The sequence below is a fragment of the Syzygium oleosum genome, unplaced genomic scaffold (genome assembly GCF_021117445.2).
Source record: "Syzygium oleosum isolate NSW1041296 unplaced genomic scaffold, Sole_v2.1 Sole_v2.15, whole genome shotgun sequence".
Taxonomy (NCBI): domain Eukaryota; kingdom Viridiplantae; phylum Streptophyta; class Magnoliopsida; order Myrtales; family Myrtaceae; genus Syzygium; species Syzygium oleosum.
In genome coordinates this window covers 2,977,169-3,115,568 of record NW_026607499.1, presented here as the reverse complement: position 1 = coordinate 3,115,568, position 138,400 = coordinate 2,977,169, and the positions used below count along the sequence as shown (strand labels likewise).

Genomic DNA, 138,400 nt, shown 5'->3' with positions numbered 1-138,400 from the left:
AGGCTTCAGATTGGACACTTGGAGGCAAAGCATAAAGCCCTGGACAATTTAGTAGAAATGCTGAGAGAGGACGAGAAAAATGTTTTGGCTACATTGGGAAGGAGCAATATTGCTGCCATAGTGCAATTACTTACCGCAACATCTCCTCGCATTCGTGAAAAAACTGTCACCGTTATATGCTTGCTGGCTGAATCTGGCAGTTGCGAGAATTGGCTTGTGGCAGAAGGCGTATTGCCCCCTCTCATGAGGCTTCTTGAGTCGGGCAGTACGGTCGGGAAAGAGAAGGCAGCCATTTCTTTGCAGAGCCTGTCAATGTCTGCAGAAACAGCCCGGGCCATTGTCGGGCATGGCGGGGTGCGCCCCCTGATCGAAATTTGTCGAGCTGGTGATTCTGTCTCCCAGGCTGCAGCTGCCAGTACTTTGAAGAGCATATCAGCTGTCCCTGACGTCCGGCAAACTCTGGCTGAGGAAGGCATTGTGAAGGTCATGATTGATCTCCTTGATCGCGGAATTCTACTTGGATCCAAAGAATACGCGGCAGAGTGCTTGCAGAACCTGACTGTGAGCAATGAGAATTTAAGGAGAAGCGTTGTATCGGAGGGTGGGGTTCGAAGCCTGCTGGCTTATCTTGATGGTCCATTGCCTCAGGAATCTGCGGTCGGGGCGTTGAGGAACTTGGTGGGGTCCATCTCAGTCGAAACCCTAGTATCTCTTGGTTTTCTTCCCCGCATGGCTCACGTGCTTAAGTCAGGGTCACCAGGTGCGCAGCAAGCAGCTGCTTCGGCCATTTGCAGGGCGTGCAGCTCTGCTGAGATGAAAAAATTGGTGGGTGAAGCTGGGTGCATTCCTCTGCTCGTGAAATTGCTTGATGCAAAATTGAACAGCGGGAGGGAGGTTGCAGCACAAGCAATCTCATGCTTGATGACAGTTTCACAGAACTGTAGAGAGGTCAAGAAAGATGAGAAAAGCGTGCCTGGTTTGGTCCAACTGCTCGATCCGAGTCCCCAGAACACTGCAAAAAAGTATGCTGTTTCCTGCTTAATGAGTCTTTCCTCCAGTAAGAAATGTAAGAAGTTGATGATCTCCTATGGAGCGATCGGGTATCTGAAGAAGCTTAATGAAATGGATGTTCCAGGAGCCAAGAAACTGCTCGAGCGTTTGGAGAAAGGGAAGCTGAGGAGTATGTTTAGTCGGAAATAGGAGAGAAACGCATTGATCCCTCTGTACATTTTAGGTTCTCCTTATTTACGATAAATGTTTCATTGTCTGGATGAAATGGAGTAGTTGATGGATCTGAACTGCAACGCGCAAGCCTGTTAATACATGGAATACCGTTACATAAAGCTAATATTTCTGCTTTTTTCAACTGTGTACATACAGCGGCTGCCTGTGATATTCTCGAGCTTTTTTCTTGATCTGCTACTTTTCCTGTTCTGCAATTCTCCCTCTTATTTTTTGTATCGTCGATATCTGAGACAACTTTCTATATGACAGATTTCTGCTGCTTTGTTTTGTGGCAAAATTCAGGAACAGGTTGTGTAATGAAGAGAAAGTAATGAGCTCTTCCTTTCGAAATTTGCTTTATCCTCTCACCTATTTTTCCAGCATACGATAGTTGGTCATTATCTTTTTTGGGCTGTTAGAACTTAGAATTGGCCAATTCAGATGAGCGTTAAAGGCAACAAAATTGGATGTGCCAAGATGACTAAAAGCTAAATTACACAGCTTTAGATCAGTTGGTTGAAGTGTAATGGTGACTTGACCCCCCATCTTAATTTGGCAATGAACAGAGACGCAAGACGACTTAGACACGGCTGTGATTGATTAATCATCATATATTAAGAATATCTTAAATGAATTCCAATGGTACTCCATTTAGAACTCTTGTGAACCATTAGGAGAAGTGTGTGGAACAGACAAATGACATCATCCTTCAGGTAGTATTTAAAATGTTGAGTGTGGAAGCTGATTGAGAATTCCTTTATCACCTCACTACTACACAGGAAAGGAGAAACAATATGGAAGGAGAACATCGTGAGCACTGACCAGCTTGCAGCTTGCTTGTGAAAAGTTGGATGGGGATCCACTTTTTAACATTTCATGCAAGTGGGCCTTGATTTGGACTTTCTTTATTGAGAATTACTTTGTGAAAGCCCAGAGTTTTGGACAGTGAAGTGCGGATTTGTGGGCTTTTGTCCAATCTGATGGGTTCTTCTGATGGAATATGCCAAAATCTCTCAAAATCACAAAAAACACAAATATACTCAAGAAACAAAACAGGGTTAAGTCAGCAGCTAATAAGCCCGACTTGTGCGTGTGGTGGGCTCACTGATGGAAGAACTCAATCCGTTCTAGTTATTTCTGGTTCTTCTGATAAAACAAAAATAAAAGAGAGGCAGATAATTGGAATAATAATAGTAAGCAAGAATTTTGAAAGGAAAGAACGGAAGAAGATTGGCTAATTGGTGGGTGTGGTGGTGTTTGTATTTTGATGAAATAGTTTTGTTTGTTTGTTTTGGTTTCTGAGGACCAAACAAGCCTTTATCACAGCCTATCGCCAAAACAGAGCAACGACAGCTTCAACTGCTGACCCACACACACAACTTCTCTCTCATTTTATTTCATCTCCTCCTGGTTTAGAGCGATAGAGAAGCGCAGAGAAAAGTGCACCACAATTTTGGTGCTTTTCAAGCCTAATCATCAAATTCAGCTCTCGCTTTGGTGCTCCTCCTCTTTCTATCTCTCCAACCCCTTCCCCCTTCCCTCTCTCCCTCTCTCTCTCTCTCTGCATTTTAATGTACAACTACAAGCTAATTGCTAAGAAAAGATAGAACAGCGAGAGAACCCAATTCATTGATTAAGATCCCACCCTTGTTTAGGTATAAAAGACGACTCTTCTGTTATCAAGTTGTGGACTTTTGAGGATCATTTGCTGCTTTATTTTCTGGTTTGTTTTAGTCAGCCTAGCTGATACATGTCTTTAGGTTGGCAGTTTGCATTCTAATCATTTTCTCTTCATGGTATTATGTTCATTGTAAAAGCAGGATATAACAATGAGTCAAACTTTGAATTCCTCGTGTATTGCGATCGAGCGTTCTTGGTTGCATGAGTCCATTCAATTTAGTTGGTTTTGCCTAATGTTCATACAGTCAATCAGCCCCTAAATCATTACAAAGTCCGCTTGATGGATAAACATCTATGTTTAGATTTTGGTTAAGTGGATGAATAATTCTAAGCACAGAAAGATTGACGAAACCCTTGAAGGAACTTTGTCCTTATTTTTTAGAAGCGTTTCTCCTCTGTTGTCTGCTAAATGGAACCTATAGTTATTGCTTTTTATAGATGCCTTTTGAATTATATCCTTTCTTTTGCTTTTACTTGTATTCAAGGGATATATAGCTTATCCGAACTGAACTTTTTCAAAGAGAAGGAATTTTGGTATGTTGACATGATTAACCGCGGTACCTTTCGCTCACAGGTAGGCTGGTCTATAAGATGAGTTCCGTTGATGTCGTGCGAGCAGAACTTGCTCTCGCTGTTCTCTATTTGAACAAGGCTGAAGCGAGGGACAAGATATGCAGAGCCATACAATATGGCTCAAGATTTGTGAGTAAAGGAGAGCCAGGTACAGCTCAAAATGTCGAGAAAACGACCACCTTGGCACGGAAGGTCTTTCGTCTTTTTAAGGTTGTATACAGTAACAAACTTTCTAGTTTCTTTCGAATGCTCTAATTTCCCTTTTGCTAACCTTCACGAAATATGTGTTGTTTCCCCCATTTGCAGTTCATCAACGATCTCCATGCCCTTATAAGTCCAGCTCCTCGAGGAACGCCCCTTGCTCTTGTTTTGCTAGGAAAGGTCAATAGACTACTTCATCCTTGTCTCAAACCTCTCCCCAGTGTTTTTTAACTTCACGCTGTCTGATAAAATTGCTGCTTGGTTCCAGTCCAAAAATGCGCTATTGTCAACTTTCTTGTTCGTTGATCAAATTGTCTGGCTCGGTCGAACTGGCATCTACAAGGTATGCATGTTATCTTCTTGCTATTGAGCATTTTATATTGTCTTTCAAAAGTTCTATGATTTGAAAACAAAATGATATATCTTGTTTGACATAGAACAAAGAACGTGCTGAGCTCATGGGCCGCGTATCACTCTTCTGCTGGATGGGTTCCTCAGTATGTGCTACATTGGTCGAGGTATGTCTTTCTCCAATCTAGTGATGGCACTTCATCTTTTGGCTAATGTCTTACCCTCTCAAGGTCCATTCCAAAACTAAATCAAATCATTGCTTTATTACTTGTTTTTTTGTCACATGCATCAGCTTGGGGAGTTGGGAAGGCTTTCTGTATCAATGAAGAAGCTAGAGAAGGGTCTAAAGAAGGGTGAAAAGTATAAAGTAGGTCATAATGCTCTCTCACTTACTAACCCATTTGCCTTCTTGTTGCTGCCTCCGTCATGCTGGCAAAAGTACCTTCCCTTCTTGACACCTACTTCTGTGCAGAACGAACAATACTGTGCTAACTTTCAACAATCAAATGAGAGGTCTCTAGCCCTTATCAAGGCGGCCATGGATATAGTGGTTGCCGTGGGGCTACTTCAGTTGGCCCCTAAGAAGGTCACTCCTCGTGTAACCGGAGCTTTTGGATTTGTCACCTCCTTAATCACTTGTTATCAGGTAATTGTGAAGTCTGTGCCATCTTCTTGATGATGTCTCTCTTGCCACATTATCAAGTCTAATGGTCGCATAGTGCTTGTTGAGTTTGAGTATCTCATGCCTTGTCTTTTGCATCTTTTGACAAACATATGCTTCCAACTTTCTGATGATAAATCTGGTTATTTTGTGCAGTTGCTTCCATCACCACCCAAGTCGAAGACATCGTGAAGAAAGGAGTCCGTTAATTTAAGAGGCTTTCGTGTTGTAATCGTGATAACCACAGACACATCCATGTTGGTGTAAGCTTATCGGCAACATGCCAACTTGTATGGTGATAATTAAATACCTGCAATTATTTATCACCTTTATTACCCAGCAAATTCTGTTGTTCCTCTTGAAGTTGTGATGTTCTCCAATTTAATCATCTGCTAGTCAATGACCACGGCAATCTTTTCACTTGCTTAGTTCCAGAGACATTACATCCAATGACTAACCGAACCGCAGGACCGCCCATTTTTTCCATGCATTAGCACATAGCCTGATGCGTTACTAGCCAAAAAAAGGGGAAAGAATGTTTACGCTGAGTAGCAAGGCATAAGGAATGCGAATGGTCGGCACGATGTTATGCTGAGGATCTAATTCTGATCACTCTCTCTCAGAGTGGGTGAACAACTTAATTTACTATTGACACCAGTAGATTGCTCTGATCTCATAAGTTTGCGGCCGGTGATGCATGTTCTAGTTCTAATGTTGCTGAGAAATGCTTTCCTCTTGCTTAATGGACCATGAATGTTGGGCACCCCAGCCATATGGGTAATTGACGTTGACATCAATCAACTTGGCACTGTATGGTTCACCAACTTATGCTATTATTACTTCAGACCTCATACTTGGTCTTCAACCAGAAACGAATGAGGAATCCACCTCGATTTTTGAAGAGGATGCCTCAGAATATCTACCGCCTCTTTGCCAAATGATTTTCGAATGCAACTTTCAAAACGTTAATTTGACGAGTATAAAAATTACACAAATTAAACAAAAGCCCACCTGTACAAACTCCAAAAGAAACAACAGCTGCATTTGATTATTCTCGATTATCATCCTGTCGGATCAGATAGCAAAAGAGAAATGACAAAGGAGACGCAATCAAGTTGTATTACCCAATTCGACCGAATATACATATGAAGAGAAGTGGTCAATGTTAAATACTCCCTTTAGTCAAGAGAGGTCCATGACCAAAAAACAAAGACCTCTACTGGCATCTCCCTTTTTTAAAGGGTGAAGTAACATAAATGAGAAAACAAAGAACCGATTTGTCGCTGAAATCATGCAAACTCTTCATCTGAATCATCTTGCCCTTCGTCCCATATATCCTCGACATCTCTCACGTTACCACGAAGCATATTGAGTATGTGCTCCAAGTTTCTCACGCGTCTCTGCAGTTCCAAGCTGGAAATTCGACGAGGACTGCTTTCAGGTAAGCTTTCTTTTGTGTAACTAAGAGCCTTCAGAACAAACTTTCCAGATGGTTCGATTATGTCAACACCAAATGTAGGTGATAAAGGCCGCCCCAAAACTCGAACATGAGAGACACTGCAAGATGCCATAAGAAAAGTATCACATTGCGCCCCAAAACCTGTCACATCCTACTTTTCTGAGTCCTCAAAATATTTGAACCATCAGCATTTTACATTGCTTTAGCCCTAGCTATAGAAGCTTTTAAAATCTGGTCACACCACACAAAAGCTTTCCACCATAACCGACAAATACCTCAAATTTGATCAAATCATAAAATAAGTTCATGATACTAGCATATGGAAAAAGAAGGCGAAAATATGAAGTCAGACAATACCAAGTATCAAGCAAAGATCTTATTTAGAGCTCCTGAAATTAAAACAACAGTAACATGAGCACTCTTATGTACAATTAGTTCACTTTGTTTAAACATAAAGTTACTTACTGCCTTTCTTTATTAACTTTAAAAATTATGGGAAAATTTGAAATGGTTGCAAATGACCTTAAAAGCCCAAGTGTACAAATTTCTGAAGAATTCAAGATGTTCGATGTTAAATAAAAGTCAAACTGCATTAAAAAGTAAAAAGACAAGTAAAAGTTGCACCAAATGGGCACTTGAAATGCAAGATCTCTGTTGCCATTTCTTTAAATTTATAATGAGAGGAGGAAAAAAGAAATGGACCATCCACATGATTATAGAATGCAAAAATGACCATTGAAGAGCTCTTTCGTAATTTGTAGTTCTCATACAAGGCAAACAAACACTTCCGTCTTTCCATATGTAGGTAAGAATGTTGTTGATGAGCTATTCACTTCTATTATTCTATACACATGAGGATTTGCCAATGTTGACATTCATGCGCATGGGTTATATGATGGACTATGCATAATGTTAGAAGTGGAAAGTATAAGCAGGATATTCTAAAATTGCTCGTGTGAAAACAATGGAAGCTAAGACAGACAGAATAGATAGTTGCAGAAAAGAGTTTAAGCAACAAAGTAATCTGTCAAAAGGCCAAAAGTGTGCAGACAAACCAAATATAAAACAAGCCATCCATTTCCTGCCTCTGCACCCTGCCAAGCAGCTCGACAAGAAGGAATCCGCCTATACAAAGGACAGGCTTTGGAAACTTGAATTTCTGCAAACAGTTCTCCTATGAACGACAGAGATTACATGATCAGCAAAATAATAAAATCCTCCAAAGGAAAAGATTTCCCGTCAATCATGTCACATTCAAACCCTTGATTATTCAAGAGTGACAATGTCTCTGTACTCTAACTCCAAGGACGTTTCGTTTACAACTACTCTGACCATCATGTCATGGCAATCATTTATTTGTGGGCAATGCTAACAACAACTCTTAGTAGGTCTCTTAACACTTGCCGGGCTACTATTTCTCTTTCCTAAAAAAGAAAGAACTTTTCAAAGGACAAAAACTTCTGCTATTCAACAAAGCAAGACAGAAAGAAAAAAAAAATAGAAACTGATATCTTTGGATAATGATGACAATCTTAAGGTGAGGAACACTGTTAAAACACGTTACTGAAGTACACAAAAAGGGAATTAACAACTTTAAGGTCCTGTATTGTTCTTTCCCCATATAAGGAAGCAGGTGGAGAATTGAGGGTGTTCCTAAAACATAATGAAAGTAAAAAGAAAGTACACTGCATGTCTTACACAAAAAGAGAATTAACAACTTTATCCCAGTCCGCATTCTTCCAGGGGGCAGTAGAGACTAGTAGATGAAACAAAAAACACCATGTAGCAGGACCAAAAAGCCGCACTTGCCTGAGCCATGGGAAACTCTGGGGAAGTGTAAGTCCATACAAACTTATCATTTGTAGAATCATGACATGATTGATCGACCGAATCAAGATCCACTGAAGCTTTGGGATAACCCATCCGAAATCGCACAGATTTGGCCGAATATATAGGTAATCCTGTCTGGAAATAAGCTGCCCATGACAATAATTTAATTTATTTAAGATACAAATAAACACAAAAATCAACGAGAAGAGTGCAAAAAGAAATCAGGAAAAACCTTGAAAAGGTTGGATGTCGATCTCAGTAATAACACACAAATCACCAACCAGTTTGTAAATCAAAGTCTCAGGCACAGCAGGTTTCTTTTGTCCTTCACTGGACCAGTATGAGGCGATCCTTCCAACTCTATCTCTCATTTCCAAAGTATTATTAATACCTTCCTCCGGGAAATTATCAGTGCTGGAAGCGCTTATTGCATCTGAAATACACTCTCTGTCAACAATTGATCTACAACAATGAGACAGAAAACCATAGACCCTATGCTCCCTTTCCAGAACATCCCATTCTTTAGTGTTACTAGAACCAGTTTCAGCCTCAGTTTTGAAGGAGCAGCTTTCGGTGACATGATCAACTCCAGATAACTGAGGAAACATTCCGAGGCATAGTTGCTTGGAAAGACCATTGGAGACCACTGCATAAAGCCAAAAACCAAAACCATTCAATTGACAATATCGAGATCCGCAAACCCATTTAACATCCAAATATGAAGTCAAAGATCCATCATAATTGTTACTGCAACACATCAAAATGTGATGAATTCATTAATGACAATTAATTGATGAACAGTTGCTTCATAGAAAAAGATGCTGATAATCTAAATGGTCTTTCCAATTACTAATTAGAAAAATGGAATATAATCATGTCAATGCATATCCAGAAAGCTTAGATAAACAGAGCAATAGCTTAAAACTAAGTTCCAAGCTCCCCATGAAATTAATTGTATTATTTCCCGAAAACCCATGTCAAAATATAAATCAGCCTCTTCTCAATGAACCCCTTTGCATTACAAAGCATATGCTCCAAAGTTGCCAGAACACATTGTATTTCATGCAGATTCACAATGCACTACAGAAGCACGAAGCAATAAAAGTCATCTATGGTAAAGCAACTCTCTTTAAAATGTAATTCAGCTGAATGTCCACACTCATCAGCCAGGCACTATTGATAGAAAATCCATGTCCAACGAGTTGGCATAAAACTTCATTTTCAGAATGAACTTGCTGATCCATGTAACTTCATCAGCTACATACTATTGCTATAGTGAGTACAATTCAATCACACCAAAAAGAGCTACTTTAGCATCGTCTTCCTTACATAAAAGAGAAACAATAATGTACATATAATCCAATTAAGGAGAGCTAGACATATTCTTCCATGCATGAAAGATAACTAAACTGATGGAAAGAATCAGAGATAACAACATCAAAGGAAACTAGCTTTATCCTCGAACTTCATCAGCATACCAAATCCGTGCCAAGAACGCGAAACGCAGCTAGCTCGAGCGATATCGCAAGGGTCGCCCAAACTCAGAAGTATCTTGAATGACATGTCCAATCCCAGTATTGGCACGAAATCCACAGAGGGATCCATTTCTGCTAGTGTAAGCAAGCTCCAGATGCCTTCTTGAAACTCAAAACCTACCTTAGCATCACAATCAAATCACCCTTAGAATACAAAAAAAATAGGACATTTAAGACCACCGAATGCATCAAGGTGCAAAATTTACAGTTAATTAACGATTCAACTCAGCACAATTAAACGAAAAATTTAGAGCTTATACCTCTTTACATAAAAGAAAATCAAGCGAATTGGAGTCGAAAATGAACAAAAATTCCCCCATGAACTGTTAATTTCGTTATACTATAAACACTTGGCCAGGCTATTTTTCTTGTTTCTGAATTTCCAATCAAATGCATAACTCACGGAACCATAAAATGCCCTCGAATCGAATTTACTCTGGGGAAAACTCCGACCGAGGAAATCACATTAAAAAAGAAAAAAAAACAAACGCAAAGTTCATCCTTTTTCTCCCAATTCCACAACCACGAATTCCACAAAATCAAAATTTGAAGACGAGAAATCAACCCCAACCAACATTCCAGAATCCCAATCAAACGCGAAATTCAGCAATTCGAAGCCGGGAAAAAAACCGGCGCCAAATTCGCAGTTCGCGGACGAACGAAATCCTATCGGAATTCAGCGACCGGAGCGCCGACCGAATCAGCGAGCGGAAGAAAACCCCGATTGCCGACGGACAAGAGGGACGCGAGGAATTCCAACCTTCGGCTGCCGATGCGCAGGAGCCTCATCGACGTCGTCCAAACCCTAAGATCGCCGAGAAGATACGCAGAGCGCGTGCCGCTGCCGGTGCTCGCGACGATGATACCTGCGAGAACGAGCGAGAGAGAGAGAGAGAGTGATGAAGGAAATGGCTGATCTCGAGCGAGGCCAATTTTTAAACAACGAAGCTTCGAACTCATTTTCGTTTTTCTTAAAATAATTTTTTGTTTTTTTTTTTTCTGGGGGGGTCGAGTATAAAATTTGTTTTCTTTAATTGAACATTTCAGGTCTCGTCTGTTTGCGTGTGTTTTGAGAAGAAAAAAATATATATAACGATCGCGATGGAAATTTTTTTTTTTTTAAAGTGAGGTTTTGCAAGGAAAAAAACAAGCATTTTCCACGGATGTTTCAGAACGATTTGATGAGTAGGTCGTTCGTTTCAAACATATTAAGAAATGGTCGTTTGTTATGATCCGCTCCTGAACAGAATCGGTTGGTCACGTTGCTTTATTCTTACTTCGGATAAAAAATTGGATGGAACTTATCCCATTAGGTATTGTGGATTATCCCTAAAAAAACGAATTTAATATTTATTTTTTTGCGAAATTAATGCCGGAAGTGAATAAGGACTCGTTCGGCACCGAAAAGTGAAGACCTCACGTACCGTTCCGACTCGTTTCTTGGTGAAAGGCGGATGATTCAAAATTATTTTATTCGTGCGGTAATAATGCACCGGAGAAATTACTGTATTGAATATATACGTTCCAACTAAGGTTTGATGGGCTCGATTCGATGAAGCATAAGTCCAGCATAAATCAGATTGTAAAGTTAAAAATAAGTGGCAAAGTTATTGGGAAATGATGACTTGCTAAGGATTTTTCCGTGTAGATTGTATGACATGTTGAATATCCTAGGCAAATGTAATAATTGGGTTTAGCATTCCTGATGTGGATTAGAGATAATCGGTTCTCGATCCAGTCCGGTTCCACTTGAGATCTTAGGAGGACCGGTCCCCGATTTCTGGAACTCGGAACAGGACCGAACCATTTGGGGACCAGAGACCAGTCACTTGTGCAACATCAAAGCAGACCACGAATGCACAAATGCTGATGGCCTCAAAGGTGAAAGCTCCAACCAAGATTCTTCAGAAAAGGAGAGCTAACAAGAGACTACTATGCCAAAATACTCTTCATATGACCAATTTCATCGCGCATGTGGAAAGGACAAAGAAATAGTTACATAGTATTGCACAGAAAGTTGATTATGGAAGGGAGAGGAGCAAGATCAAAGTATATACATACATGGACAATGGACACAGTAAGCTTCATGATCCAATCAAAACTAGCTCTACAGTTTGCCCGAAACTATGTACTATCGCATGCTTCTCCATGTCATTTCGATACTCGCACTACGTCAATGAATTAATCAATTTCCGAACACTACTAGGACATATCAAAACGCAGTCCACGCAGAGACCGCCTTTGGTGTGAGTGCAGTCGATTTGGGTCATTGAAAATCTGATCTTCATCGATGTGTCAGGGTTCATGACGACAAAGTCTCCCATGTGGTAATGGATCCAGTTCCCAGGATTGTCCACGTGGCACTGGGACACGACACGCTGCCCATCGGAAGTTGTGAGATGGAAGTGGACGGGTTTTATGTCCCAGCCGTGGACGTGCTCGGGATTACATACACGGCGGCCCAGTCTCTTGGTTGACTTACCGAGCTGGACTCTGAAGAAGACGCTGTACGTCCCTGCGGGAAATGGAAATTCCAACTCTCCATCTACTTCAAACCACCAGATTTGCTGAAGATATGCAACCGTATGGAATCTGCGTGTAACAAGCAGGGAAAGATAATAAGATTAGATCATTCCAAGATATAAATATATGATGCAAAGCAGAGGGAACATTTACTAAAGCAAATCTTCGCACACTAGCTTACTCGCCAATCACCACCAATTATAAATTTTCGGTGAATGTGTGAATAAATAACTTCAAATTATAAGATAATACTTTGCCGTTTATCCTCCAAAGATACTATTCCAATAACTAGTATTCACCAAACTTTATGAAAGAAGAGATTCTTGCAGCCTTAATTGCATTTGAACATTTTCATTGCAATCTTCTTGCTCAATTCATGATATCATGCTGCTGGCAAGGAGCTGCATGTCATTGATGATATTTTAAAGAAGCTTCGCGGGTTATTGTAACAAATTCAATAATTAGAAGAAACTAATGCCCTGTGTAGTGCATCGCCAACCACTCTGCTCAGATAGTCACCATGCACTCTGCTCAGCTAGGGAACATTGCTTACAGGCTCATGTGGAAACGGAGAGCAGCTTTGCCATAAACAAGTCACACAAATAGAGAATATGTTGAAACAAGCAAATGCATTCCTCCTTGTCACCACCAAATCTTTTCAGAAACGTCGCTCTCCAAGTAATGTCTAGTACTACAGTACTAAGTTCCTATATGATCCAAAGTTCATCATCTTGGGTGTAATCATCTCACGGAAGTCTATGTACTGAACAAAACTTAGAGAGATTATTTGAAGCTCCGAAAACTGAGCACGCCAATATGTAGTACTCTAATCTTCCAGTATTTCCCAAGCACCTGGAAGAACATATTTTTGCCATGAATGATATCTAACTCATACAACATGCTGAGCAATTCTGATATCCCCTACCGGCATCGAAACGAAACCCGTTCACCTAATAATGAAAAAACCGATACGAGAAAAGGGCTGGCTGATTTGGTCCATCCAGGAGCAAAATGAGGAAAGACGTACCTAGATTCCTCGGTCGAAATGCGTTTCCAGTATCTTCGGTCATGTATTCCGGTGATCATCAAGGCCTTGGATGAAATCGACAGACAAACCCCGCCCGTCCTCTTATCCAGCCAAAATTCCTGCATTCCACACCCCCCGCAATCCACCAACGATCAGAAAAACGATAGCTAAATCATTAATTAAACTTTCCATTTCTTCCGATTCGATAAAATCCAATCCACCCCCACTTCAACTTATCCAAAGAAGAGTAAAGCAAGAATTTTTCTACGATCCCACAATTGAAATTGCCCAAGTTCCGACCAAAAAAACATAAACAAGGGCTGCTAACATCTTCTTCAATAAGGAACGACTGCGAACATCTCGAGACCCGGTAGTAGCGAGAAAAAAACGGAAAAAGAGAAGGAAAAGTTTCGCACCTTTGTACCGCCATCGAGAGCGCTAGGCCTGCAGAGTCGAGCGTAGATCTCCTTCTTGCCCAAGTTCAACACCTTGGGCTCCTCCAGCACCTTCTCCACGATCGCCCCGTAGTTCTCCGGCAGCTTCGACTCCCAGATGAAATCGGCGGAGGACGCCCCGCGGAAGGCCCGATTCAGCCGGGCGAGGCCGCAGATTTCGGGCGGGTCCAGGTGCACGAGCACCGACGCCACGCAGCTCTCCGGTATGTCGCCCAGCCTCGGCTTCGCCAGGGCGGCGTCTCCGTCCGAGCAGTCCGAGTCCGACGAGAACCCCGAGAAGCTCGCACCCATAAAAGACCAGAAGAAGAAGAAGAACCCTAGCAAATCGCGAGCGAGCTGCCTACCTCCCTCCTCGAACCGGGGCCCCAAAACGCGAGCTGGAAAAACGGGGGGCAAATGGAAAGAGGAGGGACAGGGACAGGGGGAAGACAGGGTTCACCGCCTGAACTTGAAACGGAAGGTGTGGATCTTCAGGGAGAGGGAGACCTCCATGTTGGAGCTCGAAGGATCCATCTTCGGGACTTGGTACTTGGTGTGCGTGAACTGTTGAGGGATGAGGGGAGGTTGGGGATTTTTCTACCCTCGCGAGTAGAACGAAAGGACCCGACGTTGACCTGGTGTTAGAGATAGAGAGAGTGGGAAGGGTGGAAATAGCAATTCGAAGAGAGAGAAAGAGTGAGAGAGAGGGAGTTGGTGATTCAATACATTGGGAACAGCGTAGCTGTACGTGGGCGAGACTCGTATTTGTACGTTATCCACGGAATTTTTCACCCGGCTCAGCTCTATTTGGGTTTTTACGGTATAGTATATCTGAATTTTGCGAATCGACTAATCGCCACTAATGCGCACAAATCGTCCCGTCCACATGCATCAAATACGGAGTGACGGGTGTAGCTCTTGAGGATGTATATGAATGGGCAACCCTGCAATCGACATATAAAATATGCTAAATCCAGATCGCGCGAGCGAAAGATAACTTGTTCAGTGAATCGAGTAATGAGGTAAGCTCCTTTTAACTAATTGGACTATACATATCGCTTTTGTTGTCTATGTGTAGTTAAGTTCGCAAGATATTATAGTCTAAAATGGCAACTAATTTATAAAAGCAATGAGAATTCAAAACTTAGTAAGTTTCTTCATTATGTATTTACATATACTTCACAAACCCAAAAAAAAAATTACATATACTTTTATCTCCTTGTATAATGGAAAATTGGGATAAGTTAGTTATTTATGTCCTGGTATCATAAAATGAGATGGGTTTTCTTTTTTTCTTTTTTTCTCTGGAAGCCTAAATATAGTTAGATCGGGGCAATTTTCTTTTCTTGTTTTTTTGGTTAAATACACATTTTGTTATTATTATTTGCTGGGATATTGCTCTTTGCGACCAAATTAAAAGAAGGTACATGTATAATTAACAAAAAAGTATATTAGATGCTAAAAGTACTTGAGAGAGAGAGAGAGAGAGAGACATGGAGGGACCGGAGGGTATTAGGTGGGTACACTTTATACGCGTACACGTGTACACGTACGCGTACACATGTACACGCGCGCGCACGGCGCGCACGCGCGTACGCCCGCCCTTGCCGTTTTGTAGAGAGAGGAAAGGGTGCGCATGATAACCATTCTGTTCCGAATGAGTTCTGAACCGCAGGAAATAGATTTTCATTTACTGGTTCCTTGATGGTTACGAGAAAAAAACCCGTTTGATAACGACCAAAAATTTCTATTTCTGAAAAACCCGTTTCGATAACAAAGACAAAATTTCTATTTCTGAAACAAAAACCCGTTTGATAAACAACAGAAAATTCTATTTCCAGGCAAATCCATTTTTAGAAATGGAATAAAAATAATTAAAAAATCTGAAAAATTCATAAAAAATCTAAAAAAAATCAGAAAATCCCAAAAAATTGAAAAATTCCAGAAAAAATCATCAAAATGTCAAGAAAACAAAAAAAAATTCAGATTTCGGGAAAATAGAAAATTTGTTGAATTTTTTAAAAAAAAATCAAGAAATTAAAAATTTCTAAACTTCACGTGAATTACTTAGAATACTTGTAGCCACCCACTTTGAGTAAAATTTAAATTTTTGAGGTGCCCAAAAAAATAAAAAAAAATTTCAAAATTTCACAAAATGGCTTAGAATATCTTTGGCCACCCACTTTTTGAGTAAATTTTAATTTTTTGAGATACCCAAAAAAATTTAAAAAAATTAAAAATTTCAAAACTTGAATGGCTAGAATACTGTAATACCGGCCACCCACTTGAAAAATTTTAATTTTTGGAGGTGAAAAAAAAAAGCAAAAATAAAATTTCAAAACTTCACGTAATGACTTAGAATATATGTATGGCCATCCACTTTGAGTGAAATTTAAATTTTTTAGGTGAAAAAAACATAAAAATCAAAAATTTCAAAACTTCACGGAATGACTTACAATACTTACTACCCACTTTGAGTAAATTTAATTATTTTAGATGCCCAAATGGTATTTTTGATTTTTTTTTTTTTGGTTCCTAAAGAAAATTAAATTTCACTCAAAGTGAATGGCCACACGTATTCTAAGCCACTCTGTAAGTTTTGAAAATTTTTCTTTTTGCTTATTTTTATTTTTTTTTCGACACCTAAAAAAATTAAATTTCACTCAAAGTGGGTACACAAAGATTCTAAGCAATTATGTGAAGTTTTTATTTTTTATTTTTTTATTATTTTCGCACCTAAAAAAATTTAAATTTCGCTTAAAATCGTCGATGTACGGGTTATTCTAAGCCATTTGTGAAGCTTTGAAATTTTTTTATTTTTTATTTTTATTTTTTTCGCAACTAAAAAAATAAAATTTCGCTCAAAGTGGGTGGCCACAGGTATTTTAAGCCATTCGAGTAAGAAAGTTTTGAAATTTTTACTTTTTGCTTATTTTTATTTTTTTGGCATATAAAAAATTTAAATTTTCGTTTCAAAGTGGTGGCCACAAGTATTTTAAGTATTCTCATGTAAGTTTTGAAATTTTTTATTTTTTTTTATTTTTTTCGGCAACTAAAAAATTTAAATTTCACTCAAAGTGGATGGCCACAAGTATTCTACGCCATTTTGTGAAGTTTTGAAATTTTTGATTTTTGCTTTTTTATTTTTTCGGCACCTAAAAAATAAAATTTCGCTCAAATTGGGTGGCGCGGTATTCTAAGATATTTTGTGAAGTTTTTAAATTTTAGAATTTTTTATTATTTTTATTTTTTTGGCAACTAAAAAAATTAAATTTTGCTCAAAGTGGGTGGCCATAGGTTTTCTAAGCCATTTTGTGAAATTTTTATTTTTTATTATTTTTATTTTTTCGGTACCTAAAAAATTTAAATTTCACTTGAAAGTGGGTAGCATGATTCTAAATCATTCTCTTAAGTTTTGAAATTTTTGATTTTTTGCTTTTTTTTCTCACCTCAAAGATCGTGACTTCCATATGAATATGTGTGTTGAAGAAAATGAATTCCTCATAAATGGTTCTCACTTTTGTTCCAGAAATGAAAACCAACTTTTTTTGTCATTTCGGTTTAATCGATTTGGAAGCAAACTGTCTAAATAGAAAAATGAAATTGCGTTATCAAACGGGTTTATTCAAAACGATTCTGGAACAAAAACTAGCCGGCTGCCGTTTTCTAGAGAGAGAATGTTTTCATGCAGCACCAAAGTTTCCACGGGCAGGGCGTACTTTGTCCTTATCCGATATTAATCAGCGTCATTAAATTAACGGAGAAACCGGGATTAAGCGATCGAAGCGACGGATCATTTCCGCCGCCTCTACTACGCCCCGGGCGCTGCGCTGCGCACGCTCCTCCTCTTTGGCTATCGCCACTCCGGCGAGTCGAGCGCGTGCGCTGACCAAATATGGCTAGCCGCAGGGGGCTCGGGAATGTTGCGCAAGCAATTAATTTGGGCAGGCGTGTGAGGATAACGTACACAACACGGATTTTTTTTAATTATATTATCTATAGACTTAGGAAAATATCCGACCAAGCCAAACTGCTAATATTCGATGAGACGGATGGATCCGAAATGAAAGATATTATTTATATTTGAGATCCAAGAAACATCCGAACTGGATTGAAAAATTGCCAACCTGAGAAATAACTTAAAATATTTTCATCCAGTACCGTGCTAGTAATTACATTATAGAAAATTATCCAAAAAGTACTAAACCTATTATAAGGAGGTCAATTCAGTTCTAAAACTTTCAATTGTGTTAATTAACTCCTAAACCTTTTTGACGATTTGTCAATTTAGTTCTAAATCTTTCAATTGTGCCGATTTAGCCCTAAGCCTTTTGATGATTTACCAATTTAATCCTAAACATTTTGACGATTTGCCAATATAGTCATTCCGACCAAATATCCAAATAATAATTTTAGGACTAAATTATCGAATCTTCAAAATGGTCAATACTAAATCAATACAAAAAAAAAAAGTTTATGACTAAATTGGCACAATTGAAAGGTTTAGGACTGAATTGGCCTCTGTACAATAGATTTAGGACTTTTTGGACAACTATTACTAATTACATTTGTTATATGTATTCTTGCTTAGAATCGAATATATTGCTAAGCGAAAACATCGCGCTATTTGAGGGTTCGTTCGTTCTTCGATGGTACCCTTAAATAAAAGATATTATTCTCCGCTCCTCGATGGAAGAGGTCGGATCTTTATTTGATCTTTATTTAGAGTTTTGTCCCTTGCAAGACCAACCTTGAAAAGACATTAATCCGAATCGCCATCCTTAATGCGAGGAGTCCAAGGTTTTGCTTTCGACTTAAATCCTTCGCTTTCGCTAAGCACATTCTACTCATCGTCATTCTTGGCTTCTCGAGAGCGATCCCTCCTCGTTTGGTGTCGGAATAATCGCCTTCACGAATTAAATTTAATGAAAAGTGACGGATAAAGCTTGTTGTATTAATAAAAAAAAAAAGACTCCATTATAGAATGAAAGGTCGGTTTCTTTTCCATAAATTAGTGTGTGTGATCATAATCATCCTCCATTTGTGCATATTAAATTTAGCTGCTGCTATTATTGACCAACACAGGTTCATAATAATCAGCAAGCATCCTGGCTTCCCCTACGTGGATCCGAGTCAGCAAATTGTCTTGGGGATCACACGTGGCATGCGTAGGAGTCACAAGCATCCTCGTCCCCAGTCAGCACTTCGACCCAATAAAAAAAAAAAACTCTCAAACTAACATAAAAGCTAATTCTTTGGCTCATTGTTCTAGTGATCTCGTTTAACAAATTATGATTAGCCTATATTTATATCACGAAGAAACTCTTTAACCAAATTATTGCCTGATCGATCGGTTCAAGGATCGTCGCTCGACTACCGGTTCGAGGATCTCGTCTAGGAGGACCGTTCGGATGACATGGCGTTTGCCCATAAAGTCTTTAGCGGACTAGATTCGATTTCACAGGAAAAGAGATTGTTCGCTCTTCAGAGGTTACTTTCTCTAAATTTAGAGAAGTGAAATGTCGACTTTATTCGTTTGAGTAAGGATCAGTTAGCCTTTGTTAGACACAATGCTTATACGTCGAGCAATTTCATACGATATCAATTGAGCGCGCCATCTTTCTCCCGACGAACACGGCTTACCTAAATTTGAATGACTAGCCACTAGCTTTTTCCCTGAGCTTGTACAGAAGTGTGATGTCATTGAAGTCAATTTTCAGATTAAGTCGAGTAAGCTTACGCGGGGCTTAACGTGCGAACGGGCCTCAAGTTAATTGTCATCTTCATGTGTGGGCTTAATATGCGTCCATCTCATCTTAGCTAGAATGCTCGTGATCCGCATGCAGACATTTGCTTGGACACAAAACCCTATCACTCTTTTTTTTTGGTCGACTTCTTCGGAGTAAAGCCGGGATAGGATATGTTTTATCCTATCGACACCGTCTTTCGCGACAGCATCACACTGGTCGCACCAGGATAAGGTCGCGATAAAGACGGATATAACCCGCGATAAAAAGGGTCACCGCTGGGCGACGCCGCGGGGATAGCCCGCGCGCTGGATAGGATTTCTAATGCCTATTTTTCCAGCGTGCACCCTACGCTCCACTTATAAGTTAGGTTTTTATTCCCAAAGTCCATTTGCAAAAAATTCACCAAACACTATATTTTGCCAAAAAAGTTCTTAGCAAAATATTTTTACCAAACACCATTCATTTTCCCAATGGCCTCCCAAGATTTGTGAATCCCAAAAAGATTTTATATATCCTAACCAAACTTTAAATCCGTAGTCAGCTTACGCGATAGCTTAACGTGCGAACGGGCCTCAAGTTAATTGTCATCTTCATGCGTGGGCTTAATATGCGTCCATCTCATCTTAGCTAGAATGCTCGTGATCCGCATGCAGACATTTGCTTGGACACAAAAACCCTAAAAGACCCAATTCTTAATTTTGACTATAAGACGCTTCTCCTTCGTTTGCATTGTCCGTCCGACTTCCCATCGCTCCAGAGCATCTTCCTTTTAATTGCACACGAAACCATCTTTTACGAGAGAATCTTCGTGGGAAATTGGTGGATCAAAGTCAAGAGTCAGCCCAATTTGGGCAATTAAGATATGACGAATCCCTTGGTCTACACTCTACTTCGATTGCTGATTTGCCTAATGTAGACGCCTTCACCATCAAGATGGGATCCGAGGTCCCACCCACCTCAACTGCCCCCTGGATCTGATGACCTTTATCAAGTCATCAACCATCATCGGATCGAAAAACCACCACCAAAGGAAGGCATCTCTACTTTCTTTATTCCCATCCATCAATTATTAAGAGTACGCTCATCCAATGTATTTCGAACACACGATGTATTGACAATCGCATCTATCATTTCTTGTGAAGCGATCGAGCGGTGGATGGATACTGTCAAATAGGTGGATCGGATCAAAAATGATCCGACTCAAGTTGATCAATTGACCAAAGTTGACCAATTTAACCCGTTTTGCTAGTGACCCGACACAGACCCGATCCGATCCATATTGCTAAAATATTTTCATATTTAATTCAATAAATGAAAACTTGTATCAAAACTAAAGTGAGAGTGTGGAGCGAGCCAGCGAGCGCGAATGGGGAGAAAGTTACAAAGGTGGATTAAGTCTATTTAACATCCATATAATTGGGGCTTTACTATTCGAAATCCGTCTATGACTCAGATCCGTATAACGACTTGTATTCTTTGATGTTGCAGATCGCGTACGAGATCGATCATCTCGTCGGGTCCAAAAATCCGAAAGACCCCTCGTTGTTAAGTAAAAGGAGAGAAAAGCTGCAGGCAATCTCATGCATCTGCATCTTCTTTTTCTGCTTGAATTTTATTGCAAAACCACATCGGGAGTCAAATCCGGTTTTGCTACGTTGTCCGCACCACTAGGACTCCACCACGTGTCGCCTCCGATTCTATTCGATTAGTCAATCGAAAGGGCTCTCTCTCTCTCTCTCTCTCTCTCTCTTTACGTGACATCACGTAAGGAATCTATGCATGATTTATACGGTTAATCCTCGTAATTTAGATCGCTATTAAAAGATGATCGTTTTCTTTTGGGACGAAAGCTTTTGACCTCTTGTGCTAACTTAGATTCTCCCGTCATGTTCGTATTTTCAACGGACCGACGTTTTCATACATATATGCAATTTGTACACGTGATTTCCCCTCGTTTATGATATCAAGCTTTCGGGTCGAATGTTTCGACACGATACTGAAGCCGGATCCGGGGGCTTCGATTCATCTCGAATCTAATCCATTCGACACAGCACCAACAAGCACGGGATCCATAGAGTGACGCTCGAGGAAAAAGAATTAGATGCTTTAAAGTCAAAATCGCTCCAACCTCAAGCCAAAGCGCAAGCAAACCCCACTTTCCTCCTCGCCTAATTCCTGAATATAATTTTAATTTTTTTCCCTACCCCACTTGCAATTCAAATTGAACAGGCCCCCCCTTCCTCCCCATGTTCTAAGGTCAATCCTGTTTGATTAGGATTTGATTAATTTAGCATAATCAAGTCGAGAATTCGTACATGTCTATGTGCGGAGCAGGGCATGGGTTTCGATTGCACCATACCAATCCGAAACATGCAACGTGGTTGGTCCAACAATTTTTTTGGCACTTTCTTTGCGCACCAACTTCGGGTGGATTATTGCCTAAGGTTGCCTCCCGATCGGTCCCAAAGGATTTCTTACCATATAATATCATTATAATTAATTATGCTGATTGGTAGACAGCGCTCTCGTTTGTTTTTTTTTTTTTTGGGGGGGAGGGGAGGGGAGTGCAAACCACGCTCTCTTTCCTAATCTCATTTTTATTTTTTTCCCCGAAAAGAGAAAAAAAAAAAGCTAGTTCGAAATCGGGTCGCACGAGACAATAGCTGTCAGTACATCAAATCTCGGGTCTCGGTCGAACCCATTTAAGCTTTTTAGAATAATTGATCGTAATCACACAAAATTTTGCACTCGACAACGAGGCCTCCTCCTCGATCTTGTCCTGGATAAACTTCTCATATATGGCTATTAGAATCGATTCCACATAATTAGCATTTACTTGATTGAGATCCTCTTTCCTTAAATCGCTCTTTTTTTTTCTTTCCTTTTTTTTTTTCTTCTCCCTTTCCTATTAAAGTTCATTACAATCTTTATCGTGTCCACGACCCATTATTTTTCACGGCTCTGGATTTATTTTAGCCGTCGCTTCTCTTGCTTCACACTAATTTTTCCTGTCAAAATCTAACGAAATTAAAATAAAAATAAAATAAAAAACGTTCCCATCAAATTGTCATCATCCTACGTTAATTTTACCATATGGTCGTCGCTTACCTTATATTACAACAATAATATCGAAAAAGTCTTATCCGTCGCCCTTAAGTTTACTACAATTTCTCCCGTCTTCTTCTCCCTCGCAAACTTGTTCGCACGGCGTCGCTCTCTCTCTCTCTCTCTCTCTCTAGGAGCAGCGACTTCCGACGCCACGCCATGAACTGAATCTCTCTCTAAAGTCGTCGCCGCCGCCGCCGCCACCTTTGACAGCGTCGCCGTCGTCGTCTTCTTCTTCCGATGGCGAATCACAAGAACTGCCCGAACCCTTTCCAGAGCTTCCCCTTCAAGTCCAAGAAGGCCAACCTCTACTACATCACCACCGCCTCCATCCTCTGCTCCCTCTTCTACCTCCTCGGCATCTGGCAGCACTCCGGCGGCGCCTCCTCCGCCATCTCCTCCTCCGGCTTCCCCAGATTGCCGTGCACCATCCCCAACGTCGTCCGCCCGTCCCCGCCTCGCAACGCCACCTCCGCCTCGGCCTCGGCCTCCGCCGCCAACGTCGTCCTCGACTTCTCGGCCCACCACAGGGCGGAGGACCTCATCCGAACGGAGGCCGCGGCGCAGGATCTCCACTTCCCTCCCTGCGACCCGAAGTTCTCCGAGTACACGCCGTGCGAGGACGTGCAGCGATCGCTGAGGTTCGATAGAGAGAGGCTGGTGTACCGGGAGAGGCATTGCCCCGAGCAGGGAGAGAGGCTCAAGTGCCGGATCCCAGCGCCGCATGGTTACAGAGCTCCGTTCCAGTGGCCGGAGAGCCGCGACAAGGCATGGTTCGCCAACGTTCCGCACAAGGAGCTGACCGTGGAGAAGAAGAAGCAGAACTGGGTCCATTTCGAGGGCGACCGGTTCGTCTTCCCCGGCGGCGGGACGATGTTCTCGAACGGCGCCGACGCGTACATCGACGACATAGGGAAGATGATCAACCTCAAGGGCGGTTCCATAAGGACCGCCATCGACACCGGTTGCGGGGTACGTACCAAATGTCTCCAATCTCGACTTAATCCGGTTTGGTTCGGTCTCTGAATAATGATTGATTGATAGGATACATTGTTAATAAGCGTCCTGCTTAAGCCAACAGTATGAACAAAATTAAGGTTTTCAAGGCATTCAAAATGAGTAACATCCAACAACAACGTCACACAGTACACATACGTTAAAAGTCAAAACGTGCAAGGCTTGCCTTCTTACGTTGCTACAACATGTTTCAATCAGTTGTGTCATTACTTGCAATTGTCAACAACTCATCGCTATACGTTTCGAGTTTATGTATGTCCGTATAAAGTAACATATTTCGGTGAAAACTCTCGAGTTTGACGAGTTGGCTGGGGGCGATAAAAATATTCGACTCAAGTCACCCGTTCGAATTCCACTGATCGGTGTGCTCGCTATGAGTCGGGAGCATCTTCATAGCTCAAAAACTTGAAGTTGATCGGTTCATAAGACTTATAAGATATTTTATGGATTTCCGGTTATCTGGATCTCCGCGCCCATGTCCCCAGAGCGGAATATTATAATGGTTGAGGTTGCAACAACCACCTGTAAGAGGATACTGTAGATTTTCTTGAGGGTCGGTCAGGGCGTGACCGGGGCGGGTCGAACCGGCCCGAGACGGAGGACAGCTGGAAATAAGCATTTCCTATTGGAGTGGAAAATTAGGAGATGTCATGGGTACATGTGCAGACTAATTACTGTAGGCGTGGTCAGAATTTGGCATAGCGACCGTCAAATTTACTAATCATGGCATGTCATTTTATATAAACAAGCTGTACATCCTAGTATTGCGACCCGCATTGGTGGATCCCCAGTCAGAATTTTACTAATTTTATGAATTTCGAATTGAATGCTTTTATATATGGCCTCCACTGTCAAATTGCCATGAATCTAGGTGGGAAAATATTGACAAGTTGGGTATATGGGTTAAGTCAAATTCATCATGACCCTTGAAGCTTTGGGTTGATCTCTGAGTTTGGTGAAGAGTGCCCCATTATTCTACCGGTACCAACCACCCAAACCAAACTCACCAGATCTGAAGTGCCGAGCTGCCTTAGTGTTTCCACATTTTTGCCCTAATTTTATGACGGTCCAATCATCCTTGTTTACTAAGCTTTGCCAATTTATCCATCAACTGAGATGATTCTAAATTTGAGTACCAATCAAGAAAGATTTTGATACTTGGGAGACTAATATTTGGAGAGATTTGGGATTCTTAAGTCTGAGATATCATGATTTTGCATATTAAGTGCGGCGAGGCTAATTGCAGATATCAGATCTGCACGTCCATTGGTTAATAGCTAGTGTCTAGGACATAAGTTGGTCTTAAGTATAATCAAATGCATCATTAGGGTAAGTCCCTAAATGATCATGTGTTAGCGTGCATGTTGGGTATAGAACATCTGATCTGTTGCACTTCCAGGTTTGCACATAAGAACTGTACAAGTTGAACCAGTTGACTCCACAAAGATTGCAGATCTCAGATCTTACCATTGCTTCGCACCCTGCAATTAGTTCAAGAATTTTATTGCATACTGGCCAAATCAACAAATAAACATTATCGAATGTTTTGACTTTCTCAATTTTATATGGAGGCTAAGACAGCATTGTATGGCTAAATAGATCAATTGGGGCAAATGAAGATTTTAATTTGAAGCATGGCCTCATGGCTTGGCAGGTGGCTAGCTGGGGAGCTTACCTCTTGTCCAGGAACATCCTCACGGTGTCGTTTGCACCGAGAGACACCCACGAAGCTCAAGTTCAGTTCGCTCTCGAGAGGGGAGTGCCCGCCCTAATCGGAGTCCTCGCTTCCAAGAGGCTTCCATACCCTTCGAGAGCGTTCGACATGGCTCATTGTTCTCGCTGCCTCATTCCTTGGGGTCAGTATGGTGAGTTATACTCCTTCACTATTTATTTTACACATCGTAAGATTACATTAGTAATTCATGTTATTTAACATTCATAAAAATACAGATGGGGCATACTTGATGGAGGTCGACCGGGTTCTGCGTCCCGGAGGTTACTGGATTCTGTCAGGGCCACCAATAAATTGGGAGAGACACTGGAAAGGGTGGGACAGAACGGCCGATGATCTTAAAGCAGAACAAGATAGGATCGAGAGCATAGCGAGAAGCATGTGCTGGAAGAAGTTGAAACAGAAGGGCGATATCGCAATCTGGCAAAAACCCACCAACCATGTCCATTGCAAAAAGAACCGCAAGGTGTTTAAGTTCCCGCCTTTCTGCCCCGCACAAGACCCCGACAAGGCCTGGTACGGCTTATGTTTCGATTAGGCTTGTTCTTGAGTGGTCGTATTCTTCACATTAATTTTGCTGTCATTACTTAGTAAGGTCAAGATCGGTGCATGTTCCGCCTTAGGAGGGTCGACAGTACTCAGTGGCAGGGAACTTGTGATATGAAACTAGAAAGCAATGTCTTCTTCCTTCATTCCCAAGCAAGTTCAAGGAGAAGTGATCCGATTTAAGACGAGCTGACATTCAAGCTATTGCAAAAGTTATGTAGAACTCTGCTTCTAGATTTGGTTAGATTTGGTTCTCTAGAATCACCAAGCTGAGGCAAAAGCAGTTTCCGGACTCTGGTATGGGACACAGTGATACCAAAACCAATTGGATGGCAAAGGCAGCTGATATAGGATGTCTTTTTCAGTTGGCTTTTAATCATAAAACAAGCACTTTTAAATCAAACCAGATCTTTTCTTAAGCAACGTGGATTTTAACTTTTGTCTCTTGTTTCTGCTAGAAATATCCTACTTGCTTTCAAGTAACCGCGTCTCATTCTTGTTTCCTTAATTCCATAAGTTTGTACTCTCTACAGGTACGCCCAAATGGAGACCTGCTTAACCCCACTTCCTGAAGTGTCTGACATTAAGGATATAGCGGGAGGGGAGCGAGCAAAATGGCCCGAAAGACTGACCGCCGTGCCTCCGAGGATTGCTAGCGGAAGTGTAGGAGTAACAGCAGAGGCATTCAAAGAAAACACCGACTTGTGGAGGAGTAGAGTCTCCTACTACAAGTCCCTGGACCACCAACTAGCCCAGAGAGGAAGATACCGCAACTTGCTCGATATGAATGCCAACTTGGGAGGTTTCGCGGCTGCTTTGGTGGATGATCCAGTGTGGGTCATGAACATAGTCCCGGCCGAGGCCAAGACCGACACCCTTGGAGTGATATTTGAGCGCGGATTGATAGGAACTTATCAGAGCTGGTGTGTTTTCCATCAGGATCGTATTTTCCGAACTCCTTGCTCTTTCACAAAAGGACAGTGATTGTTAGCTAATTTTCTTGGCCGCTACTCTTCCTTATAGGTGTGAAGCCATGTCCACTTATCCGAGGACTTACGACTTCATCCACGCCGATTCCGTATTCACCCTCTACAATGACAGGTTTTTTTGCTTTTTCTCTTTGGTCTTCGCATACTTGACTTGGATTCTGAATTCTGATGATTAATCTGGTGTTTCATATTCACAGGTGTGAGATGGACGATATTTTGTTAGAAATGGATAGGATTTTGAGGCCTGAAGGCGGGATAATTTTCCGTGACGACGTAGATGTTTTGGTAAAGATCAAGAGCATGCTAGATGGGATGCAATACGAGAGCAGGATCATAGACCATGAAAGGGGACCTCACGAAAGAGAGAAGGTCCTTTTGGCATACAAGCAGTACTGGACAGCTCCAGGCCCAACCGAAGCAACCAAAAATGTTTCTTAGTCATAGACACGGGAGAGACACTCACTTCTCTCTTGTTTTGCATTTCTTGTGTTCTTTTGCTTTTTCTTTCCATTATTCTTGTGTTAATAATTTAATCGGCATTCAATTTTTTGGCGCCCAATTTTTTGGATGTATCGTGCTAAAGATATTAGTATCGATGGCATGGAAATTCTTGTACCAAAGACGAAGAGATTGAACTTGCGATAAGAAGATAGATAGGATTGGTACTAAAACTCCTGGCTGAAGAATTACTTCAAAGAAATTCTACCAAACTAGAGTTCGGCACATCTCGACCTGTGTGTGCTTCGTCCATTTGTTTTGTTTCATCACAAGATTAGAAGAAAAGGGCGCAAGTTCATCATCTTTTGCAAACGATAGATCAGACAACTGCCAATAACCCTTTGCTATTCCCTTCAATGTAGACATACCACCAACAGGCTGAATGTTTTGCGTAAGTGCTGCAAACAAGCAACAGATTTGTCCCTGTCTAAAACACTTTCCGATACCTTGTAGGTAACTAATTTGAGTCATGATCGGTTAAGAGCACAACAGACACACATCTGAACTACGTGCATTGCCAATCTTAAATGCTGTTGCATCTTTTCTGGTTTGGGATCAGTCATTATCGTTGAGCTTTGGTGAAGCAACCCAGTCAGATGCAGTCGATGGAAAGCTATGAATGCACCTCTCGACATGTCCTAACCGATATGTACAATTTCAAGATGGCCAAAGCCAATGCTAAATGAACTCTAGAAACAAAGCTTCTTGTTTACTAGCAAGCCCCAATTCACTAAAACTGGATAATCTGTCACCATCAGTGAACTCCTCGCGAGGATAAGGCCTTATCTGCTCATCAGGGGAAAATACGGAGATCAGTACGGAGGCAAATAAACCAGTTAGACCGCTCATTTTTATCCAACTTGAGACTTGGGAGATGTACTTAAACAGAAGACTTAAAAATTGCACACTACTGCTAGGCGGAGGAACTGCAATTAAATGAACAGGGAACATTTCCTTCCCCAGATACGAAGTATATTTCCATGTATTAACATTCAAGTACAAGAGCGAAAAATAGAAGATTTTGGATCTTTTGCCATTGTGGACTAAGATGTAACAACAGTTATTGAAGAAAAGACAAAAAGTATAGTCATTTTTATGGAAGACCAGCAAAACACTGATACTAAAGGCAAAATTACTAATAATCTTGCGCAAGTAGACAAAGTGGCTTGATTTGACTGCCTTTTGCATTTCTTTGTGCTTTTTTTTTCTAGATCGGAGTCTGAATAACTTCATTTGATGGGTCCATCAGAAAGTTAGAGACAGAATGCCACCTTAAAATAATCTACGCTCATGATTGCAAATATACAGCATAGCATTTGCCGATAGAGATATAGTTTTAATGATTAGACATACTTCAACCACAAGGTGACTGCATTGCTCATAAAGCTAAAAAGAGGCTTAGGAGTTAGGCATAAGGAAGCAAATAGATCGGAATACTTGCCAGTTTATAAGTCATAGGCTTCACCCAACCACCAGCATCTACGAAGTCAAATAGAGACTGCAAAGGAAGAAAAATAACTGTGAGGTCTAGTGTTAAAAAATTGCTCAAAACACACATAAGAAGATTCACCTGTAGCTTGTCAGTCACAAGGAAGCGGCGACCGTGGCGAGCCCCATCTGGCATGCGGACGACAAGATTTATTGCTCCTCTTTCGTCTGGTGCAGGTTCTTGAGGTAGAGAGCCTCCACTTTGAATTGACCCTTTCTGAAATCCCTTGCAGTAAGTGACAGGCGAAAAATCAAAATAGACATCTCGACAAGAAACATGGTGGAAGCATCCACTTTCTCGAGTTGAACATATAAATGAACAGTCGTTCATAAGGCTCAACTCCTAGGGCAGGAGAATTCTGCACAACTAAAGGACATGCTGCTTAGTCTAATTTACATTGTAGCCGAGGGCTCCTGGTTTGGCCAAAAAGAAAATAAAAGCGTCCCCTTGAGAATGCAGACTTGTCCTAGAGCTTGGTTGACAGATGCCATAATGTTAAGGCATTAAGTATGTAATGAGTGCAAACTATGTGCCTATGATGAGATGCATGAAGAAGTCCATTTTCCATCCCTTGAGAAATTTACCAAAATAATGCAGCTTCAAGCATTACTCATGTTCAAGCTCGCTAGGAGCAAAAAGAAAGCTACCCGGGACATCATTGAAATGAACGGAGTTTAGAGGAGTCAATTTTCTTCTATAAGTAACCGCATGAATGCCGATTGCTACCTTATCTACATTCATCAAATATAGATTCACCTGATCAGGATGATGGGCATCTGGACCACACTGAATATGATCATGACAACGCTGGTTGGACTTACCATCCTGCAAATTCAGCCCTTCCAGCTTAATCTCATCCGGCTGTGATGGGCTTCCCAGCTTCAATGAAGCATTGCATGTTAGAGAATACCTTCTCTCCTCAATGATGGACAAATAGAAAACCCCCCATCCAAAAAAGAATGTGGGCACCCAAAGGAAAAGGAAAACAACAGAAATAGACGACAGCACTGGATAAAGAAAATTGTGTTCAAGAGGATACTTAGATCGTTCATCTAATTTGTGTATCTCGCTCTGCTATGTGAACTAAAGAGGGGCATATACTAAACGGAAGTTGCTCAAAGGAAAAAAAATTGAAGGTTTTCCACAGGATGACTGGTGAGCAATATATATTTTCCAGTAGAAATCTAGATAAATGCAACATGCTCCCGCTTACAAGGAGAACCTACCGTCTTATAAAGATGCTAATAAAAAATACATTATTTGTGCATCTAGCATTTTGAGTATGAAAAAAAGACGCTCACTTTTGATCTTTTATCCTTAGTTTTGTCTGCACTTCCATGTGAAGCATTAAATCCAGATTCTTGGTCTCTGTCTTTCACCTGTTGCACACGCTTCTCCTTCTCTTGCTCTGCTTCCTGGATTTTTTATCAGAGTAAAATGAATCAAAAGGCCACGCAATAATAGGGGAAATCTGAGAAAAAATTTGCCATGACCAAACAACCATCAATGAAAGTGAAATTGCACGATCAAGCTCCTTATCTTCTTGGCTAGGTTGCCTTCGAGATAACCCAGAACCAGAAAGAAACTGCATCACATGCATCGAAGGCGTCACAATCCAGAGAATGTCGTGGTAAGCAAATGCAAAAACCTGAGAAAAGCGGCGACCCGAATTCAAACAGTCAGTCCCACAATCGACTCTCAAAATGTACCTCTTGCTTCGATGCCTCAATAGCAGCTCGAAGCATTTCTTCTTCTGCATCATGTCCATACGAATGCGGACTTCTGGCTTCAGCCGGAGTGCTAGAATAGACTGGTGTTCCAATTACACCACCGGTGTTAAACGATCCCGAATGATAAGGCAGCTCATTACCACGGTTGAATGCTTCAGCCGACCCAGTCGCGTTGCTTGGAGGAGAAGCAAGCGGTCGGGGACTAGAAAATGCAGAAGCGCCAATCTGGTTAAAGAAATTTCTCCTGTAGTTCGGGTCAAGAAGAGAGGAAGGCTTGAAACTTCTAACAGCATTAAGGAGCGGCATGAGCCCCCCTTGTCGCCCGACGTGATCCTGATTATTCATTTCATGAGGATATGCAGAAGCCGCAGGAGGAAATCTGAGCCAGCCAAAAATAAAAAAGAAACCAAAGGGATCAAACGCAACTCCGGCATGAAGCGCATGAAACTCGAGAAACGTCAAATTAAGCTAAGGCAAATTAAGGGACTGACGTTTGGTGGATCCCTTCAGTAAAATGCGCATTGACAGCCTCGTCGAGATTCCCACCATATTCCTGCAAAGGGTAGACACACAGACGGTAGATATCTCCTACATTCTCCATGAGAGTAGCGTGATAGATAACCACATCACATCTCATTCTCAAGCCAGAAGGCGAAACAGTAGATGGGTCGGAGAGCCGCATCTCCAGTTCTCACATTCGCCTCTCCATATGCCATCCCTCTCCACTACTATAGCCCATAAGGGAAGCAGAGTCGCACATGATCCCTCCATCTCTCTCTCTCTCTCTCTCTCTCTCTCTCTCTCTCTCTCTCTCCAGTAGACCCGTCGCTTAAATGCTGTGAGATGGCAATGGAGCAACGAAGATCCAGCACAGGCTTGCCGCATGCCAAGAAGCTACTACGTCTTACGCAACCCACTAAGCTAAGCTAAACTCGGAGACCACTGATCGGGAAAAGCCCGGAGAATGTACCTCCAACCGGCGGACGGCGAGAGGCTCGGGCGCGCCGGTGATGGCCATGAACGTGTCGACGGACTCCCGCGACGGCCTGGGCATGGCGGCCTCCCGGCTCCGGGCTCCGGGCCCTCGCGGCGGAGTTGCGGCGCGGGTGGCGAAAGCGGTGGCGGCGACGGTGACAGTACGGAGAGAGTAGGACGGGACAGCACCGCCTCTTTCTCTCTCTATCTCCGCCTCGGATGCTCTCTCTCTCTCTCTCTCTCTCTCCCGCTTTTTATCCTTCGTTTCGTGCCTCGAGGACCGTCCTGCCAATTGTAATCCGCCGCAGCCACAGTCATTTTCAAAGAATTACAGTAAATCACCATATTAACATTGCGGTAAGTATATTTAGAAGATTCTACGTATCTTATTTAGGTATGCATGCGTATATTCTCGATTGATCTTGATTGATATTGTAACGATGCCTTACCTTAATGGTCATGACAGCGCCGGTCGCGCCGGTGGGTGTTTCCGGCCCTCTTCCGACACTTTTCCTCCTCGACCGACACTACTGTCGGACTCGTCGCTCTCCCGGACGGGTCGAATCTTGGAACTCCGTCCGTCGCGTTCCTCTGCTTCACCAGACAAGACAAGACGACACGCTGTATAAGGGATCTCCTACTTCGAATGCCGGAAGCTTCTACACGCGCGTTCCCTGATGTCAGCAACACGCTGCCCCATGAACGATCCAATCACCCGCCACATCACCGTGGGTCGAGGAATATATCCGATCTTTGTAATACGATGCATCGAATTGGAACAAATTTCTATTTTCTGCTATTGCTATAGACTTTATTTTTTCCGTTATTGATAATTCGGTTAATCTAATTTTCTTCGTTTTTTTTTTTATTTTCACGGAAATCAACGATAATGAAAGAACTCTTTCGCGAGTCTGCATATATTAACGGAAAAAAATAATGGCGAGTGAAGTGTTACAACAAAATGAAAATTCACGATTCATTCGTGACAAATTTAAGTTTAGAGGGAAACGTGTATTATCCGAAATCATGTGCAATGTCCTCTCGAGAGCAGGTAAATAAGATGGAAAGCGACCTCTTTGGATTAAAAAAAAAAAAAAGTGCACAAAAGGAGCACGTGATTGCGAAGAAAAGCTCTCGTACTTGTCGTCTAATTGCGACCTTTGAATCCCCTCAATCACGGTGCCGCAAAAGGATCGTCATTGACGATAATGGCCAAGCAAAGGTCGCGCCAGCTTGCCTCCATGCAATGTCTAAAAGCTGCCCCCACATTATCATAAAAAAAATTATTAAAAAAAAAACAATTTCCTCAAGTCTTCCGATTGTCGGGCCGGGCCGGGCCATATCGAACAGGCCTATTCGGGCTCGCGCGTTTTGATTTGGTCCGGGCTTCCGGATCACCTCCGTTTCCCCCACAGAGAAAGCTCTTTGTAGCGGTCAAGCCGAGCGTGTATAAATTGATTTCTTAAAAAACGAACGAGTTTTGTTCTCGTAATTCCGCCAAGGGCGGAGGCTATTTCCACCCCCGTTACGGATGGGAACACGCATTTTCGTTTAAAGCGACAAAAACAACATCGTCGTGCCGGTAATGCTCGGTTGAGTGATGCGTAACATCACCGAAAAAGTTTTGCTTGCTTTCCGGTTAAAATAGGGGTGAAAATAACGTCAAAATTGTTAAAATATTATCTCGCGTCGCTTGACAACGGATCATAAATATTCTTTATATTTAGGCGGTATCATTTTATCTATAAGGTTAAGCTTTCGGGCCCGAACAGAAATCGCGGATTTTATAAAATAAACTGAATTTTTTTGTACAAACAGAGGGTTCGATTTTGTTAATTAGCAATTATCTCCATCGAATTTTCTATTGACCTCCCAAATTAGAGGGCATGATCGCAATTTTACTCTTGACTTCTCAATTTTCTTAATATATTTCACAATAGTTTATGGAAAATTGTCCAAAAAATTTTAAAACCTATTATTCGGCGGCCAATTTAGTCAATAAACCTTTTAATTGTGTTAATTTAGTCCTAAACATATTGGCAACTTGCCAATATAGTCCTAAACCCTTCAATTGTACAAATTTAGGCTCCGTTCGTTTGGCGGAAAATATTCTCCCGGAAAATATTTTCCGAGTTTTCCGGTGTTCGGGAGGCGGAAAACATTTTCCGTGGGAAAATATTTTCCTTATATTTTCCGCCAAACGAACGGAGCCTTAGTCCTAAAATTTTTGATAATTTGCCAATTTAGTCCTAAACTATTTAACGATTTACCAATTTAGTTCTTCCGGCCAATTTTAACCGGAAAATCACTAACGTGATAGTCTAGTCAGTATTGACCGTCCTAAGTAGGGCTCGTCGGTTCCCGGTCCGATTCGGTCCCACCCAGGAATCGGGAACCGGACTAAAACGACCCGTTTCCGGGTGGTCCAATTGAACCGTTTGATTTACAGATAATTCCCATGCATAAGAACGTAAGAGCCCGTCCAGTAAACACTTGGCCATATTCGAAGCGTTATCATAACTGAGCTTCGCTAAGGATGGTAAGTAAATTTTTGATGTTCGAGATTAAACTACAAGTATCGATTCGATTGCTACGAATACTTTTGGACAATTTGGGGAAGAAAAAAAAAAGAAAGAGGAAAACTTATGAATTAGAGGAGCTGCGGGGCAAAGTTCAACTTTGAGTTTTCTTTCGGGAGAGGTAGGGAAGCGGTGAACAAGATTGAGTCTATTGAGCTGTACTCGTGCAAGCTGGGGATGAGAAATTGCCAAAGAAATTAGTTGACACCGCACCGGGACTAGGATGACAGGAGAGAGAAGAGCGGGACACGTGAGGAGGGAAGGGAAGGGGAAATAAATAAATAAATAAAAAATCATTGGTCCGGCCGATCCGGTTCCCTTGGACGGAAAATCACCGAATTCAAATTTATGGAATTAAGAACCGAATTGATGCCTCCAAGAACCGCCCATAATCGGCCAGTTCTCTGTTCGGTCGGTCCCTATTGCTCATCCCTAGTCCTACGTAATACAGTCGGCACTGACATTGATAATTTTTTTTATTTTTTTTCCTTTCCTTTCCTTTTCTTTTTCCCTTTTTCCCTTCTTCCCTTGGTCGGCCATCACTGGGCCTCTTGCTGGCCTCAGGCAAGGGACGCCCGGGCCTGGCGACCCTCGCTAGATCAGGCAAGGGCAGGGCGGCTCTCGCTCAAGGCAAAAAAGGCAAAAATAAAAAAATAATAAAAGAAAACGAAATGAAAAAAAAAAGAAAGAAAAAATTACAAAAATCATCCACGTCAGCGTCGGTCGTCCTATATGTATCGGCCTTGCCACATAGGACGACCAACCCCGACTAAACCTCCACATTAGCGATTTTTGACCAAATTACCGATAAAATATGGACACAAACTGTAAAAGCCCTATGGTGACTTGGGGCGCTATCCCTGCGACCCTCGCCGGGGACGGCCCCTCGACCCCCGCCCGCTCATCGAAGTGCAAGACTCGTGTCATACTTCAACGTGGTATATGAATCACACACCCCAACGATGGACGTAGTTTAGATCCTCCCGACCGACATTGATTCATTCCCCCCATTACAAATCTGAATCTGCTCGCTCTCGTTTCCCCCGAAATCCGAAATCTCCGCCGACTCTATTGGCCCCCCCACCCTCCATCCTCGCGAGCGCCGACCGCCGACCGCCAATGCGGCTCCGGGACCTCCTCCTCGCCACCTTCCTCCTCCTCTTCTTCCTCCTCCTCTTCACCCCGTGGCGCCCCACCTCCGTCGCCCCCTCCGCCCGCCGGCCGGCGCTCGCCGCCGCCGCGGTGGAGTCCGGCGGATTCTACCCGCGCCGCATCGGGTCGTGCCCCGCCGGCTACGTGGACCACATGCCGTGCGAAGATCCGCGGCGGAGCAGCCAGCTCAGCCGGGAGATGAACTACTACCGCGAGCGGCATTGCCCGCCGCCGGAGGAGACGCCGCTCTGCCTCGTTCCCCCGCCGGACGGCTACAAGGTCCCGGTCCGTTGGCCCGAGAGCTTGAATAAGGTATCTTTTCAATGGATTGCTCGTTTCGAAGCTTAAGCCATTGAATCGGGAGTGTAAGTTGCTTGAAATTATTTGTCGACGAATAGCCCTTTGATTGGTGGCGTGACGTGCGATAGCAAGATGAGTTATTCTCGTGTATTAGATAGAGCATGGTTTAGTTTTTAAAAGCTTCAGCATCGAGAGTGTCAGTAACTGTTTGATTTTCCTTCTGTTTAAGTGGCTTGATGCAGCTTGTCATTGTGGCTGTGTACTGTTAGATATAATGAGAGAATACAGCTTAAGGTGTTTTAATGTTACCCTGTGAAGCTTCAGCTTCAGTTTTTAATAAGCTCATCTAGAGTGGGTTATGCAAAAACAAATATAGTCAAGGGGGAAGTTAAACAGTTTTCATTTTTCATTTGAGTTGCTTAGGCCGGCCGTGTTTGAGGATTGGTATTATTAGGTAGAACAGTTGCATAAGTGTCGTGAGTACCGGTCTGTGGACTAGAGATATGTGAAATATTAACTGATAAGTGTTCAAGATGGATAAGAACCCATTTAAAGGTCTCATGCCTCATGTCTATTGTTTTGGTTTTGACCCCATAACTGCTCGTGCTTTATTAGGTGGTCAAACTTAAAATGGTATTATAGGTTTGTGCATATCCGTGATCAGAACTGATAAAGTTTTAATGCGAAATCGCCCGCTCATCAATGATCCTCACTTTAGATTCCGAATGACATTGCTCTTCACAATCCGGCATCCCGAAACGTGTCACACGTATCTGATATGATCATCCCGTGCTTCTTAGATGGATTGTGGAATAAGTTGATTCTCGATCTACTTTACCACATGCTTTGTGTTTGTTGGACATGTGTAGCTATGGCTGTTTTGTGCTGTCGTCTTATTTGTAGATTTGGCACAGCAATATGCCATATAACAAAATTGCAGACCGAAAAGGTCACCAGGGATGGATGAAAATAGAAGGACCTCATTTCATTTTCCCCGGTGGTGGTACAATGTTTCCAGATGGAGCAGGAAACTATCTTGAAAAGCTTAAACAGTATGTTCCATTAACTGGGGGAGTGCTACGGACTGCCCTTGACATGGGATGTGGGGTAAGATTCATAATCTATCTTACCTTTTGCCTCTTCCGGTAGCAATTGGAGTATAAGGTGTCAGCATATTCATTTTAGGTGGCAAGCTTTGGGGGGGCTTTGTTAGCAGAAGGTATTCTTACCATGTCATTTGCACCGAGAGATTCGCACAAAGCACAGATACAGTTTGCCCTAGAAAGAGGGATTCCGGCATTTGTTGCCATGCTTGGCACTCGGAGGCTCCCATTTCCCTCCTTTTCTTTTGACCTAGTTCACTGCTCTCGATGTTTGATCCCATATACAGCCTACAGTAAGTTCTATGACATTTGAATTACCAATTTGAGCCCATTATGGTGCTTCTGGCTCCATTTCTCACTGAAGTAATGTCTTATTCGGCAGATGCTAGCTACTTCATTGAGGTAGATCGATTGCTCCGCCCAGGGGGTTATTTGGTTATCTCTGGTCCTCCTGTACAGTGGGCTAAGCAGGAAAAGGAGTGGGCAGATCTCCAAGCTGTAGCAAGAGCTTTGTGTTATGAGGTCATAGCTGTGGATCGAAACACAGCTGTTTGGAGAAAGCCTACTGGGGATTCTTGTCTTCCTAATCAAAATGAACTTGGGATTAAGTTGTGTGATGAATTCGATGACTCAAGTGTTGCATGGTAATTTTCCTGACCATGCGAATTTATGATAAGGCTATATAGTATATAAAATCTGTATATGTTGATATGAACTTGAGTCTCTCTCATTAATGAGGTTCATAGATAACAATAGTCTTTTTAAAAGCTTTTCCTTGAAGATAGCAATATTCTCTAATCATAACTTACTCTAATATGTTCTTCATTGTGCTTGTTTCGTTAACAGAAAATTAAGTTGTTTATTCTTCTTCCCATTGTAATAGGCATTCCACAAGACGAATCATGTTTTAGCTTATTCAAAGCATAAATTCTTACAAGCTGATTTTAATAAGTTCTTGGATTTGAGAGAGGCTAAAAAGTAACTATTATATGAATATAAGCTACTTCAAAGCACGCGTATGTAGCTAGTGTTTAATATGGTTGGCTGTACTCGTCGTCTCCGGATCCCACTGATACCCTCATCTATCCATCAGGCATGCATAAAAATTTCATCAGCTCTAAAAATTTGACGGCGATTTTGTGCAGGTACATCAAGTTAAAAACTTGTGTAAGCAGGACAAGCTCTGTCAAGGGTGACTATGCAGTTGGATCAATTCCAAAATGGCCAGACAGGCTTAACAGGATTCCTGTCAGGGCTGGGTTATTGGGAGGTGGGACTGATATTTTTGAGGACGACACTAGGAGGTGGACAAGAAGGGTTGATTATTATAAGAAATCCTTAAACTTGAAACTGGGAACTCCATCTGTACGCAATGTCATGGATATGAATGCATTTTTTGGAGGTTTTGCTGCAGCACTCTCATCTGATCCAGTATGGGTTATGAATGTAGTTCCTGCAGACAAGCCCTCAACTCTAAGTGCGATTTATGATAGAGGGCTAATTGGAGTCTACCATGATTGGTTAGTAATAATAGCTTGTCTTTTTGGTTATACTAAATTTACATCAGCTTTACTTTTGGCAAGTGACTACGTCAACTTTATTTAATAGTGTGAAAAGCAGTTCTGACACGGTTGATAATGAACACGAGGAAATGACTTCAAACAGAAGGGACCAAGTTGTGCATGGCATTCTTTCTGTTTTTCTCTTTGGCCAGCACATGGCATTCTATTAACTCTGTTAATTATTGTGGTCTTGTTTGTTTTTCTCAGATGTTTTTCTTTATTGGTTTATGGACTGTATTTTGGTTAGGTGTGAGGTTTACAGTAACTTTACCATAACCGCCTTTTTATTGACTTTCCCTACAACCGGTGGCTGTAGGTGTGAGCCTTTCTCAACATATCCTCGCACTTACGATTTCATCCACATTGATGGCATTGCAATGCTTATAGAACGTCAAGGCTCAAAAAGAAGAAGGTAATTTGACAGTTGGTCAATAGTTTCAATCCTACTATGCTGTCCTGTTTCATGATTTTCCTCTCGTTGGCATGTTTTATGTAACTTTATCCCATCAATTAATGACTATGCGAGACAGTAGTGAGGGACAAAGAACGCCATGAGAGAGTTTTATATTTATTTGTCTCGTTGATCATGTTGATCCTATCTTATTGCTTCTCATACACCATTGATTTTCATATTGTAAGCCTTTGAGAGGTAATAATTGGTTAAAGGGAAAGCATGGTTTTTACATGTTCCAAAATACCGATTGTCTGTATCACTATCTACGGAAACATTCCATTATTCTATAGTCTATATGTTATCTGGTTATTTTGGCATGTATAAACCCAGACAAAGTTGTCTGCTATTCTGAATCACTATTTCCATGAGCAAGACATATAAACCTCAATCTTGTTATTAGTTGGGGTATTATGTTTCCAGAAGCGCTTATTTGTTATTCTTTCTAATGGAGACTTTTGTCGTCACTGTAGATGTAGCCTCATGGATTTGATGGTCGAGATGGATAGGATATTGCGTCCAGAGGGGACAGTTATTATTCGAGACTCACCTGAAGTTATTGACAAAGTAAATTATACAGCTCATGCTGTAAGGTGGACTACGGTGATACATGAGAAAGATTCGGGATCTCCTGAAACAGAGAAGATTCTAGTCGCAACCAAAACAATTAGGGAGCTATCTTCAGAATCCCACTGACAACCCGTTCATTCTTTACACAACCTGTAATTGTGTTTATTCTTTCAATTTTGAAGCTGAGAGATTTTCTAACCTACTATCAAAGTTTTCTTTCTGCTTCCGCTGCTTTTTTTTGGTGGAGAAACGTAGGATAGACTCTGGAGAACGTGCAAGTACAAACCTATCTATTCATTTTGTAGAGAATGCACGTGCTAACAGATCTGATCTCCCCCTCAATGGCTGCGCTTTTTGCCATTACTAATGTCTACGTTTTTTTAGAATATGAATGCTACCATTGTCGTGTGAGTCTTGCCTTTTTCTTGGGGCGTTAACACGGGAGTGTAGTGTAGTCGAATGAAGCAGTATTCCATGTGTAGATCAACATGAATGATGTGGAATTGAAAAAAGATTGGTGGCTATGGATCACATTATGCAATTAATATTGCAAAGGCAATTTATAAACTGTGTTTGTTCTAGATATTTGCTATTCCAGCCACTGACCTCACCGTATCGTGTTTGGTTTTTCCAATTTGATTATCACCGTGGGAGCAGATCCGAGTTTCGGCAAATGCTGCGAGACACGGTACAGTGTTTCGAAGTAGCATGACCCCTCTAACAACCATAGCAATCTCTGGCCATTTGATGCGTCGTTAGGAAGCGATGATGGATAAAGTAGATTACTCGTATCCCGAGTCTTCCTCGCTTTTCCTTTTCAATATCGACCGCGTCTAATGGAGAACTTATGAATAGGTGTCCCGTTGTTTTGAGATCTGCTAAACTTTTACTCATATGGCCAGTTCATTCCCTCTAGCTTCCTTCACTATCTACAGTGTCCATTTCCAAAGTGCTGTTCGAGATGCAACAGTGCTTTTTCTTCATCATTCACCAGACAAGTTTCCAGCCAACTCCGTACCTGCTATTCATCCATCAACTCTCTCGATCTCTGCATGAATGACGCAGCGCAACGAAGGGCGGAAAAAACAAAAAGGTAAAAAGATAATTTGACCCAAATAAGAAAAAAAAGGTTCTTTTCATGTCAATCTACAGAGCAGACCGTAGTTGATGGCTGGGATGGTTGGGCCCAATACGGGAGAGAATTCAGAACTGTCACATGTTGGATCTTGCACGAAGCCATCCAAGCGGTCCCATCTCCCACACACTGTCCTCAAAAGTCAGCAGATTTCCCTGTAAAACACCTATTCCCGATAGCCCTTATATTATATAATTAGGTACACCGCCAGCAAATTCTCTATCTTCTTCTTCTTCTTCTTCTTCCTCCTCTTACGTGCGATGTGGATCTCGCCCCGTATCTTACTCCCGTCGCGAGAGCTAAGAACATCACAACCTCGACTAGTCTCCATCATTGGACTAAGCAAGAGAAGACCACATGGCAATGTTACAATAGAGCCTGCCCCACGTGGAATTGCTCCATCTCAAATTCGTTTCACCCCATTTAGGTCTTCGTACCTCCAAATGATTGAACTATCTATCGTTCGTTGTCACCAATAAAATGTAATTTGGGGCACTTATGTCCACCCACCGATTGTTAATATTTGACATGAAGGATACTCCAGACACCATAACAGCAAATTTAGCTGCTTGGTTGCACTACCGCCTTTGTCTTTGTTCGTACGCTTCTTGCAATCCTTAGCTCAATGGTCATATTTATTGCAAACAAAACACGTCCCTTGGAATTTCTGGGACCGTTCGTTCTACTTACCTTTTCCTTGAAAAATCTTCATCTTCTTATCTCGCTTGGATTTCGAAGACTCAAGAATGTTGCCCTTTAGTTCTATAAGAGGGTTTGCATTTTTTCTATTGTCCTCCTCGATTATGAGGCACAGAATGAGATCTTCAAGACTCATCTTTTTTTCATTTGTGCTTCAAATAATTTTTTAAGTCGGACCAGCATAGAGGCAGCTTCTCAATAATGGCTGCCTCTTGGAACAATTCACTAAGTGACATTCCCTTAGCAAAGATACCGTTTAGAATTGTTTGTAATTCCTAAACCTGACTCTTGATAGATTTAGAATCCACCATCTTGAAATTTAGGAATTTGGTACTCGCTTCTTTTGTCTTGTGTTTCCTTTTTAATGACTCCCACAACTGTTTGGTAATTCCAATGTTACAATAAACATTATATAGAGAATTTACTAAACAATTAAGGATGTAGTTTCGGCATAAGAAGTCCTCGTGCTTCCAAGCCTCCCACACTCCGAGCATCATGACATTTCACTCATCTGAACTAATTACCAGGCACACATCCGATAAGTATTTGACCAACTTCAACGTGGTCAGATAAATGAACATCTTCTATCACCACTGCTTAAAACTCACATCGGTGAATTATATTCGGTGTAAGTAGAGGTGGTACCATCAAAGTAGGCAAAGTCTGTTGATTCATCCCTCTTGAAATGGAACCATATTCCATTTGGCATGTGTTGTTCTGAAAACTATATGCCATGGTGGTATCGTGCGACTTGTACCTATACTACCATAGACGGTTTCAGCCCGAAAGCTCGTAGCATTTGCTACCACAAAATCAAGCCCCGAGGTCTAAACCTCTCCAATAGCAATGGTCGAATCGACCATTGGATTGTTTCCAAAAACGTCATGGACATCAATGGTCAAATCAACAATGCGGCTTGTACCTATACTAGCATAGACAGTTTCGCCTTGAAGACCCGCAACATTTGCCGCCACAAAATCAGGCCCCGAGGTCTAAACTAAGACCATAGCATTGGTCGAATCAGCATTTCGATTTTCTAATAAACCCAACAAATAGTAAGGAAATAATTATCTTAAGATTGTAGGAGACATAATACAATACTATTTTCTCGTAACCAGTAAAAATTAAAAAGAAATAATAATTCTGAGAAAGCGATAACAAATTTTTTTTTTTTAAATGACAAAGTCAATGAATAAATATATTACCACCCGCCTGGGTGGCGCTGCTGGAAAGGGCACTCTTTCTCTCGCAAAAGGTTGGATGTTCGAATCCCGGGCGCCGCAGGGTGACTTAACCGGTGCACGTGTGTGGTGGCTAGCATGTGTCGCCCCCAGGGTTTACCTCCCGGCTGTCAGCCGTGCGGGGTTCCCTGGATTACCAAAAAAAATAAAAAAAAATGAATAAATATATTAAATGAATTTCTTACCAAGTAAAGAGGATAGAATCACAAACCAAATATAAACTTGCAAAATTGCTATAAAGTTTTAATAGAATTAGATAAGAGATGAGGTGTAGATTCTTGAATCTCCTTAAAGCGATTAGTTTCTGCTAACGGTGCTTTGCAGATTTACGAACTATGCCTCCTAAGATATACCACCTCAAACTTATTTGTATTAGCACTATGCATACATGCTCAATCGAACTTTTCCTCGAACCGGCACACTTAGAGATTTAACCAAAGAGAAAATTGAAGGGAAGATATTCTTTTTCTAACTATGAACTCAAAGAGATTTAAATAATTTTTCAAAGTTCAGAACGCCGTGTATACTTCTCTCGAACGAAGAATAGTCAATGTCAATTTGTAGAGATTGAAAAGACATGATCCGAAAATACGTGTTATATCTGACATATTTATTAAAAACAGAGAAAACTGCTGCTGAAAATAATCTGAATAGACATGTTTTTTTTCACTTGTCTCAAGCCATTAACCCATAATTGTAACAACTTCTAGTGAAATCCATCGTCTGAATAACGCGAAGAAGCAGTCACCCTTCTCTCATCTTCTATACTCTTGGATGGAAGATGAAGACGGTGGATTTTGATGTCCGAGTACTCTAGAGACAGGATTTTTCATGGCATGGGGTGGTCACGTCTCAAGCAGCGATGCCACCCAGCATACACATAGGCAAACACTAATCTTGTTGACCAAAACGTATTTGGGATATGTCAGGATATGAGGAGCAACAGCATTCCGTGATCCATAAATCCTTGGTGCTTTCGATCAATCATCCAACTCCTCAAATTCGACAGGATCGGGAGACGAGGGATTTCTATCGCACGTCGCTCCGTTCAAATACCCACCAACTGCGTACAAAATTACACTGAGGTCGAGTCACGTGTACAGGCCAAACGTCTTCAAATTACATGGGCTTGTGGGCCCACCCAAGCTTAATGCCAGTGGCGACCGATGCTCTCTCATTTCCCGAGCTCATGAGAGAAAAAAAACGAAGAGCACCTCTCGTCCGACCCCTGCACGACGATCAGAAACGAAGAACCGCAAGACTTTAAAATCCTATTGAATTCTGAAAACGAAGTGTTGCATGCATGGACACGCACGCACGCACCCACCCACACACAAGCGTGTATGTGTCATTTCTTATGATAACAACACCGGAACAGGGTCCCGTTTTCTTGATTGCGCCGAGAGCGAAGTGTCATGTGCATCTTGGGTCCTCCCCGTTCCTTTCCTCCTTTGTTTAGGTGTGCCCTGTACTGTATCATAAATTTGAATCGGTGCGTGCGTTCATGTGTGCTGTGAACTTGCCTGTGCAGGGAGATAAATGCGACCGGTTTGTGCCCGAGCCTTGTGATTCAATGGTTGCTTGCACTAGCTGGCTTCAGAAACGTGTCTCCGTCTTCAAATTTGCAGTCCAAAATGAGCTTAATCTCAGCTGCTGATGCAGTTAATCAAGGGTTCTCAGTCATATGCTAGAAACTACGAAATGACTCCATTTGATAACGTGGTCCAAGTGATGTTTTAAGTCAAGTTTTAGGCTACGGATCGAGTTGTCTGCTCAGTCTATGATTTGTCGAAAGATAGTCCACGCGCTATTAACAAGGATTCGGGAGGAATGACTCTGGCTAACGAGAAAGGGAGATTTAAGAATGCGAGAGCAGGTGATGTGACTATGGACATACGATAACTACGAGCTGAATGAAGACATGACGTGAAATTCAACATACAAAGTTTGGCTACCTGTGATCGAGGCCCTAGTGATCCTCCTGACCCTCTTAGTCTTCCTTTCACTAATTGGCTGTTCTCTCGAAAGATCACTCGATGAAAGAGCTATACACGAGAATAATTGAGGGTTTTCTCACATTCCTTTTGACAAGATAGCGTCATTTCGCCATCCGATATCGAACCAGATGCCGTGGCAAAACCCAAGTTGCACTGGACTTTGATCGCGATTCTTGACCAAATCAATCATTTGCTTTCAGGAGTGGTTTGTGCATGCGTGTGTTCGAAGGGTACTAGGAACCATGGGGTTGAAGATTAGTTGAGGGACTTTAAAAACCCATTTAAGAAGATGAGTTATAATGGTTCTCGCGGTGGACTTTCTTGTCTTCATGATGGGTCTTTAATAACCTACTTCTGTTGTACCTCTTTGCTTCTCTATTTCTCTCTTGGATCGACCATAGTACGAACTGGCCAGGTACATGAATTCAGACTTTCTCCTAAGTAATCGCAAACGAAAGACGGTGGTTTGAGCTGTCATGGTTCTTAGCAGTAAGTGCACTGAAATTGGCCTTAGCCGTGAGAGTTCGTGAGATAGGCATGGAGACATGTTTGGCTTCAAGAAGGTATTTCGAAGAGAAATAATTGAGCGACGGTCTTTAATTTATAGTGAGAATAACGATCCGTTCTTGACCACAAAAAAATTATAAACTATCATGGGGTCACTCCTTAAAAAATATGTCATATTTCGAAATGTCCTATTTCGAGGGCTTTCTGAAAATTTTCCCTATTGCGTATGGCATTTAACCTAGTAGTCCCCCTCATGCCAAGTGTAATCTCACCTCCCCCAAAATCAAGTACAGTGTAGCAACGTGAGTACGCTAAACTTTCTGTCAAATAATAATGGCGATGTACAAAAAAATTTATGGGCTTCTAGGGTATTTATATGGGCAAGTGAATATTTACCGGTTATTAATAATTGCCAGTCGCACTAAAGTCGACTCTAGCTTAATTATTTTCTCGGGAATTGTGAAATTTATTGCATAATCATCTGTGAAATCGTTGAGAGACGGCACCAGTAATTTCAAGACATTGGCAGTAAATTCTACCTTTGGGTTTTATGATGAAGCTTATATAATAATCATTTCAAGCAAATCAAGGATGATGGCATTAACTCATGTCGTCGGTTCGGTTCGATTGGCCCCAATTACGGCTCGGATTGGAGATGTTGGGGCATGTTGGATGATGATAGCATATCTCATTACTATCGGACTGTAAGACCTAACTAACTTTCTAACGTCTTAGCAAATTTTAATCATTGTGTTTGTGCTAGGGTCGATGGACAACATACTATTAAGTTTCTATGCATACCCTATTCGATATCGATTCGAATAATGTTTATTTGTTAGGCAACATTATATAGAATTTTAATCTTTTTAGCGCTTTATGTATGGAATAGATCCACCTTGACTCACTTTTGCCTTTCCCTATTTGGAATTGGATCGTCTAAATAACCCGCGAATCGGGTTTTTATTAGAGTTTTCTTCTTATCGTGTGGCAGTGGACAATATCAAGACGTTCGTGAAATGACCGATCATTCGAGATTTGAATTTGATGACGCCGATGAAAGAATTCCCTCTTAGAATAAAGATCGATAACCAACTTACAATCGTATGTGTTCAGACAACCCGATGAGTAAATTGTTTTTAGGATTAAAAATTTATGGCGAGTTTGACCCATACATGACATGAAAAATGATAAAGACGAAATTACATCGTGAAAAGGCACATCCTACACATATGAGCCTGAAATTAACTTTCTTCGAAATGAAGAGATTGTGCAGTCAATCATTTACAAAAGAGCTTGATTCCCTAAAAAAACCCTCAACTTTAGATTTATTCCCGACTCCATTATGAACTTTTTTTGTTTAAAAAAAATCACGAACTGTTACTCTAGTCCCATACCTATCACGCGTCAAAAAATCGCTGTTGGTTACTTCAAAATTATCAACATAAGGAGGCTACTGTTATTTCATGTAGATGCATGTTCACATAATGAACCTCTTACTAGCCCTAATGTTGGTAATTTTTAAAGAATTTAGTGGCGATTTTTTGACATAGGGGCAGATTTAAGACTATAGTAAGAGGTTGTGAGTTTTTTTACACAAAAGAAAAACCTCGAGGTAGAATTGGAATTGAACTTAAAGTTTAGAGGGGAATTACCATAATCTTTTTATCTTTTCCATTACATTAGAACAAAAAAAAAATGTGTATGCTATTGTTTGTTCCATCTTATATTCTGTTTGTAGTGACTTTTACCTTTTCCATAAAAAAATTCCGAAAAGCGATAATGTTTAGAACCGAAAAATTATTACCATCTATTTGACAATTCGTTTTTCATTTGTTCCGGTATATAACAAGGACATTGAAATAAGAGACTAAATTGTTCCTAAATTTTCAAAATTTCCTTTTTATTTGTTCAAAATCAGGAATGGCAATTTTTAGGGTTGTCTGCCTTCGATTTCCTCTTTTTGTAAAGGGTTAATAACACAAAAAACCCCAAACTGATACACTTGCGACAATTTTATCTCGAACTAATATTTTGATTACCAAAAACCCCAAACTGATACACTTGTGATAAATTTATCCTGAACTATTTTTTTGACCACAAAAAGCCTAAACTGATTTACATGTGATAATTTTACCCCAAACTAATTTTTTGACCCCTAAAAATCCCAAACTAGTACATTTGTAACAAATTTACCCTCCGTTAGTGTCCGTTAAATTAGATTAATATCATGAAAAATCACAAATTGATAAAATTGTGACAAACATAGGGGTAAAACCCTAAACTGGTACATCCGTTAGCTACCACGTGTCATCAAACTTAAGCAATTTGATTGTAAAATTTAACGGAAATTAATGGAAGGATAAATTTGTCATAGATGTGCCAGTTTTTGGTTTTTTGTGGTAAAAAAATTAGTTTTTGGTAAAATTATCACAGGTGTATCAGTTTAGGGTTTTTTGTAGTAAAAAAAATAGTTCGGGGTAAAATTGTCATAGGTGTACCAGTTTGAAATTTTTTGTGGTCAAAAAAATAATTTTTGGTAAATTTGTCACATGTGTATCAGGTTGAAATTTTTCGTTGTGTTAACCATTTTGCAAATTGACCTGCGTCACCCTTCTGGTTTCAAAATTCCAAATATTCGAGTTGCAAGTAATAATCCACCAAACATTTTGCAAAAGAAATTACAATTGATAGAATATTAATTAAAAGGAGAAAAGAAAAATCCTCATTTTACAAAACTCCAAGCAGAAGCCAAACACCTATAGACTTGTCTAATACCAAGCATGACTTTGAAATCATCCAGACGCTAGCTAGTCTCTCTACCAAGTGCGTTCTCACAACTTGGCTTTCACTTCCTTTCGTTTTCCAATTGTACAATTTCTTAGAATTATATTATTCGTCCCGACCGGCGTCGACTGACGAAAAATCCGCTTCGAAGGAGGATGATGCAGCGACGAAGCCGAATCCCATCAATCGATAGACCTAAGGAAGGCTCGATTATTTACGCACACGCGTCTCCCTCAAGCTCAAAAAGTGTTCGTTTGACACAGTCTCTGCTTGTATCATAATTACGCGTGCTCAATCGCGTCACGATATGTTGCCGTGTCTGTCCGGCATAGTGATGACCGGCTGACCGCGTCATGACTCTGCTGCATGTAAATTTGTGCCGTAAAATCCAGTAATTTGGGCATCCGGCGGTACGCATATTTCAGGAAAAAAAAAAAAAAAAAACAACTCCGCCTGGATTTATGAAGATGTATGAATAGTGCCTCGTATGGATCTATAAGTGCTTGATAACAACAGAGCATAGACCCTTTTCTTCGGTACACGTTACAGCCGCGAGGAGCTCCCCAAGAAGCCCACGGCAAGCGCGCGCGTCTCCCGAGAAAACATACGGTTCGCAACCGTAGCGACCGCCTCGAAAGCGAGCCGGATCAAGCGGCCTCCTGAAAAAACCAGCTACCGAACGGCGGCGGCGTTTCAGCAGCGGCACGCTCGCCGGTAACATTTTCCTTTCTCCTTCTTTATATTAATTTTGACCCGGGATTTTACTTTGCAACTCGAAACCCACCGGGGGAGGATGGTTTTGTGCCAAACTCCCACCCCTAAAATCTTTCGGCACAACTTGGGGGGTCACGCACACGATGTGGCAGGTCCAGGAGCCAAACCCTAAAGGCTTTAGCCCCAAAAGCTTTTTTGGGGGTGTCTGAATAATTTTTGACTTTTACCATGTCCCCCAAAATAGGATAAGGTGGGTGGAGGGAGGGGTAGAGGAGGGAGAAAGCGGACATCTCCTTTGACTAACTTGCTCCCAAAGTCCCCACGAAGCGGTCACCTTTTTACACCGTGGGCCGACACCCGACACTGTAACTTCCTTCCTCGTTGCACTGGCAGGGGAACTGAAAAGGCTTTTCCCAACTTCTTTCGTTTCTTTCTTTCAAGAAATAAAACCGCGGAGAAATCCCGTACGCTACCCAAAATTAATATATTTATAATGAATTTATCATTCGTTAAATTAAAAATCACTGGGAGTTTATCCCAGTGGTCACCCTTCTCACTTGAGAAGGGGGAGGTGGGGAGTTCGAATTCCTACCTTCGCAGGGGGTAGAGTTGGGGTCGCGTAATTTAAGATGTGGGTTTCGACGCCCACGCCCTGTAAGAGGTGGGTGGGGCACAATATAAAAAATTATTAAATGATATGCTCGTAACAGATAAAGGGTAAAATTTCAAATTAATAAATCCGTCGATTAAAAAATGTGTTATTCAACTTAAAAATTAATCGAAAATTAATAAAAGGTAAAATTGGTACATGTATATTGATTTGAAAGATTTTGAGATTTTTTACGGTATTAAATTTAATTATAATATCGTGGAGTAGAAAAAAGGAAAAAGAAAAGGGGTGGGAAGAGAGAGAGAGAGAGAGAGTGTAGAGATAGAGAGAGAGAGAGAGAGGGGGGGGGGGGGGGGAGGGAGGAAAAGGTGAAGCATTTTGGAACTGACTGTCACAGGCTTTCCGAGGGAGGGAGAGTCAACCAGCCCCCTTTTGGGGCTTTGTATTTTGTATGGCTTCGATGGCTCCACATCTCCCCCCCACCCGTTCTATCTTCTTCACCTCCTCTCTCTGTCTCTCTGCCTGCCTGCCTGCGTATCTCTCTCTCTCTCTCTCTCTCTTTGAGCGTTGGCCCTCCTTTCGTTTTCCTTCGGGTTTTTTCCCCTCTTGTGCCCATGCCCATTGACAACTCGTCTCTCTCTCTCTCTCTCTCTCTCTCTAGTCTCTCCATCTTTCTACGCTTAGAGTCAAGCATGCTGCGAACGAGCTATCACGCAGCGCGACTCTCACACACACTCTCTCTCTTTCTCTACAGGAAAACAAACAAATAGAGATAAAGAAAACTTTCTTCTAGGGTTCCCCTCTCTCCCTCTCCCTCTCTCTCTCTTTCCTTTTTACTTTTTTGTGCAGCTACCCACTGCTGCCTCACAGCGCCTTCTCTCGTCGTGCCGTTCTGCAGACCTAAGCGCGGCCGCAGTAGATTGTTAGCGAGAGACAGAGACAGGGAGAGGGAGAGGGAGAGGGAGGGAGAGTGTTTGAGAACAAAGGGCGGGCGTAGCCGAGAGTTAGAAAGAGGAGGAGGGAAGGAGGGGGATAAAAAGGTTGGCTCCTCTTTCTTCCTCGTAGCAGCAGCCGCCTCGTCGTAGATAGAGAGGAAGTTGGAGACACTTGGGCCTGCGGAAAATTTGCCCCTTTTGTCTCCTCGTCCTCTCTATTAAGACCTCCCCCCACCACCACCACGAGCACCCCTTCCTTTTCACTCTCATTTTTCCTCCCTGGGTGATTCGTGTACGAGAAGAACGAGCTTCGCCTTCTCTTGAACGTGTGCGTGTGTACTGGTTATGTGTGTTCATTTGTCCGCGCGAACCTCTTTGGAGAAGCTGGGAAAGTGGAGCAAGCCAGCGACGAGTGTGGAGCTCGGTTTTAGCTGGGATTGAAATCGCCGGGAGAGAAGCGGAAGGGTCGGTGACTCGAAAGATCGGAGAAGGCATCCGGTACAGCTACAGGGGAAGGAAGGGAGATATATAGAGGGAGCAAAAATTGCGACCTTTTTGATGAGCTTCGGGGGATTCCTCGACACCGGCTCGGGCGGCGGCGGCGGAGGAGGAGGAGGGGCGAGGGTCGCCGCCGCCGATATTCCGTACGTGGGAAAGAACGAGATGGCGCCGCCGGGCGCAATCGCGCAGCCGCGCCTCCTGAGCCCTTCTCTGTCCAAGTCCATGTTCAACAACTCTCCTGGACTCTCCCTCGCTCTCGTACGACACCACAAACTCACCATGGCCCTCTCTTGTTCATCTTCCACGTTCTTTTTTTTTTGTGTGTGATTTGATTTGGTTCGATGATTTTTGTGAGCAGCAAACCGGGATAGAGAACCAGCAAATGGGGGAGAGCTACGAGCAAATGAGCGCGAGCAATCACCACCTCCGGAGGAGCAGAGAGGAGGAGCACGAGAGCAGATCCGGCAGCGACAACCTCGACGGCGGCGGAGCCTCCGGCGACGACCAGGACGCCTCCGCCGATAACCCTCCCAGGAAGAAGCGTTACCACCGACATACTCCCCAGCAAATCCAAGAACTCGAAGGGTACGGATACCATCTCTTCGCTCATCTTCACACACCCAAATGGCCAAAAACAAAAAAAGAAAGAGAAAAACCGATCCTCGTAGCAAGATTTTTCCTTTGCGTGTGTTTTGGTTACGATTTCGCTCAATCTCAGTGGCATTTTCCGTAATTGTTGGGGGTTTCTTTTTTTTTTTTTTCATTTTTGTTGCGGGTTGGCTTTAGGTTGTTCAAGGAGTGTCCACATCCTGATGAGAAGCAAAGGTTGGAGCTGAGCAAGAGGCTTTGCTTGGAGACCAGGCAAGTCAAGTTCTGGTTCCAGAATCGGCGCACCCAGATGAAGGTAGCAATGATTGATTCTGTCAAAACTCGATCTTTTCAAAGCAACTCGAAAAAAGTTTTGATCTTTTCTTGTGGGGTGGGATTTTCTTGATTGTTGCACCAACCAGACACAGCTGGAGCGACATGAGAATTCGCTGCTCCGGCAAGAGAACGACAAGCTCCGGGCTGAGAACTTGTCTCTCCGGGACACCATGAGGGACCCGATTTGCACCAACTGCGGCGGCCCGGCCGTCATTGGCGAGATCTCCCTCGAGGAGCAGCACCTCCGGATCGAGAATGCCCGCCTCAAGGACGAGCTGGACCGCGTGTGCGCGCTCGCTGGGAAGTTCCTCGGCCGCCCCGTCTCGTCGCTCACCGCTTCCATCGGCCCGCTCATGCCCAACTCGAGCCTCGAGCTAGGGGTCGGGACTAACAACGGGTTCATCGGTAGCTTGGCCACGACGGCGCTTCCCCTGGGGCCTGACTTCGGGGGTGCGATCTCGGGCAACTCCGCGATGGTGTTGGCGAACCCACAGAGGCCCCCGGGAGCTGGGGGCATGGTGTCGATCGAGAAATCGATGTTGCTGGAGCTTGCCTTGGCCGCCATGGATGAGCTGGTCAAGATGGCTCAGGCCGATGAGCCGCTATGGATCAGGAGCTTGGAAGGTGGGAGGGAAATACTGAACCATGACGAGTACATAAGGACCTTCACTCCTTGCATTGGCATGAAACCGAATGGATTTGTGACCGAGGCCTCTAGAGAGACTGGCATGGTGATCATCAATAGCTTGGCACTTGTGGAGACCCTCATGGACTCTGTGAGTTTGAGTTTCTTCTCTCCTATCTTTCTTCTCGTGAAATTTTTGTCATATTCATTACGCTAACAATGTAATTGAATAACGTTACCGGAACCATTAGATGATCATTGTTCGGTTCGATAAAAGTTACGGTCTTTTTCGCAGAACCGGTGGGCTGAGATGTTTCCGTGTATGATAGCTAGAACATCGACCGCAGATGTGATCTGCAGCGGAATGGGAGGAACCAGAAATGGTGCACTTCAGCTGGTGAGTTACGTATGGTTTAATTGCTACGCTCATTTGTCTGTTCGCAGCTCAACACTTTTGTCTTGGTTTATTCAATTTCTCAGACCAACAGCTCTCTGTGTTGCGCTAAAACTTTATTTTCTTGATTTTTAGTGCACTAAAATTTCGTTTGATTTTCGTTCGTGGGTTTTAGATGCACGCGGAGCTACAAGTGCTGTCGCCGCTGGTTCCGGTCCGGGAGGTGACCTTCCTCCGGTTCTGCAAGCAGCACGCCGAGGGCGTGTGGGCGGTGGTCGACGTGTCGGTCGACGCCATCCGAGAAACCCCCGGCGGCGCGCCCTCGTTCCCGAGCTGCCGGAGGCTCCCTTCCGGCTGCGTGGTTCAAGACATGCCCAACGGGTACTCCAAGGTAAAAGAAACTAAACTCCCCTCTAAAACAAAACCAACCCCTTCATTTCCGCACAAATCCCCTCTTTTTGTGAAGTCTCTCTTCACGTGCGCCGGTCTTGGCACAGCTCGGGTCTGTTGTTGGTCTCCATTAAATTCTGGGGCGTGGCCTGTTTTTCCAAAGTGGGGTTCCTTTCCTTCCAGTTGGATCCCTTTTAAATGTCGTTTGTTGAAGCAAAAACTAGGGCATAAGTGCGGAGAGCCTGAATTGGTTGAGGGACATTAAATTCGTGCACGCCACAAGGTCTCCATCATCGCCATTGGGGCGGTCTTCTTTTTCTCTTTAGCCCTTCTCGTTGCATCAGTCCAGGGATTACTCTCCAGTGTGTCTCTGTGTGTTGACACACTGTGTTCAGTGTCAAAGATGGAGTTTTGGTCCCCCCCCCCCCCCCCAAGAAACAGTCCTGAGACATTGAAAGAAATCAGGATACTTTTTAAGTCATCCTTCCAAAGAATCTGAACCTTCCTAGAGACTCCATTCTTTATTTGACCACCCGGACCGGATGCTCCTCCATGTGTCAGGCGCTTTATTTAAATTTAAATCTTCTTGGATTAGACCCCAAAATTTCGACGACTGGGATTTCTTGCTCTTGAATATCAAGAAACCATTATTTTATTCGCTTAAATTGCGACCCCTCCACACACCGTGCATCAAGAAATCAAGATTGCCTCCCCCTACCCTCCAACCCTAGTCTCCATTATTATATGAATTGGAAGCCTCTATCTTGCCCCATCTCTGAACACATTAATTTCATGTATCCCCTTTGGAAAGTAGATGCCTTGTAATCTGCGAGTCTCTTTGGGTGATGGTCAGATTGAATAAAGAATGCGTTTGATGTTTCTATTCCGATCTTTGATGCTGTCTCGAATATCCCATCCCCTCCCTCATCACCCCCCCCCCCCCCCCCCTCTCTTATTTTATTCCTATATTCGGTTTTTGACTTGCATTATATTTTATGAGCCCTAAGGACCATGTGTGACCTGGTTACAGCCCTCATGGGAGTCAAACTCCCGAGGACTCGGTTCTTTTGTTGTTACATGAGCATCTTAGGCTCGGAGTTTGGACTTTAAGACAATCGGAGCGTGTATCTCGATGTCGCGCGCCTTCTACGAGTCGCGCGCTCTGTTCCTCAAAATCTAGCGGGACTCGATCCGTGTTCCGCCATTATTTTATGCCCCCCTGGAGTTAGCACCAGGAAGGAGGAGGAGAGGAGGAAGAAGAAGAAGCTTCTTGCTGAATACTTTATACTGTCATTGAGCCCACCCTTGAGCTATTTCCAAGATTCGCCTCGTATCTTTATGCGTGTGACTTGGTTTTTTGCAGAGAGGGTTAGAAACCAACAAAGTGTTGAAAATGCACTAAAATTCATGGGACTTAGACATCACGTGTTTGGACAAAACCTGATTTCTTGCGGAAAACCCGTGTGACGTGGCCGGTGCCTGTAATTACAATCCTAGCCCCTCGTGAAATTGTTACTGTTGTGTTTCCATGAGCATATGCATCTTTCTCGTGACAAGCTATACATTGAATGCGTTCATTTTCTCCTGATTCCGGGTCGGTGATTCTCGTGTCGGCTCAGTTGCGGTGTTCTTTTTTTGGTTAATGAATTCCGTCGTTCTCGCGTAGAGAAGGGATTACAATGCAGTAACCGATTTATGGAGATAATGGGGAGATGAAACACTGCAGGTGACTTGGGTGGAGCATGCGGAGTACGACGAGAACCAGACGCACCAGCTGTACCGGCCGTTGATCAGCTCGGGCATGGGCTTCGGCGCTCAACGGTGGGTCACCACCCTCCAGCGACAGTGCCAGTGCCTCGCCATTCTCATGTCCTCCACCGTCCCATCCCGCGATCACACCGGTATTTATACTTCAAACATACCTATACGTTTTAAGTACGATGCGATTTTATCATATAATACCTATCTTCGTTATAATCGGCTGGGTTGGTCATTTGCACTGCGATCACTTGATTGTAAATAGTCTTAACTTCACCTACAATGTGTTGGTTTAGTTAAATTCAAGAAAATTTGTGTCCCGGACGGACTAAAATCTTTCTGTTGATGGGTTTTAGTCTAATATCGTGAAGACTTCACTGATTTCCCTCCTTTTCTTTTGACGCGGCAGCGATAACGGCGAGCGGGAGGCGCAGCATGCTGAAGCTGGCGCAGCGGATGACGGCCAACTTCTGCGCGGGGGTGTGCGCGTCCACGGTCCACAAGTGGAACAAGCTGAGCGGCGGGAACGTGGACGAGGACGTGCGGGTGATGACGCGGAAGAGCGTGGACGACCCGGGGGAGCCGCCGGGCATCGTGCTGAGCGCGGCCACCTCGGTCTGGCTCCCCGTATCGCCGCAGCGGCTCTTCGACTTCCTCCGCGACGAGCAGCTCCGGAGCGAGTGGGACATCCTCTCCAACGGCGGCCCCATGCAGGAGATGGCCCACATCGCCAAGGGCCAAGACCACGGCAACTGCGTCTCCCTCCTACGCGCCAGTGTAAAAGCCCTACTCTCTCTCTCTCTCTCTCGTCTCTAAATCTCTTATCATAAATACTATTTTGATTTGCCGCGAGATTTCATGCCCGTTTCGAGGGAAATCATTGCGAAAGACTTGAGGGCTTTTGAAATTTAGACGATGACAAAACGTTTCAAAGTTGACGCCATGACGTCGGGTCGTATTTTTTGGGGGTCCTCCTTTGTCCTGGCATGGGATATAGGGGTGGAAAAGATTTGAAAAAAGGCGAAAGATCTATCTATAAAAGAGAGAGGACGAGCTCTGTGTGTGATTTGGAAGTATCCCACGAGGTCGCTTTTTCTCTCTCTTCGGGAAGCTGATTAAAAAGGGGACAGTTCATGTCCCTTCCTTTTCCCCCTTTCCCCCTCAGAATTTCTAAAAAGTCAAAAATAGAAGGACGATCGTCACCTTTTTACGCCTTTGTTCTGAGCCTGACCGTCCGGGCCCTTTTTCCTCTCTGATTGGGATTTGGAAGTGAAGGGAAGGGAAGGGAAGGAGAAGACGAGGAGAGAAAAAAATGAGAGGAAAATTCGATTTTTTGCTGGCAGGGTTTGACTCTTGCGTCGCTCTGCTGCATGGATTCTGACACGTCTAACGTGTGGTGTAAAAAAATTTGACGACTTGTCGCGTTTCGCGCGCTCTTCTTTACTACGTGCAGGCCATGAACGCGAACCAGAGCAGCATGCTGATACTGCAGGAGACGTGCATCGACGCGGCCGGGTCGCTCGTGGTGTACGCCCCCGTCGACATCCCCGCCATGCACGTCGTGATGAACGGCGGGGACTCCGCCTACGTGGCGCTCCTGCCCTCGGGGTTCGCCATCGTCCCCGACGGGCCGGGCTCCCATGGCCACGGCGGGGGCGCAGTGGGGAACCCGAACGGGCACGCGGGCGATGGGGGGCCGCAGAGGGTGGGCGGGTCGCTCCTGACGGTGGCGTTCCAGATCCTGGTGAACAGCCTGCCTACCGCGAAGCTCACGGTGGAGTCGGTCGAGACGGTCAACAATCTGATCTCGTGCACGATCCAGAAGATCAAGGCCGCCCTCCAGTGCGAGAGCTGATCGGCGGACGACGGAACGAATCGCCCGGCAATCTTTCAGTCATTTTGTCTTTCTTTGTTCTAGGTCTGTGCATGAGGGTGTAGTTACGAGGTTGCGAGCATTTTGGGTTTGTGTGAAACGAGCGAAGGACTCGAAAAAAGAAAGAGCAGGGTTTTTTCTCTAAGGAGGGGTGTCGAGTCAAGAACGAACCGCGCGTCGAGACTCCTTGCACGGCGGTAAGGGAACGGCGCGGCGCGGTGTTGTCCGAGAGCTTCGGGAAGCCGGAGCATTCTTAGTGCCGGGCAAGGGTGGTGGTTCGGGTATTGACTCAGGTTCATCCCGAGTTGGCTCAACAAGAGAAGGGAAGAAAGAACAGGAGATAGTTATGAAACAAGGTGTTTATCAACTGTTTTGTTCTAATCGAAATCATTTTATTTGAAGTGTTAAGCCAAAAGCTACTTCAACTTGAAAACATTGTAACTTCTTGGTTGGTCGTGTTCAGCTTTCTCCGGCTCATCTCCGGCGACGACTTTGCATTTACATGTTGGATTTTATTGTGGCCCACGTGATTAATGGCCCATTTATGTTTTAGGTTTAATAATTATTAGGTGCTAAATTTCTATTTTTATTAGAGAGGTATTCTAATTACGTACGCTTTGATGGATAGTGTGATTATAAAAGGCCCTAATTAGAAAATGGTCCATCTCTCTATCCTAGAAAAGAACGGTAGTTTTCTTCTTTCCATCAAGCATGTCAGAAAGATTAAAAGAGTCGAGAGATTTTTTTCTTTAAAAGATTTCTCATTGATCCATGATGATTTCTTCAAAGAAATCATCATGGATCAATGTATGTCTCGTCTATTATGATATCGTGAAAATTATTTTATTCTAAGATTTTAGGTATGATATTTATGCAAATATTAGGGTTCGATCCGCATAGAATCGATCTGATCTTTACATTGAATTGAAAAACTCATCGCCCCACGATTGCATTCGACGACCTCGGACCACGGATACGAGGAAAAACTATGGGGTTTTCTTTTTGTACACGATTTAGATTTCATATTTAGCTTTTATAGTTATGGGTAGGTTGTAGTTACATAGGCCGTCGCACTAATGGAAAGTCTTCATGAAAGGACAGGACCATCAACCACGGCGGAGGCTTCGACGATGTTGCTGTGTGCATGTGTAACGATTATGCAATGGATGTGGAGGCGCGTGGGAGGCGACGCGCCGCCGGGAGCCAGTGGGGGGATGGGGGTGGGGGAAGGTGGGCGTTCCGAGTAGTAGGGTAGAGGGGGGCGGTGGCAGTGCATTAAACGGGGAGGGGGGCAGAGGCTGTTGGGGGGAAAAGAGCTGCCCCTCATTTATTGCGTAGACACCTACGCTTGTCTCCTTGCTTGGCCCCATCCGCCTCTCACCTGCCGCCACGTGGCCCTGCCGAAGATGGCTGGGGGCTGTCCATCTGCAGGATCACGGACAGTGACCAACGGGATTCCTGCTCGATCCCCGCAAAATCTCTCTCTTATCTCCTCCTTCTTTTTTCGGTTTTTGAAAAATAAAACGAACGACACCGATAAGGTTCATACTTTGCGGGGCATACGACTGATAAAGAAAGGTTGATAAAGAAAAACCGTGTTCCGATCCTGGTGCCCGATTGATTTCTTGCGGTGTGGAGAAAGCAATGTACATTTCATGGGTAAGTCTCGGTTCGAAGTATTCGATGCCATGATCGATCCGGTCCGGTAACGGTCCTCAGCCGGGGGCAAGGCGGGTGCGAATGCGAATGCGAAATGTGAAAGAACAAGGAGGGGGTTGGAAAATGGTTTATAGATTGGGGAGAGAGAGAGAGAGAGAGAGAGAGGGACGGGAATTGAATGGGGGGATTGCGAAAGGTTTGGAGCGAGGTGGGTATTGAAAACGGTGCACTCGTTTGGCCATTGTTGACGATGGGGTTTTGGACGATGCATTGGATGATACGGGAGGGGAGGGGAGGGGGGGGGGGGCGGCGCGCGTTCGAAATCGTCTCCCACATTGATTGGATGTTAAGGAGGGGAGGGGCTTGAAGACGAAGCTGTCAGCTTAAGTTTGGACCACCCCCCCCCGGTTTAGTCTTAGATTTGCAATCTTTCTTGGCCACAAAAACAGAAGTTAGGGTTTGTAAATTGTCAAAGTATCGTCGAGATGATGATCACCTCCTCCAAGACCCCCCGTCGTCATCATCCATCGCTCCTTCGATTGCGCAACAAACCATGCACAATGTGCCGCGCCGTTCGAATTCCGGTCCCGATAAACCCGTTTCGGAGAATGAAGTGAAGTTACTCCGGCGTGAACTTGCTCGTGAACTCGTACGTACCGGCATAGCCATTACGTATGATTCGTACGGACTTTTCTTGCCTTAGTTTCGGACACGTTCTTTCTCATAGGTTCGCGTCGTCACCGAATTACGCTCTCGATAAGTTGCGACCGATTCCCTTTTGCTAAACCAACCCCACCAGGGCAATCGGCCGGCCAACACAAAGGGAAAGGAAGGGAAGGGATAGGGAGGAGACCCCAGATCAAATCCCGAGTAAAAAAGCTCCCGGAAAAGTGAATGTAAAATTACTCATAGAGTCGAGTTACTATTACAAATATGATTTTTGCTCCCGAACGAATTTTCCTTAAATCGAACGACAGATTGTATTTAATGCGGTCATCATCTTCGTGTGTTTTGAAAAAAAAAAATTTAGTCACGACACATTTCTCTTATTCCTTCGGGAGATTATTATTATCATCATTCTGAACTTCGTATTGGTCAGTGAGATTGATCATGCATCCATGTTCATTTGCTTTAAAGAAAATGAATGATTTGAAAAATATTTTTCTAAAAATAGTCGTTTATATCGCTTGAAATTATTAGTTAAGAAAAAATATTTTCATTATCGACAGCATATCTAAATATCTTCGTAAACGATCAATATATCTTTCGTTTAATACATTTTTTTATAACATATACATCTTTAAATAAGCATTTTTTAAATTATTCATTTTTTCACGAGGCTCTCGTCTTAGTTTGGACCCCCCCTCCTTAAGTGTTAGATTTGCAATCTTTCTTGGCCACAAAAACAGAAGTTAGGGTTTGTAAATTGTCAAAGTATCGTCGAGATGATTGTTGGAAATCGTACGCCGATTCCAGAAAAATAACCCAAGCGAGCGATCCTCACTTGCAGAATATAATAATAAAAAGAACAAAATCGAAAGAACACATAAGAGATTTTGTTATCGAAATTCACCCAAACCTGGGTTACGTCTCCGCACAGAGGCACTCTGCAAATCCACTAGACTTCGAAGAAAGTAGGAATACAATTATGATCTTCTCTCAAGATCGGTGCACAAAGAGATTGAGGACACTCGTAAAAAAAAAAAACTCACTTTTTCTTCTCTCTTTTCTTTTTTCTCTATTTTCTTCTCAAACGCTTGACAGCTAACTTCTATTTATAGGTGTAGCTTTTAACCTAAAAGCAAAATTAATAGAAAAGACAAAAAAAGCCTTTAATAATAATATTTGGCTTCGTCCTCTAACAATGATCACCTCCTCCAAGACCCATCATCGTCCATCTCTACTTCGATTGCGCAACAAATCACAATGTACAATTCCGGTCCTAATAAACCTATCTCCGAGACTGAAGTCAAAGTTACTCCTACATGAACTTGCTCGTGAACTCATATGTACTGACATAGCCATTACATACGATTCGTGTGGACTTTTCCCGTCTTAGTTTCGGACATGTTCTTTCTCAAGGGTTCACGTCATCACCGAATTACGCTCTCAAATAAGGCGCGACGGATTCCCTTGGCTAACCACCAGGGCAACCGGCCGGCCAACACAAGGAAAGGGAAGGGATAGGATAGGGATGAGACCCTGGTTCAAATCCCGAGTAAAAAGCTCCCGGACAAGTGAATTTAAAACTTATTGAGGAAAAAACGATTATAAAGGGTGCGCATAATACCATTCGTGCCCTAACTATTTTGAACGTAAATGATTTTTTTTATTCTCGTGTCTGGAAATAATTTCTTGTGCATTTGAAGGCGTTTGAGAACTGTCCAAAATTTCTATTTCTGAATAGAAAAGAACGTAAATGCGTTTGGTAACTACACACAAATTTCTTTTTATTAATAATATTTTGAATTGTTTAATTTTTTTTTCTTTCTACCCAGGCCATGGCCGGTCGCCGGCGACCGGTGACCGGCGGCCGGCCCTGGGCTGTGGCCGGCCGCCGGTAACCCAAGAAGAGCAACACAAAAGAAGAAAAGAAAAAAAAAAAAAAAGAAAAAAACCGATTCTCAAAATTGTCCGAAAACAAGAAGCAACTTTTTTTACTTTTTGTTTCTCTTCCAAAACTGTTTCTCGACACAAATATTTGCAAAAATGTGCCCGGAACAAAAAGTTTACCAAACGCATTTTTGTTCCCAAACTATTTCTGGGAACAAAAGAACAGAAATTTTCACTATTTGGCACGTTACCAAACGGGCCCAAAGTCGATTTACTACTATAAATATGAATTTTGCTTTGGAACGAATTTCCCTGTAATCAAACGATGGATTGGATTCCATATGTTCATCATCTTCATGTGTTTTGAAAAACGAAATTTAGTCATAACATATTTATCTTATTACTCCAGGAGATCATCATCATCATCATCATCATCATTTTGAACTTGGGAATTCGTCAATAAAATTGATCATGCATCCATGTCCGTTTGTTTTACGGAAAAATAAATGATTTGGATAATATTTTTTCGAAAATAATCGTTTATATAACTTGAAAAAAAATATTTTCATTATCGACAACATATCTAAATATTTTCATAGATAAATAATATATTTTTCGTTTATGCATTATAAACGATAATTTTTAGAATAATATTTTATAAATTATTCATTTTTTAGCGATAGCAACTCAGCTATGGAACTGAATGGAAGGATAAACTTAATTGGGGCATGGGATAGACTCTGGTCTTCAATTGCTACTTATGCTAAAAACAACACGATAATGACATGGTGGTCGGATTTTGCCCCATCTTTTACGTGAAATCGTACAATATTTCCTGTCTCGTTCCTCCTTTTCTCCGACAACTTACGACCTTAGTAAATTTTTGTTGGCTCGTTTTGCTCTCCTCTTTTGTTTTTCTGAGCCTGTATTCATCTTCGCAAGACGAAGGAGTCGGCTTTCCACGATTACTCATGGAATGAATCATTAGTGTCTCTCTTTTGCGACCGTGGTTGACGCCAAATTCATTTCATCTGGTGATCATCAAGAGAGGATGTCAATGCTCGTCGAAACTCAAATCCCCATCGATTACTTGGTCCAATTTGGCGTGTCCAACGTTGACATCTTACAAGTTGCCATCGTTGTTGGTCCATAATTAAGTTCATTATCTCCCAAAACTCTTGTGCTGCTGTTCTTTTGTCAAAAGACAACTTTGGAGGCTTTTTGGAAGTTTCCCTCAAGCGACTTGGTTTACCAGATTGCCTTTTCGACCACGAATACATAGGAGAATTCATCTAGAAAGGTCAAATAAGATAATATTGGGGTGTGGTTCATACTTCCCATCGACAGGAAGGCATAAGGGTCATGTTCCTCGGTAAGCGGGAGGGGGTCCGGGAGAGCCACCCCGACCAGGGTCGCAGGGAGCGACACCAGAGGGCTTTTATAGTTTGGGCCCATATTTTATTAGTAGCTTTGACTGTTTTGGTATTCTTGCCACAACAAGCAAGCCTTTTCGCCCATGATAGGTAGAATGTGCTAATTATAGTAGAATCCTTTACTGGATGTAGCCCTAATTTAAGGGTGAACCTGGATAAAACCTCGTGTCTCGATTTCTCTTTCTCGCATTTACTTTTTATTTCGTTGTTTTTGTGCGCCTAATCCTAACGGATAATGCATTATCTCAATTTCATCGGTCAGTGCTCGATAGCATCTGAACTATGGCCGTGATAGAGGCATTAAAGGGTTTAGTTGGCAGGAAGAAGTTGCGTCGCGCCGACGAGAGGCGAAGTCGCAGCTAGGTTCGGGCTAATTCACGCACCGTTCACGAGGGCTTTAGCCAGGCTTCCTACCGCAGTCACGAGCCAAATCACACCTTAGCAATATGGAGTTTTCGGTCTCCAGTCATTTCTCAAGCTCGAAACGATTCTTTTCGACTTCTCATTTAGTTAGACAGAAATAGATAATTTGGTAATGTCGAGCTTTAAATTCGAAAGATCAAATAAGGAAAAGCAAAGCCCCTCCTATATTGTCCATGTGCATGAACACATGCATACACACACACGTGATCTTCGCAGTGTATGTGCATCCGACACTGGTAGCTGTGCACGAAGGGCCACAAAGTCAAAGATAGCGAAATGCTATCCGAATTGGGAACGGCAGTTGGCTTCTGTGTGTTGTTTGCCTCCTCCTTTTTTCTGCTTTTTAATTTCTAAATGAAAACGGTTTTTGACGTTCCATTTATTTTTCCTCCAATTGAGTCAAGCCCTTCGCCTACATTATCACATGCCCGCTGGCTCCACCTCCCAAATTATATCGGCCCGCTACGGGCCCGCGCGTAATCAACCGATATCCGTCGCTCGAGCGAACTTTCGCCATAAGCCTAATTCTTCACTGCTAGATTTAGGCGCACAGACACAACGGAATAGAGAGTAAATATGAGAAAGAAAAATCGAAGCGCAATGTTTATCGGGGATTCGCCGTTAAATTAGGGTTACATGTAGCAGAGAATTCCATTATGATTACTGCCTCTCACTTTTCTGTTACAACTCTCAATTACAAGAGAAAGAAATTGTATACAAAGCAGCAGCTATTCACGGACCTAATTCCAAACTACCAATAAAATACGGACCCGAACTATAAAAACTCTCTGATAGCTAAGGGGCGCTGCCTCTCGGACCACTCCCGGCTCACCAAGTAACGGGACCCCCGTGCCATCCTATCGATAGGGAGTACGAACCGCACCCCCAACATTCACCCCTACTCCTTCTCTGCGTGCCAAACCGAGCTTGTGGGCAAAAGCCGGACCACCGCATGTTTTACGCGATGTTCGCTTCCCCGGTTCGCGTAGATGGACGTATTCGGGACCGGATTACAATTACGGACAAACACGGGGGGAATCAAATCGCGATAATGCGCGGGTGGAAAAATCATGTGTAGAGAGAGCCTGGTGGCGGATGGAATGGAGGAATCATCGTCGCTTTGCGCACAGTGTTGCGTTGTGCATTATGAGCGGGGCCACGGTCTCCTCCGGATGAAGACACGAGAGGAGAGAGGGGGGACCATCTCTGATGCTGCTGGCCGAGGGCAACGATCCAATTCGAGAGAATAATGCATGGGCCATGACTAAAAAAATCTCTGGTTGGATTGTTACTGCTGAATACCATGCAACCGGCTATTATTGGGTAGGGCTAGGGTTAGTCTGCAACCCCTTTCTTTCCGCCTTATGTTCTGCCATCCCGTTGACTTGCTCAAACCCATTCATGTGATCACGGAGGGTTTGTTTGGATGATTGAATTGCTCCTGTGTTCATCAGGGTTAGTGTCGATTTATGTGGCAAGCGATAAAACGGACTTAGGAATGTTGCTGGAAATGAATATTAGCCGTAATTTGTCCGATATAATCTCTAAACTTATGGTACATGTTTAATTTAGTCCTTGGATTTTATATGAAAATGTTCGATGTTATGCTCCCATTAATTTCAAGTTAATGGAATTTGTTGATTTGGCTTCCGATCCGATACGTCACAAAAAAGATGTTATACGTGGATTATCCACGTAAGATATTCAACTCGAATATGGGTATAATAATCCTTTTTAATTCGTTTAATATGTTCAAACTGGAAAAATGATTGCCCGTGTTATGATGACGTGAATTAATGTATCCTTATTTGAATTGAATATCTTACGTGGATAATTTACGCGAATCGTTATTTTTTTGTCGTGTTGTTCAAATGTATCGAATCATGAGCCAAATCAAACCATTAAGTTAAATTAATAGGAGGATAACATTTGATATTTTCATATAGTTTAGAGACTAATTTGAACATGTAACAAAATTCATGGATCACATTAAACAAATTAAAATTTCGGAAACATTGCACGTTGGGCCAAAATTCATGGATTATTTGTATAATCATTCATAACATTAACGTGTAGAGTAATCTCTAATTTCCTGAAAGAGGAAAACTCAATGAACATATGTGTCATAGCAACAACAATATACGTAGGCATCATCACCAGTATACAACACAATGATGGATACACAAAAGGGTCGTACTGTGTAAGATTATACTATCGTTTTTAATTGGTAACGCTAACGCACATACTCGATTGAACAGTGCAATCTACTATGATTACTTTCTTCTTCATCTTATGCCATCTTAACTATCTTATAACATAGGAAAAATGACACAAATGATCCATGGACTTTACTCTAATGTACAATATGGTCCATTAACTTTTAATTTATTCAATATGATCTCTGAACTTAAGTTCAGAGACAACATTGAACATTTTCATATAGTCCATGAATTAGTTTAAACATGTATTAAAAGTTCAGGGATCACTTTGAACAAATTAAAAGTTTATGGACCACACTGCACATAGGGTTAAAGTTTAAAGACTACATTATGTTGGGTGGTCTGGGGCCTTTCTCACCCCGTGTTGAGACTTTCCCTTATACTTATAAATCAATCATCAGCCATTTCCAAGAGGGATGTGGGATAACCTCAACAATCTCCTCCTTACACGACAACCCGTATCTCTCCCGTATGATTATTGAGTCCAGACTTGTTGGTAACCTTTGACTCTAATACCAGCGTCAAGTGATTTTGTGTCTTTCTCACTCCAAAAGCTAACTCAAATGATGAGACTTTCCCTCGCACTTATACATCGACCATCAGCCCCTTCCAAAACCAATGTGGGACAGCATCAATACATTGTACATTGAATCAAAGTTCATAAATCATTTATGTCATTTTCCATTTAACTTACAGATAAATAATTGTCAATGCGTGGCCCGTCCACACGATGCGTAGAAGCATGCGCCGATGGTCGTCAAGTGACATGTATCCTCATCATCTTTGTACCTCGATTTCACATGAACCAAAGTGGGGGAAGGCAAGCCAACCAGAAAGGAAAAAAGATTGGAGTGTTTGTGGGAATTGCAAGGGGCTGACATAACATCAGTCCTAGGCTCCAAGAAGCCTGGGCCGACATCAAAATGAATGGACCAGAATGGCAAAAGGATCATCCCAGGTCGTGGAGGTGCGAGAGGGATGTGTCGCTGTTGTGGAAATTGATGCACCGATGCAAACATTGAAAAGGGCATTGATTGAAGTGGGGAAGATGAAAGGAAGATGGGGCTGAAGGGACTCCTTTAGGCTTTCAATGTGAAATGAAAGAAAGGGTTTGTGCTGCTTGGGAGGACTTCGGCCCAAGTGTAACATCCAATGTGGTGAAGATTGCAGAAGGAGGACTTCGGTGCAATCAATTCCCCTTTTTATTTTTTTTAAATTTAATTTTTTATTTTTGGGGGGTGAGATGTTGATGCTTTATTTGTGAAATAAATGAATGAATTAATTAATTAAGACAGAGAGGGCAGAGAATTTCTTGATTTAGGACGATGCGCCCTTTTTCTTTTTCCTTTCTTTAAGAGGGGTGGAAACAGGAAGTGACTTGTGATGTTACCCAGGATGAGCTTTTTGGGTTCCTTGTGTACTCAAAAGTCAATTTCTAGAATCTGCTAAAGTTTGTGTGGTGATTCCGGAAATAGCCAGATGAGATATCCTAAAGTTGTATGTGATATGGTGTCGAGGTATTTTAGGTCACTTGTTGAAAATGTTGCTAAAATGTGATTAGTCCTTTTATTTAGCATATGACAAAGAAAAACAAGGCGAAGGATCGAATAATTACCATTTGTTAATTTTTCCTCTAGAGAGTGGTTCTGTTAGGGTGCACATGAATACCATTTTCATGCCGAACTATTTCCAACGTAAATGATTTTTTTCATTCCGTGTCAAACAATTTTGTGCATTTGAAGGAGTTTGGTAAATCATGTCAAAATTTCTATTTCGGAATAGAAAAGAACAAATGCGTTTGTACTACACACAAATTTCTTTTTATTAATAATATTTTGAATTGTTTATTTTTTTTCTTTCTACCCAGGCCATGGTCGCCGCTCGCGACGGCGGCCGGCCACGGCCCAGGCCGGGCGAGGGCGTCACGGCCTCGCCGGCCGCCGCGCGGAGGCGAGGGTCCCCCTGCCGGCGAGGGCGAGCCGGACCCTCGCCCTTAGGCGAGGCGGCTCGCCGTCCGGTCATGGCGAGGCTCGGCCTTGCCCAGATCTGGCGAGGCCGAGCCTCGCCGTCGCGACCCACGGCAAAGCCGACCTCGCCATGGGTCGCGACGGAGAGGCTCGGCCTCGCCATGACCGACGGCGAGCCGCCTTGCCCGAGCGGCGAGGGTCCAGCCTCGCCCTCGCCGGCAGGGGGACCTCGCTCTCCGGCGGCCGCCGAGGGCCGTGACGCCCTCGCCGGCCCTGGCGTGGCCGGAGCCGGTCAGCCGCAGACCGCCACAACCCAAGAAGAGCAACACAAAAAGAAGAAAAGAAAAAAAAAAAAAAAAAAAACGATTCTCAAAATGTGCAAACAAGAAGAACTTTTTTTACTTCTTGTTTCTCTTCCAAAACCTGTTCTCGCACAAATATTTGCAAAAATGTGCCGGGAACAAAAAGTTTACAAATGCATTTTTGTTCCCAAACTATTTCTGAGAACAAAAGAACAGAAATTTTCACTATTTGGCACGTTACCAAACGGGCCCTTAAGGTACCGATTAGAGGTCCCGTTTATTCAGCGGAAAATGAATGATTTGGAAAATATCTTCCTAAAACTGACCGCTTGTATCGGTTACAAAAACGAGCAAACGGAAAATATTTTTCATTGATTAATTGTTTTAAGTAACACAAGTGATCTTTTCAGGAAATTTTTTTTTCCAAATCTTTCATTTTCTGTGAAACCAACGCACCGTAAGTGGCTTTCGAAAATTCTAGTTGTGATTTGAAAACCCCATCATTGAATAATTAAACAACGAGTAAGCAATCAAAGATGGTCGAATACGATCTGTCGTTTTGTGCCTTTCCCTCGAAGTGGTGTTTTTCTCGATAATAGATTGCACGATCTTAAGCAGTGCTATCGTCCCTTTTCATATTGCCCTTTTCGTATTACGGGGATTTAAGATGAATTTTATGTTGCTCGAAACACGATCTTAAACGAACAAAAGTTCTCTCCCCTTCATCTCGAGACACAAAAAAACACGAATCTTCCGTCTCTCCGAGAGGTTTGAGAAGCTTCTTCGCTAATTCGAATTGGCTAAGCAATCAGTCGTCACGTTCGACCATGCTCTCGACTAAATCGTCCTTAAACGACCGGATCGATCCGCGAGCGAACACAAAATTTAAAGGACGGCTTGTTAAATAATTTAAGAGCATCGATCTGACCATGACCTCATCCTCTCCTATCCTTCTTCTTCTTCTTCTATTGCGGGGTCAAAATAAACGTGCGGCGCACAAACTCTTACCGGCCCACCCGATGGGCCTGAACCGGTCCTCCGAAGTACTTGGGTCCCGGTCCACCCGCTCCCGAACAAACCCTTTACCAAATAAAATTAATTAAATAAACAAACAATTTTATTAACAAATTTTTTAAAATTTATTTTTCGAGCAATTAAGAACGTCATTTAAGCATCGCTCTCCAGATAACCCTCTGACGTAAGTTGACGGAGCTGGCTTGTTTTTGGGTTGTCGTCAAAAAGCTGTATTCGCCACGCTCTTCATCGTCGGAGAAAGGTAAAATTAGTCAGAAAAAATGGTATTTAAATGACGAGTTTATAAGGTCCTTCCACGTGAAATTTCTAGACAGATCATCACACTTTCAACCTTAATCTTAGCCCAGAAAAATTGACCAAGGTCCTTTACTTTTCAAACCTACGAAACTCTACGCAGATATATTAAAAGATCAATACCCCCGTAAATCCCGAACCGGTATGCTCCTGTCGCATTTATCTCCAAACTAATTTTCGCGTCGCAAAAAAATCTCATACCGGTAGTCCCATTTCATGTTTACCTCCAAATTGATTTTCGTGTCATAGAAAATCTCAAATGGATACACTCGAGATAATTTTACGCTCCGCTAGATTCCTTTCCAAGATCCATGTTAAATTGCAAATGCGAGAAGACACGTGGCAAATAACTCGGATGATAGGCGTGTGACGTGGATATGATGCGGCGGAAATTCAACATGGATGGATATCTAAAAACGACGTTGTTTTGGAGAAACCATATATGTAGAAAATGAACTGGCATTAGGATGTATGCTAAAGATTGCTAATTTTGCCTTAAGAGCTCCCTTATGCTTGAAAATCAGCTAAGATTTCTAATTTTACCCCAATTTTTCATCTTGGATTTTTTTGCGACACGAAAATTAATTTGGGGTAACTATGGCACGTGCGCACCAATTTGTGATTTTTTTTTTGCGAAACCAAAATTAGTTAGTGGTAAGTGTGGCATGTGTAGTATTATTTTGTGATTTTTGGTGGCATAGACCCGAATTTAAAATAAGGCACTCTTGGCCACTGATAATTTATGCAATAACCTGTTATATGAAGACCAAGCGTTTCAATTTATCTCGTTTCAATTTGCGCTGATTAAAGCGAAGCGCTTCAATTTACCTCGTTTTCCCGACCAAAAAAATATTTATCTCGTTTTCATCGGACCCAAAGAAAACTATATTCCAAATAATGGGTAACGTGTTTTTTTGTTTTCCACATTTGAATTCATTACATTAATAAGGTGTAAGAAGATAAGGACGCTAATAAGAAAACAAAAGTCGGTCTTGAATCTGGCGTGGCTCCGCAACGAGAGACGCTATACGGCGCAATTCGCGACACAAAATGCCTTAATTTAATCTTTCGGGCTTTAAAATATTTGCTTAGCGAATTTATTATTAAAAAAAAAAGAGCAAGAAGAAAACGTCAACGAGACAGTCAAATCCCGAATATTCCGGGAATCCTTCAGGGCATACCCAAATATTTATTATATTTTCCGGATGTTCGCTCTTTATGTAGCAACAAAAATTTAAAAAAAAAAATTTCAGAAATTAAACCACGACAGAATTCGATTCAAAACACTTCGCTATTAAAAAAAAAAAAAGATTTCAACTTTAAATTAGATAGACGATAAACTCCGGAGTAATCTCGAGATTTTAAGTTATGATTCATTGAAATTCAATTTTTTTTATTTATGCTTCGTTTATTTATTTCGTGAAGAGTCAATGATTTGTAAAAAATATTTTCCTAATTTGATCGTTTATATCTATTAAAAAAAGAGGCAATGGAAAATACTGTCGTCATCATGAAAAATATTTAGGTTCGTATTGCCGTTAAGACCAAAGACATTTTTTATCAGCTCAATTTTTTTGTACGCCCCGTTAGTGATTAAAAATTAGGAAAATGATTTTCAAATTGTTGATCTTTCGCGAAATAGGACAAAAAAAGATAGCGGCGGGGGGGGAGAGGAATACGGAAATCGTGAAATTGTGCTCCCGGGAGGGACATTCTGGTAAAAGCGCCGGGGGGCCCTCGGGTCCCGGCCGTCGGATTGGCTGGGGGGGGCGGGGGGGCCATGATGAGGGACGGACGACCAGGCATCCAAGTTTGACTGACGTACGACAGGAAATTTTTGAAGCTGGCATGATTTGGGTGGGCGGGGCGGGGGTTCGCTCGGTCAAAGTTTGACCGAACGCAGGCAGGCAGGCCAAGAATTCGAAAACTCATTTTAGGGAAAAAAAAAAAAGGGAGATAAATCGGAGGAAAATAAGAAAACGGCAACGCATCCGCAGGGAGAGAGAGAGAGAGAGACGGAAGAGAGATTTTCGGCGTGCGGTATACAGGGTTCGATCCGTTCCTGTTTGCCAGCAGAGAACGAGAGGAAGAGCGTGTGGAGGAGGAGGACGAGGAGGAGGAGCAGGACGAGGAGGAAGCGGAGGAGCGGGAGGAGTGGGAAAGCGGTCTCGCGCGCGCGCGCGCGTCTTCGCGTCTTTTCTCCCTTCCTTCTTCCTCGCCCGGGGAGACATTCCTCCGCCCCCGCGCCCTTATTCGCTTTCCGCCGGTTCCCTTCTTGACCGAGCGGCCGGTTGGATTTTGTTGGGCGGCGGTCCCCGTTTCGGGATCCCGGCGGCGGCGGCGGCGGCGATGAATATGATGCGCCGGATCAAGAGCATCGCGTCGGGCCGCACCTCCATTTCCTCTGAACCCGTGAGTTTCCGAATCGGACTTTCCGTTTGGGGGTTCCTATTGGCTGTCGGTAGCTCCGGATTTTCCCTCATTTTTGCTCCGGGGGGATGTCGTCTCGGTGCCGTCGGTTTCGGGCGTTGGTAGCTGCTTTCGGGGCTCCTGTAATTAGGTTTTCGTGTGCCTGGCCAAGCTTGTGTTCATTTGGGAAGATGGTTTTTTTTCTTAGCTCGATCGATTGCTTTTTCGTTCGCCGTCTGATCATTTCCTAGCCGACGCTTTGGGCGCGGATCGACGTTTCTTTTTCCTTTGATTCGATAATCATATGGGTCATTTTTCGTCGAAAAGACGCGGTTTTTTTTTCTTTTTTCTTTTTAAGTTCGTCGGGTGGCTGTATATGAAAGTACGTGGAGAACGTTGTGAATTCAAGGTTGTAAGGTAGTATTTTTGGCCTAGGACTTGGTTGGATTGCGTTGATTTGGGAACATTTCTGCAATTATTTGGGAAACATGTAAGGCTGATTGATGCTGCGGATGTCTTTTTTCTTGTTTCTCCCCTTGATTTATTTCTCTGACGATTCATGGAGCTCGTCTTCTTCTTCTTCTTCTTCTTGTTCTTTCTTGTTCATTCTTGTGGTTTGTCTTTTAAGCGGATTTGCTTTGCAAACCTTGACGTTCAGCAAAAACAATGTTAGGCGATTAACAAATGAGTAGTAGTGATTAGTCATGATGGTGACCTGTATGTTGGTGTTTGGCTTCTCTGAAAGGCATTGGCTGTAGTTGGTAGGCCGATGGTCAAAGTCAAATTTGTCTGTTTCTTTTTTGGACAATCGGTAAGCCAGTTAGAATATGTTCTTGTACAGTTTTGAATTTTTTTAACAAGAACTCTAAGACTATGGAAAATCTGCTGCTGGTAGTACCTAATGCGATATGCGAATGGCTGTGTGTTTCGTAGGAGTTGATCCAATAAACCTGAGGCAGCAGAACCTTCTGCCCAGTTTTGTTTGAATGTGAACATCATCGCTGGCTTTTTAAAGTATCATATGAAGTCAACGTATGATAATCATATCTCAATCGTGCCAGATTAGTTCACTTAGATAATATTGAATGAAAGAAATTCCTATTGTTTCATTGAGGAATTCTAGAGCAACACTTGATTAAGCTCATTGTGTATGGAACTTTGGTTGTTTTGTTGACTGTCATGATCTTCTAAACTTAGTTTGGATCCTTCTTGGCTTGATTGTTTCTGAAATTGTGCTGTTCAACTTATACACCCTAAATCCGCTCTTTGTATGAGAAGCTTATTTTCCTTTCAACTTGTGATGAATCTTATATGGTTTCAGCTATGCAATTATGCATCCAAGACTCGTGTTATTTTTCCTTCTATTTGATTTGTGTACGAACCCTTGACCTCATGTCACCCCCCCCAACAACCACTAGGCCAAGTGGCTTGTGGCCAAGAATTTTGAGGACTCTATATTTTTTCTATGAACTCTAAGTTCTTAAACACATTTGTTTTGTTTACTCCAGGGTGGGGATTCTGGTACCAAAAGGGTAAAGGTTGATCAAGAAGCTCATCACAGGGATAATGTGGATCAGCTTTTGCACTCTGTTGAGAGAGGTGCAACAGGTCTAGAGCAGCACATGGCTTCCGCGTCTCTGGAAGCTGTTGCAAGCACTTCCAGTAAATCGTCAGTTTCTAAACCTGGTGATGATCAGATTCATAGAGGAGGGCACGAGACAAGAATTAAAGATGACAAAGCATTTCATGATGACAAGGTATGATCTGCTTCTAAGGAGTTAGTGATAAAGTATTGCATTTGACATAATCCTGAGCATTATATGTTCCCTTCTTTTAAGAATAGCTCTCTTATGATGGATTCTGAACCTCATTTATGCTTCAAATTTTAGGACTCTGAACCAGCTGTAGTTAACGGACATGGAACTGAAACAGGCCACATTATTACAACAACAGTTGGTGGCCGAGATGGACAACCCAAACAGGTTAGGTGTCTTTTATTCGTTGTACAGCATAGCTGTCATTTTGCAGTGTTGTCACTGGATTGCGTCTTATGAATGTGAACCTCATGAAGCATGTCTGTTGATATGGCTATCATGCGAATCCTATGTAGTGTTCAAGGAATTGAATCAAGTAAAAATTGCCTCAGCCGACACCAAAGGTTTTTGTCGTGTTTGACAGAAAGTACTTGTCAAATTTTTAACAATTTACTTATTGGGTGGGTGGGGAGATCTAATTAACAACTGAACCTGGGAAATTTCACATGCTGTATGTTTGTCATCTGCTTTCTCTTTTACTGCTACATGAAAAGTTTTCGTGATATACATGTGCATCCCTCTTTCCACTATTTTTATGTTTAATAGGAGTTGTCTTGCTTGCTGACAAATTGCATGTTTAAGTATGATTTTCTCTTCAAAATGTAACATGCATGAGAAGTCTCTTAACAAATTCTGACACTTGGGTTGCAGACTATCTCATATATGGCAGAGCGTGTAGTAGGCACTGGCTCGTTTGGTGTTGTCTTTCAGGTTTGTTGCCTACTTCTATACGAATCGACTCTGAATAAGTAGAGTCTTTCTTCTGACCTACGGATTTTTGGTATGCAGGCAAAGTGTTTAGAAACGGCGGAGACAGTTGCCATTAAAAAGGTGTTGCAAGATAAGAGATATAAGAATAGAGAACTTCAGATCATGCGCGTACTTGATCATCCTAATGTCGTCCAACTGAAGCACTGCTTCTTTTCAACTACTGAAAAAGATGAGGTGTACCTCAACCTTGTTTTGGAGTATATCTCTGAAACTGTCTATCGAGCTTCAAAGCATTATGTTAGAATGAACCAGCACGTGCCGATCATTTTTGTGCAGCTGTATGCATACCAGGTGAACTGTTGTTGCAGTAATTGACTTTCAGTCTTTGTTACGCTCTTCAATGTTGCAGTATGTAGTACTGGTTGGGGTTACCCTTTTTGATATTCTGGATTTTCTCCAATTCAGATCTGTCGCGCATTAAACTACTTGCATAACGTGGTTGGTGTGTGTCATCGTGACATCAAGCCTCAGAATCTACTGGTAAGATTTATCTCTCAGCCCTTCTGTCACACGCTCACACGCAGATGGTGGGGAATGAAGGGAAGGAAAAAGGGGAGGGAGGGGAGGGAGGGAGGGAGGGATAGGCATACATTAACAGTGAAGTATGGTGATTTGATCTTCACATGATTGCATGAATCAGTTGGCTAAAATAGTACAATTGAAAATGCTTATCCGATATGATTCACTTGTTTTGCAAAGTTTGAGATCATCCTATAATTTTGCATGAAATGTGACTGTACGTACAAGAGGACACATTATCCATTGGTGTAATGCTGTGATGCTCCTCCTGTTTGTTTTACTTTGTCAATATTTTCTTTTTCCATTGAAATATAGGTACTGATTCTATCTTTAATGCCGCAGGTCAATCCCCACACTCATCAGTTGAAGATATGCGACTTTGGTAGTGCAAAGAAGTTGGTAAGTCCATTATCTATCAGTACTTAATAGTCCATCATATATTGGGATCGAATTTGATTTAGTTAACTTTTGTAGGTCCCAGGAGAGCCCAATATAGCATATATATGCTCGCGGTATTATAGGGCCCCAGAGTTGATATTTGGGGCCTCAGAATATACAATTGCAATTGATATGTGGTCTGTTGGTTGTGTCTTGGCCGAGCTTCTTCTGGGACATGTGAGCATCTCTTTTTCCAAATTAAGTAATAAAATGTATTCACAGCAGCCGCCTTGTTCATGGCATTTCAATGAAATTCACTGAAGTAGGGGTTGGTTCCATAGTTTCTTCTAAAACGTGCCTTTAGTTTCTTTGTTTTCTAGTTCCTTAGGAAACAATTTGTTTTACCTACCTCATAAGCTGAATTTCTTAGAATGTTGGTTCTTCTTAATCTCAATCTGACGTCTGCTTATGTTTTCTTGCTGCAGCCACTGTTTCCTGGAGAGAGTGGTGTTGATCAGCTTGTGGAAATAATAAAGGTTTCAACTTAAGTACTTTCCTTTCAATATGATGACGTAATTACCTTTGGTTCAAACTTTTCCTTGTTACTAATTTTCCTCCTCTCCATTTGCAAATTTTATTAGATTCTTGGGACACCTACCAGGGAAGAAATTAAGTGCATGAATCCAAATTATTCGGAATTCAAGTTTCCTCAGATTAAAGCTCATCCTTGGCACAAGGTATTGTTTTAAGTGTTATTAGAGCGATGACCTCTGGGTTGATAGTTTCCTTTTGGTATCATTAGTTGCTTTTTCTGAAAAAAATTATGAAACTGATACAGGTCTTTCAAAAGCGGTTGCCTCCTGATGCAGTGGATCTTGTATCGAGGCTTCTCCAATATTCACCAAATCTACGTTGCACTGCTGTAAGTCTGTAATGAAGTCAATTATCAGTTAGATATGAGTTGCTTACAATGTGCAACTGCTTTGAACCTCCTATCCTTGCATTAGATTTCTTGGGGCTTAGTGTCAGCCAGTTTTTGGCTTCACCTAGCATGACTGAGATCCTTCTACGGAACTGCTTTTCTCGTCGAGATGTGTGAAATGATCATAGCAAGTTTTTCTCAGACGTGTAGAATAAACTTCAGGCTATACGTTTAACGTCAGCTTAAAGCGAGTTTTTAGATTTTGTTCCTGCTGTCTGGCATGGGTATGCATGTAGAGAAGAGAGTATTTTCTTAGAAAGCTGACTATCATCTCTTGGTAATGTCAGTTGGAGGCCTGTGCGCATCCTTTCTTTGATGATTTGAGGGACCCGAATGCAACCTTGCCCAATGGACGTGCCCTACCACCCCTCTTTGATTTCACAGCTCAAGGTAAAGTGAAAAAATAGTGACGTTGCTCTTTCCCATTCTGGTCCTCATTCCAGATGGCTTATACCCAAGTCTACTGCAGAATTGGCAGGTGCACCCTCCGAGCTGCGTCGACGCCTCATTCCTGAGCACGCGAGGAACTGAGCTCCGATCGTATCTTTGCATCATCAGGATGCTTGTTCACACGTACGAAGTTCAAACATTCTTTTAGCCTTCAGCTTCGACTCTGGGAATGAAGTCAAGTTAGTGGATAGGCTGTCAAACTTAGGAATTTCTCATAAATCGAGCTCAAGTTAGAGTCTTGGAGGAGGTGGAGCTGCCGAACGAAACCCGGCCACATTCTACAGGAACCTCAAACAGGGAATCGTCGAGGCTCATCACCGTAATCGTCGCCGTGCCAATTCTTTTCTTTTCTTTTTTCCTTCTTTTTTGTTTTTATCGGGGGGTTGGGTTTGCATTTTTTTGTTGGTGATTGTTTTGCTGTTGTATACAGCGCGCTCTGGGGAGTGAGTTTGTAACGTAGATGCAATCGCTTAGTGCGTCCGACATGTATTTCGACACGCGTTATCGATTGATAACACTAATAGTGGCATGATTTATTCAAGCTCTGCGCGATAAGCTCAGTGTCGGCCACATGGAAAAGAAACACATAGGGCCCGCATCCTCCATCGAAATTCCTTCCTTTAGAAAAACACTAACGATCGCATTCTTTTTCGACTTCACTAGACCGATAAGGACAGCTACCAAGGCCGAGAAGGTCATGTCTGATTGAGGCGAAAGATTGATGCCCCATGCTTAGATCCATTCGATCTCCTCATGTACAGGATTGAAAGGATATTGGGAAAGAAGGGCAAAACGAAAATTGGGGAAATCCAAATTTTTCAAGTGACTGGGCGGGAAGCAAGATGAAGAAGAGCGGACACGTGTACGGTACGAGGCGGGACGGCTCAGCAATTATCCGGTGTCGTGTTTGTGTACCGTGCTCGGGGCCGTACGTACGTTGGTATGATTTGATTTGGAGTTTGTAGGGAGCTCTTGGCACTTTCTCTCCACTGTTTAGGGTCCCCCCCTAATTCACACCACCTGATCGGACCCGGTGCGACCGGTCGTTTCGTCCTTCCTTCTCTCCCTTTTATGTAAATATCTATTCAACGTGCAATGTAATTTATGAATTTTTAATTTATTTAATACGATTTCTGAACTTTAATTCAATGTATAATTTTATCCATTTAAGTACAGGGATAATATTGAACATTTTTATATAATCCGGAGATCAGACTGAACAAGTATAGAAAATTCAAATATCACATTGCACGTTAGGCCAAAATTTCATGGACCACATCGGAACAAATTGGAAGTTCGAGATTAACCGAACAGTGAACACTGAGTAAAAAATAACGGATCACCCGCTCTCTTACGAAGGAGCGGCGGTGATTTTCCCGGGAAAATTCCTCCTCCGATTCCGGATGAACCCCGCTTCGCACGTGTGGGACGTAACCAACAGCGAGCGCATTGACAAGCTTGACCCCCACGCTTTCGGGAAACGACCCCACCACCGCGGCAGCGAGCGACGAAAGGCAATTTTAACCCCAACAGTAATTTCTTTTGCGTTTTTTGGTCGAATCCCCAGCAGTAACAAATCCCCACAGAACTCAAAAATTTATTATTTTCCTCGAATTCAAATTCACTCTCTCTCCACCTCATCCGATCCCCCCCCGGAAACCCTACGAACCTTCAGCTCTTCCACCCCCCCGAATCGCTCCGCTCCGACCAGGAAGCCGATCTCGCCGGAATCGGCCTCCCCTCCTTCCCTCCGATCGTCCCTTGCGATAGCGTGAACCGAGCGTGCCTCTCCGCCGGTCGCGGCCGCGGGGCGAGCTCAATTTCCGGCCTCGCCAGCTCCCCTAATCCTCGCCGATCCTTCCCCCCTCCCCCTCCCCACGCCGATCGACCTCCGATGCACGCGACGGCCACGGCCCCGGTGCAGCGTCGCGGGAACGCCCTGAGCGACGCCGTGGACGCGACCCCGCTCCTCTCGCACTCCGTGGCCGACCACCTCCTCCGCAGCCGGCGGTTCCTGCGCCGCCCCGTGCTGCCCCTCCGCGGCGCGGCGGCGCGGCTCCTGCGCCGGGCCAGCGGCCGGCGCATGATGCTCCGCGAGCCGTCGATGCAGGTCCGCGAGAACGCCGCCGAGCAGCTGGAGACGCGCCAGGGCGACTGGGCATACTCGAAGCCCATCGTGGCCCTCGACGTCCTCTGGAACCTCGCGTTCGTCGGCGTCGCTCTTAGCGTCGTCGCGCTGAGCCGGAACGAGAGGCCCGAGGTGCCCCTGCGGCTGTGGGTTGTTGTGTACGCGTTTCAGTGCCTGTTGCATGTGGCGTGCGTCGTTGGGGAGTACAAGCGGCGGCGTAGGGAGGTGGAGTACACGGGATTGGGTGGGAGCGGCGCCTGGGGTCCTGGCGATTTGAATGCTTACCTGAGTACAGCTTCCCGTTCCGGGAGCGACGGAGGCGAATCAGACGATTACGCGAATGATCAGAGCAGAGATGACGAAGAAACCAGGTATTTGCCAATCGTCTATCAGTGTTTTCTTTTTTTTTTTCTTGTGTTTGGGCTCCAGATGCTGTCTTGATATTGTAATTTGTGCCCCTTGTTTCTTTCCAATTGGGGAAAATTCGTTTGGTTATTACCAGATGATGTAGCCCAGCACGCACCTGTCAATTTTGCATTAGTTACGAACGGAAGTTTTACTGCGTTAATGGTCTCTTTACGGGGAAAAGACCAAATTCTCAGAAGAGAATTCTGTCTTGCAAGACTCGCGATGCGCTTCGGATATCGAGATTGAAATGTATTTGAGGGCAGCTGCATTGTTTGCATTTCTGCACAGTGCCAAGTGTTTGAAATGTCTCTCCACATGCTTTTATTCATAGCTATAGTTACTCTTTTTCTGCCAACAAGTTCATTTGAAGTCTGAAATTCTATGATAAATGTTGAACTGCCAGAGAAGGCTATCCTTATGAGAGTTTAGTTTCAAGGCATTTCCTACACGGCAGTGATGCTATGTCATTCACAAAAGAAGGATGGGGAAAAATGTGTAGTCGCTCGTCACCGTTTTACTGCACATCACAAGTTATGTGGCCCTGTAAAATATCTGAATCTCATGGCATCTTCCTCATGATGGTTTCTTGACAGCGTCTCGAAGCATTTCGAGTCTGCAAATACAATGTTTTCATTCATCTGGTGGATAATCGGGTTCTACTGGGTAACTGCTGGTGGCCAAGACCTGATTCGCGATTCACCTCAGCTCTACTGGTTCGAATTTGGACGATAACCTAGATTCCTTTCTCTTTTTTTTCTGCCCGTTATTTCCATGATGAGATGTTCTCCTCTTTGAGTGCTTTTAACTGTTACTGTTTGCAGGCTCTGTATATCATTTCTGGCGTTTGATGTGGTTTTCGTTGTTATCTGCGTTGCTATTGCGTGCCTGATTGGTATTGCAATATGCTGCTGTCTCCCATGTATAATCGCAATCCTGTATGCTGTGGCAGATCAGGTAAAAGAATTTGCAAATATTTTCTGTCCTTTAGGGCGATTAATTTATCAAAACTCAAGTGGCAGTATCCTCTTCTTGATTCTCCAACCCAGTATTCCTATTCCTCATCTTCTTTTTGGTTGGGTGATACACTTCATATGTTTAATGTTTTGCTGCTCCTTGTGTACTTGAATGGCGCAAAACATTACTGCAACAGTCTAACTAAACTAAAAGTTTGTGTTTTGTTTGTAGAAGTTCTTATAGCACAGCTTAAGATGATTTGCATCTCCTCTCTCTCTCTCTCTCTCTCCATATATATATATATATATATGCGTTCGCTTCCTTTCTTTAGAACACAAACTTGGCTGGAATATGAGCATGAAATGCACCCGGACTAGTTTTTATGTAGCTGTACTTAGAATGAAGGGATAGTTTGCAGTAATGGTTTTTCAGAAAACTAGTAGTTCTCATACTTATACTTTGCTTTTTTAATTGTTTCATTATAACAGGAAGGAGCAACACAGGAGGAGATCAATCAGTTGCCTACGTACAAGTTCCGCAGGTTAGGTGATTATGACAAAGCTAATGAGGAAACTCAGCCATCGTCTGGAGGGATACTGACGGAATGTGACAGCAGCACAACTATTGAGCGTGTTCTATCGCAGGAGGATGCTGTAAGACTTTGTTATAGTCACATTAATTTGGCTGTTTGTCATCTCTTTGTGATTGCCATTATTGAGGGACCATTCTTCTCATCTAGTGCTTACTTAGTCATCAGATTTGGAGGACTTGCTTCCATGCGTTGAAAACCTGAAAACCTGCTAGGTCAAGCATTAGAGGTCATTTGTTGCATATTTCTTTTTATAGCTCTTGATTCTACGACGTATTATCGTATATTACCACACAAGCGCAGTGAAAGCTGCCTCAGTGGCTTCTCCTCCCATCCCCTTCACTTAGCCTAGCTTATCCAATATCTCCTTCAAAAAGAGCTTGGATTGTTGCTTTTTGTCTTTTATCATCTTACATAAGTTGGGGTCGTAGTCTTTTGTTTCCAAATCTCTTACGCGCTTGGAGATTTTTCTTTGGTTTGTTAAGTTGAGCTGCAATGCGGAAGGAAAAAGTGTCTAATTCTTGATGATAAAACTGTGATTCCTATTAACGGTTGGCGATGTTATTTTGTTGAAGGAATGCTGCATCTGCCTCTCTGCTTACGAAGATGGATCGGAGTTGAGAGAACTTCCCTGCCGTCACCACTTCCACTGCGGTTGCATCGACAAGTGGCTGTACATTAATGCAATTTGCCCCCTCTGCAAGTTCAACATTCTAAAGTCTCAGAACCAGAGTGGGAGCGACGTAGCGTGAAGAATTTTAGGTTTTTTTAGGGATAGAAGGTTGAAGATCTCGTCTTTGTCGACATGCTTATGCTAGGCGCTCCGGCACTTAGGAGAGCTTTCCTGTTGCTCCTGCTCTAAGTCATGCATTCTTAACGAGCTACTTTGGTCGTGTTAGCACCTAGGAGGGTCTCCTGTTGGTCATGCTGTTCATATTTATATATGGCTTGGGCAGTTTATGATGAATCCTTTCCTGTGTAAATTGTAAAGGATCATCTCAATCATATGTATTTGCTAACCTGAGTATTCTCCCATATTGGCGGCGAAAGTTGGCTGAAAATATCTACAGCTCTTGCGTTCTCGGTTCAGAACCTCAAACTTCAGTGGTTCGAGGGGGTGGGGCATCTTCGATGATTTGAGGGTTAGGATGTGAACTGTGTTGGGCTAGCGCGCGAGCGTGATGGATGATGGTTAGGTTTCCTTTGGTCAAAAGTGGGGTTGGTACGTTTCCATAGGATGCGACTCTAAAGCAAAAATTCACCAAAGCTGAAGACGGAACAAAAAAACAAGAAGATGAGAGCTAAGCGCTTAAATTAGGGGGTGGAAGAGTGATTATCCGGAAAAGGAGCAAGAATTTAGGCTATGTTTGTTTTGCAAAAACAAATATTTTAAAAAATATGTTAAGAAAATGATTACTTAATTCGATTATAAAAATGAAATAAAGGAAAATATTTTTTCGTTCACAAAATTGGTCAGAGCTGAATTATTGTCGAAATGTTAGAAAAATTTTAGAAAAAGAAAAAAGAAAAATAGAAGAGCTCAGAAGCGCTCACGTATCATCTGAAGGATCAGATGAAGTGTGACTGAATCTAAGGGCCACGGAAGCGCAGACATCATCACAGCTCAGCTGCACCAGCCGGGAATCGAACCCGGGTCTGTACCGTGGCAGGGTACTATTCTACCACTAGACCACTGGTGCTTGTTGAGTATACCTGTCAAGCTAATTTTATATATTGTATAAAAACTTGGAAAGACTCTTGCCCCTTTACTTGCTTGAGCGCCTCTACCCGTCTCAGTTCCTTAGCTGAACTCGCCATTCACATGTAGCTTTTACCTAATTTCCCATCTGGGTCCTCTTTTTGTCTCTAGCCTTTTCCATCTCCGTAGCACGGACGAATTCGGAGGAACCCACTGGCCCCCAAGACCAGAGCGCTTGACGATGTCCGAGTGCTCCGAGTGTGTCTTCGACACCAATTAGAGGACCGCGGGGTGAATCAACAACGTAAGTTGGGCTCGGTTGCTTTGTCCCATGTTCAGGAACTGTGCCGGTGGCAAATGTCACGTCTCCCTGTTCGACTCATCCCCTTCCTCACCTCTTTCTCACGAGAAAATTAGCCACCTCCGTTCCCTTCTCCCCTTTTCATTTAAATATCTTATTTAGTTTATATTAATTTGGGTTCATGATTGATATTCGCGTCGCTAACATGGATGTGTTCTTGTTTTCTTTGTTGTCGGTCAGAAGAACTAACGTGGTGTGTTAATCTTGAGACGACGACTCCCTCTTTTTTTCCATTCGGAGCAGCAGCCATTGTGGAACGAGAAGTCGTTTCGTCCGGTGGCCGCGTCCCGCCGAGTCCAAAAAGATGGGCCCCGCGGTCGAATTATTTCGCACTTGCTCCATAAATTGTGATGCCGTCCGAAATAATTGTGGCCTGTACCTGTGGGGGCCCGCTCGAGGTTGTGTCCCTCGTTTTATATCTGCCTTCTTTTCTTTGATTAAAAAAACAATGGGGGTGCATGTCCAATCATTAGAAGGATAATATTGACTAGACCTGTCATGCGGAAAGATCGATTTGAAAATGGTTCGATCCAAATAAATTCATTTAGCCTGTTTTGACCCATATCCATACTCGATTCGACCCGACTCATATTACTAAAATGCTTCCATATATAACTGGATGTTAAATGGGTTAGTTATACTTAGTAAATGGGTAGAAACATAATGTGGATGTTAAATGGGTTGTAAATGAATTTACACCTATTTTAGACTCAATTAATCTATCTTGCCCTCGCTCAATCTTGCGCTTTAAAAAAATGGTCCGATCCAAACTATTTTTTTATTTCTTCAAAAAAATTAGTAAAATGTGAACTAAACTCTAAGTGAAGCACGTTTTTTTTTATTCTTTTTTTTCAATTTGAGGATCATTGCAAACATATCACTCGATTCAACACGAACAGATGCTATCAAGTAGAGGGAAATAAAAAAAGTGATCGGTTCCATTGGACCGGTCCCTGGTTGGTACTGGGAACTAGACCGGGAACCAATCACCCTTAGATAATATTACGTTATGACAGAAATGTTATTATAATTAGCCGCTTTAATTTGTTTTTTTTAAATTAATAAATCTTGGGCACCGGTAATTTTGTGTGGCGGAAAATGGGGAGCACCATATTCTGGGACAGCCAAAAAAGGCCAACCACAGATCGGATGAACGAAACTGCACCCCGACGAAAAATGCAAAAATAAGGGAAAAAAGGGGGGGAATAAGAAGGAGAGGTTTAAAATAACCGAGGGCATATTGCCAAGTTTGCTTACACACCCTCGAGATAGAATCGCACCAATTCAAATATTCTCAATTATTATTACTCTCGAGCGATTCTATTTTTTGATTCGATGAGTTTGTTCCTAGACCACCTATCTGTCGCATAAAACCAATGGGTCGAATAACAACAGGTAATGAAGCATAAGGTTGCTGAATGTGCACACCACCTAGAAGAGGAGGCAGCCAAACGAGCTAATCTTCTAGGTCCGTATTTGCCTCTGCTGGCTGAGATCATTGAGTTAACCGGCCGGGACTCCGACATCGACGTGCGTTGCGTGGAACATAGATGGTATATTCGAGCCCCCGGCAAAGGGAAGTCCTTTGAAGCCATCCTTGGGAGCCTTCTTTTTTTTTTTGGAGGTAAAAACCATCAAAAACCTTAAACTATGCCCATTGCGGCATATTTACTCTAAACTTTTTTCCGTGACATAAAAAATCTCATACTTATAGCTGTCTGACACATTTAGCCTCTGTCAAAGAGAACTGTTAAAAATTTGTTTACATGGACCACGTGACTTAAGCGAAATAAAAACGACGTTATTTTTGGTGAAAAATCAACTAACTGAACTTGATGGAAGGTAAATGTGTTACACAAGTACAAGTTTGTAGTTTTTTATGTCACAAGAAAAAGTCAGGGGCAAATGTGTCACGGTGGGCCTCGTTTAAGGTTTCTTATATCACGAAAAACAGTTTTTTGGGAGTTTTTCGCGACTTTTTTCCCCTTTTTTCCTTCCGCTTATTCTTAAACCCGATTAGCTTGATACCGCAGCACGAGTCTAGATGGTGTTTGCTTGGATTGATGGAATCGGGGCCACCGCGTGTGAAGCGTCATTCTAGAAAATGAGAAGAAGAAGAAGAAGATGGAGAATCGATGCTGCATATGCCACAAGGTCTACTGGGTATTCCCATTCGCCAGGGGTGGAGGGCTAGAGAAGGAACTTAGAACTTAGAACTTGGAACTTAGAACTTAGAATTAGATCTGATCCATTAAAATAAGTTTAGTAAAAAGATTCCACTTTTCTTGGGACTTCAAAGGAAGAAGAAGGTGTTACAGCTACCCCAGAAAAGACCTGCTCCAGTTAAAGGTCGGGCTTTTCCCCCCATTTGTGATTGGTTTTTTGTGGAATGGTCAACAAAGGTCTCCTCGTCCAAAGCTTTATGTTTGTCCCCTCACCCCCCCCGCGCGTTCAAATCTTCCACATCGTCGCGACGACTTTGAACGCGAGCCTCCCCAACTCGTGCCTGCTCCTTCAACTCTAAAGTCATAAATAAATAAATTAAATAAAGGACGACATGATACGGCCCAACTTTAGGTAAAAAAAAAAAAGGAGGGGAATAAAAATTGAAATGCTCGAACGTCTAATTAATCCTCGCTTGATTTTCATCTCGGGAACTTACGCTTGATTAGGCGGAGTTAATTTTTTCTTCCTTACTTTTTAATACCTTGGGCAGATGAATTTAGTATCTTTGCGTACAATGAAAGACCGTAAAAATGAATTTCTTTCGAATATCAATAGAAGGATATTATTAATTAGATCAACCCATCAATCCAGCCAAAAATTGCCTTCAACCAAAATGATCAGTGCAGGTCGGTCCGGGATTGCCATAATCATATTCTTTAATCCGCGCAAGTTGTATCATAATAGTCACGCCTTTGATTTTGGTTGATCCGAAACGTCTCGGAAAACATATTTTTTATTCGGCGTACTGGTGTATATCGTTTTGGCATGTCGATTTCACATTAGCACCGGTCTATTTAAGTCATTAAGTTCTTCCCCCAAATGCCACGGCTCGAGCAATAAGTATTCTCTGCCCAAAAAAAAATAAATTCAAGAAAGCGACCAAAAAAAAAAGAGAAAAAATACAAGGAAAGAAAAAAAGGGAATTATGGAAAACCTAATAATTATCCGCAACGTTTTTTACACGTGGCGCATCGAACGGCTGAGCGACCGAAACCATCTTCGGGATTGGGCGGGGCAGAAAGCGACACCAAATGCTCCGCTGGCCTTCCCACCTCCCCCCCCCCCCGGACGGTCCACGTGGCGGCTCGCCGTTCGCTCACACGATCGTCGTCCGCCCGCGGCGCAGGATTTCCCCCATTTTGTACTCCCCCCGCTGCCCGAACCTCTCCTCGGGCAAACCTTCCCTCGCCGTCCGCACCCCCACTTTTCCCCACATCCTTCTTCTTTTATTTATTTATTTACTTTTAAAAAGAACAAAAGTTTTTCGGGACTCGGTTAATTCCACTTTGTTTATGTGTCCATTTAACCATCAAATAAGGCTCTCGATTTTTTAGAATTCCCGTTAACGAAATACGTCATAATTCAAAAATATGGATTTTTAGGAAAAATGGCATAAATAATCTCCGAATTTCGGCCAAATATGTAATGTGGTTCACGAACTTGAATTTGTTCAATGTGATCCTTAAAATGTGATGCTCGGACTTTTGGTACATATCCAGTTTCAGTTCCGGAAACTTAAAAAATTAAACTTGTACTAAAAGTTCGGCGATCACAGGATTACATTGTACATTAACTTATAGTTCATGGATCACTTAAAAGTTCAAAAATCGTATTGCTTATCGAGTCAAAGTTTAATAATCAATTTGCGTCCCTAGGCCCGAATTTTTTCAAAAGTCAAATTCTAGGTCGGACCTGGGCCAGGCTGAGTATGCTCGCGTACATCCTCTCTCTCTCTCTCTCTCTCTCTCTCTCTCTCTCTCCTGCCCGTGGAAATTCGGGCAGCAGGCTTTCCAGTCTCTCAGCAGCTTAAACTGTTTCGTACTTCCGCCAGAACACCAATACCAAAATCTCCAACAAATCAGAAAAAATCTAATTTTAAAAAAAAAAACAAGTTTCTTTTTTAGACCGGACTATATAAGGAGTGGCTTGACCAACGAAGCGGACGCGACTCACCGTTGGCGTCTCTCTCACAGAGTCCCAAGTTTCGCTGTTTCGGACACTGATCTCCATCGTTTCGCTCGTTGAAGCTGCTGTGCAGAAGACGATGATGAACTAGCGTCATCGGCGTGAAGATTCGGACCAGCTCCTCCGCCGCCGCCGCCGCCGCCATCGCCGTCGTCCTCTGGATCTCTGCTTCCTGGTCGTTTCTCCGGCGATCGGGAGCCGTGCGTGCTTTTTCCTTAGGGCCAGAGGGATGTGGAACTTCGCGCGGGTCGCGGCGTCGGGCCTGCGCGGATCGAGGCGGCTCTCCACTGCCATACCTGGCCCGTGCATCGTGCACAAGCGCGGTGCTGATATTCTCCACGATCCGTGGTTCAACAAGGTCAGTGTCTTCGGATTCAGCTCCTGCTCGTTTTGTCTGTTTGTTTGTTTGGGATCTCGCTGTGTTTCGGTTGTGCTTTAATGAGCGGACGCGTGATGTTGTTGGCGGAGTCAGCTTCATTGTAGTTACTGTAGTGTCGGCAGAAAGCAATTCGTGGGGTTTTGTCACTGGTTGGACTGATAACGGATTCTTCGTTCTGTTCCTTTTCGTATTGAATAGGTTGTTTTATGTGATGTGGCAAACGTAATGAAGTACAGAGTACCTTTCGGGCTAATCATTTCTTCCGAGTCTCTGAAATTTGGTGGATGTTGATTTCATTATAGGATTGTCAAATGGGTTTTTTCTTGAAGCATTATGAGCACTTTTGCGAGTCTTCCTGCTTTTTTGCGGATGTGAAATTACGAACAGTTAGCTGACTACGTCGATTTCTCTACCGTGCTGCTTCGTATTTTTCTAAGAGCAGGACACTGGCTTCCCTTTGACTGAGAGAGATCGACTTGGGCTCCGTGGCCTCCTTCCGCCTCGCGTGATATCCTTTGAACAACAGTATGATCGATTCAGTAAGCCTGCTTTTCCACTTTCAAGAGTTAATTACTATGTCATGCGCATCAAGTGTGAGGTACTCATTAGGGAAATCGAATCCGTTTAAAGATCTTCTAAACAAAAGGACACGATAGTTGTGAGTTTGATTCAACTGGAGATAAAGATACCGAAAAGGAACTTGTGGCTGCTTTAGAACAAGATTGCGAAGCCTGAAGTTGGCCAATGAAGCATATTTCGAGTTTGTAATTTATCGGCATTTAAGCTTTTCTGAAATTAATTGCGGACCATTATAAGATCGCAATAGTGCTGCTGTTTGTTGCAAATTATTTTCCCATATGATACTTATTTTCTGATACCATCCCCTCTGTCTGTGACGGTACCTATTTTGAGACAATGCGACGATTACTCATGCTGGTGGTATTGAGAATATTGATGGGAATAGAATCTTTCTTCAATGTCTAACTACCCTACAAAAATGATCTTGCACTGTCCTATCCCATATCATTTGTAATTTGAAAATGCGCCTCTCTTAATAAAGGGTAACAGTGTGTTCCACTTGGCACTAGGAAAGAGGGTGGCTTCTCAATATTTACCTATGTTAACAGTTATCGACCTTTTGATTTGAGGTGAAGTTCCTTGAATCTGGGTCTAGAGGATAATGAAAGAAGTCGGATGGCTGCATGCATAATGTTACAGAATATGCAAGGATGAAATGTAAAAATTAATTGAGGTAGAACCGTTGTCATCAAGAGACTTCCAATTGGTAATGGCACTGGCAGTAATCGCACTCGTCATTTTCCTAACACAAAGTATGCATCGTTTTGGTTTGGTTTTTAATTTAAATTTATTTTTCAGAGAGTTGCTCTGACCTTGGAAATTTTGTTCTGAAGCTCACTGACTTCGTTGATATAATTATCAGCACATTTTGATTAACAGATGTTGCTTAATATTGTAGTGCAATCGTATCGGTCGTTAGAGAGAAATACTCGTAATGAACCGGAGGGTGTTTCGTCATTGTCAAAGTGGAGGATACTAAATAGGCTGCATGACAGGAATGAGACACTATACTACCGAGTAAGTATGGCAGCAATCTGTCTTGAGTGGCCAGAAAATAAATCTGATCTAGTTCTTATATGAGAAAGCTGTTTTGCTATTGTCCAGGTTCTAATTGACAACATTAAAGATTTTGCCCCAATAATCTATACCCCCACTGTAGGACTAGTCTGTCAAAATTATTCGGGTTTATTTAGACGTCCTCGTGGAATGTACTTCAGCGCAAAGGATAAAGGAGAAATGATGTCCATGATTTATAACTGGCCTGCTCAACAGGTATAATTTCATTCTCTTAGACTACTATATTATCATGTATCTTTGTTACCTTTGGCTCTCTTCGTGTCCAATCTTATGGTGAATGCTGATCTTTATTTATATTTTCTCGGTATACTTCTAAGCTGAAACAGTTATTCTTTGATGCTTGTAAGTGATACAAAAGGTAGTCCAAATTTTGTATGGGGTTTTGAAATTGAATCTATATGGAGGTTCTCACTCACTGACGCATTGAATCTATCCCAATTTCAACAGAGTCGCTAAGAATGGATTTGTTTTCCCTTTTGCCAAAAATATTGCAGAACTATTATTCAAAAGAATTGCACGGTGGAAACCCATCGTAGCATTGTTTTGGAAGGTCATCATGGAATTCTTTCCAATTTATGGTGGCTATTCCTTTTTATCTCCATAAAGTTTCGGTTTGATAAACCGTTGAAAATATCTTTGGTACGGGTAACTTGTACCAGTCGAAATCATATTTGGTGTGTATGGTGAGTAAATCAATTAAAGTTCAAGCCATGCTGATGATTATCAGGGTATCGTGAGTTGGTCCTTTAGGTGCATTTCATTGATACCTATAAAGTTCAAGTTTGTCCATCATGCTGCGTCCTTTCGTCTCCTCACTGCAGTTATGATGTCTTTAATGTCTGCTCTCCCAACAATTGCAGGTAGACATGATAGTTCTCACAGATGGTAGTCGGATTCTTGGGCTTGGTGACCTTGGAGTTCAGGGGATTGGAATACCAATTGGAAAGCTAGATATGTATGTTGCAGCTGCTGGTATTAACCCACAGCGGGTATGACTACCCTTTCCCTTTTTACAGTCCTTCATTGCCAACCCATCCCACATCCCCAGAGTGGAAAAAGGAAAAAACTTTATGCTTTCTAGTTCATTGCTGAGCACGCCTAATTTGATATATTTCCCCGAAAAGGTATTCCTTGTTTATAATCTGGACGTAAACTCATTTCCACTCTGCCCTGGGGTGTTTGGGGAGCATAGTCAATTCTTTGTCCTCCAATGTGCATGCTGGCACATGCGTGAAGACACTAACTCCATTGCAGGATTGCATTGTGACTGACAATTTAACATCCATTGAGTGACCTGCACAGGAGTTATTGAATGAGTGATATACATATTATTCTACGTATGAATTGATATTATGTGAAAACCTTTGGAAGATGTTTCACTCGTGTAATATGGACATGATAGGACTCTTGGTAAGTAAGTTTGGTATGGAAACTTTATACTGATCAGAAAGAAATTTGTCATGTCCATCCTTGGCAGATACTCCCCGTCATGCTTGATGTTGGTACCAATAATCAGAAACTACTTGAAGATCGGCTTTGTGAGTAACAAGTTTGATCCTCATCTAATCACTTCTACTTACTATGTGCACTCATTTTCTGCTTTGAAATCGTATTTTTGTTACTCAAAACTTCATGTTCTCTCTCTCTGACTGAAAAATATTGTTGCTGTCAAAATACATTCTCAAATCCCATGTAATGGTGAAGTCCTCTCAATCTTGTGAGGATCCTGTTAATAACTAATGGCTGGTTACAACAACTTATTAGGTACCTTCTTAGTTAATATAGTACACCTGAAAATTTTCTGCTTCTGTTAGCACACATAGTAAGGATGTAGTCTCGTAAATATTTCTTTTCCTGGAAAAAGTCTCACAAAGGTTTTCACTAAACAGATTTAGGGCTTCGACAACCCAGGTTGGAAGGGGAAGAGTATCTTGAAATTGTTGATGAATTTATGGAAGCTGTGTTCACACGTTGGCCAAAGGCGATTGTGCAGGTCATCTGTTGAAAAGTGCCTGTTTTCTCTCTCTTTTGTTTGGACTATCTTACTAACACTTTTGTTGAACTTTCATAGTTCGAAGATTTTCAATTTAAGTGGGCTTTTGAGACGTTGCAACGATATCGTACAAGGTTTTGCATGTTCAATGATGACATACAGGTGAGGACTTGTTTCTATATATTTGATTGTTGTATCAATTAAAAAAGGTCCGTGGAGTATATGTCCTCAAAGAAAGAAGGCCAACTTGCTCATGGGCGCTATCTGAGAAGGAGAAATCATAGTAAAGAGAGATCAAACTCAAGGGCCTTGGCATGACAGTAATTAAAGGAGTGGAGCATGGGCTAGGATCACCTTCCTGCCCCGGTCCTGCCTCAGTTACTCCCCGACGACTTCTGAAACGTGCACTTAGTGGTTTAGCTAAAAAAAGAGGATGCTGAAAATGTAAACTTACTGGTCTAACAAAAAACAAAACATCCTAAGGGTCTTGTGTCTCACAGGTGGACTGTTATTGCTTCTGCTATTTTTTTATTGTTCTTGCCATGTTATGTCACAGGGAACAGCTGGTGTTGCACTTGCAGGATTGTTGGGAACAGTGAGAGCCCAAGGTCGGCCATTGACAGACTTTGTTAAGCAGAAGATTGTTGTAGTGGGTGCTGGGAGGTCAGACTAGAGCCTACACAAATGATTATCTATGAGTGAGCTACATGTTCTAATACTTGTATTTTCTGATCTTATCATGTGTGCAATTTGGCTTTCAGTGCGGGGCTCGGTGTTCTTAAGCAGGCTGTACAGGCTGTTTCAAGAATGGCAGGGAATAGTGAAGCAGCTGCAAATAGTCAATTTTATTTGCTCGACAAAGATGTATGATTTTGGGCTAACTATTTTCATTATAGCTCTCTAGTTATGATTGCAATGATGGCTAATCTCCAAGTTGCCTGCGTCAGCAAGTCCTCGACTTTGTTTGATGTAGACTGCAGGCAACCAACATACTCATTTCATACTTTGCTTCCTTTTGGATTTTTCCATGAAAGTATGCCCCCACATACTATTGACATGAGAAGCAAATGAGTCAATTACAAATTATTGCTTCTCACTCGGTTTGCGGGATAGTATGCGTTACCAGCCCCCTGATCAGGTTTAATGAGATGCAGGGTCTGGTCACAAAAGCAAGAAAGAATCTTGATCTTGCTGCTGCACCATTTGCTAAAGACCCAGGAGAAATTGATGGTCTCGCAGAGGGAGCCAACCTACTTGAAGTGGTAGGCTCAATAGGACTTTATCTTTTGGCTTCATGAGGCCCGCATTTGGCTTCTTGTCAACTCCAGATTGATAAAGGGAAAACCTCATTGCTGGCATGCAGCCTTTAGTTTCTAGGAGATTTTGTGATTTTATATGTGTACAAAGATTTTAGTTGCTGAGAACTTTCTGTGCAGGTTAGAAAGGTCAGGCCCCATGTGCTCCTTGGTTTGTCTGGAGTTGGTGGTATCTTCAATGAGGAGGTATGAGTGATAATGACTGTCATTCTCTTTGTTTTCTCATCCTTTTTGCTAAGTATGAAAGATATTACTTATGTTATGTCACATGCAAATAGAAGTTTTGGTATGCTTTATAATTGGTCCAGTTAGGGTCGCTGGATGGGTTCTTTCTTTTCTTCTTATTTTATTTTGTTTTGGTGGGGTGATGACTGTATAGGTGTTTTTTTTTTTTGATCACTGACTGTATAAGTTAGTTTGCTGCTTTTGACAGCAACAGTTTGTGTTCTAATTTTGGAGGCATCTGGCTCCACCATTTTGTAGTCCTTGTATGTATCTCTAGCTTTAAGTTGACTGATAAGACTTGAACTTTTTCTTCCCCTTCACATGCTTCTTGCTCTTTCCTTTCTTTCATGGGTCCAAGTCTGCCTCATTGTAAACTGTGCCCAGCCATATCCTGTGTCATCTTGTATGAATGTAATCCAATATGAATCGTTTTCGGTGTCTGTTCTCGTACTATAATAACTTTTGACAGGTTCTCAATACTCGGGTATTTCTACTTTTTGGGTTCTTGTACTGGATATCAGGTGTTTACTAGAGTATACCTTTTTTGCATACTGATCAGGTGCTTAAGGCTATGAGAGAATCCGAGTCGCCTAAACCTGCTATTTTTGCCATGTCCAATCCCACAAACAACGGTACCTGTTTGGATCGACTTAAAATTCCTTTAAAGAATATCTTTATGCTGTCTTATTTGAGGTCTATTTTCCTTTTCTCTACTAACACTAAGTTGATCAATCTATGAAAAAGCTGAATGCTCTGCTGCTGATGCTTTTAAGCATGCTGGAGAAAATATAGTTTTTGCCAGTGGAAGCCCTTTCGCAAATGTTGATCTTGGTATGTTGTCTTCTTACTGATGCTTTTCATGCATGGAAGGATTTCTCTCTCGTTCCTAAAGCAAAATCACATTCTGCACCTTTTATTTCCATAGCGATAACTGCTGGTGGTGTTACATTCATTACTGCCTTCCATGTTTGAATTTCTAACTCCCACAATTGTATAACTTCTACAACTACTAGCATATGTATATGTTGGCAGGGAACGGAAAAGTTGGTCATGTAAATCAAGCGAATAATATGTACCTTTTCCCTGGGTTGGTGCTTTTATGACAATTTTACATTTTCTATCCTGGAATTTCTCTTGAATTATGAAATGTTCATGGAGGTTCTGTTGTTTTGAAACAGAATTGGTCTGGGAACCCTTCTTTCTGGTGCTCATTTTATCACTGATGGAATGTTACAGGCAGCTGCTGAGTGGTAGGCACATTACTATTCCATTACTTATTTGTCTTATTTATTTTCTGTGCTTGGCTGGACAAAATTGTCGTTGTACTAATAATAGATGTTGGAAGTCATACTATCAAAACTTTAGGGGGTAACTGAAAGTCGAAACATTTACATCTGATCTGAAGACAATATGACTAAGACTTGATATTCTCTTGTTCCTTGAGTTGCTAATTTCATTTCGTTGCCAGCCTTGCTTCTTATATGACGGATGAGGAAGTTCAAAATGGCATCCTGTATCCATCTATTAATAGGTAATATTCTGTTCCCCTTTCTTGTATGTTCATCCACAAATCATATGAGCAGTGATGCAATGCCAGAAGTGTGTATAAAGTTATTATTCTTTTGTTGCCTTCATCTCTCATGGGATGGTCGAGTAATTTTATCAACCATTCTTCTAGCCTGACTAGAGTAGTCTCTGTTTTTGGTGCTTAATTGCATGACTAGGTAGTGCCTTGTTACTTGTCTCGGTGCATAATTACAGTAATGCTTTCTTATGGAGCTTTGGATATTGTTTTTGTCGACATTGTTTATGAAGAACATTCCACCTACAGATTTGGGTCAACCTGAAATGAACCTTAAAATGTTTTGAGTACTCCAATCTCCTAATTACACACATTCCAAGGTCACAATGCTGAGCTAATGCTATCGAATCTGTTGAGAATATTGTTGCTATGCAAATGCAATATTTTTCACGAGCATGAAATTGGCACAATGCAATATGGTTCGCTCCTGTCCTGCTTCAGCTGTAGCTGGTTTGCCTTTTCTACTTTTAATGTGCTGATCATACTTTATATGATGCAGCATTAGGCATATAACAGCAGAAGTTGGGGCTGCCGTTTTACGAGCAGCTGTTGCAGAAGAATTGGCTGAGGGACACGGTGATATCGGGCCCCGAGAACTGATGCACATGTCAAAGGTATGAATGACCTCAACCTTATCTTCAATAGAAAAATCTGAACATAGAGATGCATTACTTTCAAATTGTTCATGCCACCTGGAAGGATGAATGCCTTTTCAGTCATGTGCCTTCTCCCTTCTAGATGTAGCTCTTGCTTAAAAACTCTATGCGGCACATTGTCTGATGGGGATGGACTTTCTGGTGACAAGATCAAATCGTGGTTTATGGTTCAGCATTAGCTTGCACATGGTGACCTCAGATATGCAGCGCTTACTTATGGTTCCTTACTTTGAATGCAGGAGGAAACAGTGCAATATGTAAGAAGAAACATGTGGTACCCTATCTACAGCCCCCTTGTTCACGAAAAATAGAGCCTCTGCCTGCAAATCTATCCGCAGAGGTTAAATAAAATGCTGGGCGACATAAAATGTAGCCATGCGGATGACTTGACAGTCATGGACGACTCATGAGTCTCACTTAAAGTACGATGATGAAGAAAGATTCAGGACTAGGAATTTGCTACTCCTACTGCTATGGGTGAACACATTCTTCACTCTTGATTATTTGTACGGGCATCAAAGTCAGGTGAATCACTGCAGTACTTGCATATGGTGGTGTTAGACTTTAGACGATCAATTTTACGATTGTTCCCATGCATCTTTCCCTGGAAGCTGATGTCCTCTTGTTATGTGAATCTTCACGCCGATGAATATCACCAACCAAATGCAACAAAGACATGCTTGTATATGCATTCAAGGCACACATTTGCATTCATGTTTCAACTATTGAACGTGCTATGTAATCCCACTGAAGAGTCCTGATATGACTACCTTACACATATGCTCAATGCCCCTTGCGTTTGAGGGAAATCCTCGCACTACCACCCCACGTGAGACGGATTTCTTTCGACTGATTTTGTGCCCTGACTCTGCAGAACCATTCCTTATCACTTTCCATTGATGTATGCTTTATCAAGGCGGGCGCCCAGACAGGCGGACACGACAATAGATCACTCGGAACTCAATGTTCACACAAATTCTCGATTGAAGGATCTTCAGTGCACCATCACATATTGACATGCACAGTGAGCTTAATTGGAAATTAGAGCGAGACCATCTTGGCGGACCGCGTTTCCTCTAATCAGTGACGATAGCAAATTTCCAAGACTGAGACCCCATAAAATATCATCCCCTTGTTCGCACCTGACTGCGTACGTAAAATCCGAAAAAGAGGACAAGAAAGTTCTTGCATAACATGAAGAGTAAACAAATATATGGGATTCATGCATATGTAAAGCTCATTAGAGGATTAGAAAACATCTCTGTTGATTTTGCCATTTCGTTGCAAACTGTAGTGTTTTCTTTGTAATTTCACACTCACAAAGAAGGAGAACAGGATTTAACGTGGTTCAGTTGATTGAGGAGAGAACTCTTGGAAGCCTACGTCCACGATGAGAAACCCCCAATTCATCATATCACCTTGGGGGATTTCTTTATCTTTAAATAAGATAGAATATATGAATATCTATTGGAAAAACAAATACAATTGTTATTTCCTTCTTTTTATATTTGAGCCAAATATTCAACTAAATCTGGACTCTGCTAACTAGTCGCCATCTTTCCAAGCACTCCCCCTCCAAACTAGGGCGAAAAGGTCATAAGAGATTAGCTTGATCATCACACGCTTGGGAAGCTCTCTTGGAAAGCGCCTTAGTAAATATGTAGGCTAATTTATTTTCACTTTCGATGTATGGTGTCTCAATTGTCTTGTCTTGAACTTTCTCATGAATATAGTGACAGTCGACCTCTATGTGCTTGGTCCTTTCATGAAAAACCGGATTTGGACCAATATATATTGTTGCTTGATTATCGCTATATAATTTCGTAGGAGTTTGAAGCTTATTAAGACCCAAATCTTGCAACAAAACACGAAGCTAGACTAATTCACATGTGGTTGAAGCCATGGCTCAGTACTCAGCTTCTGCATTTGATCTAGCTACCACGCTTTGCTTTTTGCTCTTCCAAGTGACCGGGTTTCCTCCTACAAAGGCGCGGAACCGTGTCGTTGATTTTCTATTTGTGGTATTGCCAACCCAATCTGCATCAGCATAACCTTCAATCTTTGCGTGATCATGATTCTTCGTAAGAATGCCACGTCTAGGGCATGACTTTAGATATTTCAATTTACAGTCCACCAACTCCATGTGACCTTAAGTAGGATTATGCATGAATTGACTAACATAACCAACGGCATATGTGATATCATGTCTTGTAATAAATCAACTGACCCACCAATCTTTGGAACATTTCAATGTCTTTGAGATGAGTGGTGTTGGTGGCAAACTTACTGCCATAATCAGTAGGTGATTCTGCGGGTTTAGCTCCGAATTTCCCAGTTTCCTTTAACTAGTCTAATGCATACTTTCTCTAGGAGAGAAACAATCCTTTACTTGAACTAGCAATTTCAATTATAACGAAGTAACGTAATATTTGATGTCAAACTTTTCATTCAAGTATTTTCTGAGAAATTCAATCTCTTGAAGATTATCACCAGTGATAAAGATACCATCAACAAAAAAAAAAAAAAACAATTCCTTTAGAGTTTTTCTTAACAAAGAGAGAGTGATCCGACTCACCATTTTTTAAGCCAACATTCACAAGGGCAGTATTGAGCTTGCCATACCAAGCTTGTGGAGATTGCTTGAGACCATAAATTGCTTGTCCATGTACACTTCTTCAAGGTCGCCCTGTAAGAAGGCCTTCTTAACATCCATTTGAAATAGTGACCATCCGTAATTAATTACAACTCACACGATAATTCTAATTGTGTTCATCTTCACTACAGCAGCAAATGTTTCTTTTTAATCCACCCTATACATTTGAGTATAACCTTTCGCTACAAGTCTTGCTTTGTGCCTCTAAATAGATTCATCACTTTTGTAGTTGATCTTATAAATTCACTGACAACCAGCAAGTCATTTCTCAGATTGCGATGGATCTATATCCCAAGTGCAGTTTTTGTCTAGAGCATTTAGTTCCTCATCCTTGGCTTTCTTCCATACAGTCGACCTTGTGCCTTAAGAAAGCTCGTTGGTTCTTTATCCTTATCAATAGTAGCAAAAAAAGCACTGAACTCAGGTGAAATATTTTCATAACAGATTGATGCTCGTATGTGGTAAGGAGTGGATGAATGATACATTGAGAAGTCACGAAGCCGAGTTGATGGCCGAGAAATTCTAGTTGACCGACGAACTGGAACTACTTCGGGGACAGTGGATGCGGGTTCTATAGGGACTGTAGGAACAGTGGGTCCCACTAGGGGTGTCAAAAGAATCCGCTCAAACATGACCCGACCCAACCCGACCCGAACAAAACAAGAAATTTTTGTATTGGGTCGGGTTGGGCCTTAACTTGTTTGGGTAACAGTAAAAACAAGGCTTCAGCTTGTTTTGGATCTACCCGAGACTGCCCGAAACAAGCCCACCAGAGACAAACAAGAACCATTTGATCTTCTTGCTCCCAAGCCCACCCGAAACCCTAGAGCTCCGGATCTGCAACTGGCGATCGAGTAGTGCGACGCGGACTGGCGGCAACGATCGGCGTCTTCGCCGCCGACGCCACCCCGAATGCGGTTGGCATCCACCTCTCCTATGCCAACGTCGCTTCTCAGCAAGCCCGCGCCAAAGCTCGCAGCGACTTCGTCAAGTCTCGCCTCCGGAAGCTCCTCGACGATTGACCCTCTTGACCCGCTGCCCTCGGCCCCAACCACAAGTGACGATTTCTTTCTTCCGGTGAGCATCGCCGTCTTTCAATTAATCCCCGACGAGCTTTGAATCTGCGGTGTTCCTGCTTCTTCAACGGCATGGTGCTTGGGTGTGTTGGATTGACTCTCTTTTCGGAGTGGAACTTGATTATATCAGCTCCAAGTTGGCTTTTTTTGCTTTTGTTTGTCGAAGAATGGGGAACCCATCTGTTGATTCACTGTGCCTTTCGAGGTGTTCTATGTATGCGTGTTCATCTCATTTTGCATCAGCCGATGTTGCGTGTCATACCAATTGTTCGATAAAATTACTGAGTCAACTGGTTCAGTCCTCGAGCAATGGGGAGGTGGCTAAGATTCAGGGATTCGATTTCGCAGAATGGTTGAAAAGCACGGTTACAGAGAAGGATTTCGTGGTGATGAAGATGGATGTGGAGGGGACTGAGTTCGATTTGATTCCGAGGCTATTCCAGACTGGGGCTATCTGTTTGATCGATAAACTGTTTCTCGAGTGCCATTACAACAGATGGCAGAGATGTTGTCCCGGTGAGAGAAGTTCCAAGTACGAGAAAACATATGGGCAATGCTTGGACCTTTTCACATCCGTGAGACAGAGTGGAGTTCTTGTTCATCATTGGTGGTAGTAACTCTTGCAAATGAGCAACATTATTGCCAATGCTCACCACGTATGTTTTCTTTGATGCTGTGATTCTCCTCTTATAATGGCATTTATTGTACTGCTTCAGTTTAGGCTTTTGTCCTGGATTACTCAATGTATGAAGTGCTGTAGTGAAATAGCTCGAACGAAATCCAACGAATGCATGGTTTCTCTTGCAATCGAATTGAATGTGTACTCGTTCTGCTCATTTTGCAGCTTCTCTTTCCGCTTATGAACTGGTCAGGCATGAATGTGTACTCGTGTGGCCTTCGTTTGCTTTTTTTTGCCAAATCGAACTCGGAATGCTGCTTTACTTCATGTTATGAAACATTTGCCGGATGAGGGACCGAAATCTCCCGAGACAACCTTTGTTTTCGAGCTGGAAAGTAAATATAAAAGCAGAGTTTAGGACTGCACCCTCACAGACAAATGATGCAAAAGTACCACATTTGGGAACAAATTTAGCAGTACAGTCGTGCATGAAATGTGAGGAACAATTCTTTCAAGAGGATAGCAAACCTCTAAACCCAAACCCGAACCGACCCGACCTGACCCGAACCCGATTCAATTGTGCGGCTATATCATGTTTGGGTCTTGTTTCGGGTCGGGCCAAGCACATATATTCATTGTTTCGGGTTGAGCCGGGTATCATGAAAACCCGACCCGACCCGACCCGACCCGACCCGATGACATCCCTAGGTGCAACCGTGTAGGAGCATGCTCGCTCCCTTCATACCTTTCGTTCGTATGATCCTCATAATCACAAGGTCATTTGTTTTTGGAACCACTAGAACCGGAGCAAATTCAACGTCCAAGTCACTTGTTAGAAATATATTATATGATTTTGAGTATCTCAAATATCGTAATCTCGATATTCTGATTATGATAGATATTCAGATTATGAATATCTCTCGGATCATAATCTCGTTATTTTGATTATGAGTATCTCTTAGAATAAGACAATATACTTCTAACACCACTATAATCATGGTTTGCAGTATCAATCTCTCCCTCAATTTGATACCTGGGAAAAGACGTGTGTCTCATCAACAGTGACATTCCGAGATATAAACATTTTTCTAATGGCGAGATCAGAACATTTGTATCCGTGCTTCACATAGGAATATCCCAAGAAAATACATTTTCTAGCATGAGGATCAAATTTATTTCCAGATGAAGAATGAACGAAGCACGTGCTTCCCTACACACGGATATGAGAAAGGTTAACAGATCTGCCAAGAATGATTTCTATTGAGGATTTGTATTTTAACACCTTGCATGGTAGACGTTTGATGAGATAAGAGTTCGTTAGGACAACATTTGACCAATAACGAGGGGGCAAATTCCCATGAAACTGGAGAGAACGAGTTACCTCAAGAAGGTGACGATTTTTCCACTCTGCAACTTCATTCTGTTGAAGAGTTTTAACACATGAAAATTGGTGGATAATTCCCAAACTCTTAAGGTAAGATTCAAAAAGTTGATTTGTGTACTCAGTCCCATTATCAGTACACAATATTTTAATCTTAGCACCATACTAAGTACTAATCATTTTCGTGAATTCTTGGAAAGCACAAAGCATATCACTTTTAGAAGCAAGTATAACAAAGTGCAGCAAAATTTATCATCAATAAAACTAGCAAAAAATTTAAATCCATCACGAGAGTCAATAGGAGCATCCCCCAAAAATCTGAATGAACTAATTCAGACAACTTTGAAGATGGACTGGTTCTAGAGGAGAAAGGCAATCTGTGTTGTTTAGCATAACGACATATCTCACAGGAACTACTATCAAGAGTAAAGGTAGAATAATATTTAGCACAATATCTAATGGATGCCCCATATGCCAATGCCAGAGATGAGTCTCCGCGTCATTATTGTTCCTGGCAATCAAACCTGCACTTTGTAAATCAAGCATGTACAACCCTTGTTGGAATCGACCTCGCCAATCTTATTCCCTGATAAACTGTCCTGAAAGATGACCTTATCATTGGAAAAGACAACATTGCAATTTAGATCTATGGTAATTTTACTGACAGATAGCAAATTAGATGATAAAGCTGGAACAAATAAAACATTTGAGTTGGTGGAAAGAAATTCCACCGTTCTAGTTCCTTGAATAGGAATCTGCTCTCCATTAGCAACAGATATAGATGGGTAATTAAATACGTCACAGAGATTTTTAATCCATTGAGATGTGCTGCACATATGATCAGTTGCTCCAAAATCAACAATAAAATAATTTTTTGAAGTTGTAGATTGGGCAAAAGCATCACTAGAGTTGTGAGCAATGTTCCCCAAGGTTGCTCATAACTCGATGGAGTAACGTTGCTGCTTACCATGAGTTGTTGGAGTTGCAAAGGCAATTTGGCCAGGAGAAGCTTGAAGATCAGAGCCGAAATTAGGAGCACCACTTTTAGTTGCAAGAGCCTTGTCTTTATTTTGTCTTAGATGAGGATGTAACTCCCAACAACCATCCTTGTTGCAGTGAGTGCAGTGAAGCTTGGAATTTCGACCCCTCCTTTTCCTTTTCCACCATTAGATTTAATGCTACTGTTAATTTGAGTACTTTGGTGATTGGGATTGAAATTAATAGTATTAGCTGAACTCTTCATTGTCTCTTCCCCTGACTTTGAGTTTGGATTCATAACATGCCGTTGAGTTTTTTCATGTTGGATAATGGCACAGACATTGATGAAAGATGTCAGAGTGCGGCTCATAAGGATTTGTCTTAGACATCCTCATGCTGGCCAATAATTGATTAACCCGATCTTGCATTTCCCTTTCAAAGTATATGTTCACGGAATCAGCAGGGAAAAGATACTGACGAAGTTCTGACCATTTCTTTCTCATAGTTTCGAAAATGGTTGATTGGGAGCTTGCTCGGTATGAGCAATTTCCTGTTGCTACTCGAAAATTCGAAAGACATTATCTTCATGGCCATTCATGTCTTTAAGAGACTTCCATAGAGATTGTGCTGTTTTAGAGCGAGCAAAAATTTCGTAAATGTGAGGATCCATGAAGATGAAGATCCACGACATGATTAGGTTATTAGTAGATTGTTATTCGGCAAATTTAGGATTGGTGGATGATGAGGCTTTGATCAAACCATTGACATGGCCTAACTTTAATCGTCCTCGAAGGGCAATCGTAACTGCCTAAGACCAAGGAAGATAGTTTCTTCCTTTAAAAAGAAAGAATGTCAATCTATTGCTCATCTCATTTGAGTTAGATCGACCAACATCAGTAATGACTCAAGAGCTAGCCATTATTACAAGAATAAAGGAGATGATCACGAGCTTCTTTGAATTAGAAGTAGAATGAAGTGGCAAATAACAACTTCGATAGCACATGGACCACGCTCGAAACTTGCTCTGATACTATGTTTTCTTTGTAATCACACACACATAAAGAAGGAGAACAAAATTTAACGTGATACAGTCAACCAAGGAGAGAACCTTGGAAGCCTACGTCCATGAGGAGAAACCCCCAATTTATTATAATATCTTGGGGATTTCATTATATTTAAATAAGGTATAATACATCTATGGGGATAAATATAAATATCTATTAAAAAGATAAATATAATAATTATTTTTTTTTATCGATTTAAGTTAAATTTCTTATTAAATTCAGATTGTGCTGATTAGTTGTCCTTATATTTCCATCATGTAGGTGGGACGCGTCCGCTGTCTGAAAAGGATAAGCAACCACTCAATTTTTGTCGTTTACGTAAAAGGTTAAGGTCATCAAGACTCAGTTATCATTTGCAAGTCACAGGTGCTTGTTTTTCTCTCGACCACAAGTATGAGATGTGCAGGAAAATATCACAAATGAGGTATGCAATGACGTAGTTCCTGTGTAGACTCAATACAGAGAGAGAGAAGAGAGAGAGAGAGGGAGAGGCCATTGGCGATGCGAAAGGAAGTCAGGATGGAGATGATGTGAGATCGAACCCAAGGAAAATATCTAAAACAGTCGGATATGAAATATCAATCTGTTGAGGACCATGATCTACAACTAGACCATTATTTAGTTCGTCACACGGTAGCGATAGCTGAGATAGACTTTCCATTCCCAAGGAAGACTAGACTACTGTCCTCTATCAAAATTCTGACTCTTCCTTCCTGACAAAGAAGCAACCGGAAGGACCACCATTTGGAAGAAGTGCCAGCTTCACCGGGCTTTCGGCGCCTTCCTCAACCGACAGTATGCCGGTGTTGAAGTTGATGTCCGTTTTGACAAATCCGGGGCACACACAGTTGACGACGATACTCGGGTACTTCTTTGCGAGAATCCTAGTGTATGCATTCATGGCTGCTTTCGAGATGCTGTAAGCGGGCATGAAGGCAGGCCAGCCTTTGGCTTCGGTCGAACCATCCTTGAAGTCTGCGAGGAAAGCCTTCATGATCCCGTCCACTTTCTCTTCCGTGATGTTCTCGGGATCACTCAGAATTTCCCTGGCCCATTCATTAGACGCTCTCTGGAGAAAAAATCACCAAAGTTGACAAATCCTCAACATAGATCACCCAAAACATATGTAAAGGAGCTTCAATCCAAATATTAGACAGCGCTACAATTGCAAAATGGAGTTGAAGGCTTGAATCTAAATGCATATTATACAAATCCAGAGAAGAAGTAAACAAAAGCAAAAACGAGTGAACGGTTTATGGGTTACGGTTTGTTACTTATCCAGCAATACATTTCTGGGGTAACCTCATCCTGGAAGTAAGCTAATTCCACAAAATGGACTCTTTATCAAGGTGAAGGCCACCTTACGGGGACCACTTTCTCTCGATAGTTGTTCCAAGAAAGGTACATCTTTTGCGATTGATGCGGAAGCCTCTTGGCGAGAACCAGACCTAATGCAACCACCCAGAATCTAGATACCATTTACAAAATTCAAATGGATGCATTCTAAGAAACCATAAACTAGAGAGCGTCAGCATGTAAATGTATTTGTCCAGTAGGAATTTCTCTCATTACAATAGCAAGATGATGAAATATGGAGCACAACTCTGTTTATCTGCTTAGTGGGTTTCATCAACCACTGAAAATCTGTCCCACATACCTGATTAATCTAAGTTTAAATTTTTAACAACCTAGTCTATGACTCTGTGCTTACCTCAATCTTCCCCATGCTGGATGAAACATTTACTATCCTTGGCGAATCAGATAGTTGGAGGAGGTCGATATGAGCTTCCACCATTCGTTTGGCCCCATAATAGTTTGTTTCAATACACGCCTCAGCTACTTCATAAGTTTGGGTCGTGATTTCGTTCCAATTGATTTGGGCGACTTCCTGCATCAAGAAGAAAGTTCCTCATAAGTCCTAGTCAAGTAATATTAGAAGACTAACCACTTATAAATTCATTTATCTTAACTTTCAAAAAGCAGGCGGCTTTCCTTCCCTTAATATGCAATCCATTGATTCGAATGTGATTGTTTTACTCCACTATGTTGCATAAGGAGATACTTCATGCTATACGTCTTCGCATTTTTCACAGAAAAAGGTACCGACATTAATGAGACATTATATGATTTGCAGACTAGCTGGGTTGTTGAGAAACCAAGCATCCTTTACCTGCGCCACGGCAGAAAAAAGCGTGACTCTCGAAAAGTAACTATGTAACTTACTCAAAAATCATTTCTGTGGTTTGCTTGATCCACTTAATTTAAGAGCAGAGTACCACATTGGGTACTTCCAGTTCATAATTCATGTAAACCAATTCTTTTCACCGGGGAAGCTTGCAATTGTAACAACTCCATTGTTATAAAGGGTAGAAAATCAAGAATTTTATAACTTGCCTTGCCAAAACCAGAGGCCCTTAGAGCATCACCATCTATAATGGCTCCAGGAACACCAGCGTTGTTCACCTGCACAAAATTTTCCCTTGTTTATTGCAAGTTTTCCGTATTGGGTTGACAGAAGGCAGGGTAAAAAGATGATCGGAAATGCATAATATACCAATACATCTAGCTTTCCGAATTGGGTCTTGATGAAATTTGCTAGCGCAAAAATGCTAGAGGGATCGGAGACATCGAGCTGATGAAAAACTACGTAATTAGACAGACCCGAGTCTTTGAGCTTTTGAATTGCTTCAAGCCCTCTTTTTTCATCTCTAGATGTTAACACCACCACAACCCCACTTGAAGCCAACTGCCTGCATATTTCAAGTCCAATTCCTTTGTTCGCACCTGTAACGACTGCATACCTAAATATCGAAAAAAGAAGTATAAGAAATTTCTGGAGAACAACATGAACAAACGAATAGATGGAATTATGGACGGATGCATGAATAAAAACCATTATAGAATACCGGTTCGTTGACGCTTCCATTGGCTCCTGACTGTAACGTGAATTGCGTGAACTCTTGAAAAACGAAAAGCTAACTAGCTCTCAATTTTCTGTTACATCAGAGAGGCAAGGTCATAGATATCTTTTGCAAGAGATTTTTTTATGTGGAATTTTCCTCGACCGCAATTATTGAAACTACAGGAAAAATGTCACAAGTGACGTACATAATGACGCAGTACCTGTGCACTTTGAATATAGAAAGAAAAGGAAAAGTGTTTGAAAAAGTGCTAAACCTCTTATGATGGTACCAAGTTAATCCTAAACCTTTTTTTGATGCCTATTTAATTCTAAATCTAATTTACTTATTCTGACTAATTTTGATTAGATTTTGCTGACGTAGAAGCCGGCCGGCTTACGTGGCACAGCCGGCGATGACGTTGATAACTTTTAATAATATTTTAATATTTTAAAAATATTTTAGAATATATTTTTTTTCTTTTCCTTTCTTCTTCTTCCAGTCGGTCGCCGGTCCGGCGATTGACTGGATGCCAAGGCCGGCTAGGGACTCGCCCTCGCCAGCCCAGCACGAGGCCGCCCTCGCGACCATTCGACCTCGCCGGATGGCTGTGAGGGCAGCTTCGCGCTGGGTTGGTGAGGGTCGAGCCCCGTCAGCCATGAGCGATGCCCGACCTCGCCAGATCCGGCGAGGTCGTGCCTCACCCAGCCGTTGGTACGACCTCGCGGCCACTGGTGAGGGCATGGGAAGCCTTGCCAGCGACCGGCGGGACTCGCCGGCCTTGGCCTCCAGCCGGTTGAGGAAGAAGAAAGGAAAAGAAAAAAAAGAAAAGAAAAGAAAAGAATATACAAATATAAAATTTTGAAAAATATTAAAATATTATTAAAAATTGTCCACGTCATCGTCAACGGTGCCACGTAAACTGTTCGGCGTCCACGTCAGCAAAATCCAGTCAAAATTAGCTGAAAGGACTGATTTGACATAAAGACAAAATGTTTATAACTAAATTAGCACAAAAAAATTATTTAAGACTAAATTGACACAAATGTAATAAGTTTAGGATTTTTCTAACATTTTTTCCCGTAAAGAAGAGAGAGAGAGAGAGAGAGAGAGAGAGAGAGAGAGAGAGAGAGAGAGAGAGGGGGAGAGTGGCCCATTCCAGGTACAAAGAAAGCTATTGAAGGTGATAAGAAGACAAGGACACCATCCCCCATTATATTCGATCGAGAGAGAGGGAGAGGGAGAGGGAGAGGGAGAGTGGCCCATTCCAGGTACAAAGAAAGCTATTGAACGTGATAAGCAGACATCCCCCATTATATTCGGGCATGAATATATATAATTCTCGTACTTACATGCGAAATTTCACAGTGAAGTAACTCACCTTTTCTTTTTATTTTGCCTAGCTGTCCGAAATGTTTCCCAGAATTGAGACAAAATCATCAGTTTGTGCAACGAGTCAACTGTTGATATCACTCCCTTTATGATGGAAATTATACTGCAGATTCGTTTTACCAGCCTTTGGAGATGTTCAAGGAATCCATAGAACAGTTCTGTGATGTAGTCTCCATGCATATTTTCCCACTGATCACCAGGAGCACTCTTCAATGGTTGAGACTTATTGAGGACCTTCTGCCTCACAGAGCGAAGGCCTTTGGTTTGTTTTTTGCATCGTGCTTGCTTAAGCTCTTTAGCTGCAAGGAAATTATTCTTACTCTGCCCTAACTCGCTGTGCCGATGTTTCTATACTCGACTAGAGAAGGCGAATTTAGGTCAGAATGGGTGAAGATATTCTATCCTGCATCGTGTTTCCCTCGACGTCTCGACAAATCTTAACGAATGACAAAAGTCTTATTTTTATAAATCAATGATTGAGACTTATTAAGGCACCGAAATGATTATCGTACCAAACAAGTGACCCATGTCTAATCAGCACTCGATATGCCATCTTGTCACAATATAAAATGGAAAAGAATACTAGTTTTTACCACTCAATAGATATGGATGGTAAATTCTGTATGGTAAATTGGGAATTACTAATCTAGCCAGTAGCTATAAGCTAAGCTAAAGCTAAAACCTCCAAATCCCAACTAACATGTGCTATGCTAAAATCTTGTACTCCAACTATGTGATAGCAAACAAGATACCTCGAAATCTGTAATTTTTTTTTGCAGGTAAATTTGGAAGTACTAATCTAGCTACTAGCTATAAGCTAAGCTAAAACCTCCCAATCCCAACTAGCATGTGCTATGCCAAAATCTTGGACTTCAACTGTGATAGCATGTGTTTTTTTCTATAGATCATATTTAGCTTCATTTTAGATAAGACAAGAAGCCACTGTCTGAATAATATAAAACCGATTGTTGGATTTGAGAACGTTGATTACTGGATCTAGATTTAGTTGTTGGTGTTCATGAAGAAAGCCTTGATTCATGGTTAGCGCCTGAAGAAGGTTAAAGACAAAAAGCAGCTATTGAAGCATGAAGACAAAGAATGCCAACAAAGGCCATTGAAGAGTTTTCACAGATTGCTACGTTTGTCTTCAAGTCCATTTAGCGTGTTGACTTTGTTTGTATGCTTTTGTTAACTTTGTGGACTTTCTTGTGTTCTTCTTCATTAAAGGTTGTGAAGTTCAGATCTGTAGACACACCCAAAGCAAAAGCCTCTGCATTTCAATAAAAAAGTTCTCCATCCAGTCTTTGTATGTGCTTTGGCTCCAAATTTCCAGAGTTATCATTATTCTTTTGGTTCCACCAGCCACTTCGATTAATATAAGTCCGTCAACCTAAGCTCTGGTTTTCTCCTACCAAGAAATTAAACGATGGCCGAAGCATCAACCTTTCTTGCTGCCGAGAGGAATGCATTCTGTTCTCTTTGTCCTGTACCTCTGTTTTCCTTTTGCATAAAAAAAACGAAGTCGACTATATGGGTTTAGATTAATTCATGGTTGGAACGGAACTCTTTTGCAGGTATGCAGTCGTTACGGGATCGAACAAGGGGATCGGGTTCGAAATATGCAGACAATTAGCTTCGACTGGAGTGACTGTTGTCTTGACCGCGAGAGATGAGAAGAGAGGCCTTCAAGCAGCTGGAGAACTCCAAAAGAATTCCAGCCTTTCGGGCGGTGCCGTCATCTTCCATCAGCTCGATGTTGCTGATCCTGCTAGTGTCGCTTCTCTTGTGGGTTTCGTCGCTACCCAGTTTGGCAGGCTTGATATCTTGGTAATCGAGCTCATTCTTTCTTCTTATCCTCTCTTCTTAATTTTTGAAATCTTGTGGGAGGACTCGTATTTTTCTCATCCTGAGGTCCAATTGGCTTTGGATAACATCGATCATTTGCAGGTAAATAATGCTGGAATAAGTGGACACATCATGGACTGTAATGCTCTGTCCAAAGCTGTTGAACTTGCTGGTGGTGACTTTGTAAGTCCTGCATCCAAGTTCTTGTTTATATAACACCAAAGAGCTAGATGAGCTGTCGGGAATCCTCGTATGTGATGATTGATGAATCTCAGAGGCCTCTAACCTTTGTGCTAATTAAGAGAGATGGCTAATATATACCCTACTTGGTGCTTTTCTTTGATTCATGGGTTTTTCGTTTTCTCTTGCTGATGTGCGCATTTTTTCGAGCTTCTCTATATCGTCAAGGCACATAAGTTTCATTCCTCCGATTTCAGCCACTTGGCGAGGAAGTTTGGAAAGAGATATCGACCGAGGACTATGGAATGGCAGAAGAATGCGTGAAGACAAATTATTACGGTGCCAAATCCGTGACCGAAGCGCTCCTTCCGCTCCTCCATCTGTCTGATTCACCGAGAATCGTAAATGTCAGCTCCAAGTTGGGGGTCCTAGAGGTAAAAGTAAAACGACAATCCCCTTTTCAAACCTTCTCAGCAAATCCTACTAAAACAACTTAAAAGTTGCAACAATACATGCCGGAAAATTCACTTCTATCCGTCTTGTGTCTACTGGTTCAGTTCATACCGGGAGAGTGGCCAAGGCAGGTATTTAGCGACGTCGAGAACCTCACGGAAGAGAGAGTGGACCGAGTCCTGGAGTCATTCCTGCAGGATTTCAAAGAAGGGGACTTTGGAAAGAGGGGTTGGCCAACCCATATCTCAGCATACAAAGTCTCGAAAGCAGCCCTGAATGCATACACAAGGATCATGGCCAAGAAGCTGCCATCTTTCTTGGTGAACAGCGTGTGCCCTGGCTTTGTCCAGACCGACATGACTTGCAATACCGGACTCTCCACTCCTGCACAGGGGGCTGAGAGCCCTGTATGGCTGGCTCTGCTTCCTCAGGGTGGTCCAAGCGGCCTCTTCTTTGATAGGAAGCAAGTCTACAGTTTCTCGTCTCTTCCTAACTTGGCTTCCCGTGTCGAGGAATGATTCGATATCCTTTCTCTGTTTTTCGTCGATTTTTTTTTTCTGTTTCGTCTTTGTAACAAGCACTTGTTTGAACATTTAGTGGGTAACAACATGGTGGTAGTAAATGAAATGTTTATGAGTGCTTCGATTCTTTCGCTCTAGTAGCTTGCTGCTATACTTATCAAGAGGGGCACGTTCAGGTGCTTCATATAAAAGAAAAGAACTATGCCGATTTGCTTCAAAGCTCCAGATGGAGCGTTTCATTCTATGAAAGAAAGGAAGCTCAACTCCTCATGTGTTCGACCAAAAAAAAAAAAAAAACTCCTCATGTGGGGTTTATTTTATTGTAGTAATTGCAAATCAAGTAAAGGTGACAGGCTACCAACCCATAACAAACAGGATTACAAATATCCATCAGAGAGAGAGAGAGAGAGTAAACTTGGATCCCCTAATTGATGAAATTTATCAGCGAGAGACTTCTCAATTCAGTGATGACAAAATAAATAATTAGTTGAATCCTCGTCAGGCTATCCAACTAATGATGACAAATCAAAGTCAGAAAGTCTAAAATGTCGACCATTCCTTGAAAGGTGATAATAACAAGAAAACGCAACAAATATATTTATCGTTGCGTAAACAATCATATAGTCCTACACTTTTTAGAAAATAAAAAGCTAAGAAATTTTAAAAACAAAAGAAAAAAAATACAAGCGAAAGGGCCTGTGACCACTGCCTTGTCGCCAGTGGGGCGTCAGTGATGACTGGTGACCCTTGCCAGAATCGAGATAGGGCTGCAACCCTCTCCCAAGGTCGGTGCTGTTACCCAGGTTTGGAGGAGGGCCGCAACCCTCAACCAGACCTAGGCGAGGGCCGGTGACCCTCACTTAGAACTGAAAGAGGGTCGTCGCTCGGGGCCCTATTCCAGAGTTGGGCGAGGGCTAGCAACCCTCACCCAGTTTTGAGAGATGGTTGTTGCCCTTGCTTGTGGTCGGCGAGGTTTGTCGGCCCTTGGCCGAGGTGCCGACGACCCCGCCTTGTCGCTGGGGGCGTTGATGACCGGTGACCCTTGCCGAATCGAGATAGGGCCGCAACCCTCTCCCAAGGCTCTGTGTTACCTGTGTTTGGAGGAGGGCCGCAACCCTCAACTGCACCTAGGCGAGGGCCTGACCCTCACTTAGAACCGAAAGAGGGTCGTCGCCGGCCCTATTCCGTAGTTGGGCGAGGGCTAGCAACCCTCACCCGGCTTTGAGAGATGGTTGTTGCCCTTGCTTGTGGTCGGCGAGGTTTGCGGGCCCTTGAGGTGCGAGGGGCCATCGCGCCCACGGGTGGCCTCATTGGCCTCATTCGCGGTGGTTTTTTCTCTATTTTTTGTGTTTTTTTAGTTTGTCCCTTTTTTTTTCAAAAAAAACTTTTGTATTTTTTAACCTAATTTAATTAAGATTTGGTGTAAAAATTAAGATTCGGATCAAAACGACTTCGTTTTAGTGCTTTAGCTAACTTTAATGCCATGTAGGAGAGAGAAAATAATCAAGTAAACCACATCAGCATTTCATTAGTCAAATTGGACGGAGTTAACGGAATGACTTAATTGCACAAATTTAACAATGTTTAGGATTTGATTGCATTTTTTGAAAGTTTTAAGACTTAATCACACTTACACAACAAGTTTTAGGACTTCAACTGCACTAATCCCAAAATTTTAACTCTTACAACATTGATTGTTTAGATAAATGCACAAAAAATTAGGATAGAGGATTGATGGTCCTTGAATTTTTCATCTCGGAATATTTTTTTTTTAATCTAATTAGATCCTTAAATTTTATCTTTTCACATTCGAATTGGACCTTCCATAATGACACAAATAGTCATTGAACTTTGGCCTAATGTGCAATGTGGTCCTTGAACTTTAACCTATTATGCAATGTGGTCCATGCACTTTTATTTTGTTCAATGGAGTTCTTGAATTTTCGGTATATGTTCAATTTAGTTTTTGAACTATATGAAAATATTCAATGTTGTCTCTTATATGGAATTGATGGAAGGATTACTTTGAACATTTTCATGTAGTTTAAGGACTGTATTGAACATGTACTAAGAGTTCAAAGACCACATCGAACAAATTAAAAGTTCAAGGATTATATTGAACAGTATGCTAAAGTTCAGAGACTATTTATGTCATTATCTCAAAACAAGTAGACGGAGAATCTAGGAGGCGGGTCAATTTGACTATTGGTTAATTAATATTAAAAAATTGACTATATGTTAATAAGCTTACTATCAAAATCGGTGTTGAGCGTTCGAATCACAAAACATTTGGCTCAAAGTCTCAGCAACACAAGTGGCAAAAAGATCTTGCTCGTCATTCATTAGTGCCTCAAATTCTTTTCGCCAAAAGCACCTATGAATGGCCATGGCCACATCTTGAATTCTTTCACCTCATACTGAGCACAAAAGCTGCGTCGTTTCTGAGTACATCGCTTTCACTTGGGGTGTTGTTTTTCTGCACTTGTCATGTTCGTGTTTATTGGGCCGAAAAAGAGAGATTGTAACTCATTCAAACGCCGAAAGACAAAGTGGTTACGTTCGTGGGTGCCGAAGGATCTAGGGGTTCTTCGATCTATTAAGGAGTGAAAAGTTTCATAGGTCTTCATTTGTCTTCGGTCCACGAAGCAACTAATGGCAGAGTCTACCAAGAGGTATTCTTTCATGGTTCACTGCATACATTCATAACCATCACCCTCCTAATAATTCCATTTATTTGCTTGTTCTTTATTGTTCCGTAAAATTTACTCTCTTGTGCTGTTAATTCCATATTTTTTTTGGGAATTTTTTTTTGGGTGTGCTTTCAGGTATGCAGTGGTTACAGGTGCAAACAAGGGGATTGGATTGGAGATATGTAGGCAGTTGGCTTCAAATGGAATTGTGGTGATATTAACATCCAGAGATGAAAAAAGAGGACTTGAAGCGGTTCAGAAGCTCAAGGACTCGTCAAGTGGTCTGTCCGATCACATTGTTTTTCACCAGCTTGACGTCACTGATCCTGCTAGTGTTTCGTCCATTGCGAATTTCGTCAAGACCCAATTCGGGAAGCTCGACATTCTGGTATGAAGCCGGAGTCTCTGTCATTAATTTTGTAAGACGTTAGCAGTGATCCAATATGATGAGTTATTGAAAATGTTGAGAGGAATGCTGCAGGTGAACAATGCTGGGATTGGCAGAGTCACTGCAGATGGCGAAACCTTAAAGGCTTCTGGTTTCGGAAAGGTAGCAAGGAACTATTTCAAATTCGCGCAAGGAGTTTTGATTGTCTAGGCATCGCAAAACTGATTAGGATCGAAGTATGTGATGATTACAAGCCCTAGCAAGGAACTATTTCAAATAAGCGCTAGGAGTTTCAAGTTGCACCTCTGCTCAATATTAACGAGTTATTACTTGGCATCAAGCTCAAATAGATTCTAGCCAAACAAGCTTACATAATTAATTTGCCCAGGTTCGTATTTTTTGCCCTTTCTCATAGCTTGGCAAATTGTGATGCTTGGTTTTGCCGGGACCAGTAGGAAGTATGAGGAGATTTCTTCTTGTTGATGCAGGAAGGTGCCCAAATCAATTGGAAAGAAGTATTGACCGAACCTTATGAAACAGCTGAAGCATGTCTGGAAACAAACTATTTCGGGGCGAAACGAATGGTCGAGGCTCATTTTGACCTCCTCCAACTATCCCATTCACCGAGGATAGTGAATGTTTCCTCCAGCATGGGGAAGCTTCAGGTGAGCTTGGATTCAAGTCTGTTCTTGAAAATTTAAAATTACACTAAGCGGTAATGTAGGACACACTTGATGAAACTCGGCAAAAATATACTTTTGAGTTGAGCTCCACCATTCGTGAGCTTTCCATTTCAATAAGCAAAATTGAGATGAGGTACAAAATTGTTTCCACTGGCCCTGTTTACCTTATGGTTTCTTAGAATTTGAGTAAGCAGTCGACCCTCATGAATTTTATGATGGTATCTGCATTGTGGACCATTACATTAGGTGAATCTCGTTCTCGCCTTGAAGCTTCTGCCCTGTTTAGCTTGTTTCAATTGCATCACATACACTTCCTTTCTATAATTATCTTCAGTGAATTGTTTACCTAACGTGCCCTTCTCGTTAAAGATAAAGAGTTCAATTTCGTGGAATTGGCTTGCTTCTAGGATGGAGTTGCTCTAGAAATGGATTGACTGACACGTTATAAACCATTCCCCATAAGCGACCAATTTGTTTTTTCTTATTCTTAATCAAGGAATGTGTATCTAGCTTCAAGTCCCGCTTGCATTTTGTAGTGCTGTTTATATCCCAGGCTGAAGTTCCATTGGGGAACCTATGCTGATGGTTTTGTTAATTTTGGTGAATTTCTTTTAGAGAGTGTCTAATGAATGGGCCAGGGGAGTTCTGAGCGATGCTGAGAACCTCACGGAGCAGAAAGTGGACGGGGTTGTGAAGGCTTTCCTCGAAGACTTCAAGAACGGTTCTTTGGAAGCCAAAGGCTGGCCTGCAATCTTTGCCGCTTACATTATCTCAAAAGCAGCCATGAATGCTTACACTAGGATCCTCGCCAAGAAGTACCCAAACATCATTGTGAATTGTGTGTGCCCCAGATTTGTCAAAACGGACATTAACTTCAACACCGGTAACTTGTCGGTCCAGGAAGGCGCTGAAAGTCCTGTGAAGTTGGCACTTCTTCCAAATGGCGGTCCTTCGGGTTGCTTCTTTGTCAGTCAGGAAGTGTCAGACTTTTGATAGAAGATGATGGTCTTCACACGCCCCCAGCAGATTGAAAAATCTAGTTGTAAATTATGGACCCCAACAGCTTAATAAATCATATGTGACTTCTAGATGTTCTATTGAGTTGGATTTACATCCTCTCCCTTGACTTTCTGGTTTTGGATTAGTTTAATGTGTGACTAAGATCCAGTCCTTTAATCAGCCATTTCTAGGTACTTCAACCATAGACTATCATACAACTTCTTTAGATATATTCAGCATATACATCATTAAACAGTATCCATAAAAATTGCTGTATGATAGCTTGCGAGCGTCCAGTGAACGTAAAGTTCAATGGACGGTTTACCATTTATTGCCTTTTCCTTAACATGTTCAATTGATCTATTTGCTTTGAGCTGGCACAGTAAGGACTTGATTTGAGTTCCTAGAGAGAATCCTGTAGTGGTCATTTCTTTTGAAGAGTGTGCTCCTGGTGATCCATGGGAAATCATGTATGTAGTCATCATAGAACTGTTCTATAGATTGCTTAAATATATCCAAAGTCTGGAATACTGCATCTGCACTATTTTTTCCATCATAAATGCAGCTATATTAACGTTTGACTCAGATGCACAAACCGAAGATTTTGGCTTAATTCTGAGAAACATTTCCGACAGCAGGCAAAAGAAGAAAAAATGAGTTATTTTACCGTGAAATTGCATGTCTATGTGCAAGCATTACATAGATTCATGCCCGAATAAAATGTGGATGGTGTCTTTGTCATTTTCATCACCTTCAATTGCTTTTCTCAGTACCATGAATGGCCACTCTCCCTCTCTAATTTATTTCTCTATTCAGTCGTACCCAACCACCACGTCATTGTGCACATCCCTTGTCATATGTTTCTTGCAGTCCCGATATTTGTGGTAAAAGAAAATTGCACACAAAGCTAAGTAAAGATCAGTCAAACGGTCAGATCAAAATGAACTGACCTATATTGATCCATTTTTATGTAATACGATTTCAGTGACCCATATAAGTACCTGACCCATCCCAAATTCAAGCAATACCAGACCCAAACGGGGCTTTAATTCCAAGCAACTTTTCTCCTGAAAAATAATAACAAAATAAAACCACTATGGCCATCTCTGATGTAGTCTCGCCTCCGTTTGAGCCCGATGACATTGCCTTATGATGTTGGCTAACAATATCACATAGAGGAGAGTGAATAGGTGATTTTGATAAACTTGACAAAAAATGCGGAATTAAAAGCATCAAGTGCGATATAAGTGTGACTGGGTAAAACATAGTATTGGTTTTGGTTACAATGGACAATGCAATGTTCTTTTTTTTTTTTCTCAAATGCAATGTTCTTCTATCAAGTAATAAATTAATATAAGCAAAGAGATAGAGAACGGTGCACTTAGAGCTTTATAGTTATTTGACTTGATGTAAGCCTATGTCCACTCTCCCGGATTAACAACCTATTAGTTGAATTCTACAAGAAATCTTCTTGAAGTTACGGTAGAATGCACCGCGTAGACTCTAGCACTTCTCCTCAAAGCTAGTGCTGCTTATATCCAAGCCGATAGATCTCACTATTTCACACTTGAGTGCAAACTATAACATTGCTTCTTGAAAGATTAAAAATTTAATGCTCTCAGAAGACAATGTAAAGATGCAAAACTCTCTCTAAAATTGGATTTTTGAACTCTTGATCAATCTACTATTGTCAGTGTCTTGATCTCCTTTTATACTCCTCAGCATCCAATCTACCCGTTGGACAATTTTCAAAAAGATCAATTTCCAAACTGACTATTGGACAATTGTTGAGTAGATCAATATAGTTGTTGATGTCGATCAATTGGAATTCCCGTATATTTGGTTGCCGATATAATCAAATCTTTGGTTTCTAGAAATAGAATGACTCGCCTATAGAATGTATCTTGCCTTCAGGAAGATTGTCAATCAATCAAGATATCTTGCGTAATTGAATTTATTCTGCGTAGATAATCCTTATATTGATTGTCAATCAAAATATACTAAATAAGAAATCCATACCAGATCACAAACTGTTAAGGGGTGAGATGGAATATCTCAAAATAATAATCTTGAAGTTCATGACAAGATTTATGTCGCTAGTAGTGTAAGTGTTATTTATGTCGCTAGTAGTGTAAGTGTTTCGCTTGTATCAACAATTCTGGTTATATCCAGCTATCCATTTATTTGATGATATCATACTCTCGCTAGGCTTTTGCTTATATCCAACTTCAGTAGCATTATGCTTATATCCAATTTTCGTAGTACTTTGCTTATATCCAGCTTTCGCAGTATTCTTCTGGTATCCAGCTTTCATAGTATTCTGCCTATATCAGACTTCCTGGTTATGTCAAACTGCTTCCCATTAGGCACTTTGACTACGATAGTAATGTAGATCATGTAGACTGTTCACCTTATCTGGTACTTCTAAGTCTCCACGAACTTTCCGTTCTTCATGACTTATTCACCTCTATAAAAGGTCCATCCAGTTTTCAATAGTCTTTCACTTCATACTTAAGATATCTTTGATATCGGCAAAGCATAAACTTCACTCTAGCTTCTATCTTCTGGTTCTTCCAAGCATATGGACAATCGTAGCTCTACCACGCTGTTCACCTATCAGTGGTACTTCTAAGTTTTAGAGAATTCCTCATTCTAGGCTTGTTCATCTTCCATTCAAGTACCCCTAGTTTGTAAAACCTTCTACGCCCATTGCCTTGTTCACCCTTGATAAAGAACTCATAACCTTAGACTTCCTACTTAGGAGTGTGTAAACAAACCGGGAATTGCTCGGAACCGGACTGGATAGGATAGGATTGGTGGTTCCCATGGGGATCGGTCCGGTTCTCAGTTCCAATTTATTAGAACATGCGAGTACTAGTCCGGTTCTCGGTTCTAGGAGTGGAACCACATACCCGTCCTTTTGGATTGGACCGGTAATATATATAATTTTTAAGAAAAATTTCCAACAAAAAAAAAGGAAACATTTTAAGAAAAACAAAAACTGTAAAATCCCCTAATCGAAAGCTCAACACACATCAACTAAGTGCTCATCTCGTCTCACTCTCACTTTGTCCGAGTTATCTTTCTATCTCTCATTCATGGTCTCAACTCTTAAGCTCATCGCCCATCAACTTACAGCCTCGACTCTCAACTCCCATTAATTCACGGCAGAGCCTCCGGCCATTCATCGCCTCCCTCTCTCGCTCCCGGTCACCTCTATTTGCGTGAAGCTTGGTGGGACCAGTTCTATGGATCCACTTGAGAACCGGACCATCAATCCAGTCTTGGGTAGATCCCTGGAATCAACGGGCGGTTCTCAGTTCTAATTTCTCGGAACCGGTCCTCAGTGGGCGGTTCCCAGTTCCATGGTGGATATCGCCCACTCGGACCATGCTCACCCCTAGTCCTGCTTGGACACCATCTCGGCTTGTGTATCTTTTACCTGATTATTTAACCATTAAACACATTACTAGCCTTTGATTATTTTGTCTTCTTCAAAATATTATAAAGGATTTTCCCAACACCTTTAAGCCTCCATATCTCGCCCTCTCCCCCTTCTAAAACGCAAGTCCACCTAAATAACCTGTATTATGAATTCAAGAAAGAAAGTGACCAATGCCATTGCTTAGCCATTACTGCCACCGTCTGTACAGCGACATTGATATTGTTGAAAGTTTTTGTAAAAAAAAAAATCAAATCTGAAATAAAATAATAACTTAAAGGAAAGATCTTGTTAAAATATATCTCGAGTTTGAGCTCGAAATAAAAATCTAAATATTCGGAATAGGATATTTTGCGGCCATCCGAAATCTAGCAAAGCAAAAGAGACGTGAATTTCCTAATGAAGTTGGAGTCTATGGCTTGAAATAGGAAAGTCCATCAGAAAGGCTAACGTGGACTTTGAGATAGACATTGACCCAATCAACGATGGATCACAGAAAAGAAGAACGTATTTCTTTCCCTTTACAAGTTGGACTCGGTGAAGAAAGAAGACAAAATAGGAAAGTCAAAAGGTCGATTTTGGTTGACCGAATTATCTAGGTTTCCAATCCCATGTTGAGTAGGCCACGTTCTCTTCTTGGGCATGCGTATATATATATTGTGTTACAGGAAGAGAATGGGTGTAGCGCCGCTTGTGCGAGTGCTTGGTGCAGAGAGCTTTCTCGTGAATTCTATCCGGAAGCGCCATTCTCAATGAGTGCTTGATGCGAGTTTCTGTTCGTGGAATTCGTGGAATTACATCGACAACTCAAGTGTTGAAGTTAATTAAATTCTTGTGGTTGGAATTTGTGTATAATTCTTTTGCGAGATTGAGAGATTATTTCGTGAGGAATTGTTGGGCTAAATATTGCGTGAGTTATTGGGTGTAATTGGGGCTTGGGAAACACTTAGAGTATCTGAGTGACTCGAGTGTGGTTATAATCTCTGTTGTATCGCTTGATTTATAGTGGAATTCCGTGCTGCTCTCCCCGTGGACGTAGGTCACTACGACCGAACTACGTAAATCTGGTGTCCGATTTATTTTCTTCTTCTGTCAATTTTATTGTTCGATCGCTTGGCTTCTACAACAATTGGTATCAGAGCTAGGCTTGCTTAAGTTGAAGCGAATCGATGGCGGCAGAAGAAGGAAAAGTGAGAATCGACAGATTTGATGAGAAGGATTTTGGTTTCTGGAAGATGCAGATTGAGGATAATCTATATCAGATGAAACTGCACTTGCCCTTATCTGGGGAGAAGCCAGAGACGATGAAGCAAGCTGATTGGGAATTGCTGGATAGATGAGCTTTGGGTGTTATTCGGCTGACGTTGGCACGTAACGTCGCGTTTAACATCGTGAATGAGAAGACCACTGCGGATTTGATGAAAGCCCTATCGGACATGTACGAGAAGCCTTCTGCGATCAACAAGGTCTATTTGATGCGACGTCTGTTTAACTTGAAGATGAGTGAAGGTGCGTCAGTTGCTGATCATATTAATGAATTCAATGTGATCGTTAGTCAATTGAGTTCAGTTGATATTGACTTTGAAGATGAGGTACGTGCTTTGATTCTATTATCCTCATTGCCTGATAGTTGGAATACTACTGTTACTGCTGTTAGTAATTCCTCTGGGTCAACAAGTTTGACGTTTGATGGTGTTCAAGATTTAATTTTGAGTGAAGACATCCGTAGAAGAGAATCTGGCGAACATGTATCTGCTGCTTTAGTAGGTGAAAATAGAGGAAGAACTGGTACACATATTAGCAGGAATAGTATGAACTCGAATAAACGAAGTCAGTCTAGGACTGATGGTATTGTCTGTTGGAGCTGTGGCAAGAAGGGGCATTTTAGAAGGGATTGCCTTAAGCTGAAAAACGACAAGGGTAAGGGAATTAGAGTTGATCCTGTGGATGATGTTGCAGATATAGCTGACAGTAATTCGGATAATGCTGATTTTGTCTTGTCTGTCACTGATAATTCGTCGTTTGGCGAATGGATTATGGATTCTGGTTGTTCTTTTCACGCTACACCAAACAGGAACTGGTTTACTACTTATCAGTGCACAGATAGTAGTAAAGTGCAGTTGGGGAACAATTCTGAATGTGATGTTATTGGTGTTGGTAATGTCAGAATCAAAATACATGATGGTATTGTGTGGACATTACTGGAGTGAGGCATGTTCCAGAGTTGAAGAAAAATCTGATTTCCTTGAGTGCCCTGGATTCAGTTGGGTGTCGGTATTCTTCAAAATGTGGAGTTCTGAAAGTTGTTCGAGGTGCCTTGGTGATAATGAAAGGAATCAAGCATAGTGGCCTGTATGAGCTTCAAGGTGAGACGGTGATGAAATTCGCTGCGGAGACGTCGGAATGCATCGGTTCGAGAGTCTGAATTGTGGCATATGCGTTTGGGGCACATTAGTGAGAGAAGCCTGAAGGTTCTAAGTGAAAAGAATTTGCTATGTGGTTATGTGGCTAATGAACTGAATGTATGCAGGTGCTGTGATTTAGATCAACGGCGGAAAGTGCAGTTTAGTACGGTTGTCAGAGAAACCACGAAAATTGCAGAATTGATTCACTTAGATGTTCGCAGGTTGTCGCGATTTCCTTCGAGGAAGAGTGCCAGATTTATGCTAACAGTTGTTGATGACTACTCGAGGAAGACGTGGGTGTTTGTGCTAAGGCACAAGTTTGATGCTGTTGTTAGGATCAGACAGTTAAAAGCTTTGATAAAAAAAGGAGACTGATAAAACGATCAAGGAGGTGCGGACTGACAGTAGTATGGAGTTTTCCTCGAACCTGTTAAACGAATTCTGCATGAAGGAAGGCATAGTGAAACACCGCACTAGTGCCATTGAACCACAACAGGTTGCAGAGTTGATGAGTAGAACATTACTAGAGACGGCCCATAAAATGCTCTCTAGTGCTGGTATGGCTAGGAAATTCCTGGCGGATGCGCTTAGTACGGCGAGTTACCTGAAAAATAGATCCCCATCGACTGCGATTGAATGTCAGACTCACGAAGAAGTGTGGTCAGGTAACGTTGCTGATTATTCTGTTCTTAGAATATTTGGTTGTCCATGTTATGTTCGAGTTAGTGATGGTAAGCTCGATGGAAGGACAAGAAAGTGCATGTTCATAGGTTATGCACAAGGTGAGCGGAGCTATAAGTTGTGGTGCCCGGAATTAAATTCACCTATTATCAGCAGAGAAGTTACATTTGACAAGTCTCCAGTACTTTTGGCTAGGAGTGTTTATACGGATCTGGACAATGTTCAGCTTGAGGTGGAGTTGCAACTAGAAACTCCTGAGGTAGCGGGTACTAGCAAAATAATCGACACGGATGGTGCTTGTAGCGAGGTGGAGCCTATTGAGCCAACAATTGTTGTAACTGCTAAACTTGATAAGGTGCGTATTCGATCTCCGAACAGATATGGATGCAATGATGGTTTTGCTTTATCTACGGTTGAGGAAGTTGTGTCGGAAAATCCTTGTGGAGCGGTTAAAGGTGCATGTGGAGTTGGTGTTCTGATGAGGTCCACGGCTATGGCGAAGTTCAAGCGAGGCTTGGACTTGGAAGACGTCTGTGGCGGTTGAGCCCATTGGGACTATGGGAGAGTAGTAGCGAAATTCGGATTCTATCAAAGCGATTGTGACTTGGCTCAAACGTCGAGCCAAGGTGAAGATTGTTAAATATGTCTCGAGTTTGAGTCCGAAACAAAAATCTAAATATTCGGAATTGGATATTTTGCGGCCATCCGAAATCGAGCAAAGCAAAAGAGACAGTGAGTTTCCTAATGAAGTTGGAGTCTATGACTTGAAATAGGAAAGTCCATCAGAAAGGCCAACGACGACTTTGAGATAGACATTGACCCAGTCAACGATGGATCACAGAAAAGAAGAACGTATTTCTTTCCCTTTACAAGTTGGGACTCGGTGAAGAAAGAAGACAAAATAGGAAAGTCAAAAGGTGGATTTTGGTTGACCGAATTATCTAGGTTTCCAATCCCATGTTGAGTCGGCCACGTTCTCTTCTTGGGCATGCGTATATATATAGATATTGTATTACAGGAAGAGAATGGGTGTAGCGCCGCTTGTGCGAGTGCTTGGTGCAGAGAGCTTTCTCGTGAATTCTGTCCGGAAGCGCCGTTCTCAACGAGTGCTCGATGCGAGTTTCCCTTCGTGGAATTCGTGGAATTACGTCGACAACTCAAGTGTTGAAGTCAATCAAATTCTTGTGATTAGAATTTGTGTATAATTTTTTTGCGAGATTGAGAGATTATTTCGTGAGGAATTATGGGGCTAAATATTGCGTGAGTTATTGAGTGTAATTGGGGCTTGGGAAATACTTAGAGTGTTTGAGTGACTCGAGTGTGGTTGTAATCTCTGTTGTATCGCTTGATTTATAGTGGAATTCCGTGCTGCTCTCCCCGTGGACGTAGGTCACTACGACCGAACCACGTAAATCTGGTGTTCGATTTATTTTCTTATTCTGTCAATTTTATTGTTCGATCGCTTGGCTTCCGCAACAGATCTAAAATGTCCAAAAGATCTTCAATTATTGACCAACAAAAAAATAAAGCTAAAAAAAATATTAATGTTGCCCCACAACTTTTTAGACGTGCAATGATCTACGTAAATCGTTGCAAACATGGACCACTGCCCATATACAATTACTATATGCTTGTCATCTCTACTTATTGGTTTAGAATTTTGGATGAAAATGGTCGAACTAAATATAGTGATAAGCTCAAACTTGAGCTCCATCCTCTGCCTGGTTTTTGGGCTTTATTATGCAAAGAATGAAGATACATCTACTATGTACTCGGTGAAATATTATTTAGTTCAAAGCATGCATATTTTATTCGAACCCAAAAAAAAGGATAATAATACCATGTCGACTTTCATCCTTTCGATTGAAAATCAACCCACAACTCTAGAATTATCTTTTAAAAAAAACTAAAACCCTCACGAGCATCTAATCCTCCCATCAATTTCATGAAAAACTTGTTGCGAAAATTCAAATCGGCATTAGCATAAATTTTACAAACAATACAGTATTGTAAAGAAACGAAATTGCAATAACAAAGTTGGAATCGATACAAATGAATACCGAGGCCTGTGTTTGACACAGTTTCCTTAAAACAGATTCGTTCCCTCCAGTACGCGACCGAGGTTTCGTGAACGTCTGTCTCCCAGGATACAACGGTTGACAGCGAAGAAGAGAGCACGGCACTTCCAAGCTTTCGGCGAACTTGAACAAACTAGAAATGAACACTACCGAAAAACAATGCAAATGCAGAGAGAGGTTTTTTTAAAACCAGAGGAAGAATGATTTCGATAAAAAGGAACAGAGGGGAGAGCAATTCGGGAATAATAACGGCCGATTAAGTCTGTCGTTACAAAATCAATACGAATAACGGACGATTAAATCTGCCGTTATAAAATCAATACGAATAACGGACGATTAATTCTGCCGTTATAAAATCAATACGAATAACGGACGATTAATTCTGCCGTTATAAAATCAATACGCATGGGAATAACGATTGATTAAATCTGCCGCACGTTACGAAATTCGTAACAGTTTGAGTTGAAAAAATAAATCAGAAGGCAAAATTGGGCTCGTCGCGAGGCCCACTTTTCGATTCTGCAATCGTGTACGCGGGATGTGCGCTCGCGCCCAAGTTTCAACTTGTCGAGCGTCGGATTTGCACCCCCCCTGCGCCTGCGCGCGAGGCAGAGAGTTTGTGCTATGATAATTACCACTTCAAATAAGTGTAACTGTATATAAAGCACTCTATAACCTTCTTTCTTTTCCGATGTGGGAATAGTGTTTTTCCACTTCCCACTTCCAACTCAAGGGTGTTCTTTGAGCATCAATTTCTCATTCATTCACCCATCAATTTATCACATATTTCCAACAATCCCCCACATGAATGAAAATTGTTTTAGTTTTGACTCTGTGATAGTGTTCAACAATTGAAACCTGCATAGGATAGGTAGGTATTACCCTTTGAACCTTCCCTTGTGAAAGTATATTTACTTTACTAGTTATCCAGTAGACATGATGTCCTTGAACTGTCCAGCTTTCTTATGTAAATGAACCATACACTTCACACAGGAATCATCTAAACGTTTGTTCAGTTCTCATAGTTATGTTCGTTTTGGCCATGAACATCAACCTGGTTCTGCAAGAGTTTCTAAAGAATTTAGCCCTTAAATAATTCTCCTTTGAAGCGGCCCCACTTCTCTCTTACATAGGTGATTACTTAATTTTGAGTAATTTGTTTACTCCACTTAAGAATCATTAAAGCAAAATGCTATCCTTTCCATTACAATATCACTGTTATTTTATATAGGAATGGTTTTAGGGATAACCCCCTACAGTGACATCACTAAGTTTATATAATTAGGTTGTCCCTTTGAACCTAGATCTTGGGATCTCCAATCAACTAGGTTGGGTTTCCTTTATACCAACTTATTCTTTCATGGGCTTCAGTCCCATTCCTCTTGTCGATTTCTCAACTAACTCTCTGTTTAACCCTTTGGTTAGCGGATCCGCAATATTATCCCTTGACTTTACGTAGTCAATAGAGATAATTCCTATTGAGAGTAGTTGTCTAATGGTATTATGTCTACGACATATATGTCTAGACTTACCGTTATACATATTACTCTGTGCTCTTCCAATTGCAGATTGACTATCACAATGTATACTTATTGGTGGCACAGGTTTTTGCCATTTTGGAATATCCTATAAGAAATGGCGTAGCCATTCAGCCTCTTCACCACATTTATCTAATGCTATAAATTCAGATTCCATTGTGGATCTGGCTATAACAGTTTGTTTACAGGATTTCCAAGATACGGCTGCTCCTGCTAGTGTGAATACATATCCACTAGTAGATTTTGAGTCTTTTATATAAGATATCCAGTTCGCATCACTATATCCTTCCAGAACAGCTGGGTATCTGGTATAATGCAGGCCATAATTCCGAGTATATCGTAAGTACCTGAATACTCTCACTATTGCTTTCCAATGGTCAGCACTCGGATTGCTTGTATATCTACTTAATTTACCAACCGTATAGGCAATGTTTGGTCTAGTACAACTCATTAAGTACATTAGACTTCCAACAACTCTAGAGTACTCTACTTGAGAAATACCCTCTCCTCTATTCTTGGAAAGATGAAGACTATTGTCTAATGGTGTTCTAGCAATACCAGAATCATTCATGTTGAATTTTTCAAGAATCTTGTCCACATAGTGTGACTGGTTTAAAATAAGATCTTCTGATGTTCTTGTGATTTTAATTCCTAAAATCATATCAGTAGGTCCCATATCTTTCATGTCAAATCTTGAATTCAACATATACTTGGTAGATTTGATCATTTTATCATCACTACCAATAATTAGTATGTCATCTACGTAAAGACACAAAATGACATAGCCATTTGTCGTCTCTTTAATGTAGACACATTTATCACATTCATTGATCTTAAAACCATTGGTAATCATTGCATTATCAAACTTTTCATGCCACTGCTTTGGTGCTTGTTTTAGGCCATACAATGATTTCACCAATTTACAGACTTTCCTTTCTTGTCCTGGAACTATAAAACCCTCAGGTTGTTCCATGTAGATTTCTTCATCCAAATCACCATTTAGAAAAGCTGTTTTTACATCCATTTGATGTATTTCCAGATTTCGCAATGCTGCAATTGCAATTATCATCCTAATGGAGGTTATTCTCGTCACAGGAGAATAAGTATCAAAGTAATCTAAGCCTTCTCGTTGTTTGTATCCTTTGATCACAAGTCTGGCTTTGTACTTATCAATGGAGCCATCTGCTTTCATTTTCCTTTTAAAAATCCATTTGGACTTTAAAGGCTTACAACCAGGAGGAAGATTCATTAGCTCCCAAGTATGATTCTGCAAAATAGAATCAATTTCACTTTTTATTGCTTCTTTCCAAAGAGGTCCCTCAGAAGAATCTACAGCTTCTGCATAATTTAATGGTTCCTTTTCTAACAAATAAGTTAGAAAATCATTTCCAAAAGATTTTTCCACTCTTGCTCTTTTGCTACGTCTCGGTTCTAGTTCATGATCTGAGTCATGAATTTCATGAGCCGAATCGTGACTTTCTTCATTCATAGTTTCATTCTTTCGTTTAGATGAACTTGATCCATCATTGGATTTACAAGGAAATACATTTTCAAAGAATGATGCATTCCTAGATTCCATGATCGTATTCTTGTGTATATCTGGAATTTTAGATTCATGTACAAGAAATCGATATGCATTACTGTTATGTGCATAGCCTATAAAGATACAGTCCACTGTTTTAGGACCTATCTTTGTCTTCTTTGGTGTTGGAACCGCCACTTTTGCAAGACACCCCCACACTCGCAAGTGTTTGTAGGATGGTCTCCTACCTTTCCATAACTCATAAGGGGTTTTATCCTCATTCTTTCGAGGTACCTTATTTAAAAGGTAATTGCTTGACAATATAGCTTCTCCCCACATATTTTGAGGCAAACCTGAACTTAGTAATATCGCGTTCATCATTTCTTTCAATGTACGATTTTTACGTTCAGCAACACCATTTGATTGAGGAGAGTAAGGCGCAGTTATTTCATGTATAATTCCGTGTTGTGCACAGAATTCACCAATTGGTACTTCATACTCGCCACCTCTATCACTTCTCAATCTTTTAATTTTCTTATTGAGTTGATTTTCAACTTCATTCTTATAGAGAACAAATTTCTCTAAGGCTTCGTCTTTGCTTTTAAGCAAATACACATAGCAGTATTTGGTGTTATCATCGATAAAAGTAATAAAATATTTATTACCACCTCTCGTTTGAATGAATTTCAAATCGCAAACATCACTATGAATTAATTCAAGGGGTTCAGTGTTTCTTTCAATTGTTTGAAATGATGATCTCGTTAATTTTGCCTCAACACAAATTTCACATTTATGTTTTGAATCAATTTGAAATGAAGGTATGTGTTCCAAGTTAATTAATCTACGCAATGTATCATAATTAACGTGTCCTAGTCTACCATGCCATAAATTGGAAGACTCAAGCAAATAAACGGAAGACTTATTATCTTTATTGATAATTGTCATTACATTGAGCTTAAAAAGCCCATCAGTTACATATCCCTTCCCCACATACATTCCGGATTTAGACAAAATAACTTTATCTGACTCAAATACCATACGAAATCCATGCTTGTTCAATAGAGACCCAGAAACTAGGTTCTTTCGGATTTCTGGCACATAAAGAACATTGTTTAGAGTCAGCTCTTTTCCTGAGGTCATCTTCAGCAACACCTTCCCTTGGCCTTTGACAGCAGAAGAGGCAGAGTTTCCCATAAAAACCTTTTCCCCATTAATTGGTTCAAGATTTGTGAACAGGTCCTTATTGGAGCATATGTGCCTAGTAGCACCAGTGTCAATCCACCATTCCTTCGGATTGGACCCAACTAAGTTTACTTCAGAAACCATTGCAGAAAGGTTTATGTTTGACACGTCTTGAGCGATGCCACTCACAATATTTGTCTCATAATTCTTCTTCTTCGGAAGTCTGCATTCCATAGATTTATGCCCCATTTTACCACAGTTGAAGCATTTTCCTTGAAACTTGTTCTTGGAAACTCCTCCTTTTGGTCCCAACTTTGGCTTGGCAGTCTTCTTGTTCTTGTGGCCTTGCCTAAGCTCCACAACATTTGCCTTAGCTATAGAAGGATTGAACCCTTTGCGTTCAAATCCTCTATTGTCTTCTTCAATTCGAAGTCTAACAATCAGCTCTTCCAGGTTCATTTCCTTTCGCTTATGCTTGAGATAGTTCTTGAAATCCTTCCACCCAGGAGGTAGCTTTTCAATAATAGCAGCCACTTGGAAGGTTTCACTCAAGACCATTCCCTCAGCCAGAATTTCATGCAAGATCACTTGAATTTCTTGCACTTGACTGATCACAGTTTTAAAGTCCACCATCTTATAATCAAGGAATTGACCGACAACAAATTTCTTTGCTCCGGCATCCTCTGTTTTATATTTCCAATCCAAGGCTTCCCATAACTCCTTTGCCGTCGTTTTTGCACAATAGACATTGTACAATGAGTCATGTAAGCCATTCATGACATAGTTCCGACACAGGAAGTCAGAGTGCTTCCATGCTTCAACAGCATTGAAGACTTGCTTATCCGTTTCTCCATTGGATAACTTAGGAGCTTCCTCAGTCAAGAATCTCGCAAGATTCAAAGTTGTCAAATAAAACAACATCTTTTGCTGCCACCTTTTGAAGTTCGATCCGTCGAACTTTTCAGGTTTCTCACCATGGTGGACAGAAACCGCAGAAGGAACAGAGGATGAGCCAGTCAGTTGGACAGCTGAGGCACAGGTAGAGTTTTTGGTGATGTCGTTAGCAGCTACATCGACACCATCGTTTCCAGCAGCCACATCCATGACTTCTTTACCAGTAGCCATTTGAATTTGTAAAAGCACGAATCTGTTTTAAGATTGTTGCAAAAATTCAAATCGGCATTAGCATAAATTTTACAAACAATACAGTATTGTAAAGAAACGAAATTGCAATAACAAAGTTGGAATCGATACAAATAAATACCGAGGCCTGTGTTTGACATAGTTTCCTTAAAACAGATTCGTTCCCTCCCAGGATACAACGGTTGACAGCGAAGAAGAGAGCACGGCACTTCCAAGCTTCCGGCGAACTTGAACAAACTCGAAATGAACACTACCGAAAAACAGTGCAAATGCAGAGAGAGTTTTTTTAAAACCAGAGGAAGAATGATTTTGATAAAAAGGAACAGAGGGGAGAGATATTCGGGAATAATAATGGCCGATTAAATCTGTCGTTACAAAATCAATACGCATGGGAATAACGGTTGATTAAATCTGCCGCACGTTACGGAATTCGTAACAGTTTGAGTTGAAAAAATAAATCAGATCGCGAGGCCCACTTTTCGGTCCTGCAATCGTGTACGCGGGATGTGCGCTCGCGCCCAAGTTTCAACTTGTCGAGCGTCGGATTTGTACCCCCCCTGCGCCTGCGCGCGAGGCAGAGAGTTTGTGCTATGATAATTACCACTTCAAATAAGTGTAACTGTATATAAAGCACTCCATAGCCTTCTTTCTTTTCCGATGTGGGAATAGTGTTTTTCCACTTCCCACTTCCAACTCAAGGGTGTTCTTTGAGCATCAATTTCTCATTCATTCACCCATCAATTTATCCCATATTTCCAACAAAACTTTCAATGTTTCCCTCCGTAGGTCATCACATCAGGAGTTGTGCGCTTTCTAGTTTTATCTTTTTCACTTGTTCTTTGAGTTCAGTCTCTCGACCCGTTCTAGTTGTAGAAGGCCGAATAAGTTGAAATACGGGTCATTTAATTTTAAGCAACCTATCAAGATCCGTTTTACTAGGTTTTGTTTTCTCATTGACCCATTTTACCTTAGTTTTTTTGCTAAATGAGTTACCCATTCTGCAGAGGTCCGTTAATATAAGTTGCAAAATGCGTTTGTGAGCTCTACCTATGACCTTCCCTCTTTTATGTAACAGAAATCGAACACTTGGTTTGCTTGTCATTTATCAATGGTCCATGCACTTCACAGTAGCCGCAGTGAGGATAATTAATTTAAAAAAGGGTATGATTTAGCCTACAAGGTGTGGAAACAGTTCCATTATTTTATCATAAAAAGTTACCAACCTAGAAAAAGTTCTTTAGGTACTATCTGACATTTAAGGAGATCAGTCTAGTTAAAAGGTTTAAATACTTAGGGTTAGAATGTCCAACTCAGAGAGAGAGAGAGTAAATAATGACATCTACAATATTAAGTAAAAAATTGTCAAAGGAGGATAATTTGAATTATAAAAAAGGTATGATTTGGAAAAAATCCCACTTTTTTATCATAAAAAGTTACCGACCTCGAAAAGATCTTTTAGTGACTATGTGACATCTATGAAAACCGGTCTAGTTGAAAGGTTTCTATACTCAGAATTATAAGTCCAATTTATGAAAGGAGACCACATATATATAAAGATAATATAAATGTCATTGTCAAGTGACGTGTCATATTTGAACACACTCTCTCACGTGAAAGCTGTTTTAATAGTGACACATGAAATTTGACTAATGGCCTCTTACGTGCAAAGTTGGATTAGAAGTGACACGAGGAATTTGATTAATGGGGATGAATGGACACTCGAAAAGGCTTCGATATCATATTCGAATTTCAAACCCAAAAACTTAAAATGATGAGTAAAGGTAGATCACATGCATATAAAAAATATAAAATTCTATTATCAAGCGATATGAGATATTTTAACGCTGCTACGTAAAAAAGATAGTTCTTAATTTTTGTTTGTGTTAGTAAAATCTTGGTTCCCTCCTGCAAACAGCCGGTCCACCACATAAAAGACGTCTGCACTTATATTGTCGCGTTGATCACGTGGAGTCTTTTGCTCGTTACATCACTGCCGACACTTCATTAGTGGTTGGGGTGGCTCCTCTTGATGCAACAGACACGGTGTAGCCTCGTAATGCACGCATTCAAACGTGATAGATCACTCCCGGACAAAAACTTAGAGAAAGTTCTCTTTCTGTAATTCTGAATAAAAGATAAGGAAAATTTGTCTGATACTTCGAACACAAAGATAAGGAAACAAGTACATGAAGATACACTTTTAGCAAAAAAAAAAAGTACATGAAGATACACTAAAATCTCTCTTGACCTAATTAGATAACTCATTTAAACTATAAATGAAATCACCTAAAGTTTCTATCGAACTGTGCTAAAATTAAACATATGATAAAATAAAATATATCGAAATCTTGCACATAATATTCTCCCGCGCCATTAACCTCCACTCGGAAAAGCTCGTCTCCGGTGAGTTTTATGGGTCGTAAATAGTTAAAATCCGTCCACGGATCTTAAAATGTGGAAGAATAAATATCTTGCGTTCACCCTTCTTGTAATTAGCTCCGTTGTTCGAATATCAAGACCATTTGCTTGCCAAAAGCATAATTTCCCAATAATCTTCTCGGTGACTCAAATAAATTGCTCATCAACGCAAAATTAACCTCCGCGTGCTTGGTAAGGTCTACCAAAGTCATAGCCAAAAACATAACAGGCCCACATCCTTATCCTTATCTTCTGTAACCGACCCCAATTGTGGCTGGAAAGAAAGGAGTCGGAAAAGACCAAGGAAGGACCTTCTGGACGCGTCCCGTGAAGTGGCCCTTCGATGAGTTTTTGGATAAGTTTTGGGATTTCTCTCTCTCTCTCTCTCTCTCTCTCAATTTTTTTTTAATGTATTTAGTCTACACAGGAGCTGCGTCATTGCATACCTCATGTGTGATATTTTCCCGCAACGCCCATGTCCGTGGTCCCGAGAAAAACAAGCACCAGTGACTCGCAAAAGACAACGTGTGAGTCTATGACCTTGCGTTATTTATGTAAACGAGAAAGTTGAATAGTTCAGTCACTTTCGTTTTTCCAAAAGTGGACACCTTCTCAGTAGCTACAGTTCGCAACGAAATGGCAGAATCAACAATGGGTTTTATGCATGCACGAATTCCATAACTCCATCAATTTGTTCGCTCTTCCGGTTGTCTAAGAACTTTCTTACCCTTCTTCTCGGTATTTAGGTATGCAGTTGCTACAGGTGCGAACAAGGGGATTGGGTTTGAAATATGCAGGCAGTTGGCTTCAAGCGGCATTGTGGTTGTGCTAACATCGAGAGATGAAAAAAGAGGGCTCGAAGCAGTTCAAAAGTTCAAAGACTCTGGCCTGTCTGATTACATAATATTCCATCAGCTCGATATCACGAATCCCTCTAGTGTTTTATCAGTCGCAAAGTTCATCGAGACCCAATTTGGAAAGCTAGATATATTGGTATATATGCATTCCCAATTACATTCTGTCCCTCCCTTTTGTCAGCCAATCCAGAAACTTGCAATAAACAAGTGTAAATTCTGTGCAGGTGAACAATGCCGGGATTCTTGGAGCCACTATAGATGAAGAGGCCTTAAACGCCTCTAATTATTTAAAGGTAAGTTTTCGAGTTTATGATTTTCTAGGCATGTGTAGTGTCAGAAGATGATGGAAAGCAGTAGAGTAAGTAATAGAGTGTATGAAAGGTTGTATTGCTTTCTAATATCAACGTTGTACAATCACAGCCCTATTTATAATACATAGGATCGAACTAATTAAGGAAAAAAATATACAGAATAAAGGAAAACAATCAAATCCTAATACACAATATTCTAGTTTCCCATCAATGAAATAATCGGGATCAGTTAGGATCAGTATTGAGATAAATTAGAATCAGTTGGGACAACAATATCTTCAACATGTAGCGATTGAGGTACGTGAATATTGCAAGCCCCCTTGCCCGAAACTGTAAGTTTCCAAATACCACCTTACTCAAGCTGGCTAGATTAAGCAAAGATAAAGAGTTTGTTTGAGTAAGTTGATAAATTCATTCATCAAAGTTCAGGCTTTTCCTTTTCCCGCTCACCCTGCTGGTAAAATGATGGTTGGTTTGCAAAGAACCTGGCTAGTCTGCATATCCTCTAATGTTTTTGTCCGCGCAACGAACTAAGTGGTAGTACGGGCCAAGGTTCGTACTGAACAGGCTACGTCCTTTTGTTCGTGCCATTAGAGATGGAGAATATCACCACCTAGTTGTCACTATCAGGCTATAAAGAAGGGAGTTTTCTTGATTGTGACTTGTGATTGCAGGAACATGACTCTACTAAATTCAAGTATGGTGAAAATTTTGTACCGTCTTATGAAGCAGCCGAAGCATGCATCAACACCAATTACTATGGGACGAAAAGAATGGTAGAAGCTCATATCAGCCTCCTCCAAAGGTCCGATTCGTCTAGGATTGTGAACGTCTCTTCCGTTATTGGGAAGCTCGAGGTAGATGCAAGCATACGATACAGCGGTGTAATATATGGGCTCAAATTATGAAAATTAAGGAGTCTAGTGGTTGGGCCAGCAACAAGAGGCCCAAACAGCTCCTCAGCCCGGCCCAATAAGTTTCAAGAAGTCTTCTTCTTCCTCTTGCAGTTGCCTTCATGCGATAGGAGGGCTGTTTGGGCCTCTACTTGCTGTCCGAACTATTGAGGAGAACTCCTAATGGATTTTGAAGCTGACAAAACTCTCTATGTGAAACTGACATGCATTCCATTTCAGGTTAATATATTCTGGAAGTTCAGAAGGAAATATCAAACTTTACAAGTCTCAGAATTAAAAGTTCAGACTCAAAACTAAAAGTTTAGACTCAGAACTAAAAGTTCAAACTCAGATATAACATCTTCAGACTTTACTATAAAAGTCATTCAGACTCTTATTATGAAATACTTAGATTATACTGAAGACCTACGCTGACTCAAGTTCTGAATTAGAAATTCTTCAGATGCAGTAATTATGCAAACGCAGACCCTGAAATTTTTCAGACGCAGAAGCAAAACTCATTCAGAAGGTATCACAACAGCTAGTGATTTGGCATGGATTTCACAGAAGGAAAGTTTTGACTGTCTCAATCAAAATCTATAATTGATTGACAATCAAATACTATGACAAGTATGCATTACAACGGATAAAGCTCTACTTATGGAAACCAAGATTCTGATTATATGGGCGACCAGAATCAGCGGGATTCATATTTTGTCAACCAACGGCTATTCAATCCATTTTATACAAATCTGTCCAAGATGAAGATTAAAAGATGATCCTCTGAAGACTGTCCAACGGCTAGTTTGGTAGTGGAGGAGTATAAAAGGAGATCTACGAGGAGCAGAAGGCAGAACGAAATCAAGAATCAACAAGTCCAAAGTCTGAGTATACTCCGATCCTTTTTCTTGTCTTTCTTGAGCCAAACATTAAGATCTTGAGGGACACTTTGTAAGAGTGATTGTGTGAGATAGAGAGTCCTATCATACACAAGAGTGCTATCACTCAGAAGCTGTATTTCCTTTTGATTACATAGTGAAATCCAGCTAGTAGGCTGTCAACGTGGGAGAGTGGACGTAGGCTTGCTATAAGCCGAACCACTATAAACTTGTGTGCAGTTTTTCTATCCCTTATCTCTTACTTTACACACTACACATTAAGAGCACTGTCTATATAAACTGTTTTGAATCTGAATTTTATTCAGACTCAACTGTGATCAATCATTTCCGCTTAAATTGATAAAAATTGTTTAAGATCACCTATTCACCCCCCTCTAGGTGATCCTTGCTAGCTACATCACGAACTACTAGATTCCTTAATTTTCAATATTGGGGGCCCTTATATTCAGAGACGATTCTTAAAAATTAGTTCATTCGTGTTTTGTAGTAGATCTCGAAGGTGTGAAACCTTGTCCAAAGCATTTGGTAGAACTCAAATCTTTGTTATCTGGGTAGAGATCAGGTGCCATATTGACCTATGACCATATTATAGTATGGAGTCTCTAACTAAATGCATCGGCTGAGCTATGATGAGGTTCTCTCGTAACGATTGCTGATTTTTCCTTTCAGTATGTGTCTAGCGAATGGGCCAAGGGAGTTACAGCGACGTCGAGAACCTAACAGAGGAGAAAGTGGACGAGGTCGTGAATGCTTTCCTTGATTTCAAGAACGGTTCATCTGCAGTCACACCCGCATATATCATGTCGAAAGCAACCCTCAATGCCTACACTAGGATCCGCGCCAAGAAGTTCCCAGGTTTCTGCATCAACTGCGTATGCCCCGGCAGCGTGAGAACAGACATCAACCACCGCAAAGGCATCTTGTCCACCGAAGAAGGCGCGGATAGTCCTGTGAAGTTGGCGCTTTTGCCCAATGGTGGTCCTACAAGTTGTTTCTTCATTAGGAAGGAAAAATCAGAGTTCTGATTGAAGGCTACGACTTATCTTCTCTGGCTATTAGAAATGGATCCAGAAAAAAATCAATGTATGGTTGATGAAGAGTGCATGAACGTTGTTTCCGATATTTGAATGCCCTTTAAAAATTTATTTACAACGACAAGGTATGTATAATTCTTACATGTGACCCTTAGGTTTATTTTCTACGGCTTAGTTTTAGGATTTGTTCGGTAGACCGGATATAATTCTGGATAGAATATAGAATTATCCTATCCGGCGTTTGGGTGACTGAATTTCTCTAGATATAACTTGGATATAATCCGGATAAAAAAATCACACCTAGGAGTTTTTTTTTTGTTGGTCAGTCACCTAGGAGTTGGGATATACCCAGATAGGGTAAGGATTATACAAAAATGACATGAGAAGAAAAGAAAAAGGCAGAGAGAGATCGATGGGGGAGGAGAAGCACTTTTTGCTTCTTCTAATTGAAATCACTGAAAGATCAACCGATGGAGGAAAAATAGAGCGAGAGCACATAGAGCGACGATGCTCATCCATGGAAGTCTTATCGCACCGTCGTTCGACGTTGGAGCGCCGCCTAACCATCCTTCCCCTCTATATCGCTCTCCCTCTATCTAGACTTATCGGACCAGTCGGCTCAACATGGTCTGACGCTCTAGACCTCGGATCTGAGGCTCACGACCTCGGATCCAAGGTTGCTGGCCTTAGGCACCCTAAAGCTGGAGTCGGTTGAGGGTGGGGCTTTCGCTTGGCATCAGCTGCGGGCAAAGGTAGAGGTCGCAACCACAAGCTCGCGTTTGTTGAAACTAGAGTTTGTGGCCAACGCTGGAGATCTCTTGAGGCTGGGCCTCGTCTTCGCATCAGTCATGGCCTCTGTGTCTCGGCCATTCGCCTTAACGGTGATCGCCTTGCTAAGAAACACCGAGAATCTTTGCCCCGGTTAGTATAGAACGAAAGTTAAGCACAGCAACAAGGTCTGAGCAAGTGATAAAGAAACGAAGCCAAATTGTTTTTTTGGAAAAGAAGAATCGCTAGAAGGGAGAAGATTGGGGTTGAAACTTGAAATAGAGGAAAGGCGACCGAAAAGATTAAGATTGGATTTATGCACGTCTATGTCTGTGTTATATTTGGTATATGCCAAACACTGTATAAGATTTTATAAATCCCATTAATATGCTATCCGATTTTATCTCATCCGACCTTATCCTATCCGATAAAAAAATACAGATTACCAAACATAACCTAAAGTTAATGATGTAATAATATGAATAAAAGCGATTGGAAGGTGGCCTTGAGATTCGACAAATTTTTAAAATTGTATGATGAGAGGGAACAATAATGAGAGATGCGAATGTGAGTCTATGCGATATCCAATACGCAAGTTTATGCAAGTTTGATTTTTTATTAGTGGTTAAATTTTATATGTTATCCATGAATTCAATCCCTAGATTTCTTATGAAATGCGTGAATAGTCTACGAGCAAATTTTTAGATGACAACATCTTCCAATATATCTTTGATGGGCATGGTCAACAAGTGATTAGGACACCCGTTAACAAAATCCTCAACATATTTTGTCTGACATACATGAGAGATAGAACCAACCTAAGGCCCCGAAAGTGGTGAAAATAAACAGTCAATGTTTTGAGAATTGGAATGATAAAAATAAATAATGTTGTTTGATCTCCCAAGAAGACTCCCCCTCTTCCGCATTTTGTTTAAGAACATGATTCACCTGAATTTGACTCCCTAATGAAATAGCTTTAATTGAAAGTCGTTTTTCGGTTTTATTAGAGTAGACGGATTCTGTGGCGATTCCGGATAGGAAGTATCATAAATACACAAAGGAGTGGATAACTTCACTTCGAACGGAACCGAAAGTATACAAACTTTGTCAAAATTTAATCAACGACAAAGTTTGAGGATATAAAGATGCAACGCCAGAATTTTGTAGACAATGAGGCACCCATAAATTACAGCAAAGATACATGTTGGAATTTAATCGACGACGCGAATCTAGAAACTACAAACGCAGTGCAGGAATTGCAAGATAACATAATTGTTTGTTTGTGCGCACGGGGCTCTTTGCAGAGCACCATGTGGCTATTTTAAGCTTACAATTGATCACCAATGGAGGTTAAAAATAGAGGTTACAAACGGTTACCAAACGGCTACATTGACTCCATTACCTTTGCGGTTTCATCGACTCCACGATCTTGACGGTTTCTTCAATTCCACTATTTTGATGGTTGTTTAATTCCACTACGTTGATAGTTATTTATTTGACGATTGCATCCGAGATTGTCAACTCCACTTTTTGTCGACTCCTTAAGTTGTCGACTCATCAAATTGTCGATTTTTCAAGTTGTTGATAATTTTGTTCATAAATTACCAAACTGTGCTTTCATTAACTAAGTCTATCATAAAAATTGGTCATTTTTTGGATTAAACAAAACCGAAGGGATAATATCTTGTGCAATTTCAATGGCATAAAAACATTGAATATCAGGAGAACCGCTTTAGTGAATATCTTTTGGCCATGAAAGGGGAAAATTACCAAAAATCATCAGTGCAGTTTCTAGAACCTTTTCTGCTAGACGTGCAGTTGCAACCTCAAAATCATATTTTTGTTCGCTCAGAACATCATCACTACTCGAATACCCTTTGTCTTAATCCATAAATTGTATGTGAAAAACCTTAGGGAATTCCAAAACCACAAGCGTAAAACTTTAGGTAATTCTAAAATCCTGAGTGCAAAATCTTAGGTATTTCAAATCCTGAGTGAAAAACCTTAGGCAATTCCATAACCTTGAGTGAAAAACCTTAGGTAATTTCAAAATCCCGAGTGAAAAACATTGGATAATTCCAAAATCCTGAGTGCAAAATCTTAGGTATTTCAAATCTTGAGTGCAAAACCTTAGGTATTTCAAACCCTGAGTGCAAAACCTTTGATACTTCAAAATCCTAAGGTCGCATTGGTCATCCGGATTCAAATTGGGATAACACAGGATAAAGGGCGATTTGAAATCCTCTAAATATCCTTAGATTGTAAAAATATTTTATCATATGTTTGGTGCAACCTATGATATGATTTGAAATCTTTGAAAAAAATATTTGAAAATCCGCAATCTAAAATAGAATTGAAAATATTTGAAAATCCTTGTTTTTTAAAAATCTTTAGAAGTTTTTGAGAGTCCCATCTTTGACCGGCTCCTCTTGTATGTGAGACTCAAACCTTTCCGACCATGTATGTGAAAAGTTGACCTTGGGAGCATGACAAGTCTCAACTGGCTCCGTTCGTTTGACGGAAAATATTCTCCTTTTGGAAAATATTTTCCCGGAAGTCATTTTCCTGGAAAATGTTTTTCCGGAACATAATTTTCCGGTGTTCGGCGACCAATATGAAAAAGTTTCGGAAAATATTTTTCGCCGGTGGTGGCGGCGGCGGCGATGGCCGGCGACCGGCGACGGCGGCGGCGGGCGACCGCAGCGGCGGCGGCCGACGACCGGCATGGCCGGAGACCGCGGCGGCGGCGGCCGGAGACCGCGGCTGCCGGCGACCGGCGGCGGCGGCGACCGGGCGGCGGCGGGCGACCGGGCGGCGGCGGGCGACCGCGGCGGCGGGCGGCGGGCGACCGCGGCGGCGGCGGCGGCGACCGGCGGCGCGCGGCGGCGGCCGGCAACCGGGCGGCGGGTAGCGGCGGCCGGCGACCGGAGGCAAGTGGTGGCCGCGACCTTAGTGAAGAAGAAGAAGAAGCTCCGGAAAATGATTTCCGCTTTTGAAGAAGCGGAAGTCATTTTCCATAGACTTAGGCTATTTTGTGAAGGGGGGAAGGAAAATATTTTTCCACGGAAAACGTTTTCCGACCCTCGAACACCGGAAAACCCGGAAAATATTTTCCGGAAGAATATTTTCCGCCAAACGAACGGAGCCTAAAACACAGTTCACGTATTCTGGGACGGCCTCGTGAACAGCAGGAGGTACATCTTGTGGGTCGTACAACTGCACTCCATCGCCAAAGAAAGCGGCTCCTCTATCTCGGAGGAGCTAAGGGAGGCGACATCGAAGAAGGTGTGCGTTGTGGGGCAGGCCCACAATAGGAGGTTTTGCACCACAGCAGATGCGGCGTTCTTGATGCACAATAGGTGAAACTCAATGCTTGAGAGCAAGGTCACCGAGTAGCCAATTGTGTGCTAGCTGTTCTTCATCGATTGGCGGGTGAACAGCCAGCTCGTGAGTTACACGTGAAAGGTCGAGCTCGATGTGAAGGATGTATGAACTGGGCTGGAAAGGATGATCTATGCAAAACTAGCATGACATCATCTTTAGACCCCTTTTCACCCTCATTCGAAACACGATCGCTGGTCGGCGGTGACAACCGGTGTGGTCGGAGGCGAGGTGATTGTGCGGTGGCCAAAAGTGACGATGATCGGCTATCTTGGTGGTGGTCCTTGGGCGGTATCGGTGTAGCAATATCCGATACGTCATTCCATCACTCCGTTAAAAGAAAATAGGCATTGTTAAGTTATATTGTAAATTTTAGGCAAAAGTACACTAGAAGTGCATAACTTGTGTACGGCGATCACTTTTGTGCAATAACTTTTTTTCGGATCACTTTGGTGCCAACTTTTTTGAAAAACGATCATTTTAGTGCCAATGCTGACGTGGCTCGCCGGAAATCCGATGTGGCGCTGACACAGCTCGCAGGAGAGGTC

General features: G+C 41.8%; 14 protein-coding genes, 2 non-coding genes and 1 pseudogene across 20 annotated transcripts in view; 11 read left to right on the top strand and 6 right to left on the bottom strand.

The window, feature by feature from the left end:
- The window catches only part of LOC115678186 (protein CELLULOSE SYNTHASE INTERACTIVE 1-like), a 3,491-nt gene extending 2,148 nt beyond the window's left edge, over window positions 1-1,343 (top strand). For both annotated transcript variants that reach the window (XM_030601518.2, XM_030601519.2), the window contains one exon: window positions 1-1,343. This exon is cut by the window's left edge and continues 536 nt beyond it. In XM_030601518.2, the coding sequence (XP_030457378.2) occupies window positions 1-1,200 (1,200 nt within the window). In that variant the 3' untranslated portion in view covers window positions 1,201-1,343.
- Window positions 1,344-2,561: 1,218 nt separating this feature from the next.
- On the top strand, window positions 2,562-5,034 carry LOC115678188 (peroxisomal membrane protein 11D-like). 2 transcript variants are annotated; one of them, XM_030601526.2, is made up of 8 exons: window positions 2,562-2,721; window positions 3,479-3,687; window positions 3,784-3,858; window positions 3,947-4,021; window positions 4,116-4,196; window positions 4,322-4,396; window positions 4,502-4,675; window positions 4,847-5,034. In XM_030601526.2, the coding sequence occupies exons 2-8, from the start codon at window positions 3,496-3,498 to the stop codon at window positions 4,880-4,882; spliced, it is 708 nt and encodes a 235-aa protein (XP_030457386.1). In that variant the 5' UTR covers window positions 2,562-2,721; window positions 3,479-3,495; the 3' UTR covers window positions 4,883-5,034. The 2 variants fall into 2 exon arrangements, with proteins under 2 accessions (XP_030457386.1, XP_056174267.1); XM_056318292.1 differs by lacking the exon at window positions 2,562-2,721 and adding an exon at window positions 2,729-2,879.
- Window positions 5,035-5,708: 674 nt separating this feature from the next.
- On the bottom strand, window positions 5,709-10,438 carry LOC115678225 (F-box protein At4g00755). Of its 2 annotated transcripts, none has more exons than XM_030601567.2 (6): window positions 10,275-10,438; window positions 9,458-9,635; window positions 8,212-8,625; window positions 7,959-8,125; window positions 7,205-7,323; window positions 5,709-6,247 (listed from the first exon to the last, which is right to left on the bottom strand). In XM_030601567.2, the coding sequence occupies exons 2-6, from the start codon at window positions 9,582-9,584 to the stop codon at window positions 5,980-5,982; spliced, it is 1,095 nt and encodes a 364-aa protein (XP_030457427.2). In that variant the 5' UTR covers window positions 9,585-9,635; window positions 10,275-10,438; the 3' UTR covers window positions 5,709-5,979. The 2 variants fall into 2 exon arrangements, with proteins under 2 accessions (XP_030457427.2, XP_056174266.1); XM_056318291.1 differs by having other exon boundaries at window positions 9,458-9,631.
- Window positions 10,439-11,457: 1,019 nt separating this feature from the next.
- Window positions 11,458-14,074, bottom strand: LOC115678181 (F-box protein PP2-A13). The gene is made up of 3 exons (XM_030601513.2): window positions 13,481-14,074; window positions 13,065-13,183; window positions 11,458-12,106 (listed from the first exon to the last, which is right to left on the bottom strand). Exons 1-3 carry the CDS (start codon window positions 13,808-13,810, stop codon window positions 11,683-11,685), a joined length of 873 nt encoding a protein of 290 aa, XP_030457373.1. The 5' UTR covers window positions 13,811-14,074; the 3' UTR covers window positions 11,458-11,682.
- An 8,313-nt stretch (window positions 14,075-22,387) lies between these two features.
- LOC115678178 (probable methyltransferase PMT15) lies at window positions 22,388-27,196 on the top strand. Its single transcript, XM_030601508.2, has 6 exons — window positions 22,388-23,325; window positions 25,025-25,235; window positions 25,321-25,618; window positions 26,182-26,571; window positions 26,672-26,749; window positions 26,835-27,196. Exons 1-6 carry the CDS (start codon window positions 22,594-22,596, stop codon window positions 27,073-27,075), a joined length of 1,950 nt encoding a protein of 649 aa, XP_030457368.2. The 5' UTR covers window positions 22,388-22,593; the 3' UTR covers window positions 27,076-27,196.
- Window positions 27,197-27,641: 445 nt separating this feature from the next.
- Window positions 27,642-31,574, bottom strand: LOC115678180 (plant UBX domain-containing protein 9). Of its 2 annotated transcripts, none has more exons than XM_030601510.2 (9): window positions 31,325-31,574; window positions 30,846-30,907; window positions 30,334-30,733; window positions 30,126-30,209; window positions 29,926-30,039; window positions 29,381-29,503; window positions 28,706-28,849; window positions 28,577-28,633; window positions 27,642-27,921 (listed from the first exon to the last, which is right to left on the bottom strand). In XM_030601510.2, exons 1-9 carry the CDS (start codon window positions 31,406-31,408, stop codon window positions 27,814-27,816), a joined length of 1,176 nt encoding a protein of 391 aa, XP_030457370.2. In that variant the 5' UTR covers window positions 31,409-31,574; the 3' UTR covers window positions 27,642-27,813. The 2 variants fall into 2 exon arrangements, with proteins under 2 accessions (XP_030457370.2, XP_030457371.2); XM_030601511.2 differs by having other exon boundaries at window positions 28,706-28,840; window positions 31,325-31,573.
- Window positions 31,575-34,841: 3,267 nt separating this feature from the next.
- LOC115678179 (probable pectin methyltransferase QUA3) lies at window positions 34,842-39,457 on the top strand. The gene is made up of 7 exons (XM_030601509.2): window positions 34,842-35,372; window positions 36,264-36,467; window positions 36,546-36,756; window positions 36,846-37,107; window positions 37,609-37,983; window positions 38,342-38,437; window positions 38,950-39,457. Exons 1-7 carry the CDS (start codon window positions 35,028-35,030, stop codon window positions 39,170-39,172), a joined length of 1,716 nt encoding a protein of 571 aa, XP_030457369.2. The 5' UTR covers window positions 34,842-35,027; the 3' UTR covers window positions 39,173-39,457.
- A 10,201-nt stretch (window positions 39,458-49,658) lies between these two features.
- Window positions 49,659-56,658, top strand: LOC115678175 (homeobox-leucine zipper protein ANTHOCYANINLESS 2). Its single transcript, XM_030601507.2, has 9 exons — window positions 49,659-50,427; window positions 50,528-50,754; window positions 50,956-51,073; window positions 51,180-51,869; window positions 52,014-52,115; window positions 52,288-52,503; window positions 54,229-54,403; window positions 54,670-55,037; window positions 55,714-56,658. Exons 1-9 carry the CDS (start codon window positions 50,227-50,229, stop codon window positions 56,113-56,115), a joined length of 2,499 nt encoding a protein of 832 aa, XP_030457367.2. The 5' UTR covers window positions 49,659-50,226; the 3' UTR covers window positions 56,116-56,658.
- A 13,614-nt stretch (window positions 56,659-70,272) lies between these two features.
- Window positions 70,273-75,882, top strand: LOC115678193 (shaggy-related protein kinase theta). Its single transcript, XM_030601535.2, has 13 exons — window positions 70,273-70,430; window positions 71,936-72,184; window positions 72,317-72,409; window positions 72,893-72,952; window positions 73,031-73,303; window positions 73,418-73,492; window positions 73,874-73,930; window positions 74,006-74,146; window positions 74,395-74,445; window positions 74,551-74,646; window positions 74,748-74,831; window positions 75,179-75,281; window positions 75,361-75,882. Exons 1-13 carry the CDS (start codon window positions 70,368-70,370, stop codon window positions 75,420-75,422), a joined length of 1,407 nt encoding a protein of 468 aa, XP_030457395.2. The 5' UTR covers window positions 70,273-70,367; the 3' UTR covers window positions 75,423-75,882.
- A 1,111-nt stretch (window positions 75,883-76,993) lies between these two features.
- Window positions 76,994-80,439, top strand: LOC115678192 (E3 ubiquitin-protein ligase At1g63170-like). The gene is made up of 5 exons (XM_030601534.2): window positions 76,994-77,840; window positions 78,471-78,590; window positions 78,699-78,831; window positions 79,320-79,484; window positions 79,996-80,439. The coding sequence occupies exons 1-5, from the start codon at window positions 77,236-77,238 to the stop codon at window positions 80,170-80,172; spliced, it is 1,200 nt and encodes a 399-aa protein (XP_030457394.2). The 5' UTR covers window positions 76,994-77,235; the 3' UTR covers window positions 80,173-80,439.
- A 517-nt stretch (window positions 80,440-80,956) lies between these two features.
- On the bottom strand, window positions 80,957-81,046 carry LOC115678245 (small nucleolar RNA snoR114). The gene has a single exon (XR_004005359.2). It is a non-coding gene; the product is annotated as a small nucleolar RNA snoR114 (small nucleolar RNA).
- A 3-nt stretch (window positions 81,047-81,049) lies between these two features.
- Window positions 81,050-81,120, bottom strand: TRNAG-GCC (transfer RNA glycine (anticodon GCC)). The gene has a single exon. It is a non-coding gene; the product is annotated as a tRNA-Gly (tRNA).
- Window positions 81,121-85,639: 4,519 nt separating this feature from the next.
- On the top strand, window positions 85,640-94,151 carry LOC115678113 (NAD-dependent malic enzyme 59 kDa isoform, mitochondrial). The gene is made up of 19 exons (XM_030601418.2): window positions 85,640-86,029; window positions 86,493-86,589; window positions 87,528-87,646; window positions 87,734-87,901; window positions 88,567-88,695; window positions 89,184-89,244; window positions 89,596-89,699; window positions 89,778-89,861; window positions 90,256-90,362; window positions 90,461-90,563; window positions 90,854-90,961; window positions 91,136-91,201; window positions 91,800-91,872; window positions 91,985-92,071; window positions 92,273-92,327; window positions 92,419-92,490; window positions 92,709-92,771; window positions 93,322-93,436; window positions 93,718-94,151. Exons 1-19 carry the CDS (start codon window positions 85,901-85,903, stop codon window positions 93,787-93,789), a joined length of 1,812 nt encoding a protein of 603 aa, XP_030457278.1. The 5' UTR covers window positions 85,640-85,900; the 3' UTR covers window positions 93,790-94,151.
- Window positions 94,152-101,801: 7,650 nt separating this feature from the next.
- On the bottom strand, window positions 101,802-104,313 carry LOC115678070 ((+)-neomenthol dehydrogenase-like). The gene is made up of 5 exons (XM_056318351.1): window positions 104,156-104,313; window positions 103,804-104,050; window positions 103,640-103,712; window positions 102,961-103,133; window positions 101,802-102,318 (listed from the first exon to the last, which is right to left on the bottom strand). The coding sequence occupies exons 1-5, from the start codon at window positions 104,173-104,175 to the stop codon at window positions 101,941-101,943; spliced, it is 891 nt and encodes a 296-aa protein (XP_056174326.1). The 5' UTR covers window positions 104,176-104,313; the 3' UTR covers window positions 101,802-101,940.
- A 2,556-nt stretch (window positions 104,314-106,869) lies between these two features.
- On the top strand, window positions 106,870-108,667 carry LOC115678067 ((+)-neomenthol dehydrogenase-like). The gene is made up of 5 exons (XM_056318350.1): window positions 106,870-106,992; window positions 107,106-107,368; window positions 107,489-107,569; window positions 107,824-108,000; window positions 108,124-108,667. Exons 1-5 carry the CDS (start codon window positions 106,968-106,970, stop codon window positions 108,535-108,537), a joined length of 960 nt encoding a protein of 319 aa, XP_056174325.1. The 5' UTR covers window positions 106,870-106,967; the 3' UTR covers window positions 108,538-108,667.
- A 2,316-nt stretch (window positions 108,668-110,983) lies between these two features.
- LOC115678068 ((+)-neomenthol dehydrogenase-like) lies at window positions 110,984-113,616 on the top strand. The gene is made up of 5 exons (XM_030601374.2): window positions 110,984-111,212; window positions 111,366-111,618; window positions 111,712-111,780; window positions 112,107-112,283; window positions 112,917-113,616. Exons 1-5 carry the CDS (start codon window positions 111,193-111,195, stop codon window positions 113,292-113,294), a joined length of 897 nt encoding a protein of 298 aa, XP_030457234.2. The 5' UTR covers window positions 110,984-111,192; the 3' UTR covers window positions 113,295-113,616.
- Window positions 113,617-130,390: 16,774 nt separating this feature from the next.
- On the top strand, window positions 130,391-133,838 carry LOC115665489 ((+)-neomenthol dehydrogenase-like; annotated as a pseudogene).
- The last annotated feature ends 4,562 nt before the right edge of the window (window positions 133,839-138,400 follow it).

Coding starts and splice junctions, on each gene's coding strand:
- LOC115678175 (XM_030601507.2), top strand. CDS start 50,227: ATGAGCTTCGGGGGATTCCTCGACACCGGCTCGGGCGGCGGCGGCGGA. Junction 50,428..50,527: donor CTGGACTCTCCCTCGCTCTC/GTACGACACCAC, acceptor TTTTGTGAGCAG/CAAACCGGGATAGAGAACCA. Junction 51,870..52,013: donor TGGAGACCCTCATGGACTCT/GTGAGTTTGAGT, acceptor TCTTTTTCGCAG/AACCGGTGGGCTGAGATGTT.
- LOC115678188 (XM_030601526.2), top strand. CDS start 3,496: ATGAGTTCCGTTGATGTCGTGCGAGCAGAACTTGCTCTCGCTGTTCTC. Junction 4,197..4,321: donor TATGTGCTACATTGGTCGAG/GTATGTCTTTCT, acceptor CACATGCATCAG/CTTGGGGAGTTGGGAAGGCT. Junction 4,397..4,501: donor AGAAGGGTGAAAAGTATAAA/GTAGGTCATAAT, acceptor ACTTCTGTGCAG/AACGAACAATACTGTGCTAA.
- LOC115678113 (XM_030601418.2), top strand. CDS start 85,901: ATGTGGAACTTCGCGCGGGTCGCGGCGTCGGGCCTGCGCGGATCGAGG. Junction 87,647..87,733: donor ATGAGACACTATACTACCGA/GTAAGTATGGCA, acceptor GCTATTGTCCAG/GTTCTAATTGACAACATTAA. Junction 88,696..89,183: donor CTGGTATTAACCCACAGCGG/GTATGACTACCC, acceptor CATCCTTGGCAG/ATACTCCCCGTCATGCTTGA.
- LOC115678193 (XM_030601535.2), top strand. CDS start 70,368: ATGAATATGATGCGCCGGATCAAGAGCATCGCGTCGGGCCGCACCTCC. Junction 72,953..73,030: donor CGTTTGGTGTTGTCTTTCAG/GTTTGTTGCCTA, acceptor TTTGGTATGCAG/GCAAAGTGTTTAGAAACGGC. Junction 73,493..73,873: donor TCAAGCCTCAGAATCTACTG/GTAAGATTTATC, acceptor TTAATGCCGCAG/GTCAATCCCCACACTCATCA.
- LOC115678070 (XM_056318351.1), bottom strand. CDS start 104,175: ATGGAAGCGTCAACGAACCG. Junction 103,713..103,803: donor TCGGAAAGCTAGATGTATTG/GTATATTATGCA, acceptor AATTTTGTGCAG/GTGAACAACGCTGGTGTTCC. Junction 103,134..103,639: donor CTCTGGTTTTGGCAAGGCAA/GTTATAAAATTC, acceptor TGATGCAGGAAG/TCGCCCAAATCAATTGGAAC.
- LOC115678067 (XM_056318350.1), top strand. CDS start 106,968: ATGGCCGAAGCATCAACCTTTCTTG. Junction 106,993..107,105: donor CGAAGCATCAACCTTTCTTG/CTGCCGAGAGGA, acceptor TTGGAACGGAAC/TCTTTTGCAGGTATGCAGTC. Junction 107,369..107,488: donor TTGGCAGGCTTGATATCTTG/GTAATCGAGCTC, acceptor GATCATTTGCAG/GTAAATAATGCTGGAATAAG.
- LOC115678181 (XM_030601513.2), bottom strand. CDS start 13,810: ATGGGTGCGAGCTTCTCGGGGTTCTCGTCGGACTCGGACTGCTCGGAC. Junction 13,184..13,480: donor CTCTCGATGGCGGTACAAAG/GTGCGAAACTTT, acceptor TGTGGAATGCAG/GAATTTTGGCTGGATAAGAG. Junction 12,107..13,064: donor ATTTCGACCGAGGAATCTAG/GTACGTCTTTCC, acceptor TGTTACACGCAG/ATTCCATACGGTTGCATATC.
- LOC115678180 (XM_030601510.2), bottom strand. CDS start 31,408: ATGCCCAGGCCGTCGCGGGAGTCCGTCGACACGTTCATGGCCATCACC. Junction 30,210..30,333: donor TTGAGGCATCGAAGCAAGAG/GTACATTTTGAG, acceptor CATGTGATGCAG/TTTCTTTCTGGTTCTGGGTT. Junction 27,922..28,576: donor AGCCTATGACTTATAAACTG/GCAAGTATTCCG, acceptor CCTGATGAGCAG/ATAAGGCCTTATCCTCGCGA.
- LOC115678179 (XM_030601509.2), top strand. CDS start 35,028: ATGCGGCTCCGGGACCTCCTCCTCGCCACCTTCCTCCTCCTCTTCTTC. Junction 36,468..36,545: donor CCCTTGACATGGGATGTGGG/GTAAGATTCATA, acceptor TATTCATTTTAG/GTGGCAAGCTTTGGGGGGGC. Junction 38,438..38,949: donor CAAGGCTCAAAAAGAAGAAG/GTAATTTGACAG, acceptor TCGTCACTGTAG/ATGTAGCCTCATGGATTTGA.
- LOC115678225 (XM_030601567.2), bottom strand. CDS start 9,584: ATGGATCCCTCTGTGGATTTCGTGCCAATACTGGGATTGGACATGTCA. Junction 8,126..8,211: donor CGACATCCAACCTTTTCAAG/GTTTTTCCTGAT, acceptor TGTCATGGGCAG/CTTATTTCCAGACAGGATTA. Junction 6,248..7,204: donor GATGGCTTGTTTTATATTTG/GTTTGTCTGCAC, acceptor GGCATCTTGCAG/TGTCTCTCATGTTCGAGTTT.
- LOC115678068 (XM_030601374.2), top strand. CDS start 111,193: ATGGCAGAGTCTACCAAGAG. Junction 111,213..111,365: donor ATGGCAGAGTCTACCAAGAG/GTATTCTTTCAT, acceptor GTGTGCTTTCAG/GTATGCAGTGGTTACAGGTG. Junction 111,619..111,711: donor TCGGGAAGCTCGACATTCTG/GTATGAAGCCGG, acceptor GGAATGCTGCAG/GTGAACAATGCTGGGATTGG.
- LOC115678178 (XM_030601508.2), top strand. CDS start 22,594: ATGGCGAATCACAAGAACTGCCCGAACCCTTTCCAGAGCTTCCCCTTC. Junction 23,326..25,024: donor CCATCGACACCGGTTGCGGG/GTACGTACCAAA, acceptor ATGGCTTGGCAG/GTGGCTAGCTGGGGAGCTTA. Junction 26,750..26,834: donor TTCACCCTCTACAATGACAG/GTTTTTTTGCTT, acceptor TCATATTCACAG/GTGTGAGATGGACGATATTT.
- LOC115678192 (XM_030601534.2), top strand. CDS start 77,236: ATGCACGCGACGGCCACGGCCCCGGTGCAGCGTCGCGGGAACGCCCTG. Junction 77,841..78,470: donor AGAGATGACGAAGAAACCAG/GTATTTGCCAAT, acceptor GTTTCTTGACAG/CGTCTCGAAGCATTTCGAGT. Junction 78,591..78,698: donor GATTCACCTCAGCTCTACTG/GTTCGAATTTGG, acceptor TACTGTTTGCAG/GCTCTGTATATCATTTCTGG.